Below are 144,179 nucleotides of genomic sequence, written 5' to 3'. Positions count from 1 at the left end.
TAGTGAACAAATTGTTTTCAAATGAAATCCCAGAAGGAGGAAAGGCGACTGTTGCATTGCAGAAAGAATTAGGAATTAAGAGAGATGAGTTATGGAAAAGGGCATTTAAACCAAGCCTTCAGTATGAAATTTGCGCATGGATGAGTGATGTACATGAATTTGAATATGAAGACATGGTTGATTTTGATTTGTCTATTCGTTTGTATAATATTTAATAGATGAACTAAATTTGTATTAGATAGCTAAAAAGAATTTCCTTTTGAAATGTTCTCTAATATCTACAGGAAAGACATTTTCTTCACATTTCTAATTAATTTATTTAATTACGTTTATATAAAAAGAGATAAGTATTTTGTTCAAGAAGAGATGCAAGGGGTTTCATCGTTCGAATATGTATTTTCCTACTGCAATCATGGGAAGTTGCAAGCTATATGACTTATCTCATGGCTGTAGTCTTGATGACTTATCTCATGGCTGTAGTCTTGATGACTTCTCTCATGGCTGTAGTCTTGAACACTGGTAAAATGGCAGTTCAGAGTCTCCACAGTGCGTTGTTTAAACCAATGTAAATCATCAGAAATAAGGCTTATAATTCATTGATAGGCAAAGAGAGTACTCAGAAAGAGGATATGCATAGAATGATGTTCACCAGATTATTTGCTGGCGCTTGTCATAATTTTGCAATGGAATTTTGGAACATTTTTCTTTATATAAAACTATTGTGTAGTAGTTTCTCACACATTCCAGCAATATTTTGGGATTTTCTCAGAACCAGTTTCCTTCAACACTTAACGATCCTGAACTCCCCCAATTTCTGGAGGAGGTTGTATGTATGCTGTACTTTCATACGTAACTTATGTACTTCCTTGCACTTCCGCACATACAGTACACTCATATACAGGCTCACATGTGCTCAGGTTTGAGATAAACAGCAATGAATGGCTCTTTCCAGATCAGTTGCCTACGGTAATTAGTTTCCGTTCTTTAAACATTCACCCATGATTAGGGTTCCATAGTTGAACGAAATAGGTTGCATTATTTTAGTTATATTTTTTTTAGTTTAGTAGGGAATCCTGTAGTTGTCCAATCTTATGCAGTGGAGGTTTGTCAAAGGATCTCGTTTCGTTTCAAAATCTTCCTTTATTTTTCATACATTTCAAATTGGTTGTATCCTACTGATTGAATATTCATTTTTAAATGTCCTTTCTCCTCATCATCTGTATATTTTTTTTTTATAAAGAGGCCTTTTAAGTTATTGATAAGAATAAGGATCATATTGCTCATTACAAACCATTAGCTCTGCCTGTAAGTTTTATTACATCTGTCTGCCTTAATATAACTTTAGTTCTATTTGAAATAGCATGAATCAACTTAGACGAAACTCTCCAAATCTCACTTTCAAAATTTTTGAGTAACCCTTGAATGCCTCCAGTTGCAAATAACAAAACTGATGAAGATCATAAAGTAGTTGGTGCTGTAGATTTTGAGGACATTGTTCTTTAGGGGGAATGCCGAGGGTATGCGTCCCTGCTTAGTGTGTGATTGTGTGTCTGTGCCTCATTTAAAAAAAAAAAAAAAAAGGCTGGGAGATGTTGAGTGTGTTCTTCGTTCTTCCCCCTCCAGTACTGGCTGCAGCGTGGCCGTGGCGGGGGCTGCTGTAGGCGTGGAATGCTCGCCCCCCTCCAATCTCTCTCCCCAGCATGGATTTCCTTCCACCCCAGGACGGTGCATGACCCCACCACCACACAGCCTCGACCCAACACCACCAACTCCAACCCTTGTTCCCCCACCTCCACCCAACTCCAGCATCCTCTCCTCCACCTCAACCATCACCCAACTAGCACCTCTGCAGGTTCCCCCGCCCACAGCCGTCTCGCCCAAAGCCAACAGCAGTAGCTACAAGTTCCACTACAGCTTCCCTCAGCCCTATGGGTAAGACTCCTCCAAATTACCTCTTCCTTTTCCTCCTCTTCCTGGATATCCTTCTGCTACTGTTCCTCTTCCTCGTCGTCTCCCATTTCCATCTCTTATTCCTACTTCCCTGTGCCTCTTCAAAAACAGTTCCAGAAACAAAGCTCCTCATCCTTCCACAGGCAGCTCACATTCTGTAGACTTTTTTTTTTAAATTTCCTTCTTCAATTTGCATTGCCTACAGTTTAAACTTCCTTTAGATATTCAACACTGACATTAATATGGGGTATTTTTCTTATAGTAGTATCGTTTAGCCAGCTAGTTTTAAATAGTTGCTACATAAACCATTAAATACATGCAACCTTCACCTGCCATAGATACATGCATAATATATATACATATATATATATATATATATATATATATATATATATATATATATATATATATATATATATATATATATATATATATATATATATATATGTATATATATATAGTTTGCACATTTTTAAAATCAGATATAACACACATGAGGTTCTAATATGTAATTAAAGAATGTAACTATGTAACTCTTTGCTTATTTACAGCTCTGCTTGCAACTTGGCCTTCCTTGTCTATACACTTATTTAGTTCATAGAAATAATTGTACCAATGAACGCATCTTATTTCCTTCCTACGTAATAATGTAGACAATTCTGTCTTTTCGAAGAATGATCACATTAATCCCATTTCAAATTCTTCTTTTCTTTTCTATAGCTGTCTTTCTGGACTCAAGGTAAGTTCTCTCTCATTTTCTTATGACTGTATTTTTTTATGTTGTTTTGTGTTTCACTATGACAAGTGTAGCATTCCTTCAACCCTGTCTAATCCTCTGCTTACACATGTACAGCTGGATACAGGAATTCCTGGTACACCTCTCTTTGAAGATTGCACCTAGCCACACCCTTACTGCGTGGCGAGTTCCTGTGTTTAGCCCTGCCCACCATTTCTGCCATTATTATTATTATTATTATTATTATTGTTATTGCTACTACTACTAGCTAAGCTACAACCCAAGTTAGAAAAGCAGGAGGTTATAAGCCCAAGGGCTCCAGCTCTATGTTTGGTTACTCGCCGCGAAGTAAAGGTGTGACAGGGTGCACTCCGGAGCGAGTTGGACTCCTGTGTCCAACTGTACGTTAGATTACTTCATCCTTTCCCAGCATCAGTTATCTGTTTCCTTGGACTGAAATATCTAGAATATCAAGCCACTATCAGTTTTGCTTCACTGACCATTTTTACAAGACAGACAATGCATCTTTGGATGAATAAGCAATTTATTATGCTAATTGGACTGGGCATTTTGTTCTTAATGTGTATTCGTTTATTAACGTGGCTGTCCATGCTGTATATCTACAGTATTTATATTCCATCCAGTTTCATTAATGCTCCAAAATTTCTATTTTCAGTTTTTATATTTCAGTTACGTTTTAATTTCACGCCTTGATAATTATATGAACTTGCTTTTTATTAATTTGTTTAAATCTAGAAATATTTTGAAATAATTACCTCTGGTATTTGCTTTTAAAAGGAAGGAGTCCTCCTGTAGTAAAAATGCTGTTGTTGATTTTGCCCAAGTGTAATTTGTGATACTAAAGGCATGGCTTTCTTTGACAAGATTTTTTTTCCCAAGTATTTCTGCATAATGGCAAATTTTGACAAACAGACTACCTTGGAATTCATTGCAAAGGTCTTTATTCTTAATGGATTCATTGACAAACAGACTAGTACCTACCTTGGAATTCATTTATTTGTACTTCTTATTGACTATTTAAACGTGTTGTAGGCTATTTTTATTTCATCTATATGCACATTAGCATTTGAATAAGAGTTTTTAATCTTATTGCAGTCCATGAGAAGACAAAAAGCCTAATATTCTTATGTTACTTTAACGTAAAGCCGACTTGATTATGTGGGAGTTACATGACAATGGAAACATTACTTAAGCATGCTGCTTTGAAAGTAGTTTCTAGGACTCATTTTTACTTTGAGAATAGTATAGCAATACGTGAGAATTTAAGGGGAATGTTTATTATCCTATTTTATCATGCTCACCAGCCTAAAAGCTGTTAGTCTGTGTAAGAAATAACACCCAAAATTAGTCTTTAAAAAACAGTTTTTTCAAGCGTTTTCACATAAACATTATGAACTTTCCCAATATCCAAAAACCTTTCTTTCTTTTTTTTTTTTTTTACTTAGCGTAACTCATTACGATCGTATCTACAGAGATGGGCGGAAGGAACTGAGTGCGAGTCTGGCCAACGGCTCCTTAGACAGTCCTATGGCCGACGTCTTCTCCCACGTCTCCAAAAGGTCCAGATTGACACCACCTCTCAGTGACAGGGTCATGCTTTACGTCAGACAAGACGGCGAAGATGTTTATACGCCCTTACATCTGGTACCTCCTAGCACCGTAGGCCTGCTGTCAGCAGTAAGTGCTCCTGCATTAGTCTTGATATTTTTTTTTTACTTGAATGAATTGTGATTTAAGTTAGCGCCTGAAATGAAAATTTACTAATACATTTTTTACCAGTAGGTGTACGTCCATTGTGTGTGTGTTTTTTTTTTTTTTTTTTTTTTTTTGAAGTGTTCTTGTCTTATTTGAAGTGTACATTCATTGGTCTTTTTGTGTGTGTGTGTGTGTGTGTGTTCTTGTCTTATTTGAAGTGTACATCCATTGTTTTTTTTTTGTTTTTTTTTTATAACTGTTCTTGTCTTATTTGAAGTGTACATCCATTGTTTTTTTTTTTTTTTATAACTGTTCTTGTCTTATTTGAAGTGTACATCCATTTTTTTTTTTTTTTTTTTTTTTTTTTTTTTTTTTTTTTTTTTTTTTTTTTTTTTTTTTTTTTTTTTTGAAGTGTTCTTGTCTTATATGAAGTGTTCACGTTTACAATGCTGAACCTATCATAAACGTAGGTGAAGTGTGATTTAAGTTAGTGCCTGATATGGAAATTTACTATTACATCTTTTACTTTCTTGAGAAAATATTGAAGTGTGCATTTATTTTTTTCTTTGTAAATAAATATTGAAATTTACTATTATACTTTTTACCTTTTGAGAAAATACTAAAGTGCACATTTAAACTTTTTTTATTGTAAATAAATATTGAAATTTACTATTATACTTTTTACCTTTTGAGAAAATACTAAAGTGTGCAATTAATTTTTTTTTCATTGTAAAAAAATATTGAAATTTACTATTATACTTTTTACCTTTTGAGAAAATACTATAGTGCACATTTAAACTTTTTTTTTATTGTAAATAGATATTGAAATTTACTATTATACTTTTTACCTTTTGAGAAAATACTATAGTGCACATTTAAACTTTTTTTATTGTAAATAAATATTGAAATTTACTATTATACTTTTTCCTTTTAAGAAAATAGTGTAATGTACATTTATAGGAAAATGTCAAGTTCAACTCTTTCACTTTTTAATGAAGGAAAATATGGAAATTTACATTTAAACTCTCTTTTCAGATCGAGGAAAAGTACAAAATTCCAATGCAAAGTATCAAAAATATATACAGGAAAAATAAAGTTGGGTGAGTATGAATACAACTATATTATTGATTTATTAAGATTGGTAAGATGAAATTATTCTAATAAGATGTATTTTCGTGTGTAAGATACTTTTGCTACTAATATCAGTTATTTTATATATGAGATTGATAGATAGAAAATTAATTTAAGCGAGATTTTCTCAAATAGAACGAAGCAATAGTTCACCATAAAAAAGTCTTTCTTGAGTAACTTCAAAATAAATTCAGATTTTTTTTTTTTTTTTTTTTTTTTAAGATAATTCAGTAGCTGATGGAAGGTCCTCAACCTACAAACTTAATAGGTTCCAAGAAGCTATTTTTAGGTTGAATTGTTTGCAAGACGAATTTTGTTAAAATATTACCTAGGGTAGGCCCAACCTAACTCCATGCCAACGATTTCCAGCTATAAAAGCCAACAAATAATCCTGTTTCATATGAAATTAATATCTGGTTATTTCAAATGTTATTTTGCTTACTGTATTATATCATACAGTATTTTTATATTACAGTATTGCATTATCCTATTACAGCATACGAACTTTTAATACAATATCTGATATCTATAATTTCCTTTGGATTTGTGGTTGTATCTCCGAATTTTCGTAAGTCGAGTGTTCGTAAGTTGAGTGTTCGTAAGTTGAGGCCCTCCTGATATATGAATTAGATAAAAGAAAACTCAATTTTAGAGAGTTTTATTTACTCTTAGCTTATGTCTCTCTCCCTCCTCCATTGCAGAGTGGTTGCCAAAGTTGACGACGACATGCTTCGTCATTACTGCAACGAGGATTTATTCCTGATGGAGGTCCAGCATCGAGACGCCGAGAGCTTCGACTTGACGCTGATCGAGCTGACTGGAGTCGAGCACTGAACGAAGGCGTCTGTGGGGATCCTGGGGGATCAGCTGTTACCTGGATTTATGAATATATATATATAAATTTATATATATATTTGTATATGTATCACTGGAGATTAAGAGATAGGAGAGATAACGTGAGAGAGAGGGAGAAGAGAAAGGTGTCTCTATCTCTCTCTCTCCCTCCCTCTCTGTGGATTCGTTCGTTTTGAAATTGGGAGCGAAGCGACAGACACTTACTTCTTCCAAAAAGGTTTTTGGAGGAGAAGGAGGAGGAGGAGGAGGAGGAGGAGGTTAAGGTCACTGTTTTTTAGTGCTTTTTTCTGTAGAGACACAGCTGTGAAGAGAGGAGGCGGGTTACCAAAGTACAGACACTGAGCCATTATGATGGTGATATCTATTATCTGATTGTACAGAGGTACTGGAGACAAAAGGAGAAACGCCCAATTTGATAGAGAACAAAAGAGTTCCTCTGTGATGCTCAATAACCTAAGTGTTCTCTTATATTGTGTAGCTAATTGTATAGGCAGAGAACTAAATTACTTTCCTCCCTTCCCCCCCCCCCTAAATAAAAGAAATAAAATTAGATCTCTGGTAATTGTATCTACCATAGTTACACCGGATTTTTTTCTAACAGAGAATCTTATCAAGAATGTAAGGAATTGGTTACTGTTAACTGCTAGTGAAGGCAGTTTTTTAATATGTCAACCCAGGTAAACAGAGACACAAAACTTCTCTTGCTGCCATATAGTGTTTTAAAGGAAATGGAAACTGAACTGTACAGCTAAAAATTATGTTTGTGACATTAAAATTAACTGTTATTACTGATTTGGCAAAATTTCTGCCAGTAATATTTTGAAAGGGTTTTTCATCTAGTTGACATTTATTTTGCAATGTTTCTAGACATTGAAATGAAGGTTTAGTAAATCTAGTATCATAAGTTACTTTTAACTTGAAGTGTAGAAAATTTGAGCTAGGTACTTTCCAGTTGTCCATTTTCTAGAGGTACCTCCAACATTCCAGTTGCCATGTCGTACCTTTGCCATTACCACAAGGTACTATCTGTCTAGAGACAGCATTGACACCATGAGTGAAAACTCCATCCATTATAAACGCTGCTTGTTCGTGGTAACCTCTGCTAAAATCAAATTATTTTAAAAACCTTAATGAAGACAAAACTTATAAGTGAACAGGGTATCGAATGCCTTTAATAATAAACTTAGATGTTCTTGTTAGTGATTAAATTGTTGTGAAACCGAGTTGATTACGAATAGTCATTATTAATTTTATCTTTTAAATTAACTTCGTGAGTTTTACTATTGCAAATGCTGTGCCAGTCATTCGCACTGCCTTATTTCCAGTCAGAGTTATTCGGCATTCCAGAATTCCGTCTTCGTTCTAGATTCAGATTCAGCAAGCTAGCCTCATTCAAGGAGCTATAACAGGCTCGGATCAGAGGGATGCCGAGTGAGTTAGATAGCTGTAATGATTAATCGTCCAAATTAACCCAATAGTGAAACAGTATCAGCACCAGTTTGATTTGCAAGAGCCCGTTATAACATTTACTTTTTTTTTAGATTTCTCCATGCAGTGCCACATATCTTGCCAATCTGTATTTTTGTATTGCTTTCAAATGAACATCTTTCATGATAGTGCCATAATTTGTAGAGCAATGATGATGATGATGATGATGATGTTACATCATTTTCAACACGAATTAGTAGTTCTCAGTGAATTTTTTGTGTACTAGAATATATTTAGAATGTACTGTATATTGTATTATATGAGCCACTTTTTCCTGGCAGAAAGATACAGAAGGGGACTTAAACTCTCCCTCTTCTCTTACCTGATGAATATATTATAATTATATCGCTGTAACGAGCGTTCTTTGTTATGACTGGATAGAGAGAGAGAGAGAGAGAAAGAGAAGAACCAATGAGATAAACGAGCAATTTGCTCCTATGGTTGAATCTGTGTGAATTCGAGAGGCACAGGCCATTTTAGCTTGGACAGAACTCTGTTTTATTTATATATTTTTCACTTTTTTTTTTTACCATCGCATCTCATAAGCCAAATCTACTCTTTTACTTATGTTATTTTTCTATTTATATCTCTTCATAAGTGAGCGAATAAGCTTGATGTTTGAGAGTTGTAATTTTATTAGATCAAGCGAGGGGCTTAAGTTATCAGCAATCACAGAAAACGGTTGACAAACGAATGCTGATCATATATTTGCAGGTTTTTTTATTATATGGTTGTTATCAATACTCATTACTATTGTCATTACTTGTTTTTCATTATCAAGTTGTGGTGGCCGACGTGGTAACGTCCCTGACTGGTGAATGCCAGACTGGGGTTCGAGTTCCGCTCAAACTCGATAGTTTCTTTGGTTGCTGCAACCTCAACATCCTTGTGAGCTAAGGATTTGGGGTTTGGGGGAAGCCTGTAGGTCTATCTGCTGAGACATCAGCAGCCATTGCCTGGCCCTCCTTGGTCCTAGCTTGGATGGAGAGGGGGCTTAGGCATTGTCCTGCTTGATAGGACAATGTCACTGTCCCTTACCTCTGCCATTCACGAGCGGCCTTTAAACCTTTAAGAAATGACAAAATTCTCATATAAACAAGAAGTCGTCTTAGTCTTCCCGGAATCTCAATTAGGATAGAAGGTCTTCTCATTTTCATAGAATTGTAAGTTCTCCAGAGTGTCAATTTTTTTATTAATCTGATTTAATAAAAAATATGTTTAGCTTAAAGCTAATTTATATATATTGTATTTTTAAAAATACTGTGTGTTTGTGTTCTTAATAAAAGACTGTAGCATTAGTGAACAGAATAGGCCTAGGATAAGTACAACATTTGCTTGGAAGTTAAGTAATTCCATATTCGATTTTTCTGGCATTCCATTCTACTAATTTTTTTATTAATTATAAGACAAGTCTGATTTGTCATGATTTACCCTTGCACGCCAAGGCAGTGTCTCTCATTATTTTATTCTTTTAAAAGTGTTTGCAGGAGCAAATCCATTGTTTAAAATACAAAATAGGCTTAATCCTTTGTAAATAGAAATGTTGCTTTAATTATCTGGTTTTAGCATAATATATAGTATATATATAAATATATATATATATCATTAGCTCGTAAGTATTTTTTTTCTCATTGTGTGAATGCATAAAGAGAGAGTGATAAAAATTGAAAAAAAAAAGAAAAAGGCGAAGAAGATAGTGTTGAAACAGTCAAGAAAAGAATATGGTGATGATGATAATAATAATGAAGAGACATGATCATGAAGACTTATTGATATGGCAAGATGATCTTTGTTACTATAGTGTTTTAAGAAAAATATTATTATGATTATATTACTGTACATATATATTATTTTTTTTGCTTAATGGGTGTGATTTTTTTCTATTTGCTGCATTGCTTCAGTAGTAGGATTTAGGCTGAATCGTCTAGTGCCTTCAAGATAAAGTTTGCCTGAATTCAGCAGATCCTATTTTTCTCTCTCTGTTTTCAAACTTTAAATGCCAGCTTTTTTTTATTGAGCCTTTTTATATACCCCCTTTTCTTTTGTTTCTACTTGCCCTTCCCCCTTACAAGACACACAATAGTAGAAAGACGAGAAAGATAAGAGACGAAAAGATGTTTTTCTTGTTCAGTGGCATTGTTGCTAAAAACTTTGCGTTGGGTATTTCTTCGTCATGTGTGTGTCACATTGGATTTCGTTTTAACTGTTGATGACTTGATGATGGTTTTAGATGAGCACCTCCCCCACCCCATCCTCCCTATTCCCCCAGCCTCACAAAAGCCTCTTTTCTTTTGATCATTCATAGGACAAAGCGTGAGGCCTGTGACCTCACTCTACATCTACCTAATAAAAATCAGAGGAGTAGCATCTTTTGGTGACAGTCCCTTTAAATGAGAAAACAGGATTTTTAAGAATCACACACACACACACATATATATATATATATATATATATATATATATATATATATATATATATATATATATATATATATATATATATATATATATATGAGTGGTTTTCATGTTTTTTATCTTGCACCATAAGTGTTAGATATATTTTTCATCACAGAAAAATGGCTTATTTGTGAGGCTTTACGATACTTCATGCTTAACCTAAGACATGTCCTGAGCTATATTTGTGAATTTGCTCTCTGTAGTATGATCTTCTGCAATAGATTATTGCATGTGTATAAACCAACCCAATATTTTAATAGAATGATGCGCTGCAAAAGCAAAGAAAAGTTCTTTAAAAATGGGTTTATTTCAATAAACTTCTGCAATGTCCTTGATTGCAGAAGAAACTTTTATCATTGCAGAAATGTCATTTTTATGCTGTGGATTTTCAAGGCCTAGTTTTAATTCCAGTTCGTGTTCTTAAGCGGATTTTAACAAAGCCTTTTTATAGTATATTCCTTTTCCTTACGCTAGAACACGGCTGGTTTCTTGTGGTAGTCTGATTCTGATTTTTAACCTTGAATTTTATCTTGAATTTGACTCGTCCAGATGCTCTTGCTTCATGCCATAAATGTGTTCATAAATTTCAGTCATAAATGATTTTGTTTAGTAGGTCTGTGAGACCAGGATTAGTAATCTTGTATGAGACGACGTTGCAAGCGAATATGCGCTCTCTCTCTACTGATGCGATTTGACTTTAAGTGTGTGTGTGTGTGTTTGTGTAAAGTTTACGCATGTCGAACTCCTTATTTTAAAGGCTACCTGCTACATTGTGCTGAGTGAGATGCTGCCTCTTCTGCGATTTGCTTACAATCACTCTCCTGTCGCGCTGTATCTACGCATAGCTTACAAATATAATAGTGCCAAATCGTGATGTTAAGGTCTATTTTTTTCTCTCTTTTGCTCGTTCGATTTTACATGAATTGCAATAGATATATTTTACTCCAACTAATGTAACAGTTAATACCGTAGTTTCAAGGAACATTATTATCTCGTGGGATGGGTCCTGGATTGATTGCATATTGGTTAAGTCCAACATAGTTGCTTTGCAAAGGAGGGTTAATTCATGTGATTGTGTGACTAGGTGAATCTTCAACAGAAATGAGCAGCTCTGCTGGACTCAACTTCTATCCCATTTATATATACAGTGTATATATATACTCACGAACCTTTTTTTGTGGGTTTATTACAGGGAACATGATGAACATAAGACAGTTTTACGGATGCACAGACTTGTGCTCGTTCCAGAAAACATGGAATCGAAATGACCAGTTAATTCTCTCTCTCTCTCTCTCTCTCTCTCTCTCTCTCTCTCTCTCTCTCTCTCTCTCTCTCTCTCTCTCTCTCTCTCTCTCTCTCTCTCAGATGCGAAGTGATTTTAAATTTGAATCACCAAAGATTCTCATGTTTTCTAAAAGAGAAGAAGAATGCAAAGCGAACAGCTGGTCAGGATACGAGTGAATATATCCGGTAATTGTTCACTGTATTACGGTGATTCAACGTTACATGAAATGCTTTTTTTTTTAACTCCTGAGTAATTGTTTATTAGGTGATTGCACATTACGTGAAATGCCTTTTTCTAACTCCTGATTGATTCTGTACTGTATTACGGTAATTGCACGTTACATGAAATGCCTTTATGTAACTCCTGAGTAATTTTTTATAAGGTGATTGCACGTTACATGAAATGCCTTTTTTTTTGTAACTCCTGAGCTCTCTTTATCATACTCAATATTTATGATAGCAAGACTTAAGATGTGAACCTATTACTGTATTGTACTGTTTTCTTAGATATTTTGTTTTTCTTAACAACCAATTATCAGACAAATAATCAATGGTGTACATGTCTATATTTATAAACATACACAAAAAAAGAGGAACTCTGTACATTCCCAACTCGGTTGTGAGGTGCCCAGGCTCATGACCTGGGGGTAGCCTTCGTTTTATTTATTTTTAAACTGTCTCCTTTCCTTAGGGGGCGTCATACTTGCTGACCCCCTTTGTAAGAATCTTAATGAGGTTGAAAAAGAAATTCTATTTTGAATGTTATTGTTGGAGAGTATTGTCTGGGTGGTTTCAATGAGTTTTGCAAAGTATATATATATATAGAGAGAGATGTATGTGCGTCCAGTTTCACATTCCTTGGTTTGTTCATGCGTGTATTTTGATTGACATACTTTTAAGTGATCTCATGATTTCACTTTAAAACATACTCTTAGAACTTTGTTACTTTGGTTGTTGTAGGATTCATGTGCTTGGCTTTCTGCAAGCATTCGTGAATTTCTTATTGAGGTTAACTTGAGATTTTTTTTTTAAAAAAGCTAAACGGAAAAAAATATATTTTTCTCCCAACTTTAAAGCAAAATGATAGGACCTCCTCATAATTTATGAACTTGTTGTTTTCAACATTATTATGATGGTTATTATTATGTGTATGTGGCAGTATATGTGTATGTATATTATGTGTGTTAGGTCATGCCTACATACTTGCACAATAAAATATGGCTGTAAAATGCTCACCCAGATGTTGACAGATTTTTTTTTTTTTTTAGATAAATTCCTTAAAGGTTTATAACCAATAGATAATTCTGTCTTAAAAATACAAAGATTGTGAAAGCCATGTGTGAGGCGCAGCAATATACAGAAAAAAAGTAATAAAACATGGCAAAAATAAGAATAGTTTTAATATCCTTTTGAAATAATTTTAAGTTGTTTTATTTGTATATATATATATATATATATATATATATATATATATATATATATATACATATATATATATATATATATATATATATATATATATATATATATATATATATATAGTGCGCTGTGCATGTTGCAAGGTTGTTTTATTTATATATATATATATATATATATATATATATATATATATATATATATATATATATATATATATATATACGTGTGTGTGTGTATGTATATATATATATATATATATATATATATATATATATATATATATATATATATATATATATAGTGCGCTGTGCATGTTGCAAGGTTGTTTTATATATATATATATATATATATATATATATATATATATATATATATATATATATATATATATATATATATATAGTGCGCTGTGCATGTTGCAAAAGATTTATCATAATCCTGACCATCCTTTACATTCAGATCTTCCCGGACAGTACCACCCTATTCATAATTCTATAGTTATGCAGTTAATTCTAATAGTCAGGCCTTCTCCATCATGAGGCTCAATACTACACGGTATTCTAGAAGTTTTATTCCAGCTGTGACCAAGTTGTGGAATGATCTTCCTAATTGGATATTTTAATCGATAAAACGTCAAAAGTTCAAACTCGTAGCAAATGTTTTGATGTTGAACAGGGTGACTTAAGTCTTCTTTCATAGTTTATATATAAGAGAACTGATTTAATGTTACTCTTCTTAAGATGTTTTATTTCAATTGTTCATTACTCCTCATATAGTTTATTTCCTTTCCTAACTGGCCTATTTTTCCCTACTGGGGCCCTTGAGCTTATATAAAGCATCCTGCTTTGCCAGCTTTGGTTGAGGCTCAACTAGTAATGATTTTCTACACACACACATTATATATATATATATATATATATATATATATATATATATATATATATATATATATATATATATATATATATATATATATACATATATATATATATATATATGTATATATATATATATATATATATATATATATATATATATATATATATATATATATATATACATATATATATATTGCAAAATAGGAAAATTTAGAAATAAAAAATAAAAAAAGAGCAAGTCGTTAAACCAGTCTATTCAACATTGACAAAGTACGAAACTACAGTACTATAGTCCATTTCTTTTAGTGATGCATGTTTGCACCGACTCGCAGCGGTGCCCTTTTAGCTCGGAAAAGTTTCTGGATCGCTGATTGGTTGGACAAGATAATTCTAACCAATCATCGATCAGGAGGCTTTTCCGAGCTAAAAGGGCACCGCTGCGAGTCCGTGCAAATCTGCATCGCTAAAAGAAATGGACTATAGGGACACCACCTAAAAGTATAGAGAGGAACACTGCTCCACAGATGATCAAAGAATCTTACGTAGGCCTATATGCCACTATTAATTATTGATATTGAATTTATTAAATAAAATACAAACTGAATTGTATCTTTATGATAAACTTCAAAGTATTTCTACGTGTTAGTTCAGTTAAAACTACTGTGAATTAAATGTACTCAATCCTATGGATTATCTTTTCAAAATCCCATAGATTTTTCAAAGACTTTAGTGTATGCCTGCTTTATTAAGCGCAGTTGTGTTCCCATTTAAAAAATCAGAAGAATTAATTAAAAGAAAATTACAAGTAGGGACTAAACTAGCAACGTAAGTATAATATAGAAGCATGACATTATGTTTGGTAGGTGCTCGAGCTGCCATCTACTGTACATTCTACTTAAACGACGGATTCGACGGACACATTGACACATAAACAACTTGAGTCAGTCTTGAACTTAGATCAGTTGACGCAGAGCTCCGGTTGTGCCAGGTTGACTAGTTGCTCCTCTCCGATCGGAAATCGAAGTTCCGGACGCCGGCAATAGGGAAAAGCTCCATGTGAGTAGATGGATAAATAATGATTCCTAGATTGCTTTCAGTTTGCAGTATGCTTTTGTTGAATTGGTAAAGTAGAACCATTCACTATTGCAACACGAGACGATAGCATTCCGAAATATCGCTGGCTCAAAATAATCGGACAGAAAATCACAATTTCATGTGTTGACTGCCTTATGTTACTCGCTTGTCATAGTATTCTTTAGATCTTATTTTGATAACGGTCAATTACGAAAATGAACGAGGATAATGAAGAAATAGTAGGTTTTTTTTTTTTTTTTTTTTTTTTTTTTTTCCATGTGAAAGGACGTGTTGGTTTGCGCGGTGTCATTATTTATGAATAAAACTAGTTTTTGGTTTGTTCATAAAAGGGTGGCTTTTCGTTAGTGATGGAGGGGAGGGGGGAAGGATCTTCTCTCCCCTCCCCCAAACCCTATGGTCCTAAGCCCTAGGGGGTCAGGGAAGCTTATATTTATGCTACTGTTAATTCTTGATGTGGAATTTATCAAATAAAAAAATAAAATAGATTGCGTGGTTATAATCATAAACTTCAAACTTTCCACGTTGTATTTGACTCTTAAATTTGTGTCAGAATTTGATTAAAACCAATGTAAATTAAACATTCGCCCATTCGGTCCCATGCATTATCTTCTCAAAATCCCATAGATTTTTTCAGACTAATCGTGTACGCCTACCATATCAACTCCTGTTGTGTTCTCATAAAAAAACATCAGAATATTCAATGAAATTCTAAAAGCAAATTGTAGTAGGCAGTGACCAAGCCATCAATAGAAATAAGATATAGAAGAAGCTTCACAATTTTTATCTTTAGTAGGCGATCGTGCTGCCATCTACCATTTAAGCCAAAGACACATGAATCTGAATCAAAACAAACCAGGTTTGCCATTCGTACGATAATTATCGTACATGTACGATTATTTTGGATCCGGTACGATGTACGATACATACCTTAGGTATATATATATATATATATATATATATATATATATATATATATATATATATATATATATATATATATATATATATATAAATGTGTGTTCATTAAATAATTATACTAAAATACCTTGAAATAAGTTATTTATGTTACTCCTTAATAATCATGTTGAAAGTGTGTACGATAATTTTGGTTAAAAAAACAATAATTTTAAGGTTCATGTACGATAATCCAGTGGAAATAATCTGGTAGCCCTGAAACAAACACACGAATCAGTTGACTGCGAGGTTCGGCTGTGAAAGGTGTGTCGGTTGTTCTCTCTCGTACGATTGATTGATTGATTGATTGATTCAAAGTTTTCAGGCATCCTGACATCTGAGGTCATTGACGCCGTTCTCTCGTACGAAAGCGAAGATTCACACGTGGGGAAAGGGAAAAAAACTTCATGTGAGTAGACGGATAATTAATTATTCCCAGGTTATTTTTAGTTTGTAATATGCATTTGTTAAATTGGTAACTTGTTTAATGAGAACCATTCCCTTTTGCAACACGAGAAAGTAGCATTCGAAAATTTTGCTGGTTCAAAACAATCGATCAGAAAATCCCAAGTTCGTGTAGGCTACTCTCTTATCACAGTATTCTTTAAATCTTATTTCGATAACGATCCCTCGCGAAAAAGAATGAAGATAATAAAAAAAAAATAGTTGCAAATCACCAAAATTTTCAAAGTATTCGATCTTTTTTTTTTTTCACCAGAGGTCTGAAGTTTGTAGAATTATTTTAATAAGTAAATATACTGTACATATGTTAATGTAGGCTACGCCACCCGTCAAAAATGACGGTGAATTGTTTATCTAGGTCTGCAGTCACACGTAACCCCCTCTCATCAGCGTATGACTACTCCCTCTCCCCGCTGCCCAAGGAACAGGGAGAAATGAGCGTGACTATATATATATATATATATATATATATATATATATATATATATATATATATATATATATATATATATATATATAATCACTTGCTCTTTATTATATATGGGATATTGCTTTGATTTTTTATGCTTCTTTCTCAGTGGTTAGTGTAAGTCGAATTCTATCACGAGTGGCTAATTTAATCAGTTGTGTTAAGATTTCTTTTTTAATTATAAACTATTTAGCGAAAGAGACTTTTTAACCAGTGAAGAAATTTCATACAGGTTTTATTTGACTACATTAAACATCTGATGGAATTGGGCAATGTTGTTATTATATAGAGATCCTGGAGAGATTTGTGCAGTTATTTATATATATATATATATATATATATATATATTTTTTTTTTTTTTGGAAAGACGAATAAATAGTATTAGTGTTATGTTTTTGCTCGTAAATTTCAACATACCTTCCTTATTATTCGTTAAGTTAGAAGTTCTTTAATCGTAAGTAGATTTATTGGATGCTTAAGTGGTGTAATCTAGGATTTTCATCACCCCTTAGGCCTTAGGGTACAAATGTTTTCTCTTCATAAGTAAGGATATAGGCCTAAGGAATGAGATTACAGTAAGGATATAGTAAGGAAATGAAATTATAGTACGGATATAGTAAGTAATGACACTACAGTAAGGATTTAGTTAGGAATGACACTACAGTAAGGATATATTGAGTAATGAGGCTACAGTAAGGATATAGTAAGGAAAAGAAATTATAGTAAGGATATAGTAAGTAATGACACTACAGTAAGGATTTAGTTAGGAATGACACTACAGTAAGGATAAATTGAGTAATGAGGCTACAGTAAGGATATAGTAAGGAAATGAAATTATAGTAAGGATATAGTAAGTAATGACACTACAGTAAGGATTTAGTTAGGAATGACACTACAGTAAGGATATATTGAGTAATGAGGCTACAGTAAGGATATAGTTAGGAAATGAAATTATAGTAAGGATATAGTAAGTAATGACACTACAGTAAGGATTTAGTTAGGAATGACACTACAGTAAGGATATATTGAGTAATGAGGCTACAGTAAGGATATAGTAAGGAAATGAAATTATAGTAAGGATATAGTAAATAATGAGACTACAGTAAGGATTTAGTTAGGAATGACACTACAGTAAGGATATATTGAGTAAAGAGGCTACAGTAAGGATATAGTAAGTATTGGGACTACAATAAGGATACAGTAAGTAATGAGACTACAATAAGGATATACTGTAGTAAGGAATGAGACTAGTAAGGATATAGTAAAGAATGAGACTACACTAAGGATATAGTAAGGAATGAGACTTCACTAAGGATATAGTAAGGAATGAGACTACACTAAGGATATAGTAAGGAATGAGACTACAGTAAGGATATAGTAAGGAATGAGACTCAAGACCAAAACCACTACCTTAGAAAGATTAGTGAATTTCGTCCAATAATGATCTACGTATATCGTACTTTCATTAAACAAAATTTCGCTTTATATTACTTGAGAAACCATTTTCCGGTGTTAAGGTTCCAATGGAAAGTTTTAATCATTGTGCATGTTACGCAGTTTATCGGGTTATATTTCACTGGAATTTTTAGCATAGAGAAAATGTAAGTACGTATATTTCAAGGCACACAAAAACCGGACGCTAGCACAAAACGTAAACGAAACTCCAGGCTGTTTTAACTTTAGCTTCGAATTCACATTTGGTACATCACATTGATTTATGTCAAGCTTCCAGATAAAGAAGTGATTTCATGATTATATTATATATTATTTTTCATTATATTACTTCCAATCTTGTCGGTATGAAAAAATACCCCAAGTTTTTTTTTTTTTTTTTTTTTTTTTTTTTTTTTTTTTTTTTTAGTAAATTATCACGAGTCTCCTGCCTACAATTTACAAAAATCTATTTTCATGAATGATTTAGAAAGACTTAAAAGGTACCGATAAGTGATATATTTTAACATGCATGTAAATAAGAATTATAATTTCCAAAAATTATGGCTTTTTCCAATTTTGAAATCTTGAAAAATGCTTTTTATGATATTTTTTTCTTTATTTATATTTCAACACAGTCTTTATCTCTTTGATTATCTGAGCTACTGGTATGTCCTACTTCTCTATAGTTGGAGAACCATTTGTATTTAAATGAGACAATGTAAGCAACTATACTCATTTTTTTTAAATGAGGCGCATTTGCACTGACACAGAGGAGCCCTTTTAGCTAGGAAAAGTTTCCTACTTGCTGATTGGTTAAAATTATTTTATCCATCCAATCAGCTATTAGGAAACTTTTCCGAGCTAAAAGGGCACCCTTGCTGGTCTGTGCAAATGCACGTCATTTAAAAAAAATGAGTATGGATAATCATTACGATATTACATTTCATCAGTATCATGTTGTCAGCATTTAATGAAGTAGAGATGAAAAAGAAAATTTGATGCATAGGTTTTCATCCTGTAACCTTTAATTGGAAAAATTACTAAAGTTCTTTTTTATTGGGGAATTTAATTAAAAATTTATTCCAACTTTAGTATTAGCAAGTTTCAGTGAAATTGTTCGGATTTTGATTTTTAAACTCAATTTATTTTCGTTATTTTGATTAAAATTGAGTTAGGACTCGTGCCAGATAACGAAGGAATCGTAGGCTATAACATTTTTTTAGTCTCTTAGTACATACATATAGCCATTTTAATGTCTCAATAGTACCATGGATGTGTTAATATTTCATCTGTATGTAAAAGCATGTTGCGTTTCATTACTTTGTCTACAATCTATGATTTATGATTTTACGGTTTTTAAAATCTGCTGGAATGCTTTTTTTTTTTTTTTTTTTTTTTTTTTTTTTTTTTTTTTTTGTGCATTGTTACCAGAGAGAAACTACTAAGCACCTTTCCAGAATATTGAACTAAGGATGAAGGGAAATTCGTAGATGCCAAATTCTAATAGTAAAAACAAGTATTTTTTATATATATCATATAATAAGTAATAAGCCTTATCGTAAACTTTATAATAATCAAAAAGTAATATAGACTTTTTTCATCACAAGTTTGAAACTTTGCCGTCATTTTGGGATCCTTGCTGCTCGGACCCCACCCACCTCACTTATCTCTGAGACTTCCGAGTCATATCGTTACGAAAACACACAGCAGATGTAATGTCAATCATATTTGAGTCGATAGAAATCAAAATAAATTACATATCAAAGGAAGTTTCTTCAGTTTTGTTCTTGAAATTTGTGAGTTTTTATTATTTTTTTCAATAGATGTACCATTTATTAAGTTTAAGGAGCGTAATTTTTTATAGATTTGAAAAACTATCGACAAGTGTGTTACCCAGTAATTTTACTTATATCAATAAAGTATTGAATCATAGGTATTAGCATAAGTTCGCAGATTATTTAGATGGTAATTATAAAACCAGAGTGGCCTCAACCTATCTGTGACAGCTCTTCATCAATGACGATGAAGAGAAAACTTACGAGAAACAATACTTGTAAAATTAAAACGCTCACAAATGGCAACTGTTGGATTACTGCCATTTACCTCCTGAAGAATAAACTAATATAAGTTTATTATTTTTTTTTATCTATTTTAGAGAGTTGCCAGTAATTTTTCAAGACACGGAATTTATAATACACGCTCATTTTGTATCCTCCGATGGACAATTGCTCCAAAAACCACACGAAGACTGACGTCTTATTTCAACTAATTCTTTGTTTACATTGAAAGGTTCGACGTTGTTACCAGATTTCTTGGAACAAATTATATCATCGTCTCCTTCTCTAGGACGAATCTGGATTATAAAAAGTTACCGTTTCTGCATCAGTTTTATTAATTCGTTATTTTATAATGCGTAAGACATTTTATTTCATTTTTAGGAGGAAATTTATAAACCAATATAGTTTTTCCATTCTTCAAATGCGCGTTTTGAGGCTTCCCACGGACTCTGAAATATGTTTTCATTGTTTTGTGTCCTTTGGAAGGTTTCGTCATAAGCCGAGGGTCACCGAGGAAAATAAGTTGGTAATATTTTCCATTGCAAAAAGAAAAAAAAAGTATTAATATAATTTATATGGTCCAATTCCTCGCATACATCAATCCATCTTCTCTTACTGGTAGTGGATGAAGTTTCCACTATTTCCAAAATAGTACTGAAATATTTAACGCTAGTAACGAGAAATTTTGACTCTGTCATTTTCCTGATTATTTTCATTATTATTATTATTATTATTATTATTATTATTATTATTATTATTATTATTATTATTATTATTATTATTATTAGGTAACAAGAGTAGTAGTAGTAGTAGCTTGGTTACACCAGCTATCTCCATAACATCCCGTGAAAATCCATCAAACTTTCTGGGTTTTGAATGAATCTTTGACAGTAAAATTTTGAAAAATCAATTTCTTAATTTTGAGTTAACTGATAAAGGTTTCATATGAAACATAGCTTTGCTGAACAATTAATCTGTGCGTCTATAACTTTATATCGTTGTCACTCATTGCCTCTTACGCCAAATTCCTCTGGTCATACACATGTCTCCCTTACGCATATATATATATATATATATATATATATATATATATATATATATATATATATATATATATATATATATATATATATATATATATATATATATGAATACTTATATATGTGTATATATATACATATATATATGTATATATATATATATATATATATATATATATATATATATATATATATATATATATATATATATATATATATGAATACTTATATATGTGTGTATATATATATATATATGTATATATATATATATATATATATATATATATATATATATATATATATATATATATATATATATATATATATATATATATATATATTGCATTCCTCTTATGTATATTGACCATTTTTATTACCTTGAATCAAATTCTAAAAACATATGAGATATTCCTTTAAACTGTTCCTACAAGACATTTACTGACTCCCGATATATAAATTCGTTAATTTTCATGTTGCATTATCTCCAAATTTTGTTTACTATTCCCTTTTTAACGAAAAATGTCAAAAAAACTCTGCTATCAGCAGTTACTAAGACCTACAGAAAGGTGGCAGTTACCCTTTGGTGAAAACAACCGTATTTTTTTTTAATAAACTAGATATCATTATTGCTATTTGACAGATTGGCTTTATTTTTTGGAATTGAGGGTTTTTCACTCCCACTGTGTCTGGCGTTGCACATTGTAAGGTCTACAATGTGGATGGTACCATGAATCTCTACAACGCCCCTTTAGCGCCAAGTTGCATTGCTATCCCTTATTATTATCCCTTATAATATCAATTATGGTATTATCTTAAGTCATATTTCACATAAGAGTTGCGGCGTACGCTGCATTGTTGCCAGAAATCAGTTGAGAAATATCATATTAAAATAAGTAGTTAATGAATGAAACAAACCTAGATGACAAAATTTACATTTAAAAGTTGTTTATATTTCAATCTCTTCAATGATATCTGATGAAACTTGGTATGCGCAGCTTTCCTTTTAAAACGATATTATTAGAACTTACATTATAAGCACAAGTTCCTTTTAGTCATTTTGTGATCCTTGCTTCTCTTGGCAGCTTTACCGCGCTTTTCTTTCGGATGTTGGAGGCAAATCGTTACGCGAACATAGATTGGAGTAGTGTATCTCGTATGTTAACCCTTTTACCCTCACCATAAGGTTAAATTTTGAGCACATTTTGCTATATAATTTTTTAAATTGCTGTAACAGGCTTAATTTTTGTCCTAGAGAGGTCAGGTTGGTCTCATTCTTTTGGAAAATGCCTGAAGTTTCTTATATAATTATCAAAACTATGTAAAAATATGTAATTAACAGTGTTTTACAAGAACGTACCGGTACGTCCTTTTGGGGTGAAAGGGTTAATTGAAGGAAACTCAAACATGTTACATAGTAAGGCAGGGAGTTTTGAAATATCTTGTGATTATATCACAATTTTGTGCATTTATGGATCTGCTATCAAGCTTCTTAAAGTAATGTGTTTAGGATATTAAAAATAATCTGTGATTTGATTGCGTAACACTTTTACTTATTGTGGCGAAGCATCCAAGCAATAACATCATTGAAATTAATTTGTTAAATACCCCTCCAAAACTAAGATAAAATTCTTTTTGTTTCAGTGAGAATAATGAAAGAAAGCTACGGACTTCAAAGATGGCTGGGGAGAACAGTTAACCTATCATCTACAACAACAACATTCACCAGTAATGAACGTCTCCAACTGAGGAGTATAGTAAGTTATTTTACTTATTTTGGCGAAGCATCCAAGCAATAACGTCATTGAAATTCATTTGTTAAATACCCCTCCAAAACTAAGATAAAATTAACGGGTAATACAAGTAATGGCGTTTGATCAGAGACAAATTATGACGAAATTAATTGGAAACAACACTTCATAAAAGTCCTTTACAACCTACGTTTACCACCAGATTATTGCCATTCGTCCCAAGAAGAATGAATTAATAATACCTCAAATCATTGTTTTTTGTTTATTGTAGAAAGCTAATAGGTTTTACCCGACACAAAATTCAAGACACGGACAGCCAAGCTTGTTTAATCAGTAATAATCGATTAAAATTATGTACAAAACCTTTATATTATTGAAGTATTTCCAGTTCTTTGTGAACATCGTAAATATCAACATTGTTACCATGTGTACTGGACTGCATTAGATTATCAGTTGTCTCCTTATTTATGTAGATTTAGATAATATAAACGTATTTATTCAACATTTATAAGTTTCATTTTATGTTCTTTGATACTCGAAATATTTTATTAATTTTTGCTGGTAAAACATATTTAAAAATACAATAGTTTTTCTAGTACTCAATCGACAGCCCTCCCATGGATCTTAAAGTTATATAGTTTTGTTTACATTGTTTAGGGTCCTTGAAGGGTGACGTCACAATCCCAAGGGTCACCGAAGATGTTTAACAGTTTTTTTTTCATGGGTAGGGAAATTTGAACTAATATAAACTGCAGGTTCTAAGGGACAAAAATATGAATTAATTGACTTCTTACTTAACTTTAGTAGTTTTATCCCTTACCAACTAACCCCAAAAGATTGTAATCTAAATTTGAAGTCCGTTCAGGATCCCCATACTCGCTCATTATTTCTTGTAAGAAATAATTTTGTATCGTGAAATCAAATTGTTGGTAAATATATAAAAAAATGTCCATTATTATAGGTGAAAGAATAAGCTCACGAAAGCTCATTTTTCTTTTTGTGTTTCAGTGAGAATAATGAAAGAAAGCTACGGACTTCAAAGATGGCTGGGGGGAACAGTTAACCTATCATCTACAACAACAACATTCACCATTAATGAACGTCTCCAATTGAGGAGTATAGTAAGTTATTTTTCGTATTATTTTTGCCATTGATATGTCTGGCAGGCCTGTGTAGAGGGGGTTTGTCAGTTCGCCAATCGTAAAATTTGGTAGTAATAGAGAAAATTATAGATTCCCATTTTCAGATGTTACGTCTCACATGGGTGACTTATGTAGTAGAGGTAATGATCTCACCGTCCTTTTTTGTGTCTATAAATACTCTAAGAGCTGTAGTCTGCTACGGTTGGGGGTGGTGTCCAAGATCATTCTAAATAAGTTTAAAGCGTAGAGCTATCCCGACTATGACCATAAAGGCATTCGACTTTACAATATTTGAATATTTTGCCATGCTGTAGATGGCATTAAAGACTTAAGTATGTAGGCTGGTTGTATCCTTTATTTTGGCATATAAAAGGGATGAATATTTGCTTTTGTTAATGTGTGATCAAGGACTTGACGATTTTTAAAATAGAATTGTAATAAGTTACATTATCTGGTTAGTTTATTTTAATGTTATCCGTTTTTTAATTAGCTGTTGTAAAATATTGCGTAATTTACAAGTTCTTTTAAACTTTTCTCTTATTTTCACAAAGGAAAACTTCGTAGTTGGCTGAGTAGTATTCCAGTTAGTGTTGGTTTGTAAATAAATGGAAATAGGATGATTAATTTGAGGAAGCAGTTTGCAAAACTGTACGCCCTGCATGTAGAAAGCTACTAAAAAGACAGCTGCTGTCTTCCTATTTTTATAAGTCTATACCCACTGCCAATAACTGTGGAAACTCTTGCATTGCTTGAGACTATTTGGGCGTGGGTCAGATCTCATGGAAGAACGAATTTGATATTAAAGGGTGTGTATATATATATATATATATATATATATATATATATATATATATATATATATATATATATATATATATATATATATATGTATGTATGTATGCATATATATACATATATATATATATATATATATATATATATATATATATATATATATATATATATATACATACATATATATATATATATATATATATATATATATATATATATATATATATATATATATATATATATATATATATATATATATATATATATATATATGTTTTTTCAAAAAGGCCCATAAAAGAAACACAGGAAATATGAATAAATCACACTATATTTCGGTCAATAAACATCGACCCTCTTCAGGATGTAAAGTACAAGTGAGGCTTACAGTGGAGAGTGACGGTTTATATATGAAAGCAAAAGGGTGTGTTCAATTGTTCTATAGTTGTTATAATTGCTGGAAGGATTAGCCAAATTTAATTACATCCAGGTGCGTGTTCTTATTGTTGAGCCGCTTGGAGGAAGTCTTGACCTCTGATGCATGTCTGGTGGCCGGTCTCCGTGGATTATCTTCTTAATGATAGGGTTGAGAAGAGTATTGTCCACTGTGTCAGCTTTCCATTGGCCCCCACATAGGTTCATTGTGTTTGATTGATTTATGATGGCTGATTCCAGGATTTTCCTTCTGTACGGACAGGTACTCTTAAAAAGCAAAGACGACTCACTCCAGTTAATCTGGTGCCCTAAATCCCTAAGGTGAATGAAAATCCCCGAGTTTTCATACCCATATCTAACAGATCTTTTGTGTTCGGATAATCTTTGAGATAGCGAACGGCCAGTTTGCCCAACGTACACTTTTTCACAATCCCTGCATGGTACTTTGTAAACGCCGGATTCTATCTCTCTTTTATTTTGATAAACATTAATAAGGGCGCTTCCTATGGTCTTTGGATATGAAAAAACAAAGGGGTTCTCAGTTTTGATATGATTTGTTATATTTTTAATACCTTCTATATATGGGAGTTTTATCTTATTTTTAAAATCTCTTTGGTTAGTAACATCATGATCTTTATAATATATCGTGTTGGCTTTGTTGATGGCCTTTTCTATGACATACGTCGGGTAGAATAGCTGGGCGAGTTGTTTACGGATGATTTCAAATTCTTTATTTAGGTAGGTTGGGGAACAAATTCTCAAACCTCTAAGAAATAGATTGCAAGCTACTCCAATTTTTACAGAAATGTCGTGATAACTAAAAAAATGAATGTAGGAAATAGAGAAAGTTGGTTTTCTATACACAGTAAAATTATACCCCGTCGATTCCCTTATAATTAGTATGTCCAAAAAAGCTAATTTTCCATCTTTTTCCCATTCAGTTTTAAATTTTATGCTAGGGACTAGGGAATTTAGATTATTGAAAAATATATTGAAATCTCCCCAGCTATCATCCCAATATGTGAAAATGTCATCAACATAGCGTTGCCAAACCATGTTTGTAGGTTTAATTGTTGTTAAAATTTCTGTTTCAAAGTATTCCATGTAGAGGTTAGCTAAAATTGGAGATAACGGGCTGCCCATACTACAACCAAATAAGACATATTAGCCCATCATGGAACCCCTTCGTTTTTTCCATATCTTCAGTTGGAATGCCGATATCAAGCATATATTCAGACGTTATGAACGACTTGTGCAGGGACTTCACCGGAGGAAAAACCAGAAATGGTTTCTTGAAGAGTGTCTGCAAGAACAAGTTATACCAAAAATGTATGGCTTTTCACGCTGGACATCAACATCGGACCCCTTTCCTAATTCCTCCAGGACATTTCTGCAAGAACGAATTATGTCAGCAAATCATGACATCTATGTATCACGGAGGAATATAAGTGAATTGGGGGTATCTCTTCGTCTGCTATGCCGAGATGATGGTATGTACAGAGATCTTTCTTCATATGTGCTGACTGGTGCTATTAATAGTAGTGTGACTCACTCCGAGAAATTGAATAATAAATTAGAAAGACTCATACGAAATAGTACATGGAATAATTTAGGATTGGAAAATAACGTTTTGAATTTATCGAACCGTCCACTCACAGTGAATGAGCAAACAGCTCTGAATCTAGGTATCTCTTTTGCTATGAAACCCGGACGGGAAAGTCATTTTGATTATGTGGTGGCCTTCGATAAACATTTCTCTAAAAACAATTTTGAAAAAGATGAAACTTGCCTAAAAGGAATCTTGTTAAATGCATTAGAACAAAGTAACAGTAAAAATCCGCTTCCCAGAAGGTTTCATAATGCAATTTTTTCATTAAACAAAACCGATAATATCATCATCACAAAATCGGATAAAGACGGAAAAATAGTCATTCTTGATAAAGAGACGTATGTCAACAAAGTTCAACAACTCCTAAACGATGACACTACATATGAAAAGCTAACAAAAGATCCCCGTAACTCTGTTGCTCCGGAGTTTTTCAAATCCGTAAGAAAAATCGGAAATAATAAAAAAGACATCGAGGTCTTAGAAAAATTCAAAGTCATGAACCCCTCGTTGCCATATTTTTACGGGCTCCCAAAAACTCATAAGGACGGTATTCCCTTACGCCCAATCGTCTCATGTAAAGGGTCATTTATATATAATTTATCAAAATGGTTAGCAGACTTGCTGTCTCCCTTTCTAGGGAGCTTTTCTTCAGCTCATATTAAGCATGCAGAGGACTTCATCCAGAAATTCAATAGATTAAATATCCCGGTAAACAATGTAAAACTCTTGAGTCTTGACGTAGAATCCCTATTTACAAAGGTCCCGATCAACGACGTATTAGGTTTCTTGAGGGAAAAATTAATCCCTTACGAAGATCACTTCCCCCTCGGTATTGAAAAAACAATTAAGTTAATTAAACTAAGCGTGTCAAATAACGTTTTCTCTTTCAATGGAAATTTTTACAAACAGAAATTTGGTTGTAGTATGGGCAGCCCGTTATCTCCAATTTTAGCTAACCTCTACATGGAATACTTTGAAACAGAAATTTTAACAACAATTAAACCTACAAACATGGTTTGGCAACGCTATGTTGATGACATTTTCACATATTGGGATGATAGCTGGGGAGATTTCAATATATTTTTCAATAATCTAAATTCCCTAGTCCCTAGCATAAAATTTAAAACTGAATGGGAAAAAGATGGAAAATTAGCTTTTTTGGACATACTAATTATAAGGGAATCGACGGGGTATAATTTTACTGTGTATAGAAAACCAACTTTCTCTATTTCCTACATTCATTTTTTTAGTTATCACGACATTTCTGTAAAAATTGGAGTAGCTTGCAATCTATTTCTTAGAGGTTTGAGAATTTGTTCCCCAGCCTACCTAAATAAAGAATTTGAAATCATCCGTAAACAACTCGCCCAGCTATTCTACCCGACGTATGTCATAGAAAAGGCCATCAACAAAGCCAACACGATATATTATAAAGATCATGATGTTACTAACCAAAGAGATTTTAAAAATAAGATAAAACTCCCATATATAGAAGGTATTAAAAATATAACAAATCATATCAAAACTGAGAACCCCTTTGTTTTTTCATATCCAAAGACCATAGGAAGCGCCCTTATTAATGTTTATCAAAATAAAAGAGAGATAGAATCCGGCGTTTACAAAGTACCATGCAGGGATTGTGAAAAAGTGTACGTTGGGCAAACTGGCCGTTCGCTATCTCAAAGATTATCCGAACACAAAAGATCTGTTAGATATGGGTATGAAAACTCGGGGATTTTCATTCACCTTAGGGATTTAGGGCACCAGATTAACTGGAGTGAGTCGTCTTTGCTTTTTAAGAGTACCTGTCCGTACAGAAGGAAAATCCTGGAATCAGCCATCATAAATCAATCAAACACAATGAACCTATGTGGGGGCCAATGGAAAGCTGACACAGTGGACAATACTCTTCTCAACCCTATCATTAAGAAGATAATCCACGGAGACCGGCCACCAGACATGCATCAGAGGTCAAGACTTCCTCCAAGCGGCTCAACAATAAGAACACGCACCTGGATGTAATTAAATTTGGCTAATCCTTCCAGCAATTATAACAACTATAGAACAATTGAACACACCCTTTTGCTTTCATATATAAACCGTCACTCTCCACTGTAAGCCTCACTTGTACTTTACATCCTGAAGAGGGTCGATGTTTATTGACCGAAATATAGTGTGATTTATTCATATTTCCTGTGTTTCTTTTATGGGCCTTTTTGAAAAAACATGTTAAACTGTTCGATTACAGTTATAAATAAGACATATATATATATATGTATATATATATATATATATATATATATATATATATATATATATATATATATATATATATGTATGTATGTATGTATATACATATATATATATATATACATATATATATATATATATATATATATATATATATATATATATATATATATATATATATATATATATATATATATATATATATATATATATATATAGTGTATGCATGAATGGATGGATGGATGCATTTAAAGACAAACAGGTTACATTCCAAATATTTTTCGGGTATGACGCATTGTATTTTTCTTGAATGAAATGGGATTTGCTTAATGCAATTTATACTTATCTCTTGGCTAGTGGAGGTAGAGCCATTATTTAGTTATTCCCGGGGAATCAGCTGGCCTAATCCAACCTTTTATACCATTTGGGAAACTACGTTGATAAAGGTGCTCTATAAATGCCAACTAATAAAGGATATTAGTTATTATTATTTGTAATGTTAGTATTATTAGTAGGTTTGCTAGTAGTAGTAGCAATATTAGAGAGAGAGAGAGAGAGAGAGAGAGAGAGAGAGAGAGAGAGAGAGAGAGAGAGAGAGAGACGTCACGTGACCACGTGCTTACGTCATCTGTCCAACGTCACTTGTACAGCTGTTAGTGGGTGCGGTAGCCATTTTTGTTCGTCTGTCATGGTATGTATTTTTTCTATATTCTTCCATTTTTATTACTGTTTGATGGTAATTTGATAGTAATTACTGCTTAGGTAGTAAGGATAGTTTTTTTATTCCTTGCTATCAAACTTATCATTGTTTGCAGTATTATGTTTGTAAGTTATTTAGGTTATTTACGAGGCATTTGGCTGGTTGCCTTGGGTTAGTGGCCTACCTTAGGCTAGGCGACCAGTATTATACCCTAAGAATATGTGTATTTGTCAAACTTTACTTGTTAGTAGTGGAAAGCATCCTAGAACAGAGAAGTAAAATATCAGTGTAGCTTTGGCCAAACGGTGAACTAGAATATCGGTAGCTTTGGTAGGGCAAAAGAGGATAAGTAGGCTACCAATATTTTTTGGTATATGACATTAACACCACCCAGATTTATGATGAACCATATTCATGACCCGTTTAAGTAAATGTCCAAGAGAAGGCCGCACCTGTTTTTCAAGTATTAACGACGAAAAACGGCAAAAGACGACCAGATTGGTGTTGCACATCGCATAGAAACATGAGGAAATTAATATAAAAGAAACTAAGATTTACTCTTACACAGAATGTAAGCATAAATCTACCACTACAATTATGGGGGACCCCTGTGGGAAGCGGGGTTTTTGGGTGGGGGGAGGAGGAGGAGAAAAGTGATTTTCGGGGCACTACCGAACCTAATACAACCACTTAACCTAACCTAGGGCCCTGTACCCCTACCTAAGCCTACCTGGGGGGACCTCTTCCCCCTTGTAAACCCCCCCCCCCCTTAAGGCCACAGTGATATTCAGGGCCAAACGTGTAAGATGTCATAGTGGACTAGTTTGTCTGCGGAGTATAGTAGTTACAGGGCTCATTTGAGCTAAAAACAAGACAGTCAACAATAATAACAGACTTAGAAAAATTCTGGGATTAAGACAAGAGTAGCGTGAGTTTGATAGTCGATATTTCGACTTATTGAATTTCACTAAATTATCTCACTCGTATACCACTATTTACATACATTCCTACACATTCTAGTATAAATACATTGAATATCACTGATATCTTCATGCGGCCCTTTCCTAGACATTTACCCCGTCGATACTGTTTTCCCAGAATCACTTTATGTATGTAACGTTTGTTCGAGTTAAACAAATGGATATACCGACAGTGCCACAATAGCATCCTGATTCTTATAAGATAAAATGGTAAAATAAAAGAAAAATTGTGAGTAACTTTGTATGACTGAAGTTAGGCTACACATAAAGTGAGTCAGAAAATGTGGGTAAAATTATATTTATGGACAGGGAAATATTTCGAACAGAAAATGTTTTCCTGTTGTAAATAATGGTATATAACTAAATGATACCTTTATTTCAACCTCAAACAAACAGAACAACCAGTTGGACTACTTTGTTCCCCACTACACACTCGTTAAAACAGGTAATTGAAATGAAGTCAAATTTGGTGAAATCACTTTATTCACTACAGGAAAACTTATTTCTTGTTCAAAATGATTATTACCCTAAATCTAATGGTTCTTGCTTTGTCGTGTGGTCACTTCACTCACGAAAAACTAAGATCACCAAGCTCCGTATGTACTGGTAAGAGGTAATGTTGAGCTGCGCACGCTAACATTAGCAATGTTTTACCCTAAATCTAATGAATTTTGTTCCACCGTCGGCTCTCTTTGCTCGACGAAAAATAAAAACTTAAAGCTCCATGTGGACTGGCAAGCAGTAATGTTGAGCTGCGCACGCTTACATCAATGTAACTTCAATAATGAACTGCATTCTCTATCCAGATAATTAAACTTAAAGTAAAAATGACTTATGATCGGGACGTTGAAGGTTTGGGATCACTTTCCTATATGGTAACCAGGAACGACACTTGAGGCACTTTAACTACTGTATTGCCGTATAACTTTGTTCTTAGGAAAACGTGTTAACTACATTTGGTAATTTCCGTTAAACTTCTCTGCAGCTTTTGGGTATGGATAACTATAACCACTACACGTTTCTATTGGAAGTGTTATAATAGTACAGTACAGTACTCGAAAGGAGTAGAACACGGACAATAGCTTAACATGGGAAAAGGCCTGTGAAGGGACTGGTGCGAGCACTTGAAGTGATAAGAAAAGGGGTTGGGGAAATACTACCCCCCCCCCCCATGTGGTAACTTTACATAGTTATGAGTATGTGATTGGTTAACGGAAACAGAACGGAGTCTTTAAAGTAAACTTGAAGTTGTGTGGGAAACTTGTTCAGAGTAAGTATTTATGTGAAAACCGGGTGTACAGTGAACCCTCGCTACTTCGCGGTTCGACAATCGCGGATTCACCACTTCGCGGGGTTTTTCCATTACCCATATATATATACAAATCGTGGATTTTCCGGAAAATTTGAAAATACCGCGAAATCTGAAGACCCCCAAATACGATATTTTGTTACCTGTAATTCCATTAATACTGTAATTAGTAATATCTGCTCTTACTGATTGTTCATTGCATTACATATGATATATAATTCAGCACAGAAAGAAATAAAACACGAAAAGAGAATGTGATCATACGATAATTCAGTACGTAGTAAAATTAAATCGAACATGAAACGCAAATCAGATGCAGTCATACCATATTAGAATGGTGTGTACTGTAATGGATGTGCTTCTTTTCCATGAATCTTTTGTATGTATACGTACGTAGTACAGTACTGCATCCAATAATATTCTTTGTTGAAAAAATCACATCTCGAATAAGCGTACGAGAGAGAGAGAGAGAGAGAGAGAGAGAGAGAGAGAGGCGTAAAATAGCGTACGTAAATTTTTATTATTATTGTTATTATTATTATTATTGTTGTTGTTAATAAAATTATTATTGTTATTATTATTATCATTATTATTATTATTACTGTACAGTATTATTATCATTATTTATTATTATTACGGTATTGTACTTAATCTACGTACGTTCAGTATGCGCGGGGCATCTTCTATGAGTAACCAACGCATCATAGTACTGTAAGACGGGTTGTGATTGGTTCAAGCGCTGATAGATGACGAATTAGAACTCAAGTTTTGTTATCTAGCCTGTGATTGGTGTTTTGCCCGCATCTTCTACCCGCAGCATCAAAGTTCTCGCGGGGCTGGATCGTTCACTCTCTGTTACCGCGTATCGCTGAGTAGACGTTCTTAAGTTTGTGAAGTTTAATCTGTGCTGTGTGCGACCTTTTTAAGTTGAACTTTTTGTTACAGTACTGTACGTAAATCTTACTGTAATGGCTCCCAAGCGTTCTGCTTCTCTTAAGGCTGGTAGTGAGCCTAAACGCCACCGAAGGATGATGACGATAGCTGAGAAGGTTACGCTTCTCGACATGTTAAAAGATGGTAGAAGTTACGCGGCCGCCGGCCGCCATTTTGGCATCAACGAATCCACCGTTCGCTATATCAAAAAGGACGAGGCGAACATTAGAAAGACGGCTGCAATCACCTTTAGCAGATCAGCGAAGCGAGTCGTTACAACGCGTAATAAAACGATCGTACGCATGGAAGGTGCTTTAGCTGTGTGGATTGCCGACTGCCGGAAGAAGAACATAGCGTTGGATACGAACACCATCCAAACAAAGGCTTTGAGTTTATATGAGAATTTTGCTGCAAAGGAACCTAAAGACGACGACGGCAACCATGCTGAAGATGATGATGATGCAGATGATCCTCAACCAGGGACATCCACTGATTCCCAGCCTCAGAAACGTTTTTCCGCAAGCAAAGGATGGTTCGCGAAGTTTCAGAAACGCTTCGCCCTGAAAAGCGTTTCCCTGCATGGGGAGTCTGCTTCCGCTGACACTGCCGCTGCTGAAACTTACGTAAACCAGACGTTCAAGAATATTATCGCCGAAGGTGGATACAAGCCGGAACAAGTGTTTAATATGGATGAGACTGGCTTGTTTTGGAAGAGAATGCCGTCGCGAACTTTCCTGTTCAAAGAGGAAGCCAAAGCCTCTGGCTTTAAGGCATTCAAGGATCGCGTTACCCTCGTGATGTGTGGCAATGCTGCTGGATTTTTGTTAAAGCCGGGGCTTATTTGTAAGTCGAAAAATCCTCGCGCTTTGAAAAATAAAAATAAGAATCTCCTTCCCGTGTACTGGATGCATAATCAAAAAGCATGGATTACGAAGATGCTGACCTCCAACTGGTTCCACCAGTGTTTTATCCCGCAAGTCAGCAAATATCTCGTAGAGAAGGGCTTGCCATTCAAGATCCTTCTCCTTATGGATAACGCTGGTGGACACGCAACTGACCTGTCGCATGAGGGCATTCAGGTTGATTTCCTGCCACCCAACACCACGTCATTAATTCAACCGATGGACCAGGGGGTTATCAGGGCGTTCAAGGCCCTCTACACGAAGAATACCTTGGCGGACCTCGTTGCGTGTGTGGATGCTGCCCAAGATGACGAGGATGAAGATTTCAACTTGAAGGCGTACTGGCGGCAGTACACCATAGCCACGTGCCTGCAGAATATTCAGAAGGCACTTCAAGAGATGAAACCTGCAACCGTGAATGCGAGCTGGAAGAAGTTGTGGCCCGATATTGTTTACGACGACAAGGGATTTACTCCGTCGGAAATCCAACACTCTGCAATACGGAAATCTGTGCAGTTGGCTGCCATAATTGGAGGTGACGGGTTTGGCGACATGACGACTGAAGACGTCGACGAGTTGTTGGACTGCCATTCCCAGCCCCTAACTGACGCAGACCTCGAAGACTTGACGAAATCGGCAAGTGAGGAAGAGAGTGATACCCAGGAAGAGACCCAAGAAAATGTCGAAGAAACGGGCTTAACATTAGAACGGCTTGCCAAGTTCTGCAACCATATCAAGGAGGCGAAAGAAATGTTACAAGAGTGGGACGAGGATATGGTTCGGTCTATGCAATTCTCCAACAAGGTCGATGACATCATGACTCCCTACAGGATGCTCTTAGAGCGAAAAAAGAAGCAGCGGCAGCAACTTCCGATCACAATGTTTTTCCAGCCTCGCAAAAAAGAGCCAGTTCCTCCTGCTAGTACGCCTTCGGAAGAAATTGAAGAAGTTGAAGAGGTGTCCCAGGAAAAGACACCTCCGTCTGAAGACACGTAAAATACTATCATTGACTGCACAGTAGAACACATCATCAGCTTCATCATCATCATTTCTACTGTGCAGCAAATTCATCGCCATCACCATTCAAGTTTTTCTTCAACTTCTTTCGTGGTGAGTACAGTAACAATCTTTATTTTTTTACTTTAATATTCTTACTGCCTGTTTTATAGTTTAGTAATGTACGTACTGTATGCATTAAGTTAAAGGGAAGGTTTTAAAAGTCTACATGTTGTAACCTATCATATTTTTTTTGTTTAAAATTTACATTTACGTACGTAAAACAATCTCTCTCTCTCTCTCTCTCTCTCTCTCTCTCTCTCTCTCTCTCTCTCTCTCTCTCTCTCTCTCGTAAATTGTTTTCCTGCTTTGCTACGTACAATACTGTATAATTTATATTTGTAAGGTAACATATTTTGTAAATGCTTTTACTGTAAATACTGTATGTACTGTATCATTTATCACTATCATCATGCGCGTTAAATGCCTTGTTTGTTCTGAGCGTGGTTGTTTACTGAGCGTACACGCCGTCGTTTCAGGCGGCGTCATAAAGAAAAAGATTTCATTTGGAAGTCCTAAGAAAAATACGTAAACTAAAACATTGGTAATAAAAAAATCAACATACAGTACTGTATAATCAATATAATCGATGCAAAAACTAACCTATACATATATGTGTACACTAAATGAGTTTGTTTCTTCATTATGATCAGAGATGAACGTAAACAAAACATTGGTTGCCATTTTTTATCGTGCCTTTTAGGTGTTTAGGAAACGCATGATATAAAATCGCCTTTAATATTTGTGCCTGTTTTAGTTTAGGGTGCTGTAGTACATGCATTAAGTGTTCTGTACATTAAAGGGTGGTTTGTTAACAGTACTACGTACAAGGGAAGGTTTTAAAAGTCCGAATATACATGTTAAATAAATAGGTAAATATGATGTCACTACTTCGTGGATTTTCACCTATCGCGCCCGCGTCTGGAACCTATCTACCGCGATAAACGAGGGTTCACTGTACAGTAATAAGGTAATAACAAAGGAAAAACAGGAATGACCAAAAATTGTAAAGTAAAATGTTGGTCGGATAAATATTTACAATTATAATATTATGATTGAGAGGTATGTACCCGTTTCATGGTATGATTTCCTTAATAAATTGAAATGTAATAAGGGAGAAAACAAGGGGTATGGAAACAAAAGAGAAATATACAGGTGGGTATTACATCAACGAATACATAACGGTATTAGGGGGGTGAAGTCTCGTAGTTTATTTGAATAACTAGGGTAAAAAATGTGTCCCCTTGGGTATTGCTTAAACAACGGATTTTGAGCGAAGCGAAAAATCTATTTTTGGGTGAGATAGCCATGGCGTCCTGATGGAAGGTTCCTTTTTGGTAGCTTCCTTGGGTATATAACTACTAAATATTCCCAGAGAATTTAACCACAAGTTATCACAGAATTCTAACTTCTGGAGCGAGTATCCTAAAGGTTTCCCTTTAAGACATCGTATATCAACAGGGGACGCAGGCTTGAGCCCAAAAATACGGTATTAGAAGAATGGCTAGGATAAGATGCAATATGTCCATGTGGGTATTGCATAAAAGGATGGGTACATACGATATTAAAAGGGTCAGATTAAGTACAGTAGAATACTTAAAGAAAATGAGGAGGGTTTATAAGAAAATGAGTAATCCTTTTACGTAAGATGTACATGTGAGTATTACTTAAAAGGAAGGGTACATGCGATATAAGAAGGATTAAGTCAAGTAGAATACTTGAATGTCATGGGTAAAAATCCTTGAATGACAATGGGGAGGATTTGTAAAGAAATCAGTAATCCTATTGGTCAAAATAAAGGGGATTGGGGTTTATGCATAGAAGTTCTAAAACTGGTACGTACATACGAACGAATGGGAGCGAATATAACTGACCCATAGAATATCAACAAACAAAGGAAAAATATATGATTAGTAGAGGATATAGATAATTAGTGCAGTTTTACATGGATTTATTATATGTCCAGGAACATGATGTATAGCGATGAAAAGGTTTGTTTTACCATTATATACCATTTCCTCTGTTTTCCCCACCCAAAACCCCGGATTCCCAGTGGGGTCCCCCATTATTGGCAGATATAGATATGCAGTATATATATCATTAAGCATTTATTTGCAGTAAAAAAAAAATAAGTGTAATTTTCGAAGGAAACGCCCATTTTTCTATAGGGCAAAGTTGGGGTTTAGTAGGAGAGTTTTCCCCGTCCATAACTATAGTCAAACCAAAAAGGGTTTGTGTTATAAATAATAAATCTTTTTTTTTTTTACATGAATGACAAGTATTTAGAATGAAAGTGAAAGTTGCATTCATATTAACGCAAAGTTAAGCCATAAATATGTTATGTTAAGAACTAGTAAGTATCTGCTTCATTATTGGGAGAATAGTGTACCAGTTCAAAGCCCTGTTCTTCAGACTGTCTACCACTTCCCAAGTGTTCACGCTGGTCTCTACATCAGCTAAACTTGAATAGAATTCATCTACCGAGGTACAGTACTGTATCTCGATAATTGGGTGCGTCTGTCATCCTGGCAAGAGACGATTGCATCAGGTTTTAGTCAGACTTCTTTCTGTTTTTGTGGTCAGTAAGAAAAAGTACAGTTGGATGCCTAACCGTAGGATAGAGTACCAGAAAATACTGATAGGCTCAGCAACTGCGAGTGTCTTCCATTGGATAATCATTGCAGCAGATTCATGGAGGCAGCACAACTGTTCCCACACAACACGAACCTCCATATTAACAGTGGCAACATCTTCTGGGACTACTTTCGGTTTTATTATAGTTATTAGCGGAGAAGCTCGTTCCTCTCAGGCGTCTCCACAAGTGATCACTCTAGTCGTGTTTGAAGCGTCATTAGCTGGCATTTAGAAGTTCCCCATGCCATCTGGTTTTGCTTGAACAAGAACTTTGGATGATCTAGCATGGTGGTTGAATTACAGAATCTTTGTTGGGGGAAACTTCTCGCCTCCTGAAATGCTACTATGCACAAAATTATCCAAGGAGGAATGGGACTCAAACCTAAGGAGCCTGTCTGTCTTGAGGATATGGTTGGAAGAAATGCACTTACATAATAAATTTCTGGAAATGCATGCGGGATTGCTAGTTTTACAAGTTTCCCAACAGAGTTTGATTAAGCACTTCTGGACATTTGGTGGTGTGGCCTAGAAGTCAGCAAGGTTCATCCAGACAAGAGGAAAGTTTTGAGTAGACACAGTATAGGATCAGAAGTAATCCCTACGTCCTTAAGTGGCAAAAAGTCATCTTTCTCTTTGGCAATATCAATAGATTGACATGCTTTCCAATACCAAATTCAATAGCAGCATTTGAGAATGCCTTCCAACACCCCTGTTATTATCTAGATGCATACATCATAACACCCATTTGATTCACAGATTACTCAACTTATGGTTAAGGAATGGCATTCGCATCAGCTGATTTCCTAGTCTATCTTCATCAAAGATACTTCTCAATCTCATCTGCGAAAGGCTATAACTCTGCCTGGAACCGGTTTTTCAGCCAAGACCTTAGAACTTTGCTCTACCTGGGAATTGTCAACTCTCGAGTTACTTCAGTCTTGCCCCCCTCAGGAACTCAAGCAGCGAAATGGAATATCTATAGAGTCCTTAGGTGTCTCATGCGTGCCCACATACATTAATCCCATAAGACAGGTATCAGATAGGGATTGACCATCAAGATGGTCCTCCTTGCCTTAGCGAAGCGAGGAGGCGATGAGCATGACTTTACCTGTGTTACTAATTAGTCTGAAGGATGGAATAAGGTTTTCATCATCTTTGTTCGTTTATTACCAGGACCTAGAACCCAGGCGTTCACAACTTCGAGTCCTTCTTCATCTCTTCTCTACAAAAAGCAACAAATGAGGATCAAGATGACTTGCTACTCTGCCCTTTGAGGATACTACGGCACTTCCTAGGAGAATTTGTTCCTCCAATTAACCTGTTCTCTACTTGCAGTGCTTCATCTGGAGTAGTGTTATTGGTGCACATCATGCATTGCACTATAGATACTGTATTACTCATGTGGTCATTGGAGTGTTCCTGAGACACCCTTAGCTGTACAGTACCTCATTTTTAGCCCTCTAGTTTACTATGTTCTTAGTTTTCTATTTACTACTTGCTGTCCAAATTCTTAAACATTTACTTCAAGGTCCAACAGCAGGTTTTAACCCCCATGGTGCTCAGTGGCTTCCGCTAACACTGATTTTGTTAGATATTTTATATATAATCAAATGTGTGATGGTCATTGTACTGTACTGTATATGCTGAATGAAAATTAACATTAAGAATACAGTAATTCTTTACTATATTAAATTTACCATTTTATGTGAATGCCCAATTAGTCTGAGTGCGAATAAAAGAAGGGAGTGTATAAAATTCTTCTGGTTTTCTTGTATATTTTTTGGTGAAATCTACTTTGCATGTAGTATACTGTACTGTGCATTTGTAAATACTTGTTGATCTATAGTCAAGCTTTTTAAAACTACTATGGTATTTTCCAAATTATTATTCTATAACTGTTACAATTCTCACAGACATTAATTGATTATGACATTTTCAGGTGCAGTGTGGTGACAAATTCAGCCGATTCTTCTACATCTAGGAAACAGGAACAAGGTTTTAAATGATGTACCTTATTTTGCAAGCTATCATTTGTTCAAGTTGGTTCATCTCGCTTTGGCTGCCCACAAAGCTAAGAGGATCCCCAAGTCGTTCAGAAGAAAATTCCCATGCATGAGGAAGAAATTACCTGGGGCATAATGGAAGCAAGGGTTGTAGAAAAGAGGATTTTGAGCAGAGAAGAGAGAGAAGATATGTCTTGACTGTCCATAATTTGTGCATTTTGCATTTATTGACTTTGGGAATGGTAAAATCCATACACATGATTCTGACCCATATTATGCTGGTAAGTGAAATCAATTTCCTTCGATTCTGTGCTTCAGTTTCCTTTTATAATTTATTATAGGTAATAACTGGAAAAATTTGAACCAAAATATTTCAATCTTTAACAGAAAGAATGGCTAGATATATTAAAGCAATTTCATTTAAATTTGTTCTTACACAGATGCAAACCCTCATCCTTTAATAGGAGTATGACTTCAGCAAAGCTAGAGCTTGGCTTTAAAAATTTATAACTTTGATGGTTGCTAGCAGGTTAGCCCCACACACTTGTGTTGACTCACTGAGAAGCCACTTTAACTTCAGCCACCAAGTTGTATAGACATGTGCAAGGTATCCCAAACTTTCCTCTTTTATTTTATCTTTTTTAAGACTGACTGCTATGAACGAATCAAGTTTAGAAATCATGTGTAGGCATGTGGTCTTGCTGAGGAGATTCCTGCCCGCTGTGCGGAACCTTTATAAGCAAGTTGGTCGTGGATCCCCGTTTGTTGTGCCCTTCCTGTAGGGGTCATAACTACTTACGGCCATACCCGTGACAGGAATATAAGGAGTGGTAATCCTCCTAGTTGCAGGATTATGGCAGGAATAGATTCTTCGCCTTGTGGTTTTCCTCGAAATCAAAGAAATCTGCGGGATCTCTCTGTTCTCTCCCCTGGTACTGTTGCTTCTGATCCTCCGCTGTCGGTCTCCTCCAAGGGGATGGCAATGAAGGACAATGATATTGATTTAACCTTAGGGCAAGCCCATACCGAGTCGACTTTTGCCTACTTCCACTGGAGGATATTTCGTCAAAGGAATGACTCCTGCGAACCCTGGCACCTTTTAGGGCAAAGTCTTCTCCTCACGGGTCTCTTTCCATTGGACTGACCTGTCCATCCTGTTCAGCTACCCTGCAGGCGCAGTTGATCACTAGTCCTCTCCTTTAGAGGCACCATCACTTTGGACATGGCATCTTTAGGTAAGGGAAGGGAGCATCTACAGCCTCCTCTGCCTTCCAGTCCATTCCCTATGACGATGACATTGGTGCAATGGCTTCACCTAGTTATACTGGTTTTAAGACAACGTAATAGAGATTTCCTTCAACGCAGTTTTTCTACTATTTGGAAGCATGAAACGATTTATCATTTTCACTCCTAGGAATCCAGTCTCTGTAGCTAACAAGAGGTGTAATGTATTACTTCCTCCTCCCAAGTGGTGAAGAGACTTTTGACTTTGTGGGATACCGTAATGATCGACCTCTTTGTGACGAGATACAAGAAGTTTGATCGACATATTTGCGATGACTCTACAAGAAGCTCCCTATTTACTACTCATCCGCTCCAGATTAGGCAGCGGCATTAAAGGACACATTTTAACATTCGTGGGACAGCATAGACATCTCTGTTTTTCTGCCGTTTTACCTGATTGGAAGGGTGGTGAACAGGATACTGTCTACCCCAAACCTCAAGATGACATCAGTAGCCCCCAAGCAACCTCAAGCGAAATGGATCCTAATACTTATGACCAAGAGTTACCCATTTGGTCCAACTTGCTGTGGTAGGCCTACCTGCAGAGGAACCACAACTTGGTGACATCCATCACTTGACAAATGGAGGATATCTAGCATCTCCTCTGAACGGAAAGGCTTTTTGCAAAGCACAGTGCAGATGTCTGGATACCTTAGAAAGTCTTCCACATCAGTCTAGTAAGTAAAAGGGGTCATCTGTGATTGGTGCCATAGAAGGGGTACTTCTGTCAGATCCTTTATTCAACTGATTGCAGACTTACTTTTGTTTCTGTGCAGAGAGAAGCTCCTCTCAGTGTCGCAGTAAAAGGCTATCGCTCGGACTTGAGCCAAGTCTTCAGACTTAAAACATAATCTGTCTTAGTCTTATAAGTTAGCAGTGGTCAAGAAGAGCATTGAGCAGTCTTGCCTTCTAAGAGAACTGAGACCCCCAACTTGAACATGGCCAGAGAGCTGAGGTTAGTGTAAAGGACCCTCTACAAACCTTTAAAGCAGGTATACTACAAGGACCCAACTCTCAAGATGGTCTTCTCGTTAACCTTAGCCTCTACAAAGAGTATTGGAGACCTCCATGTCTTATCATATCTACTTGATCATTCTGAGGGGTGGAGTAAGGGGTTGCTCTCATTGGTTCCAGAGTTTGTGGTGAAAACTTTTAATCCAGCTGTAATCGAAATGAGATTTGAATCTTTTTCCATCTTGCTTGGTGAAGCAACAGAAAATACAGATTTAATTCTTTGCACTACGACGCTACTTGAAGCAGATGCAACCTTTCAGTGGCTACTCAAGAGAGTCAGTAGGGTTCCAGGGCTTCCCCGCTATCTGCCAGGAACTATAGTTACATCGTCATGAGTTTTAAGAGCTGATGTCCAGCTTCAATGCAATCACACTCCAATTCAAGACTCTAGTTTGTATATTTAGGAAAAATACAAATTACTTTAAAAATTTGTGATATTTACTGAAATGACACAGTGAATATCTCACATTTTGATTTGGTAATGGTCATGTGGTAAGTAGGCATTATATAATCAGCCTTTTGGGTGGTAACCATTGTTTGTGCTCAATGAAGATTTGAATATTTGAATGTCTGAATTTTGTCAAGGGATTTCCATTACTTCTAATTTTAATGCTTTTTATATCTAAATTTTCTGGCAGTGTAGGAATCTTTGTTGTTGATTAATGCAGTCTGGATATTCACATATCAGTACCTTGATATTGAAGAGGTTGAGGCCCTTAATCTACTAAGTTGCTGAATAAATGAGTGTAATGTGTTTAAACTAAAGCCAGGATTATGCCATTAAAATTTTAGTATCAATTCTTCATTGCAAACAGATATAATGAATAAAACCTATGCTTATCATTTGTGAATATACTAAACTATCTAAGGAATTATATATATATTTTTTTTAAGGAGTATAAATTTCATAAAAGGTCATGAGGTTCGGTCAAAACCATTGCAACCAAGATCTCAACAAGGGATATCGGGTGAAGGTCATAATTTGTCCTGCTGCTTGTTTATCTGAAGCAAGGTCCTGGAATGTGCTCAACTCCCTATCACACTGAAGATATATCAGTGGCCCTCTTACATTTAGAATATACAGTATTGAAGTGGGCATGCTTCTTCCTCAATTGATTTGAAACTGCCAAAGGCTTATAGTTGCTATTAAAACATAGACTAGTGGCTAATATCCCAGATACTTTTATTACAATTGGGGGAAGGGTTTTGACAGACCCCTCTTAACGCTTCCTTAAAATGTATCATATCATTAGTAAACACTTGATAAAAAGGATTTTAGGTGTCAGCTACCTCTTTACCACAAATTGGCTAGACAGGACTCCCTGCAGAAAAGTGAAAGTGTACAATTAAGATTTAGGAATAAAAGTTTGAAAGTATTAGGAATTGCTTTGTCTAATGTGTTCAAGATGAAGTGTCCGAGGAGTATGGCTGGTGTATCTCGAGTAGATTGGGTTAGGAATGAAGTAGTGAGGGTGTGAATGGGTATGAGAAATGCGTTGGCAGCTAGAGTGGATATGAATGTGTTGAGGTGGTTTGGCCATGTAGAAAAAATAGAAAATGACTGAAGGTGATGATGAATACAAAAGGAAGGCCAAGGTTTTGGGTGGATGGATGAAGTGAAGAAAGCTCTAGGTGATAGGAGGATAGATGAGAAGGGCAAGAGCATATTACAAATAGGAAGGAATGGAGAATGATTGTGATGCAGTACCGGTAGGCCCTGCTGCTGCCTCCGGTTGGATTGGTGACCACTGAGGTAGCAGGAGTAAGGGATTCAGCATATGAAGCTTCAGTGTGGTGGATGATAGGGGAGGGTGGGCTGTGGTACTCTACCAGTACAATCCAAACTCAGCTGGAACCTTTTCAGGTTGGGAGGAGTGAAGAGAAGAAAAGTTCCCCCCCCTTTTTTTTTTCCATTGCCTACCCCTCAGAATTGGGGGAAGTGCCTTGGCAAATAGAGTATCGAAAATATGCGATAGGATTGCTCTCAATATTTGACAGCTTTTTTTTTCTGAATTGGTGCATTATTAAAGGATCTTAACAGCTTTGATTTACTGCCATTCTGGCAACTTTACCATTTCTCTGTCCAATCTCTAAACCTTGGCAAAATTTCATATTTTTACCCCAAGGTGTGAAATGGCCCCCAGTGGCCTCAGTGCTATACCACTAATTTATCTTACTAAAGATGCAGTTTAAATATATGTTTTAATCAAGTGGAATTTAATATCAACTTTAAGGTACTTTTATTCCGAACATGGCATCTTTGTTAACAATATGTTTTGAAAAGTATATTGTGTGTGTGCTTCAGCAGTACTTTTTTTATATAATGAAGATTAGTTTAGATTATTTCATACTGAATAATGTATTTAGGGTACTCGGGCCTTACTTGTATTTGATTGATCATACAGTATATTTATAGGTGTGTATATTTAATTGTTGTTCCTGACTTTAACATACAATTTTCAATATTAAACTTACCCGATAATCATGTAGCTGTCAACTCCGTTGCCCGACAGAATTCTATGGAGGGATACGCCAGCTATCACAATACTAGAAGGGGGTGTACTTACCAGCGCCACCTGTGGCCAGGTACTATAGTACTTCTTGTTGACACCTCCTCAATTATTCCTCTGTCGTGCTTCCGGCAAGACGTTCTGGGATACGCTTATGATCTTCGAGTTTGTTCACGGCTAATTGGTGAAGTATTCTCTCAGATTTCGGCTGTCGCTTTACTGGAAACCTTCTTATATTAGCTAGATAGCTTTTATATAGTCCTGATTAACGGTTAACGATCTTTTGCTTGATTTTGGAAACCCCTTTGGCTAACTCTTTGGATTCAAGATGTCTGACATTTCGCAAGCCCCCTCCCATAGACGATGTAGGTCTTGCAATAGGCGTATTCCGAAGGCCTCGGTAGATCCTCACACCGCTTGTTCTGACAGTAGGGACAGGCCCTGTCAGTTAGAAAATCGATGTGAGGAATGCGCCGGACTTTCGGAACTGGAATTTGTCCGTCTTTTAAAATATTCATCTAAGTTAGAGAGAGGTAGAGTTAGGAGGAGTTCTTCTCACTCTTCACTGTTTTCCTCACCTCATGATCCCCTTCCTTTTCCTACCCCTGTAGTGGCTACCCCCGAACCTACTGTTTGCCCTCCGCCTGATATGTCTGTTGTTTTGCGTGCTATTCAGGCCTTAGGCGATAAAGTAGAGTCAGTGGTAAGTGACCATAAGTCTCTGATGGCCGAAGTCAAGGAACTTAAGGTCAAGAGTGCAGTGGGTGGAATTAGTGCCAGTGCTGTGACGAGTGCTAGTGTCAGTGCAGTGCCAAGTGCTAGTGTCAGTGCCAGTGTGGTGCGTGAGGATACTTCTGTGCGAGCCAGTCGTCCTCCCAGTCCGGGACCTCTTGCAAGCTCCCAAGCCCAGGGGAGAAGCAATGTCGAAGGGCATAAGGGTTCGGCAGGCCTTGTTAGGCGCACAGAAGTATCCTCGGTGGTTGCGGGCGTGTCTTCCAAAGACCGTCACTCCCACCTGCAGACGATTGAGCCCGTCTTTTTCTCGTCCGCTGATCATCTGTCAGGGAAGAAACGTTGGTCTCAGGTCTCGAGACCACTTAAACGCAGAGTCCAGTCCGCGAGTGCTCAGCCAGGTTGCAGTCATTGGCTCAGCTCTGACTCGCCGCAGTCATCTGTCGACTGCACTCCGCCCAAGAGGAGTAAGGTTCTGCCACAACAGAGCTCGACTGTTAAGGCTTTACCTCAGCCTACTGTAGTTTCTGCCGACCCTAAGTGGACTCTACTACAGTCCATGCAAGCACAGCTTTCGGACTTGATGCGTGAGTGTCGGGCTGAGAGTGTTGCGCCTCCGCCTCCGCCTACACTCCCTCCGCCTGCGCTCGCTCCGCCTGCGCTTGCTCCGCCTGATCGCAGTACCACCTGCCAGGCGTACGATGTTGAGCCACGGTCTGAGTTTGCTGTTCCCAGTGGTGTTCAGCCTCCGCCTTCTTTAAGGCAACCTTTGCTATGGGATCAGGAGGATTATACCTCTCTTCCTCCGCCTCCCCTTGCTGCTCCACCAGTGGTGCAACTCTCGGCTGAGGTACAACAACCTCTCCCGTCCATGAGTCAGTCTCCTCAGCTCTCGCTGCAGCGAGCTCAACCATCCACAAGGCAAGCTCCACTACACCTTGGCCTTGCGCCTCAGGAGCCTCAGCTTGCGAGACATTTACCTTGTTCTGCGCAGCCTCAACCTCATCACGCTCCGCTCACACCACAGGAACAGGAACTTGCTACTCCGCTTCCACCAACCGCTCAGCAAGCGCAACCCTTGGGTTCAACCACTCATGCTAGGAGTCAGCCTCCTCCACCCATGCGCCTTCCTTCTGCTTCGTCTGTTATTCAGCCTTTGCAGTCTGAGCCTCAGGTTCTCCCTCAACAGTTACTTGAAGAGGAAACCACTATTATTGTTCCTACTCGTTCTGACTCTGCTGTTCAGCATTCTTGTCCGATTTCTTCGCTACACTCTGGTGATGAGGCGTCTGATGATGAGGAGGCACACCTGGATCCCTCGTCAGACGTGGATGAATCCAAGCTTTCTCCACAGTCTATTGACTTTCGTAAGGTCTTGGCTCTGCTTAGGGAGGTTTACCCAGACCACTTTGTCTCTGCTATTCCCCGCTCTCCGCCATCTGAGTTTTCGCTGGGCATACAACAAGCTAAGTCCTCCTATACTAAGCTAGTCCTAGCAAGGTCCTCTAAGAGAGCATTAAGGATCTTAGGGGAGTGGCTGCAGACTAAGCAACACCTTGGCAAAACTTCTTTCATGTTCCCGCCGACTAAGCTCACTTCGAAAGCGAGCGTTTGGTATGCCACAGGAAAAGCACCAGGCTTGGGAGTACCTGCCTCTGCCCAGGCTGACTTCTCAAGTCTGGTAGACTCGCCTCGGAGAACTGCAATGAGGCGCTCTAAGGTTTGCTGGACCTTCTCAGACCTTGATCACTTACTGAAAGGACTGTTTAGAGCATTTGAGATGTTCAACTTTCTTGACTGGTGCCTGGGGGCCCTCAGCAAGAAGACCTCTCCTGCGGACAAGGATTCTGCCATGCTATTAATGTCCTGCATGGATAAGGCCATTAGGGATGGATCTGGTGAGCTTGCGTCGATGTTTGTATCAGGGGTTTTGAAGAAAAGGGAACAGCTGTGTACCTTCCTTTCCTCCAGCATTACACCTTGCCAAAGGTCACAACTCCTTTTTGCTCCGCTCTCGAAGTTCCTCTTCCCCGAAGAGCTGGTTAAGGACTTGTCTGCTGCCCTGATACAAAAGGACACACACGATCTTGTAGCCTCATCGGCTCGTAAGTCTAAGGTTGCTACCTCAGTCCCCAAGACTTATCGCTCCCCAGTGGCTGATACCCCTGCTACGAGGTTCATACCGCCCTTTCGTGGTAGAGCCCCCAGCCGAGGAAGCTCCCGTCCAGACTCTTACAGGAGCAAGTCCAGGAAAGGCTCCAGGACATCTAAAGGAAAAAACTGACTCTCCGCATCTCCAGACAGCAGTAGGAGCCAGACTCAAGATCTTCTGGCGAGCCTGGGAGAAGAGAGGTGCAGACGCCCAGTCTGTCAGTTGGCTGAGGAACGGTTACAGGATTCCATTCTGCCTCAAACCACCTCTGACCACATCGCCCATCAACCTCTCTCCCAACTACAAAGAAGAGGACAAGAGGCTAGCATTGCACCAGGAGGTGTCGCTACTTGTGCAGAAGAAGGCAGTGGTTATAGTCCGGGACCATCAATCCCCGGGCTTCTACAACCGTCTCTTTCTTGTGGCCAAGAAGACAGGAGGTTGGAGACCGGTGCTGGACGTCAGCGCACTCAACGCGTATGTCACCAAGCAGACGTTCACGATGGAGACGACGAAGTCGGTCTTAGCAGCGGTCAGGCAGGAGGACTGGATGGTTTCGTTGGACTTAAAAGATGCCTACTTTCACGTTCCTATTCATCCAGACTCCCAACCTTTCCTGAGATTCGTTTTCGGAAAGGTTGTCTACCAATTCCAAGCCCTGTGTTTTGGCCTAAGCACAGCTCCTATGGTCTTTACTCATCTGATGAGGAATATAGCAAAATTCCTACACTTATCGGACATCAGAGCCTCCCTCTACTTAGACGACTGGCTGTTGAGAGCCTCCACGAGTCGTCGCTGTCTGGAGAATCTCAATTGGACTTTAGACTTAATCAGAGAACTGGGTCTATTAGTCAACATAGAAAAGTCTCAACTCATTCCCTCCCAATCCATTGTGTACCTGGGAATGGAGATTCGGAGTCAGGATTTTCGGGTTTTTCCATCGGCCCCCAGGATAAGCCAAGCCCTAGAGTGCATCATGAGCATGCTGAAGAGGAGCAGTTGCTCGGTGAGACAGTGGATGAGTCTCACAGGGACCCTTTCATCACTGGCCCTGTTCGTCGAGCTAGGGAGACTCCACCTCCGCCCTCTTCAATTCCATCTTGCAGCTCATTGGGACAAGGGTTCGAGTCTCGAAGCAGTCTCTATCCCAATCACCCAAGAGATGAAGACCACTCTCCTGTGGTGGAAGCACAACCTCCTTCTCAGGGAGGGTCTATCGTTGGCTATTCAGACCCCCAATCTTCATCTCTTCTCAGATGCATCGGACTCGGGCTGGGGTGCGACCTTGAACGGACGGGAATGCTCGGGAACGTGGAACGAAGAACAGGGATTACTCCACATCAACTGCAAGGAGCTACTAGCAGTTCATTTAGCCCTGTTGAACTTCAAGTCCCTCCTGCTAGGCAAAGTGGTGGAGGTGAACTCAGACAATACCACAGCCTTGGCTTACATCTCCAAGCAAGGAGGGACCCATTCGAGGAGCCTATACGAGATCGCAAGGGACCTCCTCATTTGGTCAAGAGGTCTAAACCTCACTCTGGTCACGAGGTTCATTCAGGGCGATATGAACGTCTCAGCAGATCGCCTAAGCAGAAGGAATCAGGTCATTCCCACGGAATGGACCCTCCACAAGAGTGTGTGCAACAGACTTTGGACCTTGTGGGGTCAACCTACCATAGATCTGTTTGCCACCTCCATAACCAAGAGACTTCCGCTGTACTGTTCCCCTGTTCCAGACCCTGCAGCAGTTCATGTGGATGCTTTTCTACTGAACTGGTCCCATCTCGACCTGTACGCATTCCCACCGTTCAAGATAATAAACAAAGTTCTGCAGAAATTCATCTCGCACGAAGGGACACGGCTGACGCTGGTTGCTCCCCTTTGGCCTGCAAGAGAATGGTTCACAGAGGTACTTCAATGGCTAGTCGACATCCCCAGGACTCTACCTCTAAGAGTGGACCTTCTACGTCAACCTCACGTAGACAGGTTGCACCCAAACCTCCACGCTCTTCGGCTGACTGCCTTCAGACTGTCGAAAGATTCGCTAGAGCTAGAGGCTTTTCGAAGGAGGCAGCCAGTGCGATTGCCAGAGCGAGAAGGGTTTCCACTCGTAGAGTCTACCAGTCTAAGTGGGAGGTCTTCCGAAGCTGGTGTAGAGCCAATTCTATATCCTCTACCAATACCTCTGTGACCCAAATAGCTGACTTCCTTCTACATCTTAGGAATGAGAGATCCCTTTCAGCCCCTACGATTAAAGGGTATAGGAGTATGTTGGCTTCAGTTCTCCGCCACAGAGGTTTGGACCTTTCTTCCAACAAGGACCTTCAAGACATTCTTAAGTCTTTTGAGACGTCTAAAGAGCGTCGTCTATCCACTCCAGGCTGGAACCTAGACGTAGTCTTAAGGTTCCTTATGTCACCTAGGTTCGAACCTCTCCAGTCAGCTTCCTTCAAGGACCTTACCCTCAAGACTCTTTTTCTCGTCTGCCTTGCAACAGCTAAGAGAGTCAGTGAGGTTCATGCCTTCAGCAAGAACATTGGTTTCACGACCGAATCTGCAACATGTTCTTTTCAGCTCGGATTCCTAGCAAAGAACGAACTTCCTTCACGTCCTTGGCCTAGATCGTTTGATATACCTAGCCTCTCCAACATGGTAGGTAACGAACTAGAGAGAGTTCTTTGCCCTGTCAGAGCTCTCAAATTTTATCTTAAGAGGTCTAAACCTCTTCGAGGACAGTCAGAAGCCTTATGGTGTGCCATCAAGAAACCTTCGAGGCCCATGTCCAAGAATGGGGTTTCATATTATATAAGGCTTCTGATTAGAGAAGCCCACTCTCACTTAAAGGAGGAAGACCTTGCATTGCTGAAGGTAAGGACCCACGAAGTAAGAGCCGTAGCTACTTCGATGGCCTTTAATAAAAACCGTTCTCTGCAGAGCATAATGGATGCAACCTATTGGAGGAGCAAGTCAGTGTTTGCATCATTTTATCTTAAAGATGTCCAGTCTCTTTACGAGAACTGCTACACCCTGGGACCATTCGTAGCAGTGAGTGCAGTAGTAGGTGAGGGCTCAGCCACTACATTCCCTTAATCCCATAACCTTTTTTAACCTTTCTCTTGAATGCTTTTATTGTTGTTTTTATGGTTGTTACGGTAGGCTAAGAAGCCTTCCGCATCCTTTTGATTTGGCGGGTGGTCTATTCATTCTTGAGAAGCGCCTGGGTTAGAGGTTTTGTAGAGGTCCTTTAGTAGGGGTTGCAACCCCATATACTTTGGCACCTTTGGGTTGATTCAGCCTCCAAGAGGAACGCTGCGCTCAGTAAGGAAGACGAACTTAAAAAAGAGGCAGAGTAACGGTTCAATTCGACTTCCTTACCAGGTACTTATTATTTCATTGTTATTTGAGATAACTGTTATATGAAATATGGGATACTTAGCTAGCCTTTAATCTTGTACACTGGTTTTCACCCACCCCCCTGGGTGTGAATCAGCTACATGATTATCGGGTAAGTTTAATATTGAAAAATGTTATTTTTATTAGTAAAATAAATTTTTGAATATACTTACCCGATAATCATGATTTAATCGACCCTCCCTTCCTCCCCATAGAGAACCAGTGGACCGAGGAATAATTGAGGAGGTGTCAACAAGAAGTACTTGAGTACCTGGCCACAGGTGGCGCTGGTAAGTACACCCCCTTCTAGTATTGTGATAGCTGGCGTATCCCTCCATAGAATTCTGTCGGGCAACGGAGTTGACAGCTACATGATTATCGGGTAAGTATATTCAAAAATTTATTTTACTAATAAAAATAACATTTTTCAACATTCATGGAAAATTAACTTTATTTACTCAGTCTTTAAGCTTATTTCTTAATGTAAAGTGTTCAGTAGCTTACAGTACAGAATTGGAAAAAATAAAAATTAATTATTCATTTAGATTTACCATTTCTTATGAAAGCCTAAGAAATAGGTGGATAAAGCAAATTACCTAATTTTTGTGATTTGTTTTTCAGATTTTGACTGATTTATCAAAGAAAATTTATGACATTTGTGGTTTTTATATGCAAGTCTCTCTTCTTCTTGATAGAAGATGTTATAATAATTTTTGAGGTAATAAGTTGACACTTCTTTAAATAGGAAAAGGTAAGTATGAAAGTTACTTTTTTTTTATCAAGACTTTATGAAGATATTAATGTTTTTTATAGTGTACTTAGTAATATGCATTTTTCATGTAAAATCTAATCTGTATGTAAAGTTGTTGAAAACTAAAAAGAATGCATGTTTTTAGAAGGCTCTTGATCAGGTATTTTTCAATCTGTAGAAATATGATTTATGAACAGTTTTCATAGTATAGTATTTGCTACTCAAAAAATTATAAATATTGTATTTTTTGAATACATAAGACTAAATTTATTTGTCAGTGTACATAGGAAATGATTGATCTAGTACTTAAGCTTTAGAATATATCAATTCATGTCTTATATATTTTCAGACATTAATGACAATATTTTCAGGTGTGGAAATGAGCTGCCTACCTTTTTTACGAACTTGAGAGCAAGGCTTTGGCTGGTGGTTTCTGAACGATGAGAGGGGAACAAGTTCCTTTATTTTAGGTAAGTTCATCTTGCTTAGTACATTATCAATGCAAATAGAAGAGAATCTCCCAAGTTCTCAAACTTCATAAATAAAGAGAAAATCATACATCAAGAGGAAGTTGGAAAACAACGAGGGTAGGCAGGAATAGGTGCGGTTTAAAGGGGAGGTGGTAAAGTAATGAGACAATCTAGTGGTTCATTAACCACTAGATTGTTTAATGATTTTCCCCTTCAGTTTTCTCTGCTGCTGCTATGTCATGATGTCCCCCTTCCATAAGGGTTTATCAAGTTAGCTTACCTGCTCGGTTAGTTAACAGTTCTGCACAGGGTTTACAATAACCATTGTGACGATTGAGATATCTCGTGGTTCCTCTCACGAAGTATGTTTCAGTTAGGGATCAAAGAACTTGGAGGTATACATTGCGCAGCAGTAAAGTTTCTACGTTGTAAACAGAATGACTGCCCTTCTTTGCTCATAGCACATGAGGAAAGTAATTTTTAGTTCAAGGGGAATTAGAGGATAGCTGTCTATTGTGAAGTTAATAATGACACAACAGTACTCGCTTACCAGCCAAGTTAGTGATGAACCTGTTTGGGTTTTGATATGCTTGAGTTTCCTATTTTAGGTGTCTTTTTCAATTTGTTTGATACTAGATACATTTCCTGCATTTTGCTTTTTCTCTGAAAATGAAAATTGGACTGGTTGCATAGTATAATACAGTACTGCATAGGCAATCGACTTATTTGCTACCATTTTTCCACTTCGTATAATAGCAACATAGTATGCAGGAGATGTGACTCACAATAATTATCAAATATTTTAATTTAGTTTGCATACAACACATTTTTATTTAATTTTAATGGTGGTTTGGTGTTTGGTCTTCGATGATTGGAGTTTTAGTCATTTCATTCTTAATGTTGACTGATAGAGAAGGGTTCGGTATGTCTTGGAAATTATTGGACAGATTTTCAGTGGCTCTTTAAGTTTTTATGGTTTTTTTGTCCTTGTTCCAACTTTGTTGGACTGCTAGTTGCTGGTCTTTTTGGTGTCATTACCAAAGGTCCTTAAAGCTATGAGTTGCTGTTTAAAAACTGTTTAAACTAAAGCCAAAATGTTATTGTTTGTTGGAAAATCCATCATACTGTGAGTGCCTGTCGTTATTTCAAGAAAAAGTTTACAAGCTAAGCTATAATTCCTCTGTAGGGTGTTATCATCAATTCATTAGCGCAGTGCTCTTGAATATCTTTGCAGCATTTCCTTGGACCCTTGCAGGGCTTGTTTTATATCATTCTATTGTACCATCACTTAAGTTTCCCAGGGTTTTCTGCAGATCCTGCCGCTAGGCTATTTAGACAATATTTTTTTTTTTTTTTTTTTTTTTTTTTTTTTTCTTCTGCCTATTGTGAAAATGTTTTCGATATTTAAAACGGCTGTCATTTTATTGCATGGTTGAGATGCTAATGAAGATGCAAGATTTTAGGGAGATTTTATCCTTATCCTGAACCCACAAATCCAAACCAATCCATCCTTACCCTGGAATTCTTGGAAACTCTCTAATTAAATTCCAAAGTTCATGAATATTGAGAACAGATAAAGATTTTAGTGGATTTAAATTTCAGATAGTTTCTTGCATGATAGAAGTTAATTTTTCTTGGTATTTTGGATATGTTTGAAAGTAGTACAGTATATATTCTCCATTAGTGAATTCTTACTAAATACAACAATTTTTTCCAGGTGGTCATGAGAACAGGTTGAGAAAAATGAACAAACTTTCAACGATTTACAAATCTTCCACTGATTAGAACTCTTCAGTTGTAAAGTCTTTCAAGATTGAGAAAAAATTTTGCAGTTGAAAGGAAGGATAAAAGTAATAAGTGACATAAAATTTTGCTGTTGAACGGAAGGATAAAAGTAATAAGTGACATCACTGTCAAAAAGCTAAAGGTTTTTGGCCTTCACAAGTTTATATCCAGGAAGTTTTGAGGAAATTTAATACTAATGCTCAAGAAAATGTGCTGGAGGTATGTTGTATGGAGTTTTCTTTTTTGACTCATGTTTTGAAATTTAATAGGTTTTTTTTTCAGACCAGTTAACTATTTGAATATATGTTAGAAAATCTAGTACAGTACAGTAAATTTTAATGTTTTGAACCCATAAAAGAAACAATGAAAATAGACTAGTAGTCAAGACACTTATAAGGTACTGTATACTAACTGAGAAGGTAAATTTTTTATAAGTTAAAGTGATTTAATTAGTTTGAAAAAGTAGTACTGCCAATTATTGAGATAACAAGCCTTTGTAGGATAATTAAAATTACTCTTGTTCCAAAGCCTAATACAAATCTGTTCGTTCTTTACCATCTATATATATTTCGGTAAAATACTCACAGAAACACACTGGTGATATGAGGTCATTTTGTATTTGTTCTGACACATATACAAACCTTTGCTATTTATAATAGGGTATTACTTTCGGCGCAGCTGAAAGATGAGCCATGATAATTTTAGTGAAGGATAACTACCCCATCTGCTAGTTAGCGGGTGGGGGTTGGGGTAGACTGGCTATCCCGCTCACTCACACCTCTCGTCTGAGTAACCACTTTACTTTTTGGCTCGGTAGAGGACGGACATTCTGTCCTTCTCTCCCGCAAAGACTGGCCTAGATGTTATTCATTTTTTTTGGTTTTCTTGTGTGTTTTCATTTATCTTAGATATATTTAAGTGAATATATGTATAAATGGAAGTATACGTTGTTAGATACGGGTAACTTTAGCGCTGTTTACATTGTATCCAACTGCCTCCGCCGTAAGGTGGTTGTCCTTCGGCAGGTTCTCAACACTGCCGTGTGTTTGTTCATTACAGAATTAAAGTTTATAACAGTTCAGCTCCCTTTCGAGGAATTATCTTTCAGGAAGGTGTCTTATTCCCCGAATAATGTATTTTGTGCAACGGAGCATGAATTGTAATTGATAACTCTCCTTCTTTTCTTTTTTCACAGGTAACGGCGACGTAGTACACGTGTGGTAGCTCGTGAGCTGCCCTCATTACGAGGTAGCATTTGCTGTCAACCTTCAACTTGAAGTTCCTCCTTCGAGGGAACTTCTCTCTCTCTCTCTCTCTCTCTCTCTCTCTCTCTCTCTCTCTCTCTCTCTCTCTCTCTCTCTCTCTCTCTCTCATACACTTTTAGAAACTGAAGCATTCCAAATCTGCATTATCAATCTCTCTCTCTCTCTCTCTCTCTCTCTCTCTCTCTCTCTCTCTCTCTCTCTCTCTCTCTCTCTCTCTCTCTCTCTCTCTCTCTCTCTCTCAATACGCTTTTAGAATCTGGGAGGAAGCTTGCCTTAGGCGATGTCCTCCTTCGGGAGGACTTCTCTCTCGTTCGCGGGAGAGAGTTTCTTACGCCTACGCTTTATTCCCATGGAGCTGGGAGAAAGCTTGTCTTAGGCGATCTCCTTCGGGAGAACTTCCCTCTCGTTCGCGAGAAATAACTTGTAGGAGCTTGCTGATCCACCAGGGGCGGTGGCAGAGCTTTCTCCTAAGCAGGTTATCCCTACGCTTATGGTTATCCTTCAGGGGCGGAGTGAGAGCCTTGTCTTAAGCGACTTTCTCCTAAGGGAGAACAAACCTCTTATGCGGAGGTGTTATCTTGAACCTGCTGGTTCTCCTTGAGCTTTTGGGGTCTCGTTTCATCACCCTTTGGGCTGGCATGATCGTTTGAGCCTTCGGGCTCTTGTCATGTTGATCCTGCTGGTTCTCATGACAGTAGGAGTCCTTCTGGACTCCGCTCGAAACCTTTGGGTTTCAGTTACGCTGAACCTTCGGGTTTCAGTTACGCTGAACCTTCGGGCTCTTGTAACGATGGTAACATTGAGCCTTCGGGAACGTGTGCCATCAATCACGCCGACCTTTCGGGTTCTCGAGACAGAGGAACCTCGATTCCTCGTTACGCTGATCTTTCAGGGTCTCGTAACATTAGTTATGCAGAACCGTTGGGCTCTCGTAACTTTAGTCACTCTGACACTTCGGTGTTTTGTGACAGGAAAACTTCGGTTTCTCGTTACGCTGACCCTTCGGGGTCTTGTAACATTAGTTACGCAGAACCCTTGGGCTCTCGTAACTTTAGTCACTCTGACACTTCGGTGTTTTGTGACAGGGAAACTTCGGTTTCTCGTTGCGCTGACCCTTCGGGGTCTCGTAACATTAGTTACGCTGAGCCCTTGGGCTCTCGTAACTTTAATCACTCTAACACTCTGGTGTGTTGTGACAGGAAAACTGCAGTTTCTCGTTACGCTAAACCTTCGGGGTCTCGTAACATCAGTTACGTTGAACTCTAGGGCTCTCGTAACTTTAGTCACTCCGACACTTCGGTGTTTAGTGACAGGGAAACTTCGGTTTCTCGTTGCTCTGACCATTAGGGTTCGTGCAACACAGCTCACGCTGATCTTTCGGGTTCTCGTGACCCGAGTCATTTTTTTTATGATAGTTTCCAAACTCTCGTTGTGTTGATCGTTCGCGCTCACACAACACTTGAGCTACAGTATTATGAATCTTTGGGTGAGCGTAGCAGTGAGTTCTCTCACCAACATGGAAATTACCTGACGTATCTTTAGTAAATACTTTATTGGAGTTAAGAAGAATATGACTGACTTAGAATCCAGGTCTCTTTTTATGGAACATGTTGAAGAACATAGGGGATCGACTTTTATATATACTGATAGCTCCAAATCTGATGCTGTCGTTGGATTTGGAGTACATAATAATAATTTTAATTGTAGAGGTGCTCTTCCTCTAACAGCTTCCATATTTACTGCCGAACTGTATGGCATACTAACCGCTATTGAGACAATAGCTTTGGAAAAGGAGGGTAATTTTACAATATTTAGTGATGCAAGGAGTGTTCTTCAAGCTTTAGAAGTTTTTAATTCTAGTAATCCTCTAGTCTTAAAGATTTTAGAATAGCTTTTTATTATTGGACGGAGAGGTATAACAGTTCGATTTTGTAGGGTTCCAGCACATGTAGGTGTGTCTGGGAATGGGAAGACAGATTTACTGGCGAAGAATGCGGCATCCGAGTTGCTACCAAGGAGGTATCCCATTCCCTGTAAGGATTTCCTACCTTACATCAAGAAATTGGTTTGTAATAAATGGCAACAGCACTGGGATAGTCAAGATGGCAATAAAATGAGGGAAGTAACAAATATCATATCACCTTGGAGGTATGACAGAATACCCCGAAAATGGGAGACGACTCTTTGTCGTCTCCGTATTGGTCACACACGGTTGACACACGAGTTTCTGCTGAAGGGCCAATACCAACCGTATTGTGAGGACTGTTTAGTACCTTTAACAGCGAGGCATTTGTTGACCGAATGCCCTAATTTTACTAACTTAAGAAATAGACATCTGTTTGGGGCTCGAGGTGAGGATGGCAGGTTCATCCTTGCCAAGATTCTTGGACAGGATGTGTCATACTATGCGAGCAGAATTTTTAGATTTATTTCAGAAGCAGGTCTTCTGAAAACTATTCAACTATTGTAACTATGGTTTTAATTGAATTCTCTTTTATTTTCCATATATAATAAATGCCATTGGCGTCAATGACCTTAGATGTCAGGATGCCAGAAAACTTTCAATCAATCAATCAATCTCTCACCAACCTGAGAGCTCTCGCGCGCACGGCCAAATCGGCGTGCACGACCGACTTGGCGCGCACGACCGTCTTGGCATGTGCAAGCAAAATGGTGGTCATGGTGCGCAGGTTCATGCCATGCGCTCTAACATCCTGTTGTTCGCCATGCGCTCGAACATCCTGTGACACACTGCGCACATACAACCTTATGCACGCCAGGTGCGCAAACAACCTCGTGCGAAAAAGGTGCGTCCACGAGCTCCCTTCCGCCTACCAACAGTTTGGCGCAAGAGCGCACGACCAAATTGGCGCGCATGCACGACCATTTTGGCGCACACGATTGGATAGGAGCGCATGACCATATTGGCACGCGCACACGATCGGATAGGAACACACGACCGTATTGGCACACGTGCATGCAATCTGTTGAAGTGCACGAACAACTCTTATGACCCTTCGGGGTCTCGCAACGCAGTTCACGCTGAACCTTTGGGTCCTTGTGACCATAGCCAAGAGGTTTACTCTGATGACAGAGGGATGCCTGCTGCTTAAGGATTTTCGAATCCCTACAGGTAACTATGACACAGTTCCTTTGGGTCCTGGTCATGTAACACGATTCCTGGAATTCCATCAGGAATCAGCGACAGAGTTCCTGCGGGTTCTCGGCACAACATCCCTTAAAGTCGTGAGAAAGGAATTCACAAATAGATTCTGAACCCCTAGGTTCTTGTTCGAATCTCTCTGTTTCCACGATTCATAATTTTCTGAAAACTCTATGGTCGACATCCCCCTCCCCTCGATGGGAGGGGTCTTCCAAAGGTGTGACTTGATACGTCACTCTACACTCCCAGCTGATTATTATATCGGCTAGCCTGGTTTTGCCAGCACCGATCCTTTCGTTTTCGAACGAATCACCGTCATCTTTCCTCCACCTTCCCACTTCGAGTGGTTGGCTTAGCAGATGGAAATGAGCGGGGAATGAAAATGCTTTACGTTGCAGTTCATTTCACCTGGCAGGCCTTGCCTGAATTAGACGGTAGTTTTCTCACTATCGAGAAAGCGTTCGATGGCAACCTCTTCAGGTAAGCGGTCGATGGCAATTATGTCTGTCCTTCTTGAAGCAAACCCCCGCATACGAGACTTCACCCTTTTTCGGGAGACTCGTTCCTGAGAAGTTTTTACAAAACTTCAATGGGTGTTAAACTTCGTGAAGGCCGTAAGCCTTACGAGAGCATGCACTCTATCCAAGACAAAACCGCGAGGTTATGGTCTTAAACTCTGTTCTACCGTTTGATGGAGGCAGCCTCCCCTGTCATTGTACATACATACATACATATACCAAGGCACTTCCCCCAATTTTGGGGGGTAGCAGACATCAACAAATGAAACAAAAACAAAAAGGGGACCTCTACTCTCTACGTTCCTCCAGCCTAACAAGGGACTCAACCAAGTTTAGATGGTACTGCTAGGGTGCCACAGCCCACCCTCCCACATTATCCACCACAGATGAAGCTTCATAATGCTGAATCCCCTACTGCTGCTACCTCCGCGGTCATCTAAGGCATCGGAGGCAGCAGCAGGGCCTACCGGAACTGCGTCAGAATCGCTCGCCATTCATTCCTATTTCTAGCACACTCTCTTGCCTCTCTCACATCTATCCTCCTATCACCCAGAGCTTCCTTCACGCCATCCATCCACCCAAATCTTTGCCTTCTCTTGTACTTCTCCCATCAACTCTTGCATTCATCACCTTCTTTAGCAGACAGCCATTTTCCATTCTCTCAACATGGCCAAACCACCTCAACACATTCGTATCCACTCTAGCTGCTAACTCATTTCTTACACCCGTTCTCACTCTCACCACTTCGTTCCTAACCCTATCTACTCGAGATACACCAGCCATACTCCTTAGACACTTCATCTCAAACACATTCAATTTCTGTCTCTCCATCACTTTCATTCCCCACAACTCCGATCCATACACCACAGTTGGTACAATCACTTTCTCCTTTGGAACTCTTTACATTCATGCCCAACCCTCTATTTTTTACTACTCCCTTAACTGCCCCCAACACTTTGCAACCTTCATTCACACTCTGATGTACATCTGCTTCCACTCCACCATTTGCTGCAACAACAGACCCCAAGTACTTAAACTGATCCACCTCCTCAAGTAACTCTCCATTCAACATGACATTCAACCTTGCACCACCTCCCCTTCTCGTACATCTCATAACCTTACTCTTACCCACATTAACTTTCGACTTCCTTCTCTCACACACACTTCCAAATTCTGTCACTAATCGGCCAAGCTTCTCTTCTGTGTCTGCAACCAGTACAGTATCATCCGCAAACAACAACTGATTTACTTCCCATTCATGGTCATTCTCGCCTACCAGTTTTAATCCTCGTCCAAGCACTCGAGCATTCACCTCTCTCACCACTCTATCAACATACAAGTTAAACAACCACGGTGACATCATACATCCCTGTCTCGGCCCCACTCTCACCGGAAACTAATCACTCACTTCATTTCCTATCCTAACACATGCTTTACTATCTTTGTAGAAACTTTTCACTGCTTGCAACAACCTTCCACCAACTCCATATAACCTCATCTCATTCCACATTGCTTCCCTATCAACTTTATCATACGCTTTCTCCAGATCCATAAACGCAACATACACCTCCTTACCTTTTGCTAAATATTTCTCGCATATCTGCCTTACTGTAAAAATCTGATTCATACAACCCCAACCTCTTCTAAAACCACCCTGTATTTCTAAGATTGCATTCTCTGTTTTATCCTTAATCCTATTAATCATTACTCTACCATACACTTTTCCAACTACGCTTAACAAACTAATACTTCTTGAATTACAACACTCATGCACATCTCCCTTACCCTTATATAGTGGTACAATACATGCACAAACCCAATCTACTGGTACCATTGACAACACAAAACACACATTAAACAATCTCACCAACCATTCAAGTACAGTCACACCCCCTTCCTTCAACATCTCGGCTCTCACACCATCCATACCAGACGCTTTTCCTATTCTCGTTTCATCTAGTGCTCTCCTCACTTCATCTATTGTAATCTCTCTCTCATTCTCATCTCCCATCACTGGCACCTCAACACCTGGAACAGCAATTATATCTGCTTCCCTATTATCCTCAACATTCAGTAAACTTTCAAAATATTCCGCACATCTTTTCCTTGCCTCCTCTCCTTTTAACAACCTTCCATTTCCATCTTTCACTGTCTCTTCAATTCTTGAGCCAGCCTTCCTTACTCTCTTCACTTCTTTCCGTCATTGTACCCTGGGTATAACGACTTGCCTTTTTACACAATAGTCTTCTGAGACTTTCTATTCTTTCCTTACGGGGTTATTGTTTCGAACAATTAGTCCCGAAGGAACATTGTTAGTTGACGTTAAAAGAACGATAGCAACAGCGTGGGCATCTTTTCTTTACGTTACGAACGTTTCAAACCCCGCCCACGGGTAAACAGACATCCGTTTCTGTGTAATGAACACTGGCTAGCCCCTCATATAAAGAGGAGGGGTAAACCCAAGGGGATATGATCGCCTCTATAACTATATTTTTGTTTGAGGACATGTTCGCTCTCATTCAAGAAAATATTAGTTAGTCAACGATCAAAATTCTTGCGGCAATAATGTTGCGATTCGTCGCACATACATTATTCCCACAACCGGGTTGGTTGCAGACGTTTCCTGAAAGCAGAGAATACGCATGCACTAGCGCAAATGGACAAGTACATATATGCGTGCAAGCGATCTTTTTGCCAATAAGGGCTATATACATCTTCCAATTAGAACTCCGTTCTATTAAGTTGTATATTTATATCCCTTACTAAACCTGGTTATTCAGTACATTACTTGGCTACTTTTCTGTAGCCAGACATACGGCATTTACGTTCTGTCTCCTTATAGGCATTTTTTCCTTTCTCGCGTTCGGAAGTCTTAGTCTCCTACAAAGGCTTTGGCTGGAAACTTCTCAGAAGCATTCAAGTTCCCTAATAGGGAACGTTTAATATAAATGCTAGTTTACCGATCGGAGACAGAGAAGTACGAACCTTTCTGTCCTAGGAAGGACACACCTCCATTACGAACGTTGGCCAACTGAGTTCCGGACAAGACTTTCTAGTTGAACTACCCATGTATACTTGTCATGCGCACAGTTTGGTGGTACTACTCAGTAGTACACTTATGATCTTTACCCACCCAACAATAGATTGAAGATAAGTCTCAATCCCCTCTTGGGTTTGGTTGGATGCGTTTGGTGATTACCGTACAGTCTCTTGTCCGGAAAGCGATCTCTATGGAGATTCGCTATTATATCATAAGCTGTACTGTTTAACTGGTTTACCGTTTGGTATCGGTCTTATTTGGCCAACCACACTGGATTAGTGGCAGTTGGAGGGAGATCAGGCTGTTCCCCTTCGTTTCAAGAATGTGCATTTGGTTACACGTCTCGACATCATCTCAAGGTGTGTTTATTGCTATGCACTCCCCCCCTCACCGCTGGACAATCCGCGGATGATGGGTGGCAGATGAGAGCTTCCGCAAAGAGGCCTGTCTTCTCGTCTTCCCTCTGGACCTGATGCTCTCTATAATGCATCAGAAAAGAGAGAGAGGGGGTGGGGGGGGGGGCAATATGCCATACCATTCCATCCTCGTCGGTTGGTCCGATTCAGAAAGGTACTAGCATTCACCTCTCTTAGAGAACCATCTAGCAGTACAAAGCCTTAGATGGACAGAGGACAACTAGTTTCCCCCATCTGCTCGCGTCATTCCTGGTATGGGAATGTTCTTGCAAAATCTCACCCAGATAGTGGGCTCCTAGTGTCTTGGAATCATCTTGTATCCACCAAAGTCTTAACTTTGTGGGGTCCCCGACTGTGGTTACGCTCGCAGCGGCCCTGATCTTTAGGCTCCCACTCGACCGTTCCCCAGGACCTCAAACAAGATGTATTCCAAGATCGGTGGGGTAGCCTAGAAGTGTACCTTGTTTTTTCCCCCCATTCGGACTGGTGAAAAAGTCCTCAGCCAAGTCATGATAAGCAGGATCTTATGACTCCAATAGCTTCGCTATGGCATCCCGCAGAATGGTTCCCAGACCTTCTACAGCCCCTGACGGAGCTCCAATAGCTTTGCTATGGCAACCCGCAGAATGGTTCCCGGACCTTCTGCAGCTCCTGACGGAGATCCGAGGGATCTTTCTACACTACACGATCTTCCAAGCAGCCACATGCGAACACTTTCCTAAGCCGTAGCTTTGCTTCGACTTCTCGCCTGGGACGATCCTAAACCACCCCTTGCAGAGAGGCCTTTCCCAACAGGTTACGGAAGAGATGTCTAGGCACCTCAGACACTTTTCAGCGTCTGTCTTCCAGGCGAAGTGTTCGGTCCTTTGTGACTGATGTTGTGGAAAGGGATTCTCTCCCATCGATGCCTTTACTTAATGCAAGTGTGAGATAACTTGTCCCCCGTCAGATCTCGACCTTCTCCTGGGAACGCGGTTCGGGTCCTTCAGTCTCTGAAGGCCCCTCTCTACGAACCGTAGGCCCAGCAGCAGATCGCTTCTTTACACGGAAGACGCCCTTTCTACTCACTTGGGCTTTTGACCAAGAGAGTTAGTGTGTTGTACGTTCCAATGTCTGATGTCTCCTATCCTAGGAGACGGGGAGAAGTAATCCTCAGCGGCGTCCCTGAGTAGATTGCCAAGACTCAAATCCGAGTGTGCTGTACCCTAGGTGCAGCCCATTTCGAATAAAGAATCTTCGTTCGGTAACCGGAAACCCATCAACTGGGGTTTTACCCAGTGCTGTTGACCAGCACGGGGAAGGTCAAGAGGAGGACCTCAAGGATTTCCTTCCCCTCTGGGATCAGAAGGCAATTGAGGTTACTCTTAATCTAGACTCTCCTCCATCCTAAGACCCAGAGCTCGTAACGTCACTAGCGTTGCTACGTCCTGGCGTTCAAGAAACTACTCTGTGGTGCAGATACTTTAAGTGGGCGTGTGGAAGCGTCAATCGACATAACCCACAAGAACATGGAGACCTTTTCCATTGGTCCTATGGTGGTCGCACAGCAAATGGTCTAAACACCTCAGGCTCCTTGATGGACAAGTAGCAGAGGGCTGAGGGCTGAGGCTACCCGGATTAGTCTGGGGTGAGTGAGTAAGAATATTCTTCCTTTCACCTTCTCCCCTCTGGGGAAAACAGCTCCGCAAGCCTCGGCATAGCTGACCTCACTCCGCTGCAGGTAAGACCCATTTCCCTTGTGCCTCCTAAGTATAGAAGAATACTTTGTTACGTCCCCAATACATTTTTGAGGGAGGGTATTGGGTAAGTCTTAAGAACATTAGGATCTGTACTCGAGTTCCTATGTTAAGGACAAGCCACACTGTTAGTTCCACTCACACACAAGCTTCTGCAGGCCGCTATCAGTGCATTACCTCATATCGGCACTTGATATTAGTGAGGGTAGGGTCCCTTCTACTTTCGATCACAGATCGATATAAGAGAGGACCCCGGGTCATGACCAAGGCCAGTTGGTGTGGACTTCCTCCCTTCTAAGAGTATGTCACCCTATTATAAATAGCGAAGGTTTGTATGTATGTCGGAACAAATAACAAATTTGGAAATAATTTGTATTTTTCCTAACATACAAACCTGAAGCTACTTATACAAATTGGCTCGCCACCCTGTCCCCCGACAAGTCCTGCCATAAAGCAAAGTGGTTACTCAGCCGAGAGGTGTGAGTGAGCGGGGTAGCCAGTCTACCCCACCCCCCACCTGCTAACTAGCGGATGGGGTAGTTATCCCTCACTAAAATTATCATGGCTCGTCTTTCAGCAGCGCCGAAAGTAATACCCTATTATAAATAGCTTCAGGTTTGTATGATAGGAAAAATACAAATTATTTCCAAATTTGATATTTTTAATACAAACTATTACTTTTTCTTTTACAAGAGTGAGTGCTATTCTGTCGGCCTCGGAGACTGATCCGCATGCCCTATGTCCTGCGTGCAGAGGCCATTCTTGCTTGCAGGAATCTCCTTGTAATGAGTGTTGGGAGTGGCTATCCTCCCAGTGGATGGGGTTTAGTAGGCAATTGAAGTAGAAGGCCAAGAGGGATTCCTCTCCTTCGAGGTCTTCTTCGAAAGCTAAGAAGTCCCAACTTCTTTCTTTCACGTCTCATTCCCTCCCCATTAACTCTGCTTGGTAGTTTCCTACTCCAGAGGATCAAGTAAGACTGGTGGCTGTTTTACCCCTGGACAACCCTTAGGTTCAGAGGACACTGTCACTTTCCCTGTGAAGCAGCATCACCCTTGTCTTTAAGGGAGTCTCTTTTCTGAGATGACGTGACTCCGTCGTCTCAAGATTCCAAAGACGTGCTGAGAAGAGAAGCTCTCAAACTGCGCAATGTATCCTTCCCTTTTTGACATGAAAGATATCTATGGAGTTGCTGAGAGCTTGAGGAAGGCAAGTCGAGACTTCCTCCTCCACAGGGCGATGGAGATAGTCTCCATCAAAAAGTCAGGGGCACAATATATGGTTGCATGTCCCCAAGCAATCAAAATTCAGGAAGCAAGACCCCAAGCATCCATTTCATGTTAGAGGGGCACAAGGCGGAGGAGGTAGACCTAGGCATACCTGCTAGGTGGGGTCTATTCCTCCTACCCGTACACTGCTGGGAGGATGCCTATAGAGCAGATGTCAGAGGTAGACGATACACAGAGCCAAACTTTGGTCGGTCTCTGTCCTCCGCATGGTCTACCACGTCCCATTCACTCTCTCTTATTCTCCTCTGACTCGTCATCCAGTGATGTGTTCCTATGTGAAGGAACAAGTCCTACAAGCAGAAGTCCAGACAAAGTGAGAGAGGATACTATCCAAGAAGTCCTAGATGGGTCCCCAGGCTTCTAAAGTCAACTTTCTTGTAGAAAAGGCATCTGGAGGCTGGAAACCAGTTATCGATCTCTGCCCTGAACAAGTTTGTTCAACATAATCCGTTCAAGATAAGACAATAGAAATGGTCTGACTAGGACTTCCTGGTAACACTGAACTTAAAGGATATGAACTTCTAGGTCCTAATTCATCCATCATCATGCAAGTACCTAAGATTTAGTCCCAATCCATGCAGCATCAAGGAAGTACCTAAAGATCATCCTGAACAAAAGAATATACCAGTTCAAGGTGCTGTGCTTTGGCCTGTCCACAGCCCCCAGGTGTTCACAAGGATCTTTTCCTTTGTAGTGACCTGGACTCACAAGAACGGTATTTGTCTTCTATGTTACCTATGATTCTAGCAGACTCGGTGGAGACCCTTTTGCTTCAATCGGGGATCTTGGTAAATCACAAGAAGTTGGTAAATCACAAGAAGTCCTCTTGCAAGCATCTTGGAAATTGGTATATCTCAAAATGGAGATACCTAACTAGGCAAAGTCTTTCTGTCTGAAAGCAGAATAGAGGCTAAAGCGGGCATGCGCCCCTTTCTGATGCAAGACTCGCTACCAGCACACCAGCGACCTCGCCTGTTTGGACACCTGACCTTCCTAGAGCGTCTGGTGCCCAATGGCTGTCTTCACATGTGTTCTCTCCAGTGGCAGCTGAAGACATATTGGTCTCAGCATAACAACCCCCTCCCCTAACCTTTAAGTTCCAGTCGGGCTGGAGTAAAACAGTTGGTGGGTGTTAGACACCAGCCTCCTCAGGGAAGTAGACCTTCTCTCTCCCCCAGAATTGATGCTCTACACAGGTGCATCATAAGAAGGGTGGGGCCTTTTCTGTTTCAGCACATGGCCTCCGGACTGTGGTAGAGTCTGACCATCATTGCCAGATAAACCTCCTGGAAATAAGAGCATCCATACTAACTTTCAAACAATCCAACAGCTCTCAGCAACTATTCCATCTAACTGTATAGATTGTAAGTTGGATGGAAGAAAACTCGAGACTCCTATCAGCCAGGCAAGAATGTCCTGAAGGACAAATTAAGCCGGAAGAATTGGATATTTGCCTCTTGAGTGGTCTTTGAATTATCATATAGCCAAAAAAGTCTTTACTTTGTGGGACTCGATGACAATAGACCTGTTCCCAACGTCCCTCAACCGGAAGCTTCCAGTACCAGATCCCCAGGCATTTCAGCAAGAAGCCTTCCAACATCAGTGGTTAATCTAAACGTTTATGCATCCTCCTTTCTGCCTGGTAAGGAGGCCTCTGAACACAGTAAGGGCATCGCAAAATCTGACCCTTGTAGCTCTGATGTAGCAACAGGCAGATTGGTTTCCAGGCTCTACATCTGCTCTCAGAGGTGTCGAGGGAGCTTCCTCCACTTCCAGAGCTATTCAAACAACCACTTTCAAAGATTTACCATAATGCAGTAGCTTTGTTACTCTTGTAGGTTATCCAGCGTCTCGTCGAGAGGTTTTTTAGCAGTAGTAGCTAAGAGGATGTCTGGATACCTCTGGGAGTTATCTTCTGCAGTCTATCAGCCAAAGAGGGCAATTTTTTTGTTGGTTGGTATTGTGGAAGGAACATTGCTCCTCTTGACACCACTATCCCAGTGATTCCAGAGTTCTTGTTATACCTTCGTGAGGTGGGGAATGGCTACCGCTCAGCATTGAGCCTTGCTTTTAGGTTAAGCGGAGGCAACATTTCCTCCTTGATGAAAATATCACTCCTCATGCGCAATTTTCAGGATACTTCTCCTTAGTTGCAGACCACTGTGGAAGAGCACCTTATGAGCCATTGTGTTAGTCATCAGATCACGCCGTTATGTTTAAGACTGTCTTCCTCCTCGCACTAGCCTCTGCAAAGAGTTAACAAGTTGCATGGTATATGTCACTCATTCAATGGGCTTGGGCCAGGTAACACTGAACTTCATCCCAGAGTTTTTTTTTGTCAAGACTCAAAATCCAGCTGTTGCAGATCCTAGATTTGGGCAATCCTAATTGAGACTCCATACTATGTAAACTTGCGACCCAAACCAATTGTTACTGTACCCTGTGAGGGCTCTGAGCAGTCATCTCATGTGAACCAAAGGAGCTCGCCTACACTTCAACAAGTTGTTAGTGAGGGTGGAGTCATCAGGAATCCAGGGTCACTAATTGGGCCTTTCATCTGGACACTCCTCACTTTCCCAGAGCTCTTGATGTTAGGGCATAATCACATCCCTAGCATTCTAAAGGAACTACTGTGGTGCCGGTACTGAAAGTGGGTGTTTGGAAGTGTCTAATGACCTTTGCTGCCCACAACCTGGTGGCTGCTCAACATGTTGTTTAGAAACCTCGGCTTCCTTCTAGGACAACTAGGAGTTGGTAGCTGGCAGATCTTACCTCGAAGTTAGTCTGGGATGAAAGAGTGACTGGTCTTGGTTCATCATCTTCCCCTCTCTTGAGATACAGCACCTACTGAACTCTTCAAGCTTGCTTCCTCTGTCTTTAGGTAAAACTATACCCCTTATATACTCTGGAGGTGGAGCCAGGTAATGTCCAGGTTCAGTAAACGGAGTATTTCTCCAAGAATACTTGTCCTGGGTCGTCACAATGCGTAATTCTCATGCATTCACACTGATGGGCCTGGCCTTTAGCTCTCGCTTATATTCGAGAGTTAGCAAGGTACCTAGTCAGTGTACGACTATTAAGCTTTTCTGAAGTGCTATCTCCCTGGTCATTATTGTACAGTACCTTCTAGTTGGGTAGGACTTGCACCCACATAAGAAGGGCAAGGTTCTGTAGTAAAGAGCTGGAGGGTTTGTATTAGGTTAGAACAATTGATAATTTGAAAGCAAATTGAATTTTACTAATTATACAAACATTTAGCTTTATGGCTAGTCAACCTTACCTCATCTATTTGCAAGTCTTGCATGCAGCCAAGTGATGTTAAATTGCCTACGCAAGTGAGCAGGTGAATTGGACTGTGTAGATTATATATATAACTTAGCTAAATTTGTATGACTATTTCTTTATCATTATGTTAATTATACTCACAGATTGGTGCTTACTTTTAAAATTGAAATAATATAGAGTGCACAAGTCCTAAGTTTCTGCTAAACTCCAAATTTTAGTGTGAGTAATTAATGTTTGTCATTTCAGGTAACCTAGGAAAACTTCTTAAAGCTGGGTATGTACTTGGTACAGATGAGTTAAACCAAAAAGAGAAGTTACAGGACCTGAAGGAAAAGTAAGGATTATGAAAATTAAACCGAAAACATTGAGGGGGTAAGAGAAAACCCAACCTCCTCACACACAAGTAAAGAGTTGAGAAGCATAGAGAAATGAGAAGACAAATGAGGAGGAGGAAGAAGAGGAAAATAAAAATTAGTAAAATACAACAAGATTTAACCCATCGATATAGCCTAGAGGAAAAACGAAAAGTAAGATTTAAAATAGGGAAGTGACCTCATTAATAAATTGCAATATCTCTTAATAAACTATTAAAAACATCATTAGAACAAAAGTGCACACAGTAGAAAAAGAACATTTCACCTAGACAATCTATTAAACGGTATTTTAAAAATCAAGGTATTATGTATTTTTTATTCTCTTAGTGTTTATATAGTCAGCTTATTTTTCTCCATCTGTAAATGAATTTCATTACATTTCTTCCTTTTATGCCCAATGTTTCTTATTAATTTCTGCAATGTTTGATTTTTCCCCCCAATATATCTCCTTTAGTGGGAAGCAATCTCGTTCTCCGATGAAATTCCCGTTGGCAACATTATGCTAATTATTCTTCCCTTGTCATCCTTCCTTTCCCTGCAATTAAATGTATAGAATTAGTTGTATTGTAATACTCCTGCTTAAGGTTTATGCTATATTAAATAAAATTTGTTACTTGGTAATCAGGGTTATTATGTACAGTCCATTAATAAATATAATCTAAAACAATCATAGTTCATAAGTAATTTTCATGATTACCTGAAGAATTAGTTTAAGTTTTCATAACTCCTAGACAACACTATAAAATTGTTAGAGCAGGTTATTATTTTGATATTTAGTTACTAAATAAAATATGCCTTAAAAAAGTTTGTTAAATTGATAGAATGCATTTTTCCAATATTACTTGAAAATTTATATTAGTAATAGCTTATGAGATCATTATACAGTATTGTAGCTTATGAGATCATTATACAGTATTTTGCCCACTATAATTTTTCTTATTGTTCAATCAAATTAATATTGTAAAGGAATAATCAATACCCAAGTATATATTAATGCACCCATATTACAGCACTCAACTTCATATTAATTATTTTTACTTGCTCAACTTCATATTAACAATTTTTACTCATAATTTTTGGAAAGTGAGGGAAGATATATATAAATGTGGTGGAAAAGACTGTTAGAGAAATTTAATATAATTTCCCAGACCAAATGATTCTAGCTCTTGAACTTGAAAAGCAAATTATTAAAAAAAAAGAAAAATTATTTTCAGTATGATTATCCAATATAACAGCGCAAAATAATTATAATTCACAGACTTCAATTCCCAAAAATTTAAGCTTTAATTACAGGATTTTAAGGGTAATGGGTATATTAAATACCTTGTTTCTATTGCTTCAAACTTTTCATTCCAACCATAAAACACTATGCATTCAAATATTTTTAGTTGATTTCATATAATTATGGCTGTACAGTACAGTAATGGCAAACAAACATTCAATGTTTAAGAGTGGGTTAATGAGACGGCCTTCCAAATGATTAAAATTATAGGGAAGCTTGTTAAAATGGCCAATTAATTTACTTCACACAATATAAGTACTTAAACAAGAGCCTACTTTTAATATACTGTAAACAAGAGCCTACTTTTAATACCAGGTGAAACTAGAAAGCCTAGATTTCCTCATGGAGTTTTACTGGTCCTAAAGCATTGACAAAGCCTAGATTTCCTCATGGAGTTTTACTGGTCCTAAAGCATTGACAAAGCCTAGATTTCCTCATGGGGTTTTACTGGTCCTAAAGCATTGACAAATTCTAGCTTGCGTAAAAATATTCATGTATTTTATAATACAAAAGAATTGTCAGTTACAAACTAAACTATCCCCTCAAACATTTTTTCAAAACCAATACCTATAGCCTTCTGATTACACCATGCGCAAAGGCAATGGGGGTAAACTCATCGATCTCAATTTTCATCCAAGCCCTCTATTATGTATGCAAGCTAGCAGGTTCAAGTTAGGTACAAAATCTTTTCTAAAACATTAATTCAACTAACTGTACAAGTTTTGTTAGATTTTTTTTTTTTTTGCCCAATGTTTCACTTATAGTGGCCAGTCAAAGCAAACAAGATTGGAATATAACTATCTGGGGAGCTTCAAAACAGAACTACATACCTTAATTCAGGAGGGTATTTTTCATACACTCCTCAGTTCACTCTTGCCATTAATAGATAGCCATTATAGCTTCCCTTCAGCTGCACTCACATTTCAAGTTTGAACCTTTGCCTCCAATCCCACTTCAAATTTTCCAAATTGGTGCTGTCTCAACTTCAATTTGAAGAGTAACTGAAATATTTCACTAATTTATAAATCCACACTAGACTGCTCCCTAGCTACATTAGCCAGTTCATATGATCCAAGTTCATAGAACAATAACACACTAGAGAGATACAAAATTTTTTTGACTTTCCATAAAGAAAACTTATTGAAGATGTGGTCAACACTAAAATTCCAAATGCATAGAAAATTACTCTGAAGTAAAAATATTAACTCTTGGAATTAAAGATTCAAGACACAAATTTATAAACTCAATTTGTAGATAAAACATTTGTTACAGCTTAACTTTAAAGCAAAATCAAAGTAAATTAATAAAAGATTTTCTGGTTAGTATATTTCAATTTCAGTATCAGTAAAGTTTTTCCTCCATCTACATTCACAACTGACATTGTTTCACTTCACTGTTCTTTGAGGCCTGACCAGAAGGCTTTACTAATAGTGAATTCATGTAACAGTTATTTCTAAGTATAAACAAATTGCACATACAAGAGATAAAAAACTAAGTAGTATGTTAACTATAGTAATATACGGATTTATTTTCCATGCACATCTGACAACTAATTTACAGTTTTATTTACCACTTCTCTTATCTTGCATCCTTCCTATGCGGCAGCAAAATTACGCTTTCCTTTACACCAGTGAATTGCTGCTTCTTTTAGCCAATTTAATAGTATTTACTGGTCATATTCACAAGTGTCAAATATTTTGGTACTGGACTTTGTCATTATTAATCTTCATAAACCTTTGCATCTGCAAATAGAAAAAAAATTACAGGAGGACTAAAGTAGGACACTTCAGTAGCTGATAATACACCTTGTATCACTAGGGACAGTTTATTATATAATCAAATTACATTGAATTCACATCAAGTTAGCATTTCAATTGCTATCTCGAACACCTACAGTATAGTATTGCATTTATTCATAAGAAAATGAGTCTTCGAATACACATTAACCACGAAGGGAAACCAGCACGTAATGCATATGTTAGTGTATTTTTTAGTGAATGGTATATGAAAATAGGTAGATAGAACATAACCCATACAAAAATTGGTAGAACATAGCCCATACTAAAATAGGTACATTGGAAACAGCCCATACAAAAACAGGTAGACAGAATATAGCCCATACAAAAATTGACACTTGGGATGTAGCCTTACACTGGAAGACTCCAAAATTTTAAACAGTGCTGTAGGAAAGTCTTGAGAGGATAGTGTATGGTACTAATTCTGGGCTTGAACATTTTTTTCTATTACTTGGTAATCAACAATTGGACAAAAAGTTTCTCTATATTTATATTTTGGTCAATTACAACGCTTACATTACTTCGATTAGTTTAGGTTTGATGACAACGGGGCTAACGCAATGATGAACATAAATTATCAACTCCTATTTAGTTTAAAATTTCAAGAAATTTCTAAGAAATAAAACAATGCACCTTGTTTCCAAAGGAATGGATATTATTCCAATTGTAACTATTGGGGTACAAAATTTACAAAGGGTCTTAACACCACCAGAAAACTACAGCCATTTGAATGGCTGGCTTTCAAGTAAATAGTAGCAAAATGAAATACAAATCAGATTCTAGGAAGCGTCCAACTCCATGAATAATGACATCTAGTCCCAATGCATATTTTGTGTCCTACTACCGAACAAAATTATCTTTACAAGCTGAAAATCAAATGTCAAAATATCAGTGCTTGTAGAGATGACAAATGCTTAAGAGCTAAATTCTTGTCAAGGCTCACATCATAAAGGGTAAAAAAAAAAAAAAAATAAACATTTGGAAAGTAAATTGCATTTTCCATAATATATAAACCCAAGGACTTTAATAGTAGTAGGATTTCAGCAAAGCTGGAAACCAAGATTTTATGAGGTGCCTAGTTATAGGCGGGTGGCGGGGTAGGCAGACTCCAAGAGGGCAAGTTTGGGATGATTCTAGTGTCACTATCCGCTGCGACTACGCTCTTGTTGCTTTACTTTCATGCCAGGAGATGGTTGCAACTCCCTATACCTAACAACAAATTGCAGCCTGGAGTGAATGGCGGGGTTCTGAGTCTTCGTTATGAATTCAGGCACTAAGGAAAAGGAGACTTTCCTTCAATTGTCAGAATGTATTGAAATACAGTGTGAAAATTTATGATTTCATAAACCCGTTTATGCTGAAGCCAAGGCTAGTAAGAAAATTTTTTAAGGTTCATATAGGTTCTTCATACTAATGTCATGCAGATGAAAAATAACAGTATTGGGGTCAGGGAGGAATGGCCTATGGCCTCTTGAGAAAAAGACAAACGAGTGCCATCAGGATTGCTAAAAGGTTGAGGGGATAGCACCATATAAAATGTTGACTAACCCTTGGTTCTATGCCCTAAGTCAAGGTGAAGGAGCGAGGCCACACAGTTTAATCAATTTAATTATAAACAGTGGCTGGCACCATAGGACCCACTAACATCTCTTACAAGTGAGCACGAATGAGCGATAAGAATCAAGCACGTAAGGGTGCCATGTAGTGAGCATTTAACATCGAAAAGAGAATGATGTCCTTTTCCATGCTCAATAGGGAACACGAAGGTCTCGCAGAATCTCCATGCTCAATAGGGAACATGAAGGTGTCGCAGAATCCACACAAGATTCTATTGGAGAGCAATTGCTCCAATAAAGATGCGTAAAATGTGGGCATGTAATAGCACAATCCAAGGTTTCTATAGGAAGCATGCAGGCTAAAATGAGACCGCCTAGGATAAATATCAAATGAAGTAGAGTCTTCGCTGAGAGGTAGATCGCCTAAGGGAGTACTCAGGGTTCTCACTCAACCTCTGAGGCTGAATTATTTGCATTCGTAGATAATCAAGTTGAAAGTAGTGGACTAGGTGGAGGGGGAGGCTGAGGGCACTATCTGGTTTTACCCATCAAAAGTGCTCCTTGAGCTGCTAAGGAGATAATTGTAGCAGGTGAGGATCTGCCATCAACTGTATCTTACAAGGTCTTTGGTAGGCTGGAAGGGTTCGCATTAACCACCTCTGCGGGCCTGCAGAAGGGTTGGCGGCAGAGGAAGCTTTAGAATAGTTAGAGCCAACATAAGATTCTCAGCTGAAGAGGTGCGCCCTAACCTTAAGGACTGCCACTCTTTCCTTGGGGTGTATTCTCTCGTCAAGAAGTTCTCAAAAATTATCAAGCCACTCACTGGTCTGGGGGGAAGAGATTTACAAGGAGATTTGGAAGCCTGACTACCAGAGAAGGGGAGAGGAGTTTTACCGGGACCAGACTGAGAAAAACCTTGGAGTAGGAGTATCTCTCCCTGTTTCGATCCTTCTAATCCCATGCTGAAGCCACTACTATGATTGCCTCATACATTCCATGCAAGGAATTACTCTTTACTGTCATATCCTCTGGAAAATGGGCCCAATTAATGCAGATCCAATGAGCTGCTGCTCATGAACAAACACATTAACAGCCAGGTTTTTTTTACATCATCAAAAACACCCAGTCACATTGAAAAAGTTATTACCCAAGTTAAGTTACACCAAGAGTACATCTCTATCAATCTGTGGCATAAATCAAAGTTACTCAGTGAGAGCAAAGGGAGTGCAGCTTATCTGCCAACAAGTAATAATTATAAAATCTCGACTGCAGAGATTTGTTTCAATTAAATTATACTCCTATTCAAAGACAAGGGCCTGTATCTGTAAGAACAGTTTTCTATCAGGCTTAAGTGATGAAGACGAGTTTTTATTTGCAGGAATTATTTTTTTCAAACAAAACAGAGCAATAAATATATTCACCTGGAACAGAAGTGGAAGTAAATAAGACATGGTTCCTCATTCAAGCAGTCACCAATTCCCAACTTCTTCTGAACTTTACCTACTGTTTCCTTCCCTTCGTTGTATTTGCTGTTCATAGCACATCAAGAATTGACGACACTTCCTTGCCATCTAATATAGTCCTCATGTTTTTCCATCTTCCTTCCAATCTTATAGTTTTCAAATCATTTTCTATCCTACCAATAGCCTGCAGATGGTAAATTTAGTAAAATCTTATAATACTGGATTTCGAACTAGTGCTGCACAAATAATTGTCAGTCATGTTGCTAGCAGAGGAGATCAGTTCAAATTAGCACCATGCCTGAAATTATTAATAAGGCTTATATTAGTCTTGGCTATGTGACATTTAATCCCAATATAATCACTTCAGTTAATTTTTTTTAAAATTTGATAAAGGGTTACAAAAATACTTTTATCACCGATATGTAATTTTTATGCCATCTGCTAGTTATATTGAGTTTAAACTCATGTACAGTCTCCAAAATGCAGATTCCTCTTTAATAAAAAAAACTATGCAAATGAGAAACTTAAAAATTAAAATATTGCTATTTACTATCACTTTATTTTCCAAGTAGTGCCGTGTACTAGCAATTTGATTTACTTTACCCAAATTTTATAGATTAATCCATGGGTTATACTCAACATAACCAACAAGTTTGGTCAAAATCAGTACTTTAATTTTTCTGTTTAGGTTCTCACACAAACTAAGAGACGGGTGAATAAACACCCTTCACATAATCTTTGATTTTGTTGAAGACATTCAAGAATTTCATAATTACTCATACTATATAGATATCTTAATTGCATAAGCAAAATGGCAATTTTTACTATGCTTTTATTTTTACAAATTTTCTAAAACTTATGGTTTTTTTTTTTTTTTATAAAAATTTTTCAAACTGCATAAATTCTACGGGTTTTTTGTTTAAATTCACAAATTTTCTCAGTTCTGATTAATGCTAAGTGTTATTGGAATTCCACCCATAAATTTATTAACAAATCTAAATTTATTAGCCTACTGTACTTAATTCCTTAAAAACATATATATTTCAACCATTTCCCTTTGCCTAGTGATGCGATATTCTAGATTGTTACGTGCTTCATAACCAATACAGATTTGACACGGCAGTTCATGTCGCCCACTTTCATAAAAGATATAAAAAAAATTGATACATTCAACTTTCCTAATTAAGAGGTACATATAAATGTGAAATGGCCACCTTTAGGTGAATGAGAATACTTCTATTTTTCAGTTAAAATCAAAAGTTCAGACTTTTCACGGCAAGATTTTAAATTCAATTTTTCAATATCAAAACTTATCCTCAATCTGGGTTTATCTTGCATCTGAAAAGCATTTGGCAAGTATTTGAATAAGAAATTTAATGATACAAAATTTCTACTTTAAATTGCCTTCTCCCTTAGCATATAAATCCAGGACTCAATGATTCATGCTCATTTTATTGAGATTCAAAACCCTGAAAATTATTAGCATCTTTAGAAACAGGATCCGATTTAAATACTGTATAAAAAAATTCCAAAATTAAACTTTCCTTGCATGATTATTCAAAGGATAGGCTACTCTCATTCAATCAGGATTTTGCTCATGTTACCAAAGAATTTGCCTACAAGGTTTCTAACTTTCCTACTATTTTCTTTCATCATTAAAAATAAATATGTATACTACATATATCAAAATATCCAGTAAAACTTAGAGTATTTCATATGCATTTCTTCATTCTAAATATCATGATGGCTGTAATGGCAATCAAGTACCCTACATTTAAGAAGGGGCTAGAGTTAAGAAATGGAGTTTCAAGGGCTTGATCCAGCCAAGTGATTTAAAGTCTAAAGGAAGACAGGACAGTAGATTAATTTACCTTACAGAAGATTTTGAACAGTGAGAGCTATGGACCATTATTGCCTCTTATAGGTCATATTCTGAAAGTAATTTACAAATTTTGAAGTGCACTCCATCAAGACACTAGAGTGGAAAGAATGTCAAAGTGTACAAGAAATATCGGTTAGGACCATTTTTTCTTTACAAGTTAAACAGACAATATCCTCACATCAAGATAATTGTAAAACAAAAAAATAGACACCAGCCCCTCCAACTGGCTGCTACTCCCAGCATGCAGGCAATAGTTAGTTAATTAAACAAAGAAACCTCAGTTGGTATATAAAGGGCCTCTCAAGAGTGTCCAAGCTGTTAACATTTTCATCTTTTAGCTCATAAGCTGTAGGATTATATTAATAGCCAAGCTACAACCGTATTTGGAAAAGTGTAAGATTATATTACTAGCCAAGCTACAACCGTATTTGGAAAAGTGTAGGATTATATTACTAACCATGCTACAACCGTATTTGGAAAAGAAGGATGCCCAAGTCCAAGAGCTCCATGAGGGAAAACAGTCCAGTGAGGAAAAGTGAAATAAGAGAAATAAATAAAAAGATCATACGAAAACAATAAGAACAGTAAAAATGTTAAAACATCTGTTATATATAAACAACAGTACGGTATTTAAAGATACTTCTGTTGACCTGATCAACAAAAGCATATGGGATAAGTTTGAATTTCTGAAGTTCCACCAATTTAACTGCCATATTAGAAAGAGCATTCTACAAACTGGTACCAGCTGGAATAAAACTTCTAAAATTATTTAAGAGTATTTAGCCTTATGCTGAAGAAGCTAAGACTGTTAGAATTAACTGCATACATCCAGATCTAGAACAAGGAATTACCGCAAGTTTTGTCCAACGAACTATGATGAGAGTGCAGAAGACCAGTCAGTTAATTTATACACCTAAAAAGAACAATGCTCCAAACAAGGTAGAGGTAGAATGAAAATTCAATTTCCAAGATAAATTGATTAAATCTTAACTCTCAATAGCCAATTTTACATACAATTAAAACAATTTCAATCGAGAAGCAAGCCTAAAAGTTTTGTCGTTAGGGGTCAACTTCATACTCCATAATTTGCTCCTTGTGCAAGTACCATTAAGGTTCAAATTGATACCCCATAATTTGCACGATGCATTACGTTAAGCTAGATATCTACTTAGGGCTTCAGTGGCCTTAAGTCTACATTCAGATGAAATTGTTGAAAATAGTATCATCTGCATAAGCAACAAGGTTTTTTCCCTAGATCAATCGTGGTATACATATGAAGCATAAGTAGTGAGCCTTGAACACTACTAATACACCAGATATTAAATTTATATATCCACTATGGTGCCCATCAATAGCTACTCTGTGAACTATTTCAGTACTTAAGTAAAGGGATTTTGACGAAGGAAAAATCTATTTCTGGGGAGAGAACTGTGACGCCCGGTGAAAAAGTCCTTCTTTACACTTTTTCTGATATAAATCTTCCAAATATACCAGAGAAAAATAAAAGCGTGGGCGTCGTGTATACATCAGGGGCGTGTGAAAACCACTATTCACAGGCTGTCTTCCATTTAGATAACTCCTTCATCAAAGGAAAGGGCCGTAACAAAGGCCCCAGAAACCACACTTGGACCACGCCACCGTCACCTACACGAGCGCCCTCTAGGTCATCCTTCTGCAAGAACATATGGCTTGGCAAGGAAAGGGTGGGTCCGTACAAAAATATCTGGGAAGGGTTTCACCGGGCGTCACAGGTCTCTCCCCAGAAAGAGATTTTTCCTTCGTCAAAATCCCTTTTCTGGGTCGACCTGTGACAGCCGGTGAAAATGTACCAGAGAATACCTTCCAAGCCCAATAAAGTAATAACATAATGAGGAGAATACAAACACCATGTACGACAATAATATAATATAATAATGTAAGTAAACGTCCAATTACCAACAAGCCAAACGACATAGGGAACGTAAGGCTAAATAACTATGACGACAAGGAATCAACAGTGTGTCGAAACACAAAAGGCATCAAACCTTACATGTCTAAGCATATCTAAACATTAAAGGAATGGTAACTACAATAACAGTTAAACCATAGGAATTAAACATGGCAAATATCATAGGGCTAACGAACTACCCAGGAGTGGCGACGTGGTGTGAGTGGCGGGTAGGAGGGAGAAGAGAAGAGATGAAAGAAAGGAAGAAGAGATTAATGGGGAGAGATAAGACTCCCCACTGCCATCGTCGGGTATTTAAGGGCCTGTAAGATCTTTAGATAGTGGCGTTTGACAACCATAGGGGATTTCCAACCCGTATATTTCTTAGAGTCATCAAAGTCCCTGTTCTGGAAGTGATTGATGGAGGTATCTACTGACCATATATCATGAGCCTGGGGAAATGATTCCGGATTAGTATGTTTAATGAAGTAGAGGATTTGTTGCCTGATACCGTGAATGGAAATAGTACCTCCTTGTTCCCTGATAACCAAGGGGCCAGACGAGCGGGTGGCAGTTCTAGCTAAAAAGGCCTTGAGAGTAGTGACTGGACACAGAGAAAGGATCCTGGGGAAGAAGAATAATCTTCCGAGGGGAGCACCTATTTTGCGGATCCTCATTTTTAGCTAGGAAAGCTTTGTCTGGAGAAAGGAGTACTTCGGCTGAAGGGAGAAAATTATGTTTTCCGGGTTTCGTGAGAGAGCTGCTAGTTCTGATATTCCATCACCTGAGGCCAAAGCCGTTAGAAATAAAGTCTTCCTAAGAAGAGTGATATAAGAGCAGGATTCATTGTCCGTGTCCGTCGCAAGTTTGAGGACACCGTTCAGAGACCATGAGTCCTTTTGTGGCCGAACCGAAAGTCGAAGCCTAGCACATGTTTTTGGAATAGATAAGAAATAGGAATCAGCTAGGTTAATGTTAAACCCAACAAGGAAGATCATCTTCAAAGCTGACTTGATGGTGGTTAAAGTGCTATCTGTTAGGCCTTTGTCAAATAGGAACCTCAAGAAAGAGATGGCTAAATTCGGAGACATACGAGTATGGTCTGAACTCTTAGGAAATCTGCTAGTTCTTAACGGCCAAATCATATTGGCGAATTGTCGAGTCCCTTTTGTCCGATTCGATGAAGAGAACGTTTTCTGGGTCAATGTTCGCGTCTCTACGAGCTGCAAACTTCATGTAGTCCACAAAGTTAGAGTTTTGGCTATCCTTGAGTAATCTGACACAGTGAGTTTGGATTACTTGGGTCAGTTTGGGGAACGGGATCCGGAAGGGATGGAGTTACAACTCGAGGAGGAGAGGAAACCAACTGTTCTTTGGCCAGTGAGGTGGTACTAAAGCCACTGGCCCCCGGAAGGAGCGTAGTTTGTGTAAAAGTTTCATTAGAAGATTCACTGGGGGAAATAGGTAAATCTTCTTCCAATGGTTCCAATCCCGGGTTAATGCGTCCATGGCATAAGCCTGAGGGTCCAGGGTTGGGGTCACATAACAAGGAAGTTTGTGATTCATCCGAGTTGCGAATAGATCTACCTGGAGGCCCGGAACCAGCCTGAGTATCCACCGGAATGAAATTATGTCTAGAGACCATTCTGACTCCAGTGGTTTCGTCCTGGATAGTGAGTCCGCTCTCACATTCTGGACTCCCGCTAGGTGAGTTGCTGACAGGAACCAGTTCTTTTCTGTTGCCCAGGCGAAGATAGTGACCAGGATCTGATCAGGTTGGGTGACTTAGATCCTCCTCTGTTGACGCAGTGTACTACGTCTGTGCTGTCTGACACTATTCTGATGTGGGTCGACCTCGGGGGAGAGTGTCTCTTCAGGGTCAAGAACACTGCCATGGCTTCGAGAACATTGATATGGGACTTTCATGGCGGGTGACCAAGAGCCCTGAAACATCTGATGTTCGGAGTAATCCCCCCATCCACTTAGAGGCGCGGCTGCATGGATGTCACTTGTAGAGATGGGAATTGTTGAGTAACTGATTTGGAGAGGTTCTTCGGTTCGGACCATGGGCGTAGTCTCATTTTCAAGACGGGATCTTCGAGACCTTGTCTCTTAAAGGTACTGTAGCTCTTTCTCCAAACTCGATTGATGTCTGAGTTTGGCTTTTAATAGGAGATCTGTTACTGAAGTGAATTGGAGAAGGCCGAGGATTCTTTCTAAGGCTCTTCTGGACACCTGTTTGTGTTTGAGAAAATTCTTGATCTTGGAAGCTATTCCTCTTACCTTTTTGGAAGGGAGAGACAACGTGTGCTTCGAAAGGTCCCACTGAATGCCTAACCATTCTAAGTGGCCTGATGGTTGCAGGCGGGGCTTTTGGCGATTGACCCGAAATCCCAGGTTGTCGAGAAATCGAAGTACTTCCTTCGTAGCTCTGTTGCCTTCTATGGCCGACCGGGCCCAAATAAGCCAACCGTCCAGATAAACAAAGATCTGTATCCCTTGGTTACCGAGTTGATCTAACACTGTCTTTCCCAGTTTCGTGAATATCCTGGGATCAATGTTGAGGCCGAAGGGCATGACTTGAACGCAAAGGCTTTCCTGCCTAGGTGGAAACCCAGCTAAGTTGACAAGTTTCGAGCTATAGGCACATGATAATAGTCGTCGGTAAGGTCGACAGAGGTGGCGACGGCCCCACGGGGAAGTAAGGTCCGTACCTGAGAGATAGTCAACATCCGGAAGTTGTCGCAGAGAATGTAAGAGTTTAGCTTTGACAAGTCCAGGTCCACTCTCAATGCCGACAAGCCTTTCTTCGGAATTGTGAAGAGGCGGCCTTGGAACTTCAGTGATCGAACCCGTTTGATTGCTTTCTTGAACCCGTTTGATTGCTTTCTTCTTGAGTAACTCTGTGGTGTACTCTTTCAGGATGGGAGTGGATTTCTGGGAGAAGGTCACTGGTGGAGGAGAACCTTGTGGCCATTTCCACCTCAAACCTTTAGAGATTATGCTATGAGCCCACGGACCGAAGGTCCAATGGTCTCGAAAGTGGTAAAGTCTCCCCCCTACTGGGACCACCTCGTTGTGAGGGAGTGAATCTAGGTCCTTTCCTTCCCCGAGCCCTCTTTTTCCTAGGTCCGCCTCGATGGCGGAACTGTCCTCTACTCCTGTAGCTTCCTCTCTGGTGTCCACGAAAGGAACCCGAGGGTTTGGAGCTAGGGTTGTATGCAGGCGAGGACATCCAAACGGGGTTGGGTTGTGTACCTGAGGAATCAGTGAGGTAGACCACCTGATGAGGGGGATTCGGATGCAGAGACGTCGAATCAGAGGAAGACTGTGATGACGAGTGGGTAACCGACGATTGATGGCAATGACCCCGGTTCGTCTTGTAGAGGGTAAATCTCTGCTTCTTCTTGAAGAAAGGTTGCTTTTGGTCTTCGACCTTCTTTTTGGTAGTGAGGCCCCGCCTCACCTGCAATTTTGGTTTCCTCTCGTATTATCTTGTAGAACCTTGTTCACCTCCTCCTGAGGGAAGAGTGTTTTACCCCAGCAGGAGGAAGCTATCAGCCTGTTCGGTTCATGTCTGATAGAGGCCTCAGACAGAACGTATTTCCTACAACTAACCCGAGCAGACCACAAAGCGTGTAGGTCGATTTGGTAGGACAGAGATAGGTTCTTCGTGAATATCCGAAACAAGGTCTCAGTGGGATAAATCGAGGCTAGGGACTCCTCGAGGTGGGGTCCGTCTCTTTGACATCTTGAATAGTAAGACCTGTCAATTTATACGTAATAGGCAAGGTAATAATGAGAGCAGTTGTAGATATGGCGTAGGCCCCATTGTGTGGGGTGAGCATGGAATTAGCGTACCCCCAGACCGACAAGATCCTGGCCCAGACAGCTTGGGCCTGCTCTTTAGGAAATATTACCGTTACCTTCGGTACCTTGTCTAACCTAACCAAGGCATGCTCTTTCAGACAGACAAATCCGTTGAATGGGAATTCTAGCCCCGGAGGGTAAACTCTAGGGCTTCTAAAGGGCGGACGCCCATGTCATCCCAAGTTATGGTACCATCTATATATGGGACATTTAAGGCAAATTTCTATGGGTTGTTTTTACCGAAGGAGGTTACTTCGACGTGTCTGGGGCTGTAGGGGGAGACATCAGAGTTCCTGAACGGATCAGATCTTTGAGCTCCGTCATAACTCCTTGGCTTGCCCTAGAATGTGTTGTATCTGCTCTTTAACCCTATCCCTGATCAGGTCGGCGGGGAAGGAGGGATCCTGTCGAAGCCCTGGACTTATCGGACTTCGTCTTTTAGCAGTCACGGTTTTATGCAAGGTAATATGAACATCAGGATCCTTTGAGGGTCCTAGGCCGGTGACGCAGATAATGGCAAAGCTGAAGGCTCAAAACTCATTACCACCTACCTGCTCATCCATGGGTTCGACGTCCAACCCTAGAGAGGACACGCCGAGGAGATGGGGTCCACCAGATGGAGCATTCCTTCCAAATCTTGACACCAAAGGGCGGAGAGCCGCTCTTGCAGCCCGGAGAGAATCATCATCATCCTGAAAGAAGTGAGGGGATTAGTGATGAAGGAGAAGACCGTTCTCAACAATAAGCGATGTATACATAAATCAAGAACAAATTAAATCGTCGCCAAAGAATACCAAAACGAAACAATTTAGAACCAACTTACATCACCGTTCAGGAGTAGGGAGAACAGCTCATAGGAGAGCGTGCATGACTCCAGGAACCATACCATGTAGGCGGACCTTCTGTAAAAGAAAGGAGACAAGTCTGGATGTTCCTTGAAACTCTGGTTAGTGATCCTATTCACAGGCTGGGATCAACCAAATTATCTATAAACAATAATACATATGTACATGTATATATTTGTACATGTATATAATACATATGTCTATACTTATGCATATATTTAATTATATATATGTATATACAGTATATGGATAAATATCCATACAACCATGTTCAAATAGAAATAAATTTCTACTCCATACTTGGGATCGAACGCTAGCCCCTTCTAATGAAAAAGCCAGGTCGAAACCAACCATGCCATGAGAGGCCATTTACTGTTCCTTGAGACTCTGGTCAGTGAACAGATGAATCAAAAGAAATAAATAACATTAATTATGTGTGACTAATATGGCTTTCATAATTGTTAGCTAGAGCTACAAATTGATATACTAAAATCCAGTAACCACGTAACATGTAACTATAAACCTCATTAAAATAATGTTAACCCCGGTTCTGAACGTCTGAGTGATCTCTGCTGACACCGGAGATCCGGTGACAAAGGTCCGTCATAGTGAAAACGTGAACATCAGCGTTAAGATATTAACCTCAAAGCTGAACGTCTGTGTGATCTCCGGTGAAGCCAGAGATTTGATGAAAAAGGACAGTAATAATGAAATCGTGATTAATCATGAAAAAAGGTTCGTGTGCATAAGGCCGAAGCTGGAGTCTGAGTGCCGGGTTTCACCGTTGCACTCCAAATATCTGACTAGTTCCCAACCCAATGAGTATCCATTATAGCGGAGTATAACTCAAGGCGGTGTAAGTTCGAAGAGAACGGAGCTACGGGTGTCGGCATAAAGCGATCCCAAAATAATGACTCATACACTAACGGAACTTATTAATAATGCTAGCTATATTAACAGTAACCACATCAATAAAACGTAAATACCAACAAACGTAATATCATAAAACCGGAGAAGAAGCGGAGGTAGGAATAACTCGTGATCGTATAAAACGGAAAACGGGAAATCCACCTCTCCTTACTGGAGCTTAAGAAAGAAAACGAGAGAAAGGGTAACTCGTAACTGTAGTAACAGAAAACGAGCACTCCATGCTCACGCTCTCATGGTTACATTATAAAGAACCAAAATCACACAATAATATGATAAGAATATTGATAAAATTATAATAACCAAGAACGAAGAATAACGACAATGTAACAAAAAAATATAAAGATATAGTCTAAAACGAGCACCTTCCCGAGGCGTGTACGTAAACTATAACAAAGGCAAGAACGTTATTTTTCGTTCGTCCAAATTGGACTTGCTAGCAAAAAAAAATACCATAGTAAAAACAATAATAAAATAATGATAATAAAAATGGTCATAAAACGTAAGTGATATAACCTAGATGACAGAGTACCAGATGGGCAATATTAACTTGAAAAACTATCGAAGCGAACAAGGCCAAAATGGCTGCCGTCACCGAGGAAGGCCAAGCCGCTTCCAAAATTAAAATCCACATTACTGGAAAGAGAACAAATGCCCGGTACTGAAAAAAACTGTCAAAACAAACTATGGTACTTAACATTGGTAAAGGTGAAGTAGCAGCGTCAGTCATGATGAATTAACGACAAACACTTGAAAACACCGAAAGCACAAAAAAATTACGACTATGCGGGCAAGTCCAAAACAGAAGGATGACCTAGAGGGCGCTCGTGTGGGTGACGGTGGCATGGCCCTTCCCTTTGATGAAGGAGTTATCTAAATGGAAGACAGCCCGTGAATAGTGGTTTTCACACGCCCCTGATGTATACACGACACCCACGAGGTGCTCGCGCGAGGGTAGTAACCTCTGCATTCCATGCTTTTATCTTTCTCTGGTATATTTGGATTTATATCAGAAAAAGTGTAAAGAAGGACTTTTTCCCCGGCCGTCACAGGTTGACCCAGAAATTCAATTTTGCCAATAAAAGATCCATTTATTCCCTTCAGTTTCAAGTTTGAAAACTAGGACCTCATCGACATTTCAAAGGCAGCACTAAAATTTTGGCCAATCGTAAGACCTTCCTGATGATAGTAAAGTGATACAGTAGCTGTAAAGTATTGAAAGTTCAAGTGGAGGAAGGCATCACATTAATAAAGGCCTGTGATAGCCAAACAGCAAACTAGGGTATATTCTACCTTTGGCTTAACATTTAAGAATTTTCCCAACAAAATACTTTTAAATGTGGGAACTACAGAAATTGGCCAGTAATCAACACCGCTAGAACTACTACAAACACATTTACCTAATGAAGTAGCTTTAGCAGTTCTCTAACTTGTAAAAAAAAAAATTACAACTTGGTAGCTAAGAAATCGGCTGGCTTTGGGAAAAAAAAAATTCCTTTGGGTAAACACCTCCTTAACATCCAAACTTATTAATTCTGCTTCAAGAAAACAGGAATGAGAGTTTCTCACTCTGCCTATAGCCAAACATCCTCCAAAGGAAGTTTATTTTCCTTTGTACATCAAGTGAGCAATCTACTTTAAGCAAAGGAGGAACTCAATGTCTACAAATTAGATAACAGATCTGAGAATAGCCCACCATTTATTGTTCATGGGTTTTACTAGAAAGGGTTTTTTTTTCAAGTCAATTTGTATTCCATTAATGCTTCAAAAGCGGAGAACTGTATAGCTCCTCTGTTAAATGACTAGCCTTACATTCCTCAAATAAGTGCATCTATAATCCTAACTTCACCATGGTTTGTCATTCCCTCTGTATTTCAACACTAAAAGGGATATGCCGTTTGATTGTGTACAGCAGATTTTCACTCGAAGAGAACTGAAAGCTCTACCCTTTACTCAACTGAACAATTCAAATGCAAAAGAGCACTCAAAATGTCATTCCAGCCTACTTACATATTTTATCTACAGCTTACAAGATTACGACATCCAGCAACAGGCTGCTCAGTCCTGACAAAAAAAAAAAAAAAAAAAAAAAAAAAAAAAAATGCCATGATTAGTCCAACTGGAGGACCCGCCTTGCTATTTAAAAAACTAATGGTAGTCTGTCTATCCTTGGCCCTAGAGTTTACTGGACTTGCAAGTAGCCTTACTTAGATTTCCTCAGCCTGATTCAGAAGTCCAAAGCTTACAAGACATGGCAATCAGTAGAAGAATTTAACCACTCCCCAGGCCTTTCCATCATCATGATGTATCATAACCAGTAAGAATCTACTATAGAATCTTCAAAGTTGGGATTATAATAGATGGAACACAAAAGTAATGCCTGCCACAAACTTTTATGACCTGAATCTCATGTCATTAACATTTAAGAGTAGAGTGCTCAATCCAAATATACACCACCATTTCCCTTATGAATGGCATCCTATTTCAAAAGCATTTGTTTCTAAAACATGTAATAAGCAGCTCAGATAAGCAGGCTACCTCAGTTTAGATTTAAGTTTCCGAGCATAATATAATTTAAGTGAGGAAACTAGGGTGTAATATTGCAATTTAGTCACAAATTTTGCAACATAATTGATGACACTGACAAAGTCTAGGACGTACTAGTCCGGGATTTAGTATTTAAAATAAAAAATACTGTACTTTAAAACAAAGTACAATAAGGGCAAAAACAGTATGTAATGACCACACACTAAAAAACGAATAAAGAAAATGTAAAAAAAAATAGGTCTACAATGTGTGTGCGCACACTGCAAGGCTTTGTACCCTCCGTAATACCCACGCCATACAGGAGGATTAAGGAACCTAAGGAAAATACAACTTGCAGATAAACCACCAGGCATCCATGGCCCTTCTATTAACCCAGCCCAACAGTTTAAGAACGTTCCTTAGAATTTGTGTCGTCCTCCCAGTAGAGCTGCATTCCATTGCTCTCTTCCAACCTTACCAAATGGGAAGAAGCCATTATACAATTACAGTACCTAATCACAAGTGAAGAAGAAATTTGCTTGCTGTAAGATGTACAAGGAAAAGGAGAAAGTAATAGGACAGACTATTTGGTGAATGTCCAGGCAAAGGAAAAATGAGCCGTATCCATTGAGGGGTCCAATGTTGCACTACATGGCACTCCAGCACAAACAACTAAATAGCGATAGTTCTTAATGGGTGGCTGGTGCCTTGACCAACCTAGCTGGGGTTAGGAAGTTAAGCACAAAATCTAGCGCTTAGATCAATTTCACCCACTGTTCAATTTTAATTTAGACTAGAAATCAATTTGGACTGCAACCCCCAAAGGACCCGCCCCCAAAACGGGACCGTATTCTAAATTACTAAGAAATATGGAGATACAAATGGATGTTCAAAATATCCAAACTAAACCACACCTTAACCATTAAGGGTAGTATAGACATAAAAGAATGGTTATTGCAGCTTCCTTTCAACCAAGAGTTGCACTCTTTAGTCTTTGGTTTTACCTTCATTCCTACGTTCTTCCATAGAGCCCAATCTTTTAACTTTTACTTTAAGCACAAGACAAATTCATAGATAATTTGTATTTTTCCCTAACTAAAGCAAACCTGGAGTTATTTATTATGGATATTCTTTCGACAAAGGGGGATGGTAGCCAATTACACTTTTTTGGTGCAAGGTAGCAACCCCAGGGGGTGACTAAGGGTACCAGCCATCTGTATATGCACTCATGGAATGGTGAACTAGTAACTTTCTCTTAGGCTTGAGCAGTGGTTCTATTTTCTCTCTTCCTCAAGGTTGCCTTAGACATTGACGAACATTGCTGTTTACGCTGACTTTTTATTATCAGGCGTGATTGTGCTTCTTCATTGATGCTCCAATGCAAACATGCCTCCATGACGTCAGTTAAAACCAACCCACGTTCTTTGTGTCTGCCCTATAGGGGGCGTCATTGCGAACAAATCTCGCCTTGTGAAGAGTGTAGGGAGTGGTCTGCTTCCCAGTGGAAGTAGTTTTGGCAACGATTCTTAACATTCTTAATGTTGCTAAATAGCTACCTTGCCATAGCAGCCAGTCCATGTACCAAATTTTATAAAACCATATAACATGTTATACCTTACAAGAACAACATGGCAACTGCAATATTCATTGGACTATTTCTGTCAAGTAAACTAACACTACAATACTGTATTAGGGATGTTAGCTTCATAAATTTCCAAATATATAAACTCAAATGCATACTCCCAAATACTAATAAAAGTTTCTTAAAACAAACTTACATTTAATAAGAAAACACAAATCAGCTCTTTCAAATTTATAGATATACTAAAAATTTAATTATTATCCTGTTGAATTGGATAATTAAATTCATGGCCGACTGCTGGTTTAAATTTATTGTAATACTAAGCTGGCCGACAAGAAATAATAGTTCGACAAATTTCTAAGATTTTTCACCCTGTTGCAACTCCCTAAAATAAAATTCATAATTTTAGATGTTGAAAGATGGAAAATAAACATTAAAATACATAGATTTCACAGCAATTATAACTACAGTATTTATAAGTTTAAACAAGTTTTCCATGTACATCTGATAATACAGTAAATTCTTTTAAGATCTTACCTCGTCCTTCCTTTACACTTGTGAATTTCCTCCCATTAAGACACAATAACAGTATCCTACAAGTTGTATTCCTAGATTTCTGGTACAGTACTCTTTACAACTACTATACTGCCTACATATTCCTTGTGGTAGAGGATTCTTTGAAAATTTTAACAAACTCTCTCCTGGAAATAAAGGAAGAACATTACAATATGATTTTGCATATGGAAGTGTACACTTAGGCATTTCTGATACTACACCATTATGAATTTCCTATGCATTACATAAAATTGACGAGTGATTTAAGTGCTATCTAAGACACCTAGCCTACAGTGCTCTATTCACTAAGGAAAGCCTGTTGATGCCAGGTACACATTTATCATAAAGGGAGGCCTCATAAATCCCTACTGGCTACTGTATTATGCTTTCAGTAATGTTTATTAAGCAGGCGACGTAAAAAAAAACTGATAAGAGGTAATGTAACCCACCGCTGGCATAAATGCCAAACTTACCAGAGTTGTAGAGAGGAATTCTAAGTAATTTTGAATGGATCTACTAATTTCAGACTTTCTAGTCTGTTGGAACTAGATAACTGGATAAAACTTTACAGTATTAAGTTTTCAGAAGATCTAAATTTGAAAATTCAATTATGACAAAACAGAAATCATCTCCTCCTCCTATGCCTATTGACAAAGGGACTCAATACTATCAGCCGAGGTTCGACAAGGGGCAAAAAATATTGCAAGGAGGGTTGTACCCAAAAGTAAATAAGCTTCTATGGTTATATATTGGAGTCATTTCAAAGCAACACACATCTTCCCTGCAGGATAGTATATAATTCCAAGAATTACTTGAAAGTTTTTGGGTTCAAGAATCTTCAAAAAAAATTTCACAAAGTTATGAAAACTGCAGTCTTAAGGGGGCTGGCTGACTAGTGCTGGGTTTTCAAGGACAGGACTAACATTCATACCAATTAAGGTGACTTATGCCATCTCCAAACAGCATAGGTTTTTGCCCCTGACCTTCGGTTTTACAATGCTAGGCCGATTTATCCTGGAAACTTGTGTTTTTCAAATTCGATCTCCTCCCTTGATAACTAATATTAAGACCCGGGATTACTACCCCATATAGATCTGATGTAGACCTCCAATAAAATGTTTTTATCTTTAATTTTTTTTTTCTAGAAATGATCGAGATATGTTACTTTACTCATCATGTTCTTGGAATGCTCATAATTTTTTAGATGGATTGTATTCCTTTTGCAGCACCCAGAAAGTCAGTCAGTCTAAGATTTTGAAAAGGGGAGACACCATGTTCTCCCTCTAAACATCTTTTATAACACCTTTGCTTATGAAACACAGCAACCGTACTTGTCATTTGGGCACGACTCTGTACAATTGACTGGGAGAGCGCTACCTCAGAGAGTTATTTGTTTAAAGCAGCAAGGCAAAGACTAGTTACGGACTATTGCACATCAAGCAGAAAATCTATATATTTCAGGACAACAGAAAACATCCATGTGATTAAAACATTGGAATATCAGCTATATTTTCATAACTATATACACAGTCTTATAGAGCATGCAATAAAATACTCACCTAGAACAGAAATGGAAGTAAAGATGCAATTCTGCCTCCTTTTAACACTCATTAATTCTATCCTTTTTTCTGACCTTACTTCCTTGTTCATCCTTCAATCCAAGATATTAAATCAGCCTTTCTTGGCGCTTTCTTTACTAATGATGTTGCTCTTTTTTTCCAGCCATTCTTCTGTATTTAACAATTTTCTTCTCTTGCCAGTAGCCTTTTGTTACTCCATTCAATAAGATCATTTAAACATAGAACTCTACTGGCATTTAACTGCAGCTCAACTTATTATTCTAGTTATGTTGCTTGCAGAGAAGGAACTTCAACTTAACACCATACCTGAAAAAATCATTGCATTACTGTAATAAGGATTTCATTAGTAACAAAAATTCTGAATTGTGGCATTCAAGAATTAAACCACAGTAAAATTCAGTGCATATTCTTATTATTGAAAAATATGTCAAGGGTAACTAAAAACTGTCACCATAGAAATAAAGGATAAAGAAATTGAAAGGATAAAGTATAGAAAGCAAGAAAAAAAATGTGGCAAATGAAATTGAAAAAAAAAAATGACAACTTTTTTTAAATGATCATTGTATTGGAAATTACCCATGTGAGCTTTCCACTAAGGAAGCTGTCATTAAAATAAAGACAATGATGAATGATAAAAGACAATTATAGGCACTGAGGTAACCAGGGTAATTGACAAGCGGTAGCAAATTCCGAAAATTTCGAAGCAATAGCATAGAATTGAGGAAATTAGATTTGCAAACTAAACTAGTTGTCCATTATATTACAGGCTATGGAAGCTAAAACAAATTATGCAATTTGTGTTGTCTAGGTAGGAGTTAATATATGACAATGAACTCTTATCAACATATTGCAGGCCTTTGTACCAATCTGTACCCAGAACCAGTGTTGAGGAGCGAGCAACAAGGAAACTATCTGCACCCTAGAGTAGTCCATGCCTCTATTCAAATTAAGAACTATTGTACCAACCGTGTGTCACACAATTGTACATAATTATTTTGTATATATTATGCTTGTATCTGCGCTCTTCCCTCGCACTAAAAAGAACCTGAATGATCATGTCTCCGTTTTGCTCTGTAACTTTGTGTGTCTCTCGAACAGGTCATGTCCTGTTGCCTTGAGGTTTTGTATATAAAGAAGAGTGTTCCTTAATAAATAACTCAGTCGTTTCCAATCTGCCTTTGAGTTCACAACTCCTCTCTCGGCCCGTCACATTGGTGACCCCGGAAGTCGACTCGCTCCCACTGCCTTCCACCCCCACCTCCTTCGCCCCTCCATCGTTGGTAATATGACGGAGGCGGACTCTACCCCAGCAGTTGGCACTGCGGCCGCTCCATTGAAACTTTCACCGTTCGCTAGCGGAGAAGCGTTCGCTTGGTTTCAACGCGCTTAAGTCCACTTTCGTATCAGGGGCGTGACTCTCTCAACCACCAAAGCAGATTATGTTCTCGCGGCGATACCCGAGGACACCTTCCCAGAAATATCCGACTGGCTTTGTGAACAAGGAGACACCCCAATAGCGTATGACGACCTCAAATCATACCTTCTGCAGCAGTACTCGCCGTCGCCAGCCGCCCGTATAGCAAAGCTTTTTCAGCTCTCGCAACAACCGTTGGGGGACGAAAGGGCTTCGCTTGCCCTCAGGGAAATGACCAGTATCTGTCGCCTTCAACCTGCCGCAGATGGCTCTCCTCGTGAGGTGAACCTACTCCGTGCCCTTTGGATACGCCATTTACCTGAACCTGTGCGCGCTGCCATACCCGATGTCGATAGTTTACCCATAAAGGACTTGATGACCAAAACCGACGCCCTTATGGACAGCCACTTCAAGACCTCCATCAACGCCTCCACCCCTGACGACGAGGATGCCTATTCAACGTCAACCGAAGCTGACATGAATGCCGTAGGACATACACGCCTACCCCGTGACGTGCCGAAGCGGCGACAAAGCCGCCCACCACCCACCAATCGCTCGCGCCCCAACGAACGACTTCTACAGCCACTTACTACCTCCCATCCGCCGCAGTTTTGCTACTACCACTTCAGATTCAGGGCAACCGCGAAGAAATGTGCCAAAGATTGTCAGTGGCCAAAAAAAACGTGTAAGTAGGCCATCGCTTGTGGCGGTGGCCTCCCATGTTTCTAATCTTTTCTTTTTACAGGATGCAGGAACGGCCGTGCGATTTTTGGTAGACACGGGTGCTTGTCGTTCTCTTTTGCCAAGGAAACTCTTCAAGGCACAACGTAGTCTGTCTACATCTGCCGACGTCCGCTTGGTAGCTGCCAACGGATCTGCGATACCCACCTACGGTTACGAGAACCTCACATTATCGTTCGGAAACGGTATATTCAATTGGAAGTTTCTCGTTGCTGACGTCACTATGCCAATCCTTGGTGCGGATTTCCTCTCTCATTTCCACCTTCTGGTCGATGTCGCCCACCGACGATTGGTCAACGCCGACTCCTACTTGTCGACACCTCTTCAACCCGCCCCCTCTAACCTCGCTATCCACATCAGCGCACCCACGGATGCCTACGCCCACCTCCTCACGTCGTACCCGGAAGTTTTCCGTCCAGAACTTCGCCAAACGCCCACGGTTCCTGCCAAGCACGGTATTTATCACCATATCAAGACGACGGGACCCCCAGTCTTCGCAAAATTCAGACGTCTAGCACCGGAACGATTGGCAGCCGCCAAACAGACGTTCGCCGAAATGGAGAAAATGGGCCTTTGCCAAAAGGCCTCCAGCCCATGGTCGTCACCCTTACACATCGTTCTGAAGAAAGACGGCTCCCTCCGTCCGTGCGGGGATTACAGGCGCCTGAACATGCAAACAGAACCGGATCACTACCCCCTCCCAAACATTGCCGATGTAACCTCCTACCTGCGCAAAGCGAAGGTTTTCTCTACGCTCGACCTCCTGAAGGGGTATTATCAGGTGCCTATGAACCCAGAAGACATCCCCAAGACCGCCATCACCACTCCGTTTGGCACATACACCTTCAATTACTCCTGTTTTGGCCTTCGTAATGCTGGGGCAATGTTTCAACGTCTCATGGATGGCATCTTAGGGGACCTCCCTTTCTGTGTATGTTATGTGGACGACATACTTGTGTTCTCCTCCTCAAAAGAAGAACACCTCCATCACCTGCGCATCGTGCTCGACCGCCTGCAACAAAACGGCCTTGTAGTCCGGTACGACAAGTGTACCTTTGGCGCCAACGAAGTGTCGTTCTTAGGGCACCGTATCACTCCTGAAGGAGTCCATCCCCTCCCTGAGAAGGTAGCAGCCGTTCAGAATTTCCCCACGCCCTCCACCGTCAAAGCTCTGCAGGAATTCTTGGCATGATCAACTATTATCACCGTTTTCTGCCAGCCATTGCCGCCACTTGCTCCCCTCTATGCCTCCCTCAAGGGCAAGCCAAAGAACCTGAAGTGGGGTCCCCTTCAAGAAGCAGCCTTCTGCAATGCAAAGAAGGCCCTATCAACTGCTGCGGCTCTCACTTTTCCTATCCCACACGCCCCTCTCCTTCTCTCCACCGATGACAGCGACGTCGCTATTGGTGCAGTACTCGAGCAGGTGGTCAAAGGCTCGCCCCGCCCATTGGCCTTCTTCAGCAGAAAACTGTCCAAGGCAGAATTGGGTTATTCTACCTTCGATCGAGAATTGCTGGCGGTGCACTTGGCTGTCCGTCACTTTCGCCATTTCTTAGAAGTTACGCCCTTCGTCATTCGTACAGACCACATGCCTCTGGTGCATGCCTTCACTCGACAGTCTGACCCCTGGTCCGCCCGTCAACGCCGACATCTCTCCGCCGTGGCTGAATACAATTGCACCCTCCAATACGTCCCTGGGAAAATGAATCCCGTTGCCGATGCCCTGCCAAGAAACACGTTGGCTGCCGTTCAACTGGGATTGGATTACAACACCCTGGCTGAAGCCCAACGACAGGATCCAGAGTATCAAGCTTGTAGGACATCCTGCACGTCCCTCCGTTGGGAGGATTTTCCCCTCGAAGACTCCAACACCACCCTCCTCTGTGACGTCAGTACTGGTAGACCGCGACCTTGGATTCCTGCTCCCATGCGCCGACAGGTGTTTGATTTCATCCACGGCCTTTCACATCCCTCGTGCCGTTCTACTGCACAGCTGCTGAAGGCAAAGTTCATTTGGCACGGCATTTCTAAGGATGCTAAGGATTGGGTCCGTGCGTGTACTTCTTGCCAAACTTCCTAAGTACATCGACACACGGATTCAGGAGTGGGCACCTTTCCTCAACCTCAGCGTCGTTTCGCACACATTCACGTCGACGTTGTAGGCCCCCTACCCACATCACAAGGACATCGTTACCTGTTTACCGTCATCGACCGCTCCACTCGTTGGCCTGAAGCCATTCCCATGGAAACTGCAACGTCCGCCTCATGTACATCTGCCTTACTCTCTGGATGGATTTCAAGATTCGGTATCCCTGAGCATATTACTTCTGACAGGGGAACAACTTTCACCTCTCAATTATGGACGTCATTAGCGAATCTCATGGGCATCACCCTACATCAGACAACGGCCTACAACCCAGCTGCCAATGGAATGGTTGAACGTTTTCATCGCACCCACAAAGCAGCTTTGATGTCCCACTGCAAGGATTGCAACTGGTTAACTCAGCTTCCCTGGGTCCTCCTTGGACTAAAGACCACTCCTAAAGACGCCCTCGACGTCTCGGCAGCCGAAATGGTGTATGGCGACCCGTTGGTCGTCCCTGCCAAGTTTTTTCCTTCTACGACCTCCTCCGACGATCTCCAGCGCATACGTCACGTCGTGGGAAAATTTACTCCGTGCCGCCAGACTTACAAGCCCCCAGCGAAGCATCACATACCAACGGACTTGCACTCTGCAACGCACGTCTTCCTGCGCAACGACACCAGCAAGCCACCACTAACGCCCCCTTACACGGGCCCTTTCCTTGTGATCCGATGCAGTCCGAAAGCATTCCTCCTAAACATTCGGGGCAAAGAAGACTGGGTCTCCATTGATAGTCTAAAACCTGCTTATCTTCTGCCAGATGACCCGCCTACAGTTCGCCTCTCTAGATCAGGGCGCCCTATTTAACATGTACAGTATGTCATTTTTAGGGGGGGAGCCATGTACCAACCATGTCACACAATTGTACATAATTATTTTGTATATATTATGCTTGTATCTGCGCTCTTCCCTCGCACTAAAAAGAACCTGAATGATCATGTCTCCGTTTTGCTCTAACTTTGTCTCTCTCGAACAGGTCATGTCCTGTTGCCTCGAGGTTTTGTATATAAAGAAGTGTGTTCCTTAATAAATAACTCAGTCGTTTCCAATCTGCCTTTGAGTTCACAACTCCTCTCTCGGTCGACGCGTCACACTATCGTTACCTTACAGAGGCAGGATTCTAGCAGAAAGTATATGTTTTTGTATACTATAAATTCCTTTATAGGATTCTAGCTAAGTAGATTATATATATATATATATATATATATATATATATATATATATATATATATATATATATATATATATATATATATATATATATATACATATATATACACTAACTCCCTTCATAAAATTGATTGGCCGTTTTTTTTCATTATAGTTAACCTATTTATATTTCCACAACAACGTACAGGTTGCGTCCCAGCTATGACATATTGTGGAATGATCTTTTTAATCCCGCAGTTTAATCGGTGGAAGTTTTTTTTTTTCCCCCCTTTTTTTTTTTTTTTTTGTAAATGGTTTTCTGTCGAATAGGATGACAAATCTTATTTCATACTTTATATGACTGATTTATTTTAAAGTTTATTCTTGATCTTTTAGACCTTTTAATATTCTATCCAATACTTCAATTTATTTGCTATTCACTTATTTCCCTGCCTCACTGGGCTGCTTTCCTTGTAAAGAGCTCTTGGGCCATTGCATTCTGCTATTCCAATCAGGGCTACATGATAATCTAAGTTTATAATCTAACCAATTTATGATTGAACTGGGATTGAACAGATTAATGCTCTCTGCGTTTGATGGAAAAGCTTTAATGCTCAAATATAACCTGCGTTTGATGGAAAAGCTTTAATGCTCAAATATAACCAAGTTGTGAAAACCACCACTTAAATACTAGCACGTGTGTTGAAAATATTAAGTTGTAGATGTTCCTTTACCGATGATATTTAATTTCAAAATTACCCCAATAATTCATGTTCATGACAACACTAAATATAGTTTAAAACCTATCCTAATTGTAAACTAGATCAATTCTTGGATAACACATTCATGACGCTTAATGTTAACGAGGGACCATTTAAGAAATTAGGTATTTGTAAGTTAGATTATGTTCTAGGCTCTAACTGATCCTATGTAGAGTTTACTGTCAGTACACCTCACACTGAGCTGCAGAAGTTGCTTTAGTGCTTTTGGTCCTCCAATATACCTCTTCTCTCACTTCCTCTAAAATTCTGCTGTTAAAAAAATCTCCAATTGATTATTGGGCAGCTGCTGGCCCAGCCCGGCATCAGAGCCCTATATAGCATAATATCTTTTAAAACAAAATACTACCACAATGTCATAATTCATAGATAAGTATTTGCTTTTAAAACAGCTGTTTAAGTAGTCATTGTAATCGAACTTGATAAAAAACCAAGTATTTTGTGTGTGGTCCCCCAACCATTAGGACTTTAGCATTTGAAAACCAATTAATAAACAAGAAGGGTACAAAAATCGTAAATTACACCATTCCCACTTGATAATAAAAATAAGTGACTAAACATTTTCTTACCCAACACGCTCATAGGGGTAGTAGTGGTCATACCCTGATGAGAGGGGCAAGCCGCGAGTTAATACACTGACACCCCACACTCCTGCAAATTGCTGAACCAACTGGTTGTAGTGAATAAATAGGGTAGGGGTGTGCGCACACGTGACGTCATTTTTGACAGCTCTAATTAATAGTTTATTACCATAAACCACGATTTCTTAGCTAAATACAGCACACCGTACTTTCACTGCACATAACATATCAAAACTATATCAAAACTATCCCCTGAAAATACAGTTTTTGACATTACTGTTCTTGCTGGTTAAAAAACTCACCGTAGCTCCATGACTAGCATTTCTATTGTAAACGTTCAAGCTTCTAAATTAAATTGAATGTAAAGTTAGGTGTTGCTTTAACGTGCGAGGACATATCTAATTAGGTCTTCGAGACATTTTCCCCACAAGAACGTTGCCGTTATTAAGTGTTGCTTGTAATAACAGTAAAATTCTATCACATGCTCAAGTGATTTTACTAGATTTACTAATGGCCGCATTTTCTTACCAGCTATGGCACAGCTTTTTAAAACTGGCTAGTGGATTTCACCTAACCTTGAATTTCACCACCTCTAAAACCTATTTCCACTGCATTTTTACCAAAATTACACGTGGGTAGAGGAAAGTTCAGATATATTTAACAAAATTTACTAAGAAAAAAAAAATTCTACACGTGGCGTAGGGGAAAACTTCAGATACATTTAACAAAATCGACTAAAAAAATTCAACAGTTTGGTTTTGCCACTTAAAATATTCCAACTTTACCGTGAAGTTAAGAGAAAAACAAAATTTGCTCAATTTCAGCCACCTGGAATGTATCGGAATGGTGTATAAAAAAAAAAAAAAAAAAAAAAAAACGGGGAAGTGTGGCATGAGACATCAAATTGGTTTGATGGTTAAACGCATGATCTAAGCATCTTATTGATAAACTAAAATTTCGCCGTACTCGAGTTACAATGTCTGCATAATCATCACCAACACTAATTATAGCAACAGTCAAAGTTGTTTCTTGCACTCTACATACTTAAGAGCTCATAATGTGCTAAATTTTATCACGAGTTTTCACAGAATTTTATTATCATTATTACTAGCCAAGCTACAAACCTAGTTGTAAAAGCAAGACTATATAAGCCTAAGGGCTCTAATAGGGAAAAATAGCCCAGTGAGGAAAGGAAATAAGGATAATTAATGAGAAATTAACAAATCATTCTAAAAACAGTAACAACGTCAAAACAGATATGTCATATATAAACTATTAATGTCAAAATAGACATGTCGTATACTGTAAACTATAAAAACTCATGTCAGCCTGGTCACAAAAACATTTGCTGCAACTTTGAACTTTCGAAGTTCTTCTAATTCAACTACCCGATTAGGAAGATCAATCCACAGGTTGATCACAGCTGGAATAAAACTTCTAGAATACTGTGTAGTATTGAGCCTCATGAAGGAGAAGGCCTGGCTATTAGAATTAACTGCCTGTCTAGTATTACGAACAGGATAGAATTGTCCATGGAGACCTGAATGTAAAGGATGGTCAGAGTTATGAGAAATTTTATGCAACATGCATAATTAACTAATTGAACGACGGTGCCAAAGATTAATATCTAGATCAGGAACAAGAAATTTAAAAGACCGCAAACGTTTCTATCCAACAAATCAAGATTAGAATCAGCAGCTGAAGACCAGACAGGAGAACAATATTCAAAACAAAGTAGAATGAAAGAATTAACACACTTCAGAATAGATTGATCACTGAAAATCTTGAGAGACTTTCTCAATAAGCCAATTTTGTGTAATTGAAGAAGGCACATACCTAACGAGTTTCTCAAAAGTATATTTTCTGCCGAGAATCACACCTAAAATTTTAAGTCATACAAATTCAAAGAAACATTATCAATACTGAGATCCGGATGTTGAAGAGCCACCGTCCTTGACCTACTTACAATCATACTTTGAGTTTTGTTAGGATTCAACTTCATACCCCATAAATTGCACCTCGCACTAATTTTAGCTAAATCTCTATCAAGGGAGTTACCAACCCCAGATCTACATTCAGGGGATGGAATAGATGCAAAGAGTAGCATCATCTGAATATGCGACAAGCTTGTTTTCTAGGCCAAACCACATGTCATGTGTATATAGTATGAAAGATAAAGGGCCAAGAACACTACCCTGTGGAGCACCGGATATCACATTCCTATACTCACTATGGTGCCCATCAACAACTACTCAGATCTATTACTTAAAAAATCAATTATAATGCTAAGAAACGACCCACCCACTCCCAACTGTCTTAGTTTGAGAAAAAAAAAAAAAAAAAAAAAAAAGCCTCATGATTAACACGGTCAAAGGCAGCACTAAAATCAAGGCCAATCATACGAACTTCCTGACCACAATCAAGGGATTGCTGCACAGCAATGGAGATTGTAATAAGGGCATCACATGCTCCAAGGCCTTTACGAAAACCAAATAAACTAGGGAATAAATGATTTCCTTCAGTAAACCTGTTAAGACCTTTTGCCAGAAGACTTTCAAAAACTTTTGATATGGGAGTTATGGAAATTGGCCGGTAATCAGTTGGACTTAGAGCTACCATACAAACATTTACATAAAGGAGTAACATTACCAAATTTTTCGTCGGCAGCTGAACATGTATAGCAATGTTACATGAAATGAAATAAACTTAAAATTATAGAGCAATATAATTTTTAAAATATACCGAAGACGAAGTCTTATATGAATTGTGATGAAATTATGGAACTTCATCTTGAAGCAGTTAGGCATCTGGTTACACAAAAAAATCAGTTTGTTCTGGTATGTCTAAATGTAAAGTTTTGTCGATAAAATGTTCCATCAAAGTACTCTACCACGCATTCATTTTCACATTTGCCACCTATTCATACAAAATCGGTTATCTCTAAAATCCTCTAGAACATTTAGGAACCTTTAATTTTTTTTTCAGCTAGTTACATGGCATAATAGCTGAAAAATTTTCAAGTAGTGTCGGTCCGGGAACTTGGGGAAAAGACCTAGATGCTAAGAAAAATAAACAAACAGGCTGACTGAGACACAGTTTACCAGGAGTCCAGGACCATATTTCTGGACGGGGCTTTTTTGCCAGTGTCATAGCCCCCTAAAGCTGACCCGAGAGCACGAGGTCTTACTACCATAAAATCAGTTTCACCTAAAACATTAACACCGCTGCCGTACGAATGTAAGAACCTGTAAGAAGTGCACTGGCAAATTCCTCCTAACATTGTTGTTGTTGAAGATTGCCTGGCCCTAAGCCTGACACGGGATTTTGCAATCTTGCAGCCCGTAGCCGCCTCCTAACAACTTTCCCTAAGTACAGTATATATATATATATATATATATATATATATATATATATATATATATATATATATATATATATATATATATATATATATATATATATATATATATATATATATATATATATACTGTACGTGATCGCTAGAGAATTTCCATCAAAATCTATAACGTACTTTTTTTTTGCTGGCGTTTTCTGGGCTTACACAGACACTCAAGAATACGAAAGGCATTTAACCTAAACCATAGGTCAAGCAGAATAACTAAATATTCAAGATGGAAAATTTGTCTAACATGATCTTAATAGCGCCTTAGCCTAACCTCTCTCGGATCTATACTATTAAATCAATATCTGACGAATTCCCCAAAAACCTACGTGACCAAGGTGAACATGTTGCGCTTACTACCTACCAAACAATCCATTAGGGAAAATAACTAAAGTCCAGTAGCCTACAACTCTGCAGCCTTAGACAAGTCTAAGGCTTAGACAAGTCTAAGGCTTAGACAAGTCTAAGGCTTAGACAAGTCTAAGGCTTAGACACGTCTAAGGCTTAGACAAGTCTAAGGCTTAGACAATAAAATACGAGACCAATTTCCCACAATTACAAAACATCGAGTTATATAAATCAATTTAATAAAATTCAAAAGTTCGCGAAAGTCAAACAAAAGGGACTTGCCCACACGTGCTGCTCTTTGCTGGTCGGATGAAGAAAATATGGAGGACTGACTCGGTGACGTCACTGACGTGTAAAGAAGGGAAAACGGGAGCTTACGTCAGACCACCCGAGTCCCGACTTCTTTCATCTAGTAGTCGAGCAGCAAACGATCATCAAAGAAATTACATAATTATTTTCGAAAAGTGCAATTAATTTGCTCAACAATGGTAATCAAACCGGATAAGGAAATCCCCATTTGGTTTTTATTCTATTGTTAATAAAATTACTTCGGAGTTTTGTTTTAAAAAAATTAACCAGCAGCTGTAAGTTAGACGGGGGAAGGAGGCGAAGATAAATTAATCAAACTCCTTAAATCGAATTTTGTGCAATTGCCTCAGCAGCAGACTGGTTCAACCAATGTAAATTTGCAATTAAAGTTCATACCTGGACTTTGAAATAAAGTTTAGTTAAAATACCTCACCAATGCAAAGAACAATGCTAAGGAACAACTCTCCTCGACCTACTTTACATTCAGATCTCCCAGGACAATTCTATCCTGTTCGTAATACTAGGCAGGCAGTTATTTCTAATAGCCAGGCCTTCTCCATCACGAGGCTCAATACTACGCAGTACTCTAGAAGTTTTATTCCAGCTGTGACCAAGTTATGGAATGATCTTCCTAATCGGGCGGTTGAATCAGTAGAACTTCAAAAGTTCAAAGTTGGAGCAAATGCTTTTTTGTTGACCAGGCGGACATGAGTTTTTATAGTTTATTTATGACATATTTGTTTTTGATGCTGTTAATAGTTTATATATGACATGTCTGTTTTGACGTTGTTACTGTTTTTAGAATGATTTATTGTTAATTTGTTCTCTTCATTTATTTATTTCCTTATTTCCTTTCTTCACTGGGCTATTTTTCCCTGTTGGAGCCCCTGGGCTTATAGCATCTTGCTTTTCCAACTAGGGTTGTAGCTTGGATAATAATAATAATAATAATAATAATAATAATAATAATAATGCTCTTACAATCATGTTTTGAGTATAATTAAGGTTAAACTACTCTATAAAACTTACACCATCAGCTAGACCACTGAGATTCAACATCCGCAGGTCGGCATGAGCAAATGCATCATTCGGTAAGAAAAGTAATGGGTCCAGATATTAGCTTCTATTTCTGTAGTTACTAAGAAGCCCATCAAGTATTCCTAAGAATCCAGTCATTATTACAAAAGATTGACCTACTCCCATCGGTTGAGTTTGAAACTAGGAACTCATCTTTAAAACTTATAAGCAACCCTTATCATATAAACTCCGTGTTCACAATGTAAGAACATCCCATGCTCCACGGCCTTAGCAAAAACCAAACTACTAACTAGGGAATAGATTATTACCATCGGCTGATTTATTAACTATAGACTACTTATCCCCCCCCCCCCGCAAAAAAAAGAAAAAAAAAGATATGGGAGTTATGGACACTAAATTGGGTGGCAAGTGGGATCTAATTTTTCCACAAAAGGATTCAATGTCCTAATAATCATGAATTAACTTTACTTCTAAAATATTCTACTTTCATTTATTTACTCATTTTACCTTCTTTTCTAACATTGTTCCTCAATGGACACGCCAAGTTCCTAATCGAAGCTTAATGCTATTTTAGGTTTAAAAGTCATTCACAAATGAGAGGCAAGTGACAGTAATCCCCGTTGGGCGTTCTGCAGTTAGGGACGTTACCGCCTAAAGCGGGGTTTACACGGGCGAGCAGCTCGTCGAGCCTGGCTCGACAACCCTGTATTTGAATTGATGTTCGAGCGTGTAAACGGGCTATTTGGTTGTCGAGCGCGCTCGCCGAACGGCTCGATAAAAGTCAGACTCATCTTGACTTTTGTGGGCGGAGCTACATTGTTTGACGAACGGTGTGAACGTGTGAACGGGTGTCGAGCATCGAACCTCAGTTGTTATTCAAACCTGCTCTAGGAAACATCATCAAAGAAACGAATAATGGCTGCCATTAATGAAAGCAAGAATGAGAAGGAAGTCGTACTTTGATTTCATACATACATATACGGCTCATCCAGCTTTATGGAAAGTTAAATCAAAAGACTATTCCAATAAAGTAGCCAGAAACAAAGGAATAGCGGCTCTAGATGAAATATTGAAAGAACTAATTTTAAAGCCTTAATTTTAAAGCAATAAGCAAATTGCTATGTGAAAATTTCTCTCTTTATAGTAGCGAACCCTTCGTCCACTTTGATCTTTTCTTTTTCCTTCTTAGTGCCACTGCTAAAGCAATGGCTATCAAATTGTCCTGGTCGAGAGACATGTTAACGTTGTTTTAGCACGAGGCACACTGAGGCTCGATGTACTGTCTGAAAGCTCTTCGAGCCGTTCCACAAGTAGGTTCGACAACCGGGCTCGACGAGCTGCTCGGCCGTGTAAACCCCGCTTAAGCCACAACAACCTTAAACTATGATCATATTTGCGTTTGTTGGAGGTTATATTCAAATGTAACCTACAAATGAACAAAAACTCTTAAATATTTACATCTATGTACAAACTACCGAGACGAGGTTCCTTTACTATCGATCTTACATTACCAAGAAAAACTCCAAATCATTCGTTTTGTGATGTAAAGAATGTGGCGTTAAATCTAGAATTAGAGTATATGTGGAGAAACATTCTCTAAAACATTCTTTACGATCCCATTTACACCTAATACGTTCAACGTTAATGGTGTACAAATTGGAAACTAGGTACTGTTCGGGAGAAGTAAAGCTAGTTATCTCTTGGGTAATAATTTCATTGGGATTTTGATACTTGCCTATTTTTCACGCTCTATCAAGTTAAACTTTTTTCTCTTCTGGCAACTATCGGGGCTTTCCACCATGCTCATTAGACCTGGTGGTATAATTGTTCTCAACCCCACTTTCGGCCCAAATTTCTATAATTTTAACGGAAAACTAAATTGGGTTGTAACTTAAAATATTTGCTTTTATTAACTGTTCATAGTCATCGGTTGTACCCACATTCAACTTTAAAGGACGAACGATACGAGATGTCAAGAAACTTATGCAAATTATACCAATCAAAATCACTTATTACTTGAAAGCTGCACAGCACTAAATTCTCTTGACTTCAGTGACTTTGCAGACATTTGGACAATGGGCATTACTTAGTATTAACTTGAACCATTTGGTAATGTTTGAGCAACCTTAAGAAATTCTTGACACCAAATGAGTTTTTGGGAGGAAAAATCTGGGAGGAAGACATGAGTAGCGTGAGTTTGATCGTCGATATATAAAGAACTAGGCATTTGCGACAGATAATATTTTACAGAAATACTACAAAAGACTTGCTTTACTCGGGAAATATATTATTATAATAGATTTCCCATAATGGATGAAACTGTAAATTTTCCAGTTTTTGTAACGGGACGTAAAAGGTTCAAACGACCGAAGATCATAGGGAAAGTCTAGTTCGGTTTGGATCCTTTTCCCACAAAAACGTGGCCGTAACTATTATTCCAGAGCAATTCCCACCAAAGTAACACCGGGGTAAGGGGAATATAAGATACATTAGACCAATTTGACTGGTTGGTTCATTGCAATACCCAAGATACGTTGTACCCCTTATAACAGTTTCTAGAATTAGTTTGTCCACTCAAACTGGGGGGTTTTCCGTATGCACAAAATTGTCAAAATCAGAAGTCTAAAAAATTGAGCCCAATTTCGAGAAATGGAGTGCGCTCAATTTTGAACTACCACCGATGGAGCTATAATATAGAGCAAAAAAATGGGAGAAGGTGGAACAAGAGACGACTGGTCTGAATAACAGAAGGAAAATAGCCACGAACAATCAAGAAAGACATGAAACTTCCAACACATTTAAATGAACGACCTGGTATTTTCTTTATAAAATGGCACCATTACTAGAGTAATTAGACTTAGGAACTTGCCTACCAAATGCAAAAAAGAACGAAGTGACGGGTTACAGAAAGGAGAAAAACTACGTCAAAGCACCTGAATAATTCCTTCACCTAGTAGTTTTAACCAAGATACCATAGTAGAACCGACTTGTTGCTAAAAGCCCCTGAGAAGGAATATAAGTAAAGCAGAATAATTGCCTTTCTGCCATTATGTTTTAACTGGATTAGCTAAAATAATAGGCCCCCCCAAAAAAAAAATCTCTATTTCCATTGTAAACTTTCATCGTTAACATAAAGTGACACAAAAATTAAACTATGGTAATGGCAAGGGTTACGCGACTGAGGTCAAGGAAGGGCCTTTCAAACATTTTGGTTAGGACCTTTACTACACACAAGACAATACCAGTTATTAGGCCATACCTGTGATTAATGCAGATGAAACTTTATGCACACTAGAAATCTGTCTACTCGGGGAAATACATTTTCCCAGCTAGTTTGGCATTTGGTAATTTTCTAATTGTGGAATTCACTTCAACTTGGCTTTAATCACCTAAACAAATAAAAAAATAACTAGAAACTTTAAAATGAGCAAGCCACATGTATCACATGACACCCAATTAAATCTTTAAGAGTACTTAAATCAAATTATACGACAAAGACACTTAAATTCTATCGTTACATTGTTTAATAACATTGCTGTGGTAGACTTACGTACCAATAGACCTACAATGTTCATTGCTACATGAAAATGACTTATAAGAAAAAAAAAATGGACAATGAAAATTTTAGCGTAAATTAAAATGACACCGATGCAACTAGTTTTCAGAGCCGTCAAAATTACTACATTAGATATGCATGAACCCGTACGCACACCTTCAACCCTTCCAATCCCACCCCTAACTACAAGCTGGTTCGGCAATTTACGTATGGTTTCAGTGTACCTCTCTGGGTACCACCTCTCACCGAGGTATGGCTACTATAACCAAGCGGGACAGGAAATAATTTCAATCAAAACTCTTGTTCCATTACATAGGGAAGGTAGTTTCGTTTACGTATCCAGTTAAAATCGGGAATACAGGATTGTTAAGTGGTTATACACGAAGCAATTAAACTAATGAAAATGTGTTCCGTGCAAAAATTAAAAATATAACCGCTATGCATTAGTTTTCGCATTAAATATTCTAACCGGTAAATAACGATATTAAGTAACCTTGAGAAATTCTAAAACTCGCACTAAAAGGGTTTCGAGTCATTCACTATTCTTACGGCAGCAAAATTGCCTGACTGAAAAGCCCAGGACACAAAAAAAATACTGCCAACAGCCATCTGAACCACGAACAATTTAAAAACTGCATCAAAATAGTGTCGGATAGCACTTCATGCCGGAAGAGCACTGGCTTAATGTAGTTATTTCAACTAACAATGTAGCCATGGTTGCCTATACGTTACACGTTTAAAAAAGATTTTCCAAAGTAGCGGGATTTCACAACACCCAAGATTTGCCGTAGCCGGTGGTTCAGGGATATTACACTTTACAAATAGTATCCTTCATTCCAAAAGAAAAATTCATGCCACGTAAACTATAGCAAATAAACATTAGGTCAAGCCCAATATACTAACCGGATTTATGAATGAATAAAAGTTATGTAACTACTATCAGTCTTGTTTATCCCCTTCATCATCCACTAACTATTTGCGACCACGTTAGGCGTGGAAATATGGCCATCGGTAGGCTATGGTTTACTTGAAAAGACAATAACTACCGGCCAAACAGATTTGCAATCTTAAATCTGTCAAATAAGGCCGGGGAAATAATACACGATGCTCTACTATCATTAAATGATCAATAAACAACAACCTTCCAGTAATGTTAGATATAGGAGAGTAAAATTATGCATAAAAGGAACTTACCTACAGTCAACACGTGTTAACCTTCGGCAATCGGACCTAAGAAAGGAAGATGGAGGAAAGGAACGGGCAAAGCAAGGAAGCAAAACAGATGACGTCACGTCACTTGACGTTTCTTCTTCTTTTGCCTACAATTGTTGTCGAACAGAAAGCGATCGTCAGTAGTAGAGATTTAGGATAGCAACCGGTTTGCAAAACTCTTGATATAATTTCATTTAAATAGACTAGATTATCGACTTTACCCACGGCTATCTACAGCTAAGTGAAAGTTATAAAGTGCGACTCCAGCGAGTTCAGTCCTTTGGCCAACACTAATTTAATCTTTTGAAAGAAAATGGTCCCGGGACCTCCCGCGGACTGATTCAAAGAAAACGATAACAGCTATGACAAAAATCAATGGTAAACTCTAGCCAAAAAGAAAGAAAGAAAAAAAACCAATCTGATATATTATAATTATTGTCCGAATAATTTGGCAATTTTCAAATGATGATATGGTTTCATTACAAAACACTAAATGATGAAAAAATAAAATTGTGATTAGCTTGTGATGGATAAGCTTTCTAAAATCGATATTCCATTGTTATTTTTCTACCGTTTTATTTTGCTTCACTCATTATTCATCCGGAGAAAATCCAAAGTATACAACTTCCGTGATAACATTAATATAAGTCCTATAAATATCTATGCATATGCAAAATATAAAAGCAGTTTACCGACGGGACCCTTTGGCTGTGACGTCATCACTCAAAGGACACTAAAGTATTTTAAAAAATCATACCTAACTTCAGAGTCCATGGGGGAAGACATTGACTGATGAATAAAAAACTATTGTAGGGTTTGTTTTAAATTTATGATAAAAACTAAATAAGACTTTTCGACAGTGTATATATATAAATAACTAATTTTCATATGTGCAAACAGTTTTCTCATAATCAAATAAACCAAAAGGAGGTAATAAATAATAATATTGCTGGTCAAATAAAGTTGGTAACAACATAGTTACTTGAATGTAAACAAAGAATCGAAGAAAAGCTAACTTCATTTAATAGTGATTTTGACCTACTTTTATTTATTGAATAATACTGGCAGCTTGTATCATTCCTTCTGTTTAATAATAATCTATCAGAGGCTCCCCACAATATAAAAATTGTACCTAATTAAAAGGATGCAAATACATTTCTTGAGGTTAATGGCACTTTCTCAGTATGAACGTTTTTAGGCGTTCAATTAGGGAAAGAAATTTTTTGAAGTATTGTTCCTTCTCTATTTCCTTGTGATCGTCACTGAACAGACATTGTTACAAATACCAGAATCTCTTTAATACCATCTGATAAATAGTGTGCAAGTTTTCTCAAATGCCATTGGCATTAAATGTTACTAAAATAAGCAGAATTACCGCATAAAACAATAATACAGATTACCTATATTATTTAAGAAAATGAGACTTAAAGAACGATGGGAAGCTCACCAGTACATAAAAAAGCATGATTCCTACAAGATTTTGAAGAAAATCTTCTAATATTTTCCCTGATTTACTTTATTATACGGTTTGTTTAGACTGGGACTCGAGAATTAATACTTAAATTTTGTGTTTGGATCTCGAACATATTAAAGAAAAGAAATGGGAGTCATAAGGATCCCAAAATGATGACAAATGCGTCGTTTTCGAATATGAAATCCAATATTATGTTGTTTAAATGAAATGCATCTTATTATACTTTATTCTGATAAAATTTAACAAAGTCAATAAAGAATTAATATCAAAAAGGAATTTAGCCATTCATTTTCTTTTCCCTTACTTGTTTCGTATTTTGACATCATAATTTCTCTTTCGATTCTGGCAACAGTGGAGAATTTATTTTGCAAAATGTACACATTAAGTAATTAAGAAATTAAACAAAATTCCATGAAACGAATAACTTACTTATAGCCAACGACATTAAAATGTGTTTGAAATTACTAAAGAACATTTGTCAAGACTTTAGACACAACTCAAAGTAACTAAGAATGATAAAAAACCACATCGTGCCACAATTTTTCGGCAAGAAGGAAGTTTTAGTTCTCTTTTATGAAATAATAAAAACTTCACTATTTACATGAAGACGAAATGATGATATAATTGAACTTAAATTTGTCATCTAAATGTCATAATCATTCCACTAATCATAGAGAAATCTCTTCTCTGATTAAAATCAGTTTTTTTTTTTTTTTTTTTTTTTTTTTTTTTTTTTTTTTTTTTTTTTTTTTTTTTTTTTTTTTTTAGGCCAATCAGGAATTTGCCAAAAAAAATCATAGTCAGCGCTCAAAATTTCATTCACCCAAAAGCCAAATTTAGCATCCGTTTTGGATAAAAATTACAATCTCCTCCACTTCGTGTCTCGTTTCATTATGTTCAATTATATCCGAATTTATTGGCCAAAGGCTACCATTACACTCGAGGAAACTATCTCGAACAAATCACGATTTATTTATTCTCTTGCATTCTTTGTCTTTGAATTAAGAAGAAAAGTATTGTGGAGGGAATGAATTATTTGGTTAAATTCGGTATCTACATTTTTGTTTCTTTTGTTCTGCACTTGACTCTAGGATGTCGAAATCCTGTTTTGTTTTGAGAGAGAGAGAGAGAGAGAGAGAGAGAGAGAGAGAGAGAGAGAGAGAGAGAGAGAGAGAGAGAGAGAGAGAGAGAGAAAGTTACCCACGTACTCATGCACATACAAATACAAACACAAACACACAAAAACGTACTCAAGCACTATCCATTTTCAAAACTGAGAGAGAGAGAGAGAGAGAGAGAGAGAGAGAGAGAGAGAGAGAGAGAGAGAGAGAGAGAGAGAGAGAGAGAGAGAGAGAGAGAGAGAGAAATTACCAAAATACTCATGCACACACAAGCGCAAAAATACAAGAATCTAAGTAAAATATTTAGCATCCATGAAATTTTGGAACATCTTTTATTGTAAATTAGAAGCATATAAAAAGCATGAACTAACAATTAGAGTTTTCCTTGCAATCATCTTCGTAACATCAGAGATTATAAAATAAAATCTTCGAAAATAAATCAATTGCATTCTTAATATCCGATTCTATGTCATCCGCCATTTCACTGTGAATGATCAAATTAACGAAACCTTTCAGTATCTCTGGTGCCATTTATTATAGCTCTCCTGTATGATTTTATCTTAGCAAGGGTCCCATACATTCCAGCATATCTTTATTCACTGTATTACTTCACTAGATGGCAGGGAAATAATGAATTTCAATCATATATTCTAAGTTAAGAATAATCTACACTTTGATATTCAAAATCATTAGTGCAGTAAATGCTAATTCTAAATATAGCCTACCATTATCATTTCCAAATTAGAATGGCAAGTAATAAACACTTTATAAATTACATTGAAATTTGGACTATAGAAGTAAAATTCCTCCTTTATTAAGTCGTGAGACCCAAAAAGATTGAAAATCCTGAGATTGCTCATTCATACGGAAAAAATCATATTTTGTGAGAAAAATTTAGATAGTTTAAAAAGCGTGAAAATTTTCATTTCAATTACATATCATTTCATAACTATTGTTCAGAAAGATGACATAGGCCCATATCCTTCTCTTAGCGATGCAGAGAAAATATATGATATGAGTGCAAGTCCTGCCACATAATAACCCACAAACTTTGAATTTCTGTACAATTTCTTAATTACTTAATTACTGTGAGTAGTTCATGGGCCTATAATTTCCTCATATATATAACCAAAACTTCTGCATTTCAATCGCGTTTGAGAGGCACATAATTCAAGCATTACACTTCTTACTTTATCTTCTCATAAAAAATAAATATAAATGTTCAAGTACCTTTTTATAGATTTGCAACTTCTAACAAACTTGGTTATGGAATACAGTATCAATTTTATGAAGATACTTACGGGCTCCTTCCTCTGAAATAATCCTCAATGTTGTCTGTTTTATTCGTGAAAAAATTCTTATATAAGCTGTTCCAGTGTCTGATAATTTGATCTTGATCACATCATGATAAATGTGGACGTAATCCATATTTGTTAATACAAAAACAGCCATGCCTATGTGACAAACATCACGGAGTTTATCAAAAATTACATAACTTGTTCTTGTTCTTGTTGTTGGGCGGAGGGATTTGCCATTCCATCGGCACCTCCTTGGGTTTCTTCTTTATTCTAATTCTTTTATTTTCTTCTCTCCTTTTTTCCATATTTGATAGATATATTCTTTTCTTTTCTCTATTCCTTCTTTCTTGAACTTTTGTTTGGATCGCAATGATAGCAGCCAGTGTTGCCAAACTTGTGAGCTTCAAATTAGATTATAATTGGTTTTGCCTCCTTAAAATGACCCATTTGGTAGGATTTACAACATCAAGATTTCTAATTTGTTGAAAATATAATTAATCACAGTTGATATATAGCAAATTTTACTGGACATTGATGGAAAATAATATTGAAACTCTATTAAATAATAACGAATGTTGGCAATACTGATTATTAAAACAAGTTGTGCCACAATGGCTGCCACCCATCTTGTCGACATTTACACGATCTGTACGTCAGCACTATTAGGAAACAGTGGCTCTTGGTCATGATGAAAGTTTCAATGTAAAACATGATGTGTATATACTATACTACGTAACATTAATACATCTTGCTGAACAAAAATTATATAAATCTTAAACTATTGTGTATTCTATTTGCAAGAAATAGTAGGCCTAACTTATCGGAAAATGCTAGCTTTACTATTTCTTTCATATAAAATAATATTTTTTCTTGAGCATATCATTCTTTATTTAATTAAGAATTATTATATAGCCAGCAATGGCCTGTTAGGCTTCCATCAGAAAGTATCTTATCTATTATTACTATAAAGATTTTTCTTTCTTCTTTTCAGTTTTATTATTTCTATAGTAATTATTTTATTACCATTTAAGAAAAAATATAATGTGTTATTTTCTAAATTTCCAATATTATTGCTCATAGTGGAGGTATGTGGGCCTTGATGTGAATCACCATCAAGAACATTTTACATCTATTCTTCTTTTGATGGACTAAAGTCGTCAAATAAGCTCTCCATTCTTTTCTGTATTGTACAGTCTTCCTGAATTTCCATGCAACAGAATTAATATGAATTTATGGACATTTCCACAAGTCTGTCTGACAATTTATATTTACCAATTTTCTGACTAAATTTTCCTTGGTATATTCTTCACAAATGAGTTCTAAGACCTTCCCCCCAATTTCTGGATGTTACATCTCTTCACCAATTTGTCATTCATGTCATAACTCATTACTCCAGCACTTTAGCAAAATTCCTTCAAAATTTCTGTTAGTGGTCATATTTCTATTTGTAGTGCAGTGCAGGGTCTTATGTACCCATCCAAAGTTTTAGCTCTTTATACAGACATTTATTTACTAGTAGTTTGGTAATCTCTCCACTGCATCCATGCTGTTGCCACACTTTCTTATGGCTCTTTCAGTCCCTGTTACAGTCTAGTGTCTTTCAATGGTAGCAAAAAATCCTTTATCTTTTTAAAGATCTACTCTTTTATTAAAACTCTATTCTTAATTCTTCTATTTTCCAAACTTAATCATGATATACATTTAGGGTATCTACTATCTTTTTTGTGATACACCATTAGTCACATTTGGCTTACAATAGTTTATCCCTACACTTGCTAATTGTAATATTTCCTTTGCTTACTTTCCATTCACTTTTAGCTTACACCTATTAAACATTTCCCTCAATTCTTTCTAAGATTCTGCTGTTGACTTTAGATCGCTTGCACTCCTTTGGAGCTTACTTCACTACTATAAGCAGTAAAGCGACCAATGCAGATCCTTAATGAATTGACACTTTTCTCAAACCCCGAGTCTTATGACAACCCCGTGCTGGCTTAGTCTAGAGGTAGTGTAGTGATATAGTCGAGTAACACCAGTACATACTTAGTTGTCCTTCTAGTACCCACTGTCCATTTAATTAGTTATTTCAGTATTCTATTGAATGCCTTGTTGAGATCTACAAAAATGTATTACCATCCCTTGATCTTTGACAATAGTAAGTACAGAAGCTATGTCACTACCCAAACCTAGAGAACAATGGTTTGATTTTGGGGTGACCTCCTAGAAGAGCTGCTTACCGTATCTAAAGCGTCTCTTCTACCCTTATCAAGAGGAAGTACCCACTGAATAGTAACATTGCATTAGTTAACCCCTTGAGCAAAGAATTATGCCAACATTTTCCTTTTAAAGTGCCTCCTCTTTCAACAGCTTTAAAAAATATTGGTTTCACTGTCCCAGTAATACATACATACATATACCAAGGCACTTCCCCCAATTTTAGGGGGTAGCCTACATCAAACAAATGAAACAAAAAAGGGGAAATCTCCTCTCTATGTTCCTCCCAGCCTGACAAGGGACTCAACCGAGTTCGGCTGGTACTGCTAGGGTGGCACAGCCCACCCTCCCACATTATCCACCACAGATTAAGCTTCATAATGCTGAATCCCAGTAATGGTTTTCATTATAGTGAATTTTTCTTTCTCCACTTTTATCCTTTACATAACCTGGTCTTTTAACAACTTTTCGAAGATACTTAGTCATCCCGAATACTTCCTCTTTTTCCACTGCTGTGTAGAGATTCTGATTAAGCTTCTTGCATTTTGGCCTCCTGTTTCCTCTGTATACAATGTACCTCTATGCTCCTTTTCGCCTATCCTTTGCCATAGTGAACACCTCTCTCAATCTACCCTTCGTACATCCTGATTCTACCAAAATGTTTTTCTTTCTCTAACTATTCACTGAAGCATTAATGGTCAGCATTAAAGAAGCTTATATTTATAATCATCAATATGAAAACTAGTAAAAAGAAAGGAATGCTTGAAGAACAAACAAGAATGGTTTAGGTTTTGGGGGACGCTATTCAGTGCTCTTAGACAATAGAAACTAATGAATTAGACAAATAAAAAGAACCATGTGAAAAGGAACAGATTATCCCATAAAACTGTATCAATCTAATGGGTATTACAAACTAATGAAAATAATATAACAGCATTAGGTCTAGAGTAGTTTAGATAAACGTTAATGTCCATAAGATCCAGCGTTGTGGGTTTTACTGTTTACTAATGTTGGAAGGGATCTATATAGAGGTGCAGAAAAGGAATAGATTTATGAATTTGGTTCATGAGGCCACACACACGGGCCAGGAAGGCTATTCAATTTACCTGCAGATTGTAGAAACCCAATGGTTGCAGGATGAAATAAAAGTTACGGGGTTGGCCAGGAAGATGGTAGAAAGGGAGTAAAAACAAAACTTCTGTACTCTATTAGAGTTGAAAGTCTAGAAAGTTAGTGAAGCTTGTTGCCAGGACACTGCAAAAACCTTTAATTAATACATCATTGCACTACTAGAGGTGTACTTCAACTACAGTACTAGACATTCCCAGTGTAATTATGTACAGTACATATGAGCCAACAGTTGATAATAAAATCCGAGGAAAACACTAGAAAAGATTAAAGGGAAGGGTGGAATGGACAGACTTGAAAATATATGTAATTAAATCAAACATGATAACTCAAAAAGAAGCAAAAGGAAAACTTACTGCCATAATAGTGGCATTTAGGTGGCTTTAGATGAGGTCTAGAAGTGAACACATTAAATGCAACATGTGATGTCAGGAGTTAAAAATATAAATGAAAAAATTTTTGATGGCTGAAATGTACAGGATAAGCAAATGAAGAAAAGTAAGATGAGCTCTATTTTCCATAGCAACGACAGATCTTAAAAATCGACAAATATTTTTGTTGGGGTGGCGGATGCACGAGAATATGAAGGCAAAATAATACTGTAGTCAAAACATGAAACTGAAAACAATTCCTAAACTAAGAAAATCTTATTAGTAAAAAACGAAATAGTGTACATATGGCCAATACTACTCTACATAGCCAACATGAGCATAGATAATGGATAGTCCAAAGTGGTGTTATCATCAAATGCAGATTCAAAGTTGCTGTTCACTGTGATCATATCAAAGATGATAGGTTGCAAACAGATGTGGTGCACAGATTGGTAAATAAGCTGAGGTCTAAAAACTGTAAAGGAATTGTTATGTGATGTGAAAGGATGAGATATAATTAATTATTAAAGTAGTACATATGGAAGTAACAGGAAAATGACCGGTAAAAATACCTTACAATAGATTTAAGAGAATTATACTGTACCAGAAATAAAGTAAAAGAGCACTTCATAATGAGTAAATACTCATGTATTGCAAAATTAAATTCACGCCCACAAAGGGCTACAAAAACATGGACAAAATCTCAAGATGAAGATCACAACCAAAGTAAACTTTATGATGACTGTATGATGAGGGCTTGGGAGGAACCTGTTAGGGGAAGAAGACCAAGAGGGAGGCAGAGAATTAGATGGCGAGGCAAGGTGAAGGACGATATGGAGAAGAGGATGCCTTTGATAGAAGGTAAACATTGCTTCTGGTTTTCAGGCAATCTACTATTATTTTTAGATCCATCCATCCATATACCAAGGCACTTCCCCCAATTTTGGGGGGTAGCCGACACCAACAATGAAACAAAACAAAAAGGGGACCTCTACTCTCTATGTTCCTTCAGCCTAATCAGGGACTCAACCGAGTTCCTGTAAAAGGTACCTATCTGTAATGGTTTTAAGGCATTGCATTTATTTCACCAATTCATCATTGACCATTAAGTAAGAGGCATTTGATAATTCTGTTTTCCAAAATAACTATTTTGTATGTTTGCAGGGAAATGATTAAGTGACGAGCTTCTCTTCGGAAATTCCTCCCTTTCCTCTAATGGTGCTTGTACCAGCCCTTTGGTGAGAGATTACCTGAACATGTCCCTGCCCCAAAGACCCAAACTCACCGTTATCCCTATAATATACATATATATACACTAAGGTGACCATTAGTGCAATTAGCTAATCTTTTGATCCTAAAGTATTCTACTTATTTTCAGGATAATGCAGTTTAAATACGTATTTGCCCTTTATATATCAATCTTCTTATGAAAATGTCATTCATTGACTATTTTGTTTAGAAAAAGCATTGTAATACTATTAAAAAAAAATTTTCAACATTTAAAAATTCTGTCATGTAAAAAATGTTGCATACATCCTGAAGTGTTAGTATTGTACAGTATTATCATAAGCTAAGCTACACCCCTACTTGAGACCCAGCAAAGGAGGTAACAGTACAGAAAAAAAAATATATAATAAATCATAGAAGAGAAAAAAACAAAACAAAACTTTAACTTACAACTTAGTAACATATATAAACTAAGAAACAAAAACTATGTCAACCAGCACAATGGTAAAGGATTTGAACCAAATTTGAACTTCTAAAGTTCCACTGCTGCTATTTGATAGAGAAAATCATTGCTCGATTTGGTTACAGCCAGAATACAACTATAATAATGTGTAGCATTGAGCCTAATGAAAGAAAATTAAACTTAGAATTACAATACTATGTAGCGAGTGATATAGCAAGATATGAATGCAAAGGAATGAGAGATTTATGAAACCTTTACAGGAAAATGGCAAAACAGAAACAAAGATTTTTTTTTCAAAATATGAGTCTCCACAAATCTTGAGATTTTCTCAATTTACAATGGTACCTTAGAGATTGATCATGGTGTATTTCGTTCCAAAGCAGTGTTCCAACCCTGAATCAATTTTCCCCATAAGAATGTATGGAAATAGCATTTATTGGTTTCCACCAAAGAATGCTCCAGTTATGGACCAATTTTACCCAAAGTTCACAAAATTAGATTAAAGTTGAGTACATGCGAGCATACCAAAAATAATCTTATAATCGATAGAATAAATGAACATTGCACTTCACATTCTTAGTTGAAGGAGAGAGGATGGCCGAGTGGAAGATAGTGAGGAGGGGAGGTGTTGAGTGTTGCATAGAAGTGGAGTTCTATTTCAGGAAAACGTTGGGTTATGGTGGCCTATTAGAAACTTCATTGTCTGACGATTGCCAGACTGGGGTTTGAGTCCTGCTCAAGCTTGAGTTTCTTATAGTGTGCAATCTCACCATATTTGTGAACTAAGGATGGGGGGTTTGGGGATACTTATAGGTCTACCTGCTGAGTTATCAGCAGCCACCGTCTGGTACTCCCTGGTCATAGTTTGGGTGTTGATCATATGGTCAGTCTCCAATGCATTGTCCCTGTCCCCTGCCAATCATGAGCAGGATTTATTTTAATTGTTTGCTTTTTTTTTCTGACACTGTTATTCACTAAAGGACCTTTATAGAAAAAATGATCAGGAGAGGATTATTGCTACTTCCATTTTTAAATTTTATAAAATGACTAGACATATGATTACATAAATCTCCTGCTTGTCCAGATATTTTTCTACAAAATTGTGTAACATTATTTCTTTCATCACTGAACTAGGTTCAGGAACACCTCCCTCCTTATCAGGAAGACATGTCCTCTTTTGCCACGATGCATGGGTAAACACTCACGAAAAAAACAAAAAAAATCAAATTAATGAAAAAGTCAATGGAATGATGTTTTTTGGACCTGAAATTGGCAAGAGCTAGGCATAAATTGGCTTGGTTTCCTTTGTCTCAGTCCAAACAGGTTCTTTAAAGTTGTTCAACCTCCAAAATTTCATTTGATTTCTGGGGGGAAGAAATGCTAGAAAATTTTATTGTTACCAAAATGTTTGAGTTCAGGGGTGTTTGACCTTCAAATTTCTGGGGGAAGAAATGCTAGAAAATTTTGTTGTCCCCAAAATTTTTGAGTTCTAGGGTGTTTGACCTTCAATGTATTACTGTACCAACTTGTGTAATTGGAGAAGAGAGAGAATGCCTAAAATTTTAAATGACTGCCATATATTTAAATGAGAATTTGTCAGTGAAAATATCTAGATGGGGAGCAATGTACCCGACTTAATTACAGTCATGGTCTGAGTTTTGTTACAGTTTAACATCATTCTTCATCCTTTTCACAAATTACTAATTTTTTCTATATATATGTTATAGGCAATTCAGCAACCACAGGTCTATAGTTAGGAGACTGAATCAATAAAAAAGAGTGGCATCACCTGCATAGGCAACAAGTTCATTTTCAAGGCCAACCTACATAAAACAACAACAAATGCAGCTAATTCTAGTCCACTGCAGGACAAAGACCTTAGACATGTCCTTAGTCATCTCTGGTGTTTGACAATTTTTATCACCATGCTGGCCACTGAAGATTGGTGATGGTGGAAGACTTTAGTCTGATCACTCACAACAAACCAACTTAATATGGGCGAGTCTGACTGGTACAGCTCTGCTGATCATGGCGATAAACACACTCTTTCACCGCATTAAGGTATCCCCACTCAAAAAGGTTGTGTATATAAAGGAAGAGTAGAAGACCAAGAATCATTACCATGTACCGTATTACATCCCTCTGGTCACTATGGTGCTCAACCACTCTTCTTTGTGATCTAGTGAAAAAAAAAAAAATGATGTAAAGAAATGACTTCAATTCTCATTTGAAAACAAGGACATCATCCATCCATCCATCCATATACCAAGGCACTTCCCCCAATTTTGGGGGGTAGCCGACATCAACAAGAAACAAAACAAAAAAGGGGACCTCTACTCTCTACGTTCCTCCAGCCTAACCAGGGACTCAGCCGAGTTCAGCTGGTACTGCTAGGGTGCCACAGCCCAACCTCCCACATTTTCCACCACAGATGAAGCTTCATACTGCTGAGTCCCCTACTGCTGCTACCTCTGCGGTCATTTAAGGCATCGGAGGAAGCAGCAGGGCCTACCGGAACTACGTCACAATCGCTCGCCATTCATTCCTATTTCTAGCACGGTCTCTTGCCTCTCACATCTATCCTCCTATCACCCAGAGCTTTCTTCACTCCATCCATCCACCCATCAAGTAAAAAAATGAAGACCAATCATATGAACTTCATCACCACAAGGAAATATCTTCTTCACAACCCTGGAAATCCCAAGTAGAGCTATTTCCATAGGTTCTTATTCCCTGTCCTTGAAGTCATGAATATATGAATGAGATATCACTGTACAAGTATTTGCACAAACCCAAAACCTATTGCAATTAGTCAACAAAATTTTGAAGTTTCTCTTCCTCCATTAAGTGATTTGGGGAGGGGTTCTTCTATGATCCAAAGCAGCAAGAATTAAAAAGACTTAGACTCTTGAGATGAGGCAAGAAAATAATTCAAATAGAAACAGTCAGCCTATTTGCAGAACCTGCACTATCTATGGGTCTATCAATCTAGAAAAGCAGGCCCTTGAGGAAGTATACCCTCCTGGTACTGATACCAAACAGAACACCAAAACTTTCTATTTATGCTGAGGTTGACATGAAAGATACATGTCACTGGAGGTTTCCTTTTTCCTGTGAGCTGAGAAAGCTTTAAAAAAATCAAGGCTAATTCAGCTTTCTTTGGGTAAGACCCAAAAAAGCTGTGATACCTACTAAGAAAATAGGATGACCTTAGTATTTAACGCAGTAAGAAGAGTATAGAGTGTACTTGCTAAGACTAGATTTCAAGGAGATAGATGAGGCTTATCAAAAATTATGAGCAAACACTGTCGATCCAAAGGTTTGGATAGGTGGGCTTCAATATTTCAAATCATGGCGAGGTATACTGAAAAAAAAATGAACACAAAATATCAGTAAATTATAAAACAATCTGTCAAAATTCTATAATACCTACATTGGAGCAACAGTAATACTACCAAGAGCTATAGAAATATAAATAAGCACTGATAAGTAGGAAAAAAAAAATACATAAAAGACAATTTAAAGATGTGTTAATCACACAAAGTCAAAAGATGGTCAGCTAGGTTAGAAGAGACTGAAGGAAAAATAAGATAAAAACACTTTGAAATCAAATTGAAATAGATTTACAGAAACGTTTAACTTTGAGATATGAAATGATGAGCGCAGATCTGGCAGTAATTCTAGTCTTCTGGGAGCTTTTCAAGCATTATAGATACTGCCAGCATCTATAACTAACAATGTGGTTAAGCATGAAGAACTACACGGGACCATATACAGCACTGGGAAAGACACACTGTGGACAAACTTTCTTTAGAGGGAATCTCATCTTATGAATATACCTTCTCCAGTAACTGACAATATAATGCTCTCTCAAAGAAAACTGTTGAGGTATAAATAAAATTCTAATTTCCTAAAAACAATAAAAATTTTACAAGCATACATCACTTACAAGACATACTGTGGTGAATTAAGTTGAAAGAATTTGTAAACTTATAGTCACAAGAATTTTATCAATCATATTTATACTTTTATCAGAAAGACAGATTTAGAAGAGATTTGAAAATCAGTTTTCATCTTTAAATTCAATATTTAAAGGTTATATAAAAATACAATACTACTAAACTCTGAAACACACAAATGCTCAAAAGGCTCACAAAAGAAGCTGTATAATTTTGGTTATTAGAAATAGTTAATTCTTTTGATTCACGAACTGAAAAATTTTCCAAACACGTTTTGCATCTTCCTTTATCAGACCAAAATGAGCATTGAATTAATAGCACAACTGATTAAATGCAAAGATGAAACTGAGATTATATATCAATCTTCCATTTTCTGGAATAAATATCTGATGTGAACTATGCAGCCGGAAAAGTTGTTGGATTTGTTCAGCCTTTCTTCCAATTCTTTCAAATTCTCAAGCGGAGGTTCAGACTTCACGAAGCTGTATTTGTCATTTTCTAGTGTCAGCTCAAGCATATATTCTTGGCTGGGATCTAAGCGATTCACCTGAAATAAAGAAAAAAGAAAGCTTAAAACATAATTGGAGAAATCTAAGAACCATAATATACTGTTAGGATAAGATTAAGCTCATTCTGAGAAATACTTGGTTCAGGCCTAAAAATCTAATATTCCTGGGGGCCCCGAATAAAAAAAAAGAATTAGTAATTACAATACTAAGCAAGAAAATAACTAATCAAGGATAATGGATTATCTTAAGAATAAAAAATCAACGATTGATAACACTTGGAAGGCTAGACTATAAAATTAAACTTAAAAAGTTTTAAAACAAATACAGTACTGTATATCTATATACAGTCCAGTATACATATATATTTATAAGATTACTTTACATAAAACCTGTTTTAAAATACCCACACATATATATCATCATCATCATCACCCATTACTAGTCCAATACAGAACAAAGGCCTCAGACATGTCTTTCCACTTGCATCTGTTTATGGTCTTTTTATGCCAGTCCACACACACAAGCTTTCTAAACTTTGTCAATCCAATTGTCTCTAGAAAAAGTTCCACAAAGATGTATCAATCGCTCTCATATTTTGTGTAATTAAAAAATGAGGCTGCAGATTTAGATGGAACGTGAAGGAACTCATAATGGGATGAAAGGGTTTTAAAAAGAGAGAGAGAGAGAGAGAGAGAGAGAGAGAGAGAGAGAGAGAGAGAGAGAGAGAGAGAGAGAGAGAGAGAGAGAGAGAGAGAAAAATACTTAATTTGTCTAGACAAAACATCATTTGCCTGAACTGCAATCCAGGTGGGAAGCAAGGGTTTTGTGTCCCAAAGTGTTTTCATATGCTCACAGGATCCAGATCAACTGGGGCACAGTTTCAGTTCGGTACAAAGGGTCTAACTCAAAGGTTTGTTCATAATAGCGATGAATGTGGCATCACCCAGTTTAGTTCACAATCATACATAATGCTCAAATGAGATCATGCTAATTGGTGACCACAGAAATGAGTAAATGAAGAGAGAATAATTGAAAAATTAAGATTCTAATGTCTTTCCCAAAGGCAAAACTTGGCCTAATGTTAATTCCTGTCCTTAAGAACACAAATTCATCAAAATGTGAGCAATATTTCTTAAATAAAAGGGCAGTAAATAAAGAGGGACTCCTCACAATAGGTAACAGGGGGCCATGCTGCTACTCTAGTTCCTGAAGACATGCTCTGAGGTCATAACTAGATACTATAATACCTTGGTAAAACTTTCTGACTTCAAACAATGCAGTTGAAACAATTATAAAAATGAGAGGCTGTACAGAACCAGGTTGTCGTGAAACAAGATGTCCTTATTGCCAAGTATTTAAGAAGTCTTGCACTGTTCTAATATACCATTCTGCTACTGGATCCAAAATCCAAGTAAACCATAATTGGGCAGTTGCCAAGCCAGGATACAGGACTTGAAGCTGGAATAATGTCCCTGTCCAAATGTTGGATGACATGCTTTTTTTCAATCTTTCATTAAATTCCAATTCTAAAAACCCTGTATTAGATATCATAGTTCATAAATATTGAAATGATTCTACCTTATTAATCTTTTCTCCTTCCAATGATATTTCATCTTCCAATGCATATTCCATTATCATCACCTCTATCTTACTTCTATTTATCTTGAGTCAAACCTCGTGTGATATTTCATGCATTCTGGTAAGCAAGCATTACAAATCCTGAGGTGTTCTGCTAATAAGGACAGCGTCATCCGCATACTCTAGGTCAGATAATTTCCTATTACCAATCCCTACTCACCATCCCCAACTGTTCTATGCATTACAAAATTAATGAGGAGGTTAAACAACATAGGTGACAACACATTCCCTTAGAGTACTCCACTGTTCACTGGAAATTCATTAGCTTTAGACTTGCTATGCTCATGAACAGACGATCAAATTTACATATTTAACAGGAACTCCATAATGACATACGACTTTCCACAAAATTGGCCATTGCACACTATCAAAGGCTTTTTCATAGTACAAATATGCCATCAAATGTGGATTTCTATGTTTTACACATTGCTGTACCACATGTCTTAAAATGAAAAGTTGGTCAGTACAACTTCTACCTTTTCTAAATCCTGCTTGTTAAACCTCTCAGCTTTTCATCAATCTTTCTCTCTAGTCTCTTTAGAATAGACATTCTACATATAACTTCTACCTTTTCTAAATCCTGCTTGTTAACCTCTCAGCTTTTCATTAATCTTTCTCTCTAGTCTCTTTAGAATAGACATTCTACATATAACTTCTGCCTTTTCTAAATCCTGCTTGTTAACCTCTCAGCTTTTCATCAATCTTTCTCTCTAGTCTCTTTAGAATAGACATTCTACATATAACTTCTGCCTTTTCTAAATCCTGCTTGTTAACCTCTCAGCTTTTCATCAATCTTTCTCTCTAGTCTCTTTAGAATAGACATTCTACATATAACTTCTACCTTTTCTAAATCCTGCTTGTTAACCTCTCAGCTTTTCATCAATCTTTCTCTCTAGTCTCTTTAGAATAGACATTCTACATATAACTTCTACCTTTTCTAAATCCTGCTTGTTAACCTCTCAGCTTTTCATTAATCTTTCTCTCTAGTCTCTTTAGAATAGACATTCTACATATAACTTCTGCCTTTTCTAAATCCTGCTTGTTAACCTCTCAGCTTTTCATCAATCTTTCTCTCTAGTCTCTTTAGAATAGACATTCTACATATAACTTCTACCTTTTCTAAATCCTGCTTGTTAACCTCTCAGCTTTTCATTAATCTTTCTCTCTAGTCTCTTTAGAATAGACATTCTACATATAACTTCTACCTTTTCTAAATCCTGCTTGTTAACCTCTCAGCTTTTCATCAATCTTTCTCTCTAGTCTCTTTAGAATAGACATTCTACATATAACTTCTACCTTTTCTAAATCCTGCTTGTTAACCTCTCAGCTTTTCATTAATCTTTCTCTCTAGTCTCTTTAGAATAGACATTCTACATATAACTTCTACCTTTTCTAAATCCTGCTTGTTAACCTCTCAGCTTTTCATCAATCTTTCTCTCTAGTCTCTTTAGAATAAACATTCTACATATTTTCATGACAACTGACATAAGTGTGATGCCTCTGTAATTATTGCAATCAGTCAGGTCTCCTTTTTTTGCCATTTTCACCAACACTCCTAACTCCCATTCATCAGGTTTTGTTTCTTCATGCCACATCCTACAAAATAATCTTGTAAGTATTCAGTGTCACTTCATATTCGGCCAATACCATCTCAGCAGTTATTCTATCGTTTCCTGGGGCTTTCCATCTCTTGAGATTTTAATGATATCCTCGACTTCTAACACACTGAATTCATTCATGGGCACATCAAGGTCTTCATCAGCTTCAGGTATATCAATCAAATGATTCCCTTCATATCTCTTATTCATGACCTCACTAAAGTATTCTATCTAACACTGCCTTTCTTTTTCTTCTGTTATAACAGATCCATCTCCTTTTTTAAAGGGTATAAGACTCTTCTCCTTTGGCCTGCAGAGATTTCATTAATAATTCTATGAGAAATTCATTAAACCGGAGCCATTCCCTGAATTCATAGCTTTCTCAGCCTCATCTGTTTTCATGTCTAAATATTCTCTTGTCATTCCTGGTTTTTCTTTTGACCTCACTATCAATACTGGAATACTTAGCATGCTTTACCTTGTAATTTTCATTACTTCCTCAAAAACTTTCAACTATCAATTTCTGTCTTTGTCTCCTTTTTATAATATCCAAAGTATCATTTGATATCCAAGGTTTCCTCCTTATAACTGCAAGTCCTAAAACTTGACTACCAACTGACCGGTATACGTTCTTAATATCAAACCATTCTTTGTTAATTGTCTGCTCTTCGTCTTTTCAAGTCTCTAAGACTGCAAATTGATCCCTACAATCAATTGCAATGTTTTTCTGTGCTAATCTTCTACAAGCTTAGTTGTATCAAACCCAGGTATTCTATCTATATTTCTGTTGGGAGCTTTCAGTTTTAATTTTAGTGAGGCAATGAGGAGCTGGTGATCATTACCAATATCTGCACTTCCATAGAATATTACATTTCTCAGTCATTTTTCTCTATTTATTAATGGCTATGTGATCTATGTAATTTTTGTTATTGCCACATGGTGAAGTCCATGTAAATTTGTGGATGTCCTTATGCTGGAAAAGAGTACCTCCAATAACAAGATTATTTGTTGAACAAAACCTTATGAAATGTGCTCCCTTTTCATTTGCAACTTTGCAAAGACCCTCAACAACCATCACATTCTCTATAACTTGATTATTTTTTCCAACTTTAGCATTCAGGTCACCAATCACAATTTTCATATCTCTCTGGGATATCATCTATTAGACTCTGCAGTTCTTCATAGTATTTATCTTTTCTTTCTTCATGGGAATCATTTGTTGATGTATAGCAAACTCTAACACTTATATTGCCTTCTTGTGATTTAAACTTTGCATGTAACAATATACTATTATTGGCTCTCCACTCCATTCATGCGTTTTTTGCTCTAGGTGTCATCATCATTCCTACCCTTTCTCTTTCAACTGCATCTGTTATTCCTGAATATATATATATATATATATATATATATATATATATATATATATATGCCTTGGCCGAAGATTTCCTTACCAATCCCCTTACGTGTTTTAGTTAGGGCCAATATATCCAAACTATATTTTATACATTCATTCTCCACTTGCAATAACTTCCCAATCTGATTCATGGTTATAACATTCCAATTACCAACTTTCAATCTTGAATAACTAGATTCATCAAAGGATAGCTAGTTCCTTGTGATGCGCAGTGACTATCTAACTAAGGCAAGTGACCCCTGCCAGTCCATACTAATTCCAGTAAGATCCTCTGCCCAACATCATGAGTAGAAGCCGAAAAGACATCTTGTCTATCACCTTAAACCCAATCCATCACTCTGCTGCCAGTGACTTCATCGAGATTTAGGGAGGCATTTCCTCCACACTCAAAGTTCTCGTTACTCCACCAGGTTGCTCATCCGCTTATGTAATCGTTGGCAAACATGGATTGCTAAGATATATGGCCTATCACGATATTGCCTTAAATTGGAAAATAACTGAAGGCATTATACTTAGCAAGGGTTTCAGTGTATTACTGTATTAGACTACTGTACTAAAATGTACTTCTGTAAGTTAGACTAAAGACAAAACAACAAAAGTGGGTACATATGAACAACAGGTTGTCATGATACAAATTTGTCATCATTTTATACACGGAAAGTTTTTAGTACAAAACGAATCAATAGAATATCCGAAATCAGCACGAACTTACTGAAAATTATCATTTTTTCACATAAAGAATTATAAACCTGGATACTCCACAGGATTGACAAAATTAAAACATACCTGAGTGAATATAAATACGAGGGTATTGTGTCGCGTACGCTGTATCTTCAATCCTAAATGAGTTTGATACAGAAGAACTCCCTTTTCCATATTGGCAAGTTTTTCCTGAAAAAAAAAAAATATTCTTATACCATAGTAGAAATTAATGTTTTGTAGCCTCTGAGAAATCTTATTTTATGCAGATTCCACCTACAGTATAGGAATAATTCAAGTGTTTAAATAATTAAAAAAGTACTACATACATATATATACCAAAGGCACTTCCTCCAATTTTGGGGGGTAGCCAACAACAACAAGAAACATATAAAAAAAAAAAAAAAAAAAAAAAAAAAAAAAAAAAAAAAAAAAAAAAAAAAAAAAAAAAAAAAAAAAAAAAAAATAGCGCCAACGTTATCCCTGCGTGTCGTAAGAGGCGACTAAAAGGGACGGGACGAGGGGGCTGGGAACCCCCTCTCCTGTATAAAAAATCCTATGAGCCAGCAACAAAAAAGTACTGTACTGTACATATTCTTCTCAACTTAAGTAACCTTTGTGGTTGTGTGTAACTTCAAGGCTAGTGAAAGAAATATTAAATATTAACTTAGGAATGCATAAAATACTTTACATTACTAAATAATTCAACATTATAGTGTTCATCATGTAATGATAAAATTTACCATATTATTAATACAAATTTAAGGATAACTATTAAACAGATTCCTTCAGAGTTGAGACTACTATTGTAGTACTGTAAAAAATAAAGCTATGAGAAAAAATCAATCCTTAATTTCTCATAAACAAAAATATCAAGCCGTGATTTACAGCTTGATTAGAAATACTCATTACCAACATACGAACTAACACCTAATTGGACATTTTACGGAGATGAAATTTTCATGACCCTAAGACCAGAATCCCATAGGAAGTGACGTGACACGTGAAACGTGGGACCTGAAACATGTCAAGCGCGGAAACAAAAAAGTGGTAAAAAAGATCTCTATCGACTGCGTTATATAGAAAGCAGACATGCCAAAAACGGAAAGCACGTTTGGCCATCTGTCACCTAAAAGAGAACCTGTTCACTTTTTGTGTTGCATTTAGGACAAAGCTGTTTCTCAGCAGCAGTTTTCATTTATTCAAATAATAAAATTCCATCACGATTAGAAAATAAAATAAATTGTGATTAACTTGCAGTTCTTTTTTGTTTATTTCTTTAAAAAATAATTAAATTTCAATAGGCTTATACTTAAAAAAAAAAGTAAGAGTTTAACTTGCTTTTGTATGTTGATTTTATTTCTATAAATAAGAATAGAATTTAATTTTGATTTGAAAAATAAAGAATACACCATTTTAAACCTGTTGGGATTTTTGCTTTTTCAAATAATGTTATTTTTATAATAAAATAAATTTTTGAATATACTTACCCGGTGATTATATAAGCTGCAACTCTGTTGCTCGACAGAAAACTCTATGTTAAAAATCCGCCAGCGATCGCAATGCAGGTAGGGGGTGTACTTCAACAGCGCCATCTGTCGTGCAGGTACTCAGTACTCAATGTAAACACAGAACTCAATTTTCTCCTCGGTCCACTGGGTCTCTATTGGGGAGGAAGGGAGGGTCCTTTAATATATAATCACCGGGTAAGTATATTCAAAAATTTATTTTAATATATAAAAATAAAATTTTTCAATATTAAACTTAGCCGGTGATTATATAAGCTGATTCACACCCAGGGGGGTGGGTAGAGACCAGCAATAATTGTTTACATTATTATGAGCTAAGGATTTTTTATTTCATTTTAGCAGTTATTCAAAATAACAAACATAAAATAAATAAGTACCTGGTAAGGAAGTCGACTTGAACAATTACTCTGCCTTTTTAAGTACGTCTTCCTTACGGAGCCTCGCGATCCTTTTAGGATTCTGAGCGACCCCTAGGATCTGAAGTATCAAGGGTTGCAACCCATACAACAGGACCTCATCAAAACCTCTAATCTAGGCGCTTCTCAAGAAATGACTTTGACCACCCGCCAAATCAAGTAGGATGCTAAAGGCTTCTTAGCCTTCCGGACAACCCAAAAACAAAAATAAAACATTTCAAGAGAAAGATTAAATGGTTATGGAATTAGGGAATTGTAGTGGTTGAGCCCTCACCCACTACTACACTCGTTGCTACGAATGGTCCCAGAGAGTAGCAGTTCTCGTAAAGAGACTGGACATTCTTAAGATAAAAAGACGCGAACACTGACTTGCTTTTTCAATAGGTTGCGTCGATTATACTTTGCAGAGATCTATTTTGTTTAAAGGCCACGGAAGTTGCGACAGCTCTAACTTCGTGTGTCCTTACCTTCAGCAAAGCTTGGTCTTCCTCATTCAGATGGGAATGAGCTTCTCGTATTAACAGTCTTATAAAATAGGATAAAGCCTTCTTTGACTAGGCAAAGATGGTTTCTTAACTGAACACCATAAAGCTTCAGACGGGCCTCGTAAAGGTTTAGTTCGTTTTAAATAGAACTTAAGAGCTCTTACAGGGCATAAGACTCTTTCTAGTTCATTTCCAACCATACGATAAGTTTGGAATATTGAACGATATTGGCCAAGGCCGAGAAGGCAGCTCGTTTTTGGCTAGAAAACCAAGTTGTAGAACATGTAGCCGTTTCGGATGAGAATCCGATGTTCTTGCTGAAGGCATGAATCTCACTGACTCTTTTAGCTGTGGCTAAGCATACCAGGAAAAGAGTCTTTAAGGTGAGATCTTTCAGGGAGGCTGATTGTAGTGGTTCGAACCTGTCTGACATAAGGAATCTTAGTACCACGTCTAAATTCCAACCAGGTGTAACCAAACGACGCTCCTTCGTGGTCTCAAAAGACTTAAGGAGGTCCTGTAGATCTTTATTGTTGGAAAGATCTAAGCCTCTGTGACGGAAGACTGATGCCAACATGCTTCTGTAACCCTTGATAGAGGGAGCTGAAAGAGATCGTTCTTTCCTCAGATATAAGAGGAAGTCAGCTATTTGAGTTACAGAGGTACTGGTCGAGGATACGGATACTGACTTGCACCAGTTTCGGAAGATTTCCCACTTCGATTGGTAGACTCTAAGGGTGGATGTTCTCCTTGCTCTAGCAATCGCTCTGGCTGCCTCCTCCGAAAAGCCTCTAGCTCTCGAGAGTCTTTCGATAGTCTGAAGGCAGTCAGACGAAGAGCGTGGAGGCCTTGGTGTACCTTCTTTACGCGTGGCTGACGTAGAAGGTCCACCCTTAGGGGAAGTGTTCTGGGAACGTATACTAGCCATCGAAGTACCTCGGTGAACCATTCTCTCGTGGGCCAGAGGGAAGCAACTAGCGTCAACCTTGTCCCTTCGTGAGAGGCGAACTTCTGCAGTACCTTGTTGACAATCTTGAACGGAGGGAATGCATATAGATCTAGATGTGACCAATCTAGGAGAAAGGCCTCTATATGGGTCCGGGATTGGTGAGCAAAATATTGGGAGCCTCTTGGTCATCGAGGTTGCGAAGAGATCTATGGTTGGCTGGCCCCAGGTGGCCCAAAGTCTCTTGCATACATCCTTGTGGAGGGTCCATTCTGTTGGAATTATTTGTCCCTTCCGACTGAGACAATCTGCCATGACATTCAAGTTGCCTTGGATGAACCTCGTTACTAGTGATATGTCTAGACCTTTTGACCAGGTGAGGAGGTCCCTTGCGATCTCGTACAACGTCAGAGAGTAGGTCCCTCCTTGCTTGGAGATGTACGCCAAAGCCGTGGTGTTGTCCGAGTTCACCTCCACCACTTTGCCTTGAAGGAGACCTGAAGCTTTTCCAGGCCAGACGTACTGCCAGTAGCTCCTTGCAGTTGAAATGCATTGTCCTTTGAATCGAGTTCCATAATCCCGAGCATTCCCGACCGTCTAATGTCGCACCCCAGCCTACGTCCGATGCGTCCGAGAAGAGAACGTGGTTGGGAGTCTGAACAGTCAGGGGAAGACCCTCTCTTAGGTTGATATAGTCCTTTCACCAAGTCAGACAAGACTTTATCTTTCCGGAAACCGGGATCGAGACCGCTTCTAGCGTCTTGTCCTTTTTCCAGTGAAAAGCTAGATGGTATAGAAGAGGACGGAGGTGTAGTCTTCCTAGTGACACAAATTGATCCACGGATGACAGTGTCCCTACCAGACTCATCCACAGCCTGACTGAGCAGCGTTCCTTCTTCAGCATCTTCTGGATGGATAGCAGGACTGGGGGCTGATCGTCTTGTTCAGCAACGTCCTCATCAGAGGGTTCCTCATCCGAAACTGATGAGGAAACGGCAACGGAGTGGGCAACGTCTGACTCGCTGAATCTGGTCGCACTGGTGGATGCGTAACGGAGTGGGCAACGTCTGACTCGCTGAATCCGGTCGCACTGGTGGATGCGTGACGGAGCCGGACGCAATATCATGGAACTGCTGCACAGTCTGTGAACTGTCAACAACCATGGGTGCGCGAGGAAGAACAGCGTCAACCCGAAACTGTCTAGACCGTCTGGGTTGTGCAGTCAACACCCTACCGGGTTGCTGAGGTTGACGCACTGCGTCACAACAGGTCACCTCTGCTGGTTGTTGAACGTCCTGAACGTCAACAACCACCTCCGAGCGTCGCTTAACGTCAACGTGCGGCTGGCAACCCACACTGGGTCGCATCGGTGGAGGAACCACCTCAACTGGCAGACGCGAGTAGGTTACCTCAGCGTCAACAGGGCGCACAACCGACCGGTTGGAAGGTTGTTGGCCAGAAGGAGGAACCACCTCAACTGGCAGACGCGAGTAGGTTACCTCAGCGTCAACAGGGCGCACAACCGACCGGTTGGAAGGTTGTTGGCCAGAAGGTTCTTCTCCGCATTTAAGTCCTTTATCAAGGACGCAAGCTTGGACTGCATGTCTTGCAGCAAAGCCCATTTAGGGTCTACGGGAGCAGGTGTGGCAACAGACGGGGTTAGCGACTGAGGCGGAACCGTTTACCATCCCTGAAAGCCTTGTTATGTGTGACAAAATAGTACAGCAAAACTTCAAAGGCTCGACAAAAGCTGAGAAGTTGACCTGTAAACAACTTGGAGCGTCTCCTGGCTAGGCGCCAGGGCGAGTCTACCAGAATTGAGAAGTCTATCTGGGCAGAGGCATGAACTCCCAAGCAGAGAACTTCTCTCGTGTCATATCAGACTCTCGCTCTATAAGCCAGTTTAAAAGAAGGGAAATCAAAGGCTGTATCCCTAAAACTCCTCCTGGTGCAAAAACCAGTCGCCTAGCCAACGTAACGCTCTCTAGGAGAGCGAGAGAGCACTAGCTTAAAAACAACGGCTTCGAAGTAGCTAGGCCTAGTGTAAGTTCTGACGTTAAGGCGAACGAGGAGCAGCAGTTACAAGATCCGGACGAAGATCCTTAAAAAAATCATCATGATTTAATTAAAGTCCATAGGAGGCTAAGCAGCTTAAGGCTCCTCTCCATCTGACAGAGTCCTCAAGGGAATATCAGTAGTAGGGAGAACAGCAACTTCCTCATCTACAGGAACCTTGTCCGATAAAAGCTAGGTTACCTCAGTGAGTCTCTCACTGGTGCATAAGTAGCAGACCAGAAGGCAACGTCATGTAACTGCTTGACAGTCTGTGAACTGTCAACAACTGAACTGTCAACCACAACAGGTGTGTGAGGACGTACAGTGTCCAATCGAGACTGCTTTGACTGTCTAGACTGAGCAGTCAAAACAACTCTAGAATGCGGAGGTTGACGCACCGCGTCAAAACAAAACAACTTAGACTGTTGTTGTACCTCGCGAACGTCAACGGAAGGTTCCGTGCGTCGCTGAACGTCAACATGCGGCTGGCAGGGTGCACTGGAACGCATGGGTGGCGGGACTCTCTTGGAGTGCGGCAGAAGGTCGCTTCAGCGTCCACAGGACGCACAACCGTGGTTGGTTGTAGGCTAGAGGTTGGTGTAGTGTCAACCTTCTCCGCACGAAAGTCCTGCATCAATGACGTTAACTGAGACTGCATGGTCTGCAGCAAAGACCACTTAGGGTCTACAGGAGCAGGTGCGGCAACAGACGGTGTGACTGCCTGATGCGGTACCGCTTTGCCTCTCTTAGGAGGTGAGCAGTCGTCGGAAGACTGCAGCGAGTCCGAACTGACCCAGTGGCTACAACTGGGCCGTTGGACTTGCGCGGAAAGGACCGACTTGCGCTTAATAAGCCGCGAGACCTTGGTCCATGGTTTCTTACGAGAAACCTCTTCCGCAGACGAGGAATAAATGGGCTCTCTCGTCTTAGAGTGGGTGGGGCGATCTTGGGTAGATACGCCCGAAACCACAGAGGGAAAACGTCTGTTCGTTGATCAAGGCCTCTCGAACCCATAAGTCGTTCGACATTACTTCTCCCCTGGGCTTGGGAGCTTGCAAGAAGTCCCGGACTAGGTGAACGACAGGCACGAACAGACGAACCCTCGGACGCAACACTGTAACACTTTGCGCATATCACTTTATCGATTTTCTGTTTTGCACTTATTTCACTGAAATCGAAACTTTTACTGATTTCTACCTGAAACACGCAATTCTACCCTTCATTAAGAGGTGGTAATTGCGAAATCAGTCGTAAAATGCAGCTCATTAATACTAGCAAAAAAACAGAAAACATATATTAGGATAAAAAATTCAGTGGCTGGGAAAGAGACTAAACGCTAGTTCATATAAACTACGTTTTCAATCTCTCACCGCACATAGCCTGGGGACAAGAATAAAACCCTAGAAACGTTTTACCTTTCTCCCCGTACAGAGACTAGGGACGAGAGTAACACGAGAACAACGTTACCCGCTTGAACGGAACGTTTTCTCTCCTCTCTCTCCCTCCGTCTCTATCTCTCTCTCTCTTGATTTCGCACCTAAGAGAAGAGAAGAGCCCAATTATATAACGTCAAAAAACATGTTATTTGACTAAAGGAAAAAACTGAAAGGTTTTCCAAATAAAAAGTTCCTTTAATTTAGAATTTAAAACATTTAAGCTATGAAAGAATGAACAAAACGTCAGAATCGATTTATCTTACTGCAAAGTGAAACCGTGATACACTCTCTCTCTATCGTAACGATAGAGCGCATGTTGAACGTCCTGAACGTCAACAACTGCGTAGTCTAAACGTTAGTTCATCTTTGAAAACAGTACGAAGACTATCAAAGAAATTCTTTCATAAAACATTACATTTAAAAAGTTTTAAATTCTTTAAAGGCTAAATACGATATAACGGGCTCAACGTTGATTAACTTCGGTTCCAAGTTAGGACCGCCTACTATCAGGAAAGGTCGCATATAAACAAAACATAAAAATTATTTTTATATGTTTATAATAAATGGAAAGTTAATCGAAGAGGCCTAATAAAGGCAGAGAGATATAAAATATATAGATCTATAACGTGTTAAGCAAAAAATACTAAAAACCTAAACACACTTCCGTCTAAGGGAAGGGTCGGCCATTTAAAAGTGAAAGAGAGTCCATACTCTCTTTGTCACCATAATTAAATCTATCCAAAACGAGTTCAAGTTTTGAGATGAAGATAAAACACCTGCATAGCGAAAGCTCAAAACTAGAATAGTGTACTTCACCAAATAGTTGTGAAAACAAATCCAGTTAGTAACAGCGGATTAGTAGGTCTTGCCGGTAGCCCGACAGAGAGAAAATTGAGTTCTGTGTTTACATTGAGTACTGAGTACCTGCACGACAGATGGCGCTGTTGAAGTACACCCCCTACCTGCATTGCGATCGCTGGCGGATTTTTAACGTAGAGTTTTCTGTCGAGCAACAGAGTTGCAGCTTATATAATCACCGGCTAAGTTTAATATTGAAAAATAAAATTTCATTAAGATTAAAAAAAAAAAAAAAAACACATTTAGTTCAACCTGCTGTTATAAATGTTATTTTGGTGTTTGTAATTGTTTTGATGATGTTCTGTGTCTGTGTGAGTTTTGTTGTGTTTTTTATTACTGCTGCTGCTTTTGCTAATAAGGTTTAAAACTAATTTCAAATGGCCCTGATAATTACAATTAATTTTTCTTCTGCTGATATTGGTTTTTGCCAATTACAACCCCCAGATTGCAAATATGGAAGCACTAGCAACTCCAGATCCACTAAAGTCTTGTATGACATTCTTAACCCTTTTACCCCCGGGGTATCTGGAAATTTCCAACCCTTAACCCCCAGGGGGTTATTTTTTTCCCAGCACATTTTGCAGTATATATTTTTTAAATTGCTCTAACAACCTTAATTTTCGTCATAGAGAGGTCAGGTTGGTCTCATTCTCTTGGAAAATGCCTGAATTTTCTCAAAAAATTATCAAAAAATATGAAAAACAAATTTTTATAGAATTTTTTTGCAAGGACGTACCGGTACGTCCATGGGGGTAAAGGGATGGCTTTTGTGAAACGTACCAGTGCGTCCTTTGGGGGTAAAAGGGTTAAATGATTAGATTTTTTTTATGTTACATTTCATGGTGCCAAGTTTTCTTTTAATTATCCTGTTTATAATTCATAATAAAGGATGCTCATGATACCAATAGCTATCTTTTTCCTTTGCTTAATCAATAAAGGCCAATGCAACCTGTGCATTATTATTCAAGGAATCCATCTTATCAACTAACAAATGTCAGTGACAGGGTGACATGTGACACACGATGTTTTGCATTTCGACATTCCCATTTCTTGCTTCGCGTTACTTCCTATGTGATTCCGGCATAATATCAAGACTCTTCCCAATGAGATCTGCTCTTCTCATACTTTTATGTATCAAACACCAACCAACACTAATAAATTACAATTGTAAAAAACACAGAACACAAATATAACTCATTGAATTTTTGGGATCATTATTATAGTCATTTGATATTTTTTTTTTTAAATATCAAAATACAGTATCTTCTGAAGGAAAGATGTATCTTCTTCTCAACTATATAATGTATCAATTATGAATGGCTTATTTAAGAATATCAATTTTGAATCTTTAAAAACTTACAACTGTAAAAGTGGAACAAAAGCCTGGAGTACAATCTGTCTCATGATGGACCCTACTTCACAATTCTGTTGAGGAACATGCACAGTATACACTAGTTTAAATAACAAAACCAGTTCGTTCTGTAGGTTAACCATTCAATTTCGTCATCAGGTACTTTCCCCACTACTTACCTGATTATTACGTTCCTGGGTTTCCACCAACGCTTCTTTTTCCCTCAGCTTTTGCTCTCGTTGACTAAGCAGCTCTTTAAGCTCATCTTTTTCATGAACCTGAAATAAAGATGACAAGGAAATAAAATGCGATAAGTTTCATATCTGTACACACATAAACGCACCTTTCATATTTTGCAAAAAATTTTGTTGCCTAATGGTTCACTTTACAACTAGTTACCAAATTAAACTGATAATGCATTAGTATTCGTCAACATCATCTTTGAAGCAGGTCAATGGGATACAATAGATCTCCTTCATTTTTCTTCATGCTTCAACACCTAGGTAGGTCAGACAACACTGAATTGCAAGGCAGGAAAGGTCAACCTGGGGAACCGTTACCTCACCAGTTGGAAAATAAAGTCCTTACAAAAATGTATTTGTCTATACAATAGCCTTTTAAATTACAGTAGCCTTTGCTGAACAGCCATTTCCTGAAATTCAAAAGAAAAGTTAACCTATACCTCTACCTGGAACATGCAACCAGGTTCCTGAGCCTTCATGGTGAAAACTGGTTCATTTTGTGTGAAGTTTGAGCTAACTTCAACAGGAAAGGGTAGGGAACTTGGGAATTTACCTTAAATACTGTAATGGGTTTGCATAAAAAAATCAACACTTTCTAAATAAACATCTAATTCAACACCATTACATCAAGGTATTTCTGATTGTTTACATAATCAGCCAAGATACGGTTTTCTCTAAAAACCTGCTCAAAATATGACAAATTCGGAGATAATTTGTATTTTTCCTAACCATACAAACCTTAGCTATTTACATGGGGTATTACTTTCGGCGTAGCTGAAATGACGAGCCATTAGAATTTTAACGAGGGTTAATTACCCCCGCGCTAGTTAGCAAGGAGGTAGGGGAGTGGTAGCTAGCTACCCCTCCCCCCTCACACACTGGTGAACTACTTCACTTCACTTAGAGGTAGGACTTGCCTTGGGGGACAGGGCTGGCGGGAAAATATGTGTAAATAGCTAAGGTTTGATGGTTAGGAAAAATACAAATTATCTGCGAATTTGTCATTTGTTTCGTGACCGAAATACAAACCACGCTATTTACATGGGGTGACAACCCTTAGGTAGGGTGGAAAGTCACAGCGTTACTGGCTTTGGCTTTGCCCGGGGACTCAGAATCCGAGTGAGCAGCACTTGAGAAAAAGAGTCCCTGCCCCTCGCAAGTTCCTTGCTCCGCAAGGAACGTGCGGCCTACATAAGCTTGTGTGTGGAGGATGAAGTGTGACTCGTCCTAGGAAGTTGACCTGAAGTCCTTTAGATGGAATTCTAGGCTAGGACGTTCCCAATACCACCTCGTCAGGGTATAGGGGACGCGACAGTATTATCTTGATACTGGGAACACATGGAAGCATGGTTTACCTGCAGAGGTTTGAGGTCAACTATGCAGAGAACCCAGGATGCTGCTTTCCCCAAGAGAGGGAAGGATGAAGAAAGAAGTAAGGGCCAGACATACTCTTTCATTCATGCAGACTAAAACCGGGTAACAATGCCCTCAACCTTCTGTTACCTGTCCATTAAGGAGCCTGAGGTTAGACCAGCTGTTGTGCAGCCACGACAGGGGCGATAGGGAATGTATCAAGGCTCCTGTGGTCACGTCCTGCAGGTAGTGGCTGTGAAGGTCGTTTGATGCTTCCAGACCTCAGCTTATAGCACCTGCATCACTGAGAAGTTTCTCTTAAAAGCCAGAGATGTTGCGATGCCTCTGACATCGTGTGCTCTGGGATGACGCGACGGAGGAGGATCTGGATTCAAGGCGTGATGGATGACCCTTCGAATCCAAGCTGAGATGGTATTCTTGGTGACCCTCCTCTTATTCCTTCCCGTGCTCACAAACAGGGCTTGCATGCGGGGGCGGACTGCAGCTGTTCTCTTCAGATAACGCCTCAGACTTCTCACTGGACATAGTAGCAGATGGTCCGGGTCACTTGTTACAGAACGGAGACTCGAAACCCTGAAGGAGTCGAACTGTGGGTCCGGCACTCCGGGGTTCTGAGTCTTAGCTACAAACTTAGGGACGAACCTGAACGTTACCTCCCCCCATCCCCTTGGATGGGCGACGTCGTATGAGAGACCATGAAGTTCACTGACCCGCTTGGCTGATGCCAAAGCGAGCAGGAACACCATCTTCCAAGTCAGGTGTTGATCAGAGGCCTGACGTAATAGTTCGAACGGAGGTCTCTTAAGAGCCCTGAGGACGCGAACCACGTTCCATGGAGGAGGTCTCACTTCCGACTGAGGGCAGGTAAGTTCGTAGCCTCGTATGAGTAAAGAAAGTTCCAGCGAGGAAGAAATGTCTATTCCTTTCAGCCTGAAGGCTAAGCTTAAGGCTGAGCGATAGCCTTTCACCGTCGAGACTGAAAGGCGCATTTTCTCCCGCAAATACACGAGAAACTCCGCTATTGCTGGAATAGTGGCATCGAGGGGAGAGATACCCCTCCCACGACACCAACCACAGAAGACTCTCCACTTTGCCTGGTAGACCCCCTGCGGATGACTTTCCCAGGTGTCGAGACATCCTCTCCGCAACTTGTTGCGAAAAGCCTCTCTCACTGAGGAGACGCTGGATAGTCTCCAGGCGTGAAGCCGAAGCGAAGCTATGGCCTTGTGGTAGATGTTGCAGTGTGGTTGCTTGAGTAGCTCGTGTCGTGGGGGGAGTTCTCTCGGGAGTTCCGTCAGGAGCTGCAGAAGGTCCTGGAACCACCCTGTGTGATGCCATAGCGGAGCTATTAAGGTCATTGACAGATTGACCGATAGTCTGGTCTTGTTGAGCACCTTTCTCATCAGACAGAACGGTGGAAAGGCGTAGACATCGATGTTGTCCCACCGTTGTTGGAAGGCATCTTGCCAGAGTGCCTTGGGGTCTGGGACTGGGGAGCAGTACAGCAGCAGCTTGAAGTTCAAAGCTGTCGCGAACAGGTCCACTGTCGGGGAACCCCACAAAGTCAGGACTTTGTTGGCTACTTGAGGATCCAAAGACCACTCGGTACTCACTATCTGCGATGCTCTGCTCAGACTGTCGGCGAGCACATTCCTTTTGCCCGGAATGAAGCGAGCTGATAGTGGAATCGAGTGGACTTCGTTCCACCTCAGTATCTCTACTGCAAGATGGGATAGCTGTTGTGAAAAGGTACCTCCCTGCTTGTTGATATAAGCCACTACTGTGGTGTTGTCGCTCATCACCACCACGGAGTGGCCCGCCAGGGTCTGTTGGAACTGTTGAAGGGCCAGATAAACGGCCTTCATTTCTAGAAGATTGATGTGGAGGTACTTTTCTGATTCTGACCATAGGCCTGAGACCCTCTGGTTCAGAACGTGGGCCCCCCCCCACCCTTCTTTTGACGCGTCCGAGAACAGCATCAAATCCGGGGGGAGGACGAGAAGATCCACTCCCTTTCGAAGGTTTTCGTCGGTCAGCCACCACTGCAGGTCCGTCCGTTCCGCAGGTCCCATAGGGACCAGTGTCCGGGGAATCTTTGCCTTGATTCCACCGGGACTTGATCCGCCATTGCAGGGATCTCATCCTGAGGCGGCCGTTCGGAACTAGACGGGCCAAGGAAGCCAGGTGACCTAGGAGACGTAACCAAGATAGGGCTGTAAGCTCCTCTCATCCGAGGAAAGGTCTTGCGACCCTCCTCAGCCTTGCTATCCTGTCGTCTGATGAAAAGGCTTTGTGGAGATTGGTATCTAATATCATGCCTAGATATACCAGTCGTTGAGTTGGAAGCAGAGAAGACTTCTCGAGATTTACCATGATCCCTAGATCTTGGCAAAGTCCCAGAAGCTTGTCTCGGTGTCGAAGAAGGGTCGACTCCGAGTCTGCCAGGATCAGCCAGTCGTTCAGATAGCGAAGGAGACGGATGCCGATCCTGTGTGCCCACGAAGATATCAGGGTGAACACTCTGGTGAACACCTGAGGTGCTGTGGAGAGACCGAAACACAGCACCTTGAACTAGTAGATCTTGTTGTCTAGGCTGAATCTCAAGTACTTCCTGGAAGACGGATGGACTGGGATCTGGAAGTACGCGTCATTCAGATCCAGTGTGCACATGAAGTCTTGCGGTCTCACTGCAAGTCTGACCGTGTCTACTGTCTCCATGCTGAACGAAGTTTGCTTGACAAACTTGTTCAGAGCTGAGAGGTCGATGACAGGTCTCCAGCCTCCAGACGCCTTCTTTACAAGAAAGAGTCGACTGAAGAAGCCTGGGGAGCCGTCGACGACCCCCTGGAGAGCATCCTTCTTGAGCATGGTCTCGACTTCTGCCCGAAGGGCTAGTCCCTTTGCCGATCCCATGGCATAGGAGTTCAACGACACTGGATTCGCTGTCAGGGGAGGAAGAGATGTTATGAACGGGACACGATATTCTTGGCTGATCACAGAGATTGTCTAGGAATCAGCCCCGAGTTGCTACCACCTGTTCGCGCAACTTTGCAGGCATCCTCCCACTGGTGGACATGCAGGGGGATTGCCAATCTTAGTGTTTGCGGCCTCGGCCGCTCCCTCTAGGATTCTTGCCTCCCCTGGGGGACTTTCCGCCTTTCTTATCCTTGACAGGAAAGGGCTGCTGCTTAGACACCTTTGCCTTTGCTGCCGGAGCCGGTTTCGATGTCCTAGACTGACGAGGCTGCTGATGTTGTTGAGGAGCTGGAGGATTGTAGGGCCGAGATGTAAGGGCCCTTTGGAGGAGCAAATCGTGATTCGACTTCCTCCACCTCTCAGCTGTCCGTTCCACATCCTTGGGCTCGAACAAACTCTCTCCAAGGATGGAAGAGTGTCTGAGCTTGCCGACATACACGGCTGGGACTTTCGAGTGGAACCTCTCGGTCACGGCATCACGACGTTTTAGGATCAAGTTTGCCCACAAGTTCGAAACTTGGTGAGCCAGGAACTTGATGGTGTGCGTGTCCGAGAGGAGGAAAGTCTCCATGGCCTTCCGGTGCTCTCCTTGTACAAGTCCTCGGATTGCAACAGGATGCCCAGAGACCCCAGCCAGATGTTCAGCCACGAAGTGGCCTGCATGGCACACTTTGCGAACTTCTCCTGGCTTAGGATCTCCGTAGCCGAGAATGTCACCTTCCGGGTGGAGAGTTTCTCGAGAGAAATTCCCCTAGAGAGCTCTTCCACAGAGTGGTGGAGGGGAAGAGCTAAACAAGACTCTCCCATGATCTCGAAGTACCTCCTCTGTTGTACACGAGGAGGTGGGAGGAGTTTGTTCCCGGCAGAGGAACGGCTGGAGGAGGTGAGTTCGGAGAGCTGGCCCTCAACCTTGTCTCTGGCACTCTTCACTCCCTGGGACCAGGGCAGAGCTGCGCTGGCCTTTGGGAGCTTCTGGGAACCGTAGACTTGGTCCAGGACCGTATCCTTGCCTTCGCGGGGGGCGGTCTCGGGGTCCTTGAATCCGTTGAGTTGCCTCATTAGACTCAGGACCTGCCAGAAGGCATGCTCCGACTCGTGCTGCTCTCCTCCTTGTGGACTGGCAGGAAGGTCTCCTGTCCCCAGTAGCTCTACTTGGGGAGATACGTGGACGTTCTCCTGGGGTCTTGCTAGCTCTGGTCGAATCCGGGATAAAGACTTAAGAGCAGTCTTCGAGTCCTTAGGCTCCCTCCTGGGGGGGATAGAGGACTCAAGCAAAGAAGTCTGGGGGCTCCTCTCCACGCGAGACGGTTCTCTTCCTCGAGGTGGGGTTCCTCCCATTGGTGCCGTGGGAGAATGCCTCACCTCGCTGGATTCTCCTGAGCACGGAAAGGCTTCGTCCACAGGGGAAGGAGAAAGTGTCTGCGAGGGGGAAGAGGCCTTCCTGACGGACTTCTTGGGACCCAGCTTAACCCTAGGAGAAGTTACCACGAAGTCCACTCCTCTCTTTCTCTTCAGCGGGGACGAGGCTGCCGTTGGTTTCAGTCCCAGATCAGCGAGGGCTGGCTTCATAGCCTGCACAGCCGCTTTGATCAGGGACCCGAACCAAGGCTGACGGCTGACCAACGCAGTGTCAGCAACACCTGCTGGAGGGAAGGGGATCGGCTGATCCTTAGGAGTGGATACCACGGGGCCTGCCTGAAAAGAAGAATGTTGCGTAGACCTCTCCGAAGATTCTTCCTGCTCCTGGACGTGTGCAGCTCTGCGCTTGGGGGGTGGAGATCATGAGGACGAAGATCTGGAAGCACGCGTCCCCGAAGACTCGCACGGTTGGGCGCGCTGTGAAACCCGGCGGGAATTGCTGGCGAGGTCGCGCTGCGAAAACCAGCGGGAATCGCTGGCAAGGTCGCGCGCGGGCGAACGTTGGCGCGCATGCGCGCTCAGATGAAGGCGCAGGCGCGCAGGTAAGGGTGCGCACGGTTGTAAGGGCGAGCGCTGGCGGTCGGGAGAACGATGGCGCGTAGGTGATCGATAGCGCGTTGGCGAGCGATGGCGCGTAGCGCGAACAGGCTATCGACTACGCACAGGTGAGTTAGCGCGTGTCAGAGACCTGTGGCGATCTGGAGCGTGGGCGCGTTGGAGAGCGCTTGCGCGCAGGCAAGGGATCGCGCAGGCGCGTAGGAGATCGCTGGCGTGCAGTTGCGTGTTCAGAAGGAACCAGCTGGGGCGCAGGACCAGAGGGCGAGGTTGCGCTCAAAGGCGAACGCTCGTGGGCGGGCTCAGGAGACATCTCGTGGGCGAGCGGGCGCGCAGGAACTCGGGCTGCCTTAGAAGTGCGCACAAGTGAGTGCGAGCGATGGCGCGCAGGCGATGGCTGGCGCGTAGGCGAACGTCGGCGAGGAGGCAGAGCAACAATGTCCTTGCCTGCGCCCAGATCCGGAGATCCTGGGCGCGTGGGCGAACGTTGGCGCGCAGGACGCGCATCAGGAACAGGGCGCGCAGTTGTGCGCTGACGAGCGGGTGATTGTGGGCGTTCAGGAGACCGATGGCGCGCATTGTGCGCAGCAGGAACAGAAGTGCGCTGGCGAGCTGGAGAGCGCTGGCGCACAGGAGGTCTCTGTAGCACAGGAGATCTACGGCGAGACTCAGCAGGAGATCGTCGGCGCGTTGAATCGGTAGAAGTCTGGTCAGCAGGAGAGCGCTTGCGCGCAGGTAAGATCTGGCCCTTAAGGGACTCACCAACATTGTGGGATAAGCCCTTTTGCCCCGAAGGGACCGGTGCCCATTGGACAACGGGGAGCGTTGGCGCCCACTGCGCATCAGCGTCCAGGAACGGAGATGGAAGACTGGAAGGTCTGGCAGGCGTCAGAGATCGCGAACGATCTGCGGAGAGGTTAAGCGATGCAGCTGCAACGGTCTGCTCTCGTCGTGGAGGATCCTCTGCGGGGGACGTCGAAGGCGAAGATCCGAAGAGGCGCCTCCTAACTCCCTTGTAAGGAGAAGGAAGGCCTCTACGGCGAAGAGGAGGGCGAGCCTTACGGCGAAGACGACCTCGAGGCACAGCAACACCATCGTCTGTCCTACAAAGAGGAGTCTCTGTCAGTGTACTCCCCCGAGGGGGAGAATCATCCGCAGGAGAGAATGTTGGACCCAGCTCCTCCCTCTAAGGATGTTCGGAGGGGGGAACTGAGCCTTCAGCAACATCCGCAAGCGCAGCAGGGGTTTGACCCGACCCGTCGGAAGCCTCTGCCACAACAACGTCGACAATAGACAGAGGATCTACCTCTGCTATTACCGGCGACTGTTTGACAGCTGCACCCAACTGGATCAGGTCAAACAGGGCTTCCCTGGAGGGTGAGCCCTTAAGCCCCAAGGAAGCCCAAAGCTGTAAGAGATCATTGTTAGCAACATGGTCATCAACAAGATCAATGCCCTCCCCTGGAGGAGGAAGGGGAGCTGCCTCGCTATGGGAGGCAGCGCCCTCTCCTGAACCCTGAGATTGGGAAACAAAAGAATGGCCTACGCTACCACTCGCCGGCCTCTCACGAGAGACCGATCGAGTGGGAGCTTCTGAGGAGGTTCGGGCAGCGGAAGAAGAGTCCTTGGAACCTTCCTTCTTCAAGGCAGCCCTTGAAAGAGAAAGGTCACGCTTAGACTTCTCCTTACCCCGCCGGGCAAACCTCTCCCACTGTGAGGTAGGCCACTCCCTGCACTCACTACAGTTTTTATCCCTTTCACACCGTTGACCTCGACAATGCGGACATAAGGTGTGAGGGTCCGTCTCGACCGCCGACATGAACGTTCCACAAGGGGGGTCGGGGAGTCCAGGGCACTTCCACATGATAG

General features: G+C 39.1%; 2 protein-coding genes and 2 long non-coding RNA genes across 6 annotated transcripts in view; 2 read left to right on the top strand and 2 right to left on the bottom strand.

The window, feature by feature from the left end:
- grh (grainy head) overlaps window positions 1-9,476 on the top strand; it is a 189,535-nt gene extending 180,059 nt beyond the window's left edge. The window contains 4 exon segments of the mRNA XM_068391552.1: window positions 1,624-1,932; window positions 4,180-4,384; window positions 5,438-5,502; window positions 6,235-9,476. Coding sequence (XP_068247653.1) covers window positions 1,624-1,932; window positions 4,180-4,384; window positions 5,438-5,502; window positions 6,235-6,367 — 712 coding nt within the window. The 3' untranslated portion in view covers window positions 6,368-9,476.
- A 13,586-nt stretch (window positions 9,477-23,062) lies between these two features.
- On the top strand, window positions 23,063-69,265 carry LOC137657687 (uncharacterized). 3 transcript variants are annotated; one of them, XR_011047188.1, is made up of 6 exons: window positions 23,063-23,178; window positions 24,181-24,293; window positions 39,854-40,198; window positions 51,624-51,753; window positions 52,125-52,223; window positions 53,941-54,474. It is a non-coding gene; the product is annotated as an uncharacterized lncRNA (long non-coding RNA). The 3 variants fall into 3 exon arrangements; XR_011047187.1 differs by lacking the exons at window positions 23,063-23,178; window positions 24,181-24,293 and adding exons at window positions 30,048-30,091; window positions 68,964-69,265 and having other exon boundaries at window positions 53,941-54,227; XR_011047186.1 differs by lacking the exons at window positions 23,063-23,178; window positions 24,181-24,293 and adding an exon at window positions 30,048-30,091 and having other exon boundaries at window positions 53,941-54,466.
- Window positions 69,266-69,406: 141 nt separating this feature from the next.
- On the bottom strand, window positions 69,407-107,740 carry LOC137657686 (uncharacterized). The gene is made up of 7 exons (XR_011047185.1): window positions 107,538-107,740; window positions 90,862-91,188; window positions 89,285-89,448; window positions 75,147-75,486; window positions 71,944-72,115; window positions 71,204-71,374; window positions 69,407-69,626 (listed from the first exon to the last, which is right to left on the bottom strand). It is a non-coding gene; the product is annotated as an uncharacterized lncRNA (long non-coding RNA).
- Window positions 107,741-120,364: 12,624 nt separating this feature from the next.
- LOC137657013 (kinetochore protein Spc25-like) overlaps window positions 120,365-144,179 on the bottom strand; it is a 58,333-nt gene continuing 34,518 nt past the window's right edge. Inside the window, exons 4-6 of the mRNA XM_068391364.1 lie at window positions 135,924-136,022; window positions 126,756-126,860; window positions 120,365-121,357 (exon numbers count right to left, since the gene is read on the bottom strand). Coding sequence (XP_068247465.1) covers window positions 121,169-121,357; window positions 126,756-126,860; window positions 135,924-136,022 — 393 coding nt within the window. The 3' untranslated portion in view covers window positions 120,365-121,168. The remainder of the gene's footprint in view (window positions 121,358-126,755; window positions 126,861-135,923; window positions 136,023-144,179) is intronic.

This window comes from Palaemon carinicauda, chromosome 18 (assembly GCF_036898095.1).
Source record: "Palaemon carinicauda isolate YSFRI2023 chromosome 18, ASM3689809v2, whole genome shotgun sequence".
Lineage (NCBI taxonomy): Eukaryota > Metazoa > Arthropoda > Malacostraca > Decapoda > Palaemonidae > Palaemon > Palaemon carinicauda.
Note: the sequence above shows the minus strand (reverse complement) of the source record. Positions and strands in the feature narration are given on the sequence as shown.